Genomic DNA, 141,267 nt, shown 5'->3' with positions numbered 1-141,267 from the left:
AAGTAGAAAGTGGAAGGCATCTGACGTCTTCATGTGTGTACACCTGTGTGTGTGTGCACCTGTGTGTGTGTGTGTGTGAGCACATGTGTCCTTGCCCAGGCTGCCCTCCTTGCCCACCATCTTTTTCTAATCTGCAGCTCCCCATGAGCAATTTGATGCTACTAGCATTTGGAAAACTTTAGTTATAAGGTTAAGGGCCTGCATAGCAGCTATTATTCTTTTAGCCCTGGAGCTGGGAGGGGCAGTGGGTGACGGAGTGTGACCCAGAGAGGGTCACACGCAGAGACTGTGTCTCCAGCTCCCAGTCTCAGAAGTTCCTCATGGCCCCGGGGAGCAGGAGGAGGAAGAGAAGAAGCAGTGTCACCTCCATCCCCCCTGGGAAGATCGTGTTCTCGTCCTTGTCCAGTATCGTGAAGGTTTGTGAAGAACAGGAAGCTAGACGGTTGAATTTTAAAATTATCGGGTTGCTTTTGCCAGAAGATGTTGAGTGGTGGGTTCAGACTCTGGTAGGTATTCCTGGGCCCTGCCCCTCCATACTTCTGGTAAGAGCTGAGGAGGAGCCTGGTGTGGCTGGTGAGTCCTGACCCAGGCCATTAGCCAGGACCACTTGGTCTGATGACCTCCTGGGAGACGAAGATACTTCAGATCCCGATATGATCTTGGGGTGGGGGCAGTGCTGGACAGCTCCCAGCAGAGATGGTGGCTGTCTAAGTTTTTATTCAGAGTTCGTGGGCATCAGTTTTGAAAGCTGTTCTGTAAGTCCACTTGTGTTATGGGAGAAAATCCCTAAATAGTATTGAGAGCTGGAGACCAAAGAAAAATGCATCCTAGCTAAGCTTTTACAGGATGCTGTAATGAGGCCTGGTTTAATACCAATAGGAGACTAATGAGCTTATCTAAAAATACATGTCCTGAGTGTCGTTTTACAGACCTAGACCTCAATGATGAAACTCAGGGCTGAAGAAATGAACCTGGTATAGCAATAACCTGCTGTTTCCTCCAGTCTTTGGTGAAGTGACTTCTGGGGACAGATGCTAATTCAGTTGTCACAGCCTTTTCTTTTGCCTGCCCTCATAAAGAAACAACTTCACATTTGAGATTAAGAGGGTAGTAAATGTAGCCTGAACCACTTAGGTTTAAATAGAAAAGAACTCCATGGTAGTGTGCTTATTTTTGCAACAAGTTTTTTATGTTTCAGAGTTAATTTTTTTCCTATGTGAAATGAAAATGGAGAACTCTAGATGGTATTAAAAAGCAGAAAGTTATAGCTTAATTAAAATTATTGCCCTAGCACTGGCCAGTTTGCTCAGTGGTAGAGTGTCAGCCTTGTGTGTGGAAGTCTAAGGTTCAATTTCTGGTTAGGGCACACAGGAGAAGCAACCAGCAACCATCTTCTCCCCCCCTTCCCCTCCTGCACCAGTGGCTCTAATGGTTCCAGCAAAGTTGCCCCCGGCACTGAGGATGGCTCCATGGCCTTGCTTCAGGTGCTAAAATAGCTTGGTTGCTAAGCAATGGATCTGTGGCCCATCTGGGCAGAGTATCGCCTGGTAGGGGCTTACTGGGTGGATCCTAGTAGGAGCACCAGGTGGGTCCATGCAGGAGTCTGTCTCTGCCTCCCTGCCTCTCACTTAAAAGTGTTGCCCTGAAATATCTTGCTTTAAAAGAGGTATTATACAAACACCTGGCATGAAATTGAAAAGATAAAGGGGATAGCTTTTCCCCTCATGTCATCTACTTTTTTTAAGCTGTGTGCTTTTGGTGTATAAAAAATGATCTTCAGAGCTAGTTGTGAAACAATTAGGAAATTCTCCTGTGGTATTGTTGCAACAGCCTAATTTGCAGAATAACTTTTAGATGACGTTTTCTTCACATAATCACGTTTTCAAAGAGCTCTTCTTTCTTTGTAGTTAATAAGTTATATTCTTTTTCCTTTTTTTAGTGATAGAGAGGGATAGACATTGACAGACAGGCAGGAAGGGAGAGAGATGAGAAGCATCAACTCACTGCTGCGGCACTTTAGGTGTTCATTGATTGCTTTCTCATACGTGCCTGGACCGGGGAGCGCTAGCTGAGCCAGTAACCCTTTGTTTAAGCCAGCAACCTTTGGGCTAACGCCATAGACCGTGGGGTCATGTCTATGATCCCATGCTCAAGCCAGCAACTTCAGGGTTTCTAACCTGGGTCCTGAGCATCCCAGGCCTATGCTCTGTCGACTGCGTCACCACCTCATCAAGCTATATTATTTTTCAGTGTAGAACAATTAGAAGATTCTCATTTGTATTGATACCTGGCTTCTCTTGCCTGTCGTTTCATACTACTTTAGGAGGGACTGGATTTGTAGGGAGGCGCAAGCAAGGATGGGTCAGTGATGGCACAGGGCCTGTACGTATCCCAACCCTGTGGGTCCTTGCTGAGGACATGAGACCTCTGGGATGTATGTCATCTGGGGTGTGGGGTGTTGGCATTGGCTGAACTAGAGGTGGGACTCACCCCCAGGCACCTTCTACCTCAGATGATTATCATTAGAACATCAGCCATAAAGAGTATGGATGCTCTGTCTATGTGGCATCAGGCCTGGAAAGGGTTTGGTCGTCAGCAAATATTTCCTGATTGACTGTGATTCCTGCAGAGCTGACTACATAAGAACTTGCATTTGGAGGCCCACTGTGACTTCTGAGTTGTTGCACAGTTCACGAGTGCTATTCAGATCTACTGCAGATGATTTGGAGACTCCAGAATGAAGAGTTGTGTTTACCTCTTCCTGTTAGAGTCTGTTGTTTGAACTTAGGACCCTGTTTGTCAAAATCTGGTCTTTACATGATCCAGTTTCATCGAAACCACTTTGATGGCATGAGACCACTATGTATCCTCAGGTTCTAAAATGCAGCACCTCCCTTTTTTATTTTTATTTCTTGTATGTTTTCTAAGTGAGAAGCGGGGAGGCAGACAGACTCCCGCATGTGCCCGACCACGATCCACCTGCCATGCCCACCCAGGGGATGATGCTCTGCTCATCTGGGCAGCTGCTCCGTTGCGACCAGAGCCATTCTAGCGCCTGAGGCGGAGGCCACGGAGCCGTCCTCAGCGCCTGGACCAACTGCTCCAATGGAGCCTTGGCTCTGGGAGAGGAAGAGAGAGACAGAGAGAAAGGAGAGGGGGAGGGGTGGAGAAGCAGATGGGAACTCCTCCCGTGTGCCCTGACTGGGAATTCAACCTGGGTTTCCACACACTAGGCCAATACTCTACCACTGAGCCAACCGGCCAGGGCCTAAAATGCAGCACTCCTTAACACACATGCTTGAACTGTACACCCTGGTGTCCCCTTACATGACATCACATCACCCTGGGCCTAAGAAAAGGAGACAGAGTGAACATCTCTGCTAGGCAATAACCAAGAATGCAATTATGCCTGTAAGTCAGAAAAATCAGATAGTTTCCAGAGCCCAGCGTTTCCACAGCCCCCAGCTCAGCTCTGCCCTGTGCCTCCCCTGCCCAGGTAACAGGTAACAGGGGTGCTGGGCTTCTTCCCGGTTTCATTCTGCGGAGGAATTTGTCATTCTCAGGCTGTTCTGTGTGACTACAGTCTATCCTCAACATCAACTGGGAGTTTTGTCTTGAATGAATGACAGTCCTATTAACACCAACAAGCATTTCTGACATAATCAATTGTCCATTTAGTAGTATTTCCACAAGTAAAAAGTTTGAAGTACTGAAAAAAATCAAGTACTATTACTTCTGTTTTTTAAAATTAATGTTAATTGTATAAAACTTAGAGAGTTCCAGGAAAAAAAAATATATATATATATCGTCAGCCAATGTAAGAGATGAATTGTTGGGGCTTTGTAGTATATTCCCATAATATACTATTGGATATTTATTTAGTCATATATAATAAAGGCATGTTTTACAAAGATGTAAATGTACTGTACGTTCCATTTTTAATCTGGTTTTTAATGTATTAGTATTTCTCCAAGTCAGTCATTTTTTTTAAACCATATTATTAGCAGCTGTATGTTTATTTGACACATTAGGAAATTGTAGTCAGTTATTGAAAAAGTGAGCTAATATGGGAAATGATAAGAACGATGCATATCTTAACACATCATTTTGAATTCAAACAAATAAATTTCACTCCCCATTCCTTTGGATATAGAGTGAAAGCCCTTTTTAGGTGAATGGGTCCGCTGATTTGAGTCTCTTGCCTAACCCGTAACCATAATACCATTTTGACTTCTGTGAAATGGCTGGAGAACATAAAAGACATGTAAAGACACTGATGCCATCTTTTCCAGCTTTTAATTAAAATATAACCGGCATAAATGGGTTTTTAGAGATGAACACAGCTGAGTGATGCTGCTGAACTTTTTGGAGCATAGATGTGCAGGTTATCTGAGAGAGTCCTGAAAGCTATATAAACATCTTATAAGAGAATGAATATCAATTAGTTTGACAAACCCCTGTTGCATGCTGGATGTTCCTTAAATCCCCAGAGCCCAGCGTTGGGGATGCCAGTAGTATCCAGTTAAATCTCAAATTTGCCAAATCCACGATGATATTTGAGAATAAATTCTTGGAAGTGTAATTCTGCATGGATGCATGTGGCCGTGCTGGGTAGGCATGAGTGTGCCTGGATGTATGTGGGCATGAGAGGATGTGCCACACAGCACGCACACACATTATATCTCTCAGAGGTTATCAGGTCACTTTCCAAAATGATTGTACCAGTTTTTACTTCCATCAGATTGTAGATGAGAGCCCATTTTAACGTTCCACTTTCAACATTCAATAACGATAATTAAAAAACCCACCAAACTTGCTCCATTTGATAGATGAAATTTTAAATGGCATTTTGTGCTAGTTTGTACTTTCTGATTTAGAAGTTGAATATTTTCCTTTTAAAACATTGTTTTACTGGGAATGGGTGAACATATCCTGTGCTCATTTTTTTTTTTTAATTTATTTATTGATTTTAGAGGAAGTAGGGTGGGGGGAGAGACAGAGAGACATGAGACGGAAACAGATCTGTTTTTTTTTGTTTTGTTTTTTTACAGAGACAGAGAGAGTCAGAGAGAGGGATAGATAGGGACAGATAGACAGGAACAGAGAGAGATGAGAAGCATCAATTATCAGTTTTTTGTTGCAACACCTTAGTTGTTCATTGATTGCTTTCTCATATGTGCCTTGACCGTGGGCCTTTAGCAGACCGAGTAACCCCTTGCTCAAGCCAGCGACCTTGGGTCCACGCTGGTGAGCTTTGCTCAAACCAGATGAACCCGCGCTCAAACTGGTGACCTCGGGGTCTTGAACCTGGGTCCTTCCACATCCCAGTCCGACGCTCTATCCACTGCGCCACCTCCTGGTCAGGCTCTTTTTTTTTTTTCCAGCTGTTTATTTCATGTTGATTGGCACCCAGTCTTATAAATTAAGGATATTAAACATTTGTTCATCATTTCACAGTGAAGTGTTAACATTAGTTTGCTTTTGTCCTACAGTAAGAGTTGTAAATATAAAATCACTTCAATATAAACCTATGGAGAATACACCTTGGATTTTTTAAAAAAATTTTTAAAAGATTTTATTTATTCATTATTAGAGAGGGGAGAGAAAGAGAGAAGGGGGAGGAGCAAGAAGCATCAACTCCCATATGTGCCTTGACCAGACAAGCCCAGGGTTTTGAACCGGCAACCTCAGCGTTTCCAGATTGACGCTTTATCCACTGCGCCACCACAGTTCTACACCTTGGATTTTAACATTAAATACGGATAGTATTTTGGTAGTTTAAATGTTTTTCCTTTACTTGAGTGATTAATATATGTTCGTTCGTCTCTAGTGTGACTATCTTTGAGGCCCAAGTTCACATGAGTAGTCTAGTCTGTATTCTTGTAGCTTCTTGGACAAATGATGACAGCATAGCATAAGTATAGCCCATCAGATCTTTATTAGCTGTTGTATAATATCTTACTTCCTTTGTTTAAACAGGTAAGGTTGTAATTTTTTTTTTTATTTATTCATTTTAGAGAGGAGAGAGAGAGGGAGAGAGAGACAGAGGAGAGAGAGATAAGGGGGGAGGAGCTGGAAGCATCAACTCCCATATGTGCCTTGACCAGGCAAGCCCAGGGTTTCGAACAGGTGACCTTAGCATTTCCAGGTCGACGCTTTATCCACTGCGCCACCACAGGTCAGGCTTACTTCCTTTGTTTAAAAATATTAATGACAGACTACCTAGGATGGGTCTTATTTTTCTGTTTTATTTGCTTTTCAGAAAAATCAGGGTTTGAGTGAGACTATCTTGTGCCACCTATATTGATAGAACCTAAGTTCTATTTTGCAGGGAAGAGGGATGAAGAGGGAGATATTTATGGAAGAGTTCAACTTCTGTCTTTGTCTTGTGGCTGAGTTTGGGGATCAGTTATAAAGCCACTCTTTTCTTTGGTCTGGTGTACTTTTAGATGAATTCAGATAAAGAAGTTATTTATTCTTGGAGGTTACTATAACTTTAGCACTTCTTTTGAAAATCTGTCTTTTTAAAAAAAAATTTAGATACCTTGTTTAAAATGATATGCAGCAAAAAAGAGAAATGTTTGCCTTAATATTATCCAAATAAGTAGCCTATGAGTTAAGATGGCTATGAAATATCTGGTTATGTCATCCTCTTTTATGATGCCTTGATGTGCCCTTCCTCCAACATACACACACGCGCGCGCGTGCGCGCGCACGTGGGAGCTCACAGCTTGGGTAGGAGGGAAGTTACAAAATTAATGTCATGGGGTTTTGTAACTCTGGAGAGCTTTGACATCCTATCTGTAGACTTAGGTGTTGCAGACCACTTCTAGGCCGGATGTGGAGACTACCAGAGGTGCCTTCTTCCCATGGATATAACCCCTTCTTAACAACTGTGTTGTGGCTCCTGTGGAAGCTGCACGACCAAATATTACTTTGGGGATGGAAAGGATAAGGAGTCAGTGTGGGGGAGGGTTTCTTATGACTGGAGGCCCCGACCTGCCATGCAATGATGGTGGCTCTGTCAGCCCCACCTCATAGGCCTTTGTTGGTATGAGGTACGGACAGTGTGTGGACCATCGTCCTAGAAATCCTGCCTAATCTGTACTTTTTTTTTTTTTTTTTTTTTTTTTTTTTTTTTTACAGAGAGAGGGACAGACAGAAACGGAGAGAGATGAGAAGTATCAATCATTAGTTTTTTGTTGCGACCTTAGTTGTTCATTGATTGCTTTCTCATATGTGCCTTGACCGGGGGGGGGGGGCTACAGCAGACAGAGTAACCCCTTAGTCGAGCCAGCAACCTTCGGTCCAAGCTGGTGAGCTTTACTCAAACCAGATGAGCCCACGCTCAAGCTGGTGACCTCGGGGTCTTGAACCTGGGTTTTCTGCATCCCAGTCCAATGCTCTATCCACTGCGCCATTGCCTGGTCAGGCCTAATCTGTACTTTTGAGCATTCCTTCCCCTTCTTGTCACAGCTATTCATCCCCTGCCATCTGCTCACCTAGACCCCATGCAGCCATCAGACCCGGGGCCCACCAGGCTTGGGAAGCCTTCCCTGAGGGTTGTCATGGAGCACTGATCCTTGTTTAAGCTCCTGGCCTGAGGTGATTTGGTCTTTGTTAAAAAGAAAGTTGAGCCTGACCTGTGGTGGCGCAGTGGATCAAGCATTGACCTGGAATGCTGAGGGCGCTGATTTGAAACCCTGGGCTTGCCTGGTCATGGCACATATGGGAGTTGATGCTTCCTGCCCCTCCTTCTTCTCTCTCTTTCTCTCCCTCTCTCCTCTCTAAAATAAATGAAGTCTTTAAAAGAATTAAAAAAAAAAAAGTTGGGTACTTTGTGAAAAGGGATAAAAAGTACTCTGCAATAACTTTTCTAGTAGAGAAGTTGGATTAGTGAACTGTTTTATTTTTTTTAATTAGCTAGTAAAATAAATATACTAGATGAGCAGAAAATGTTTCCCGTGCTGGTTGTGTTGCTGTCTGAGTGGGGTGAGCCCAAATGCATGCAAAGCCATAGGACCATGCGTGCTCTGGAAACGATTTCTACCTCAGGACACGGGCAGTGACTCCGAGTGGACCGACGCTGCCTCGTTCTGAGTCCTGGCCCTGCCGCTTCCTGGCAGTGTGACCTCAGGCAGAATCTTCTCCAGGGCTTGGCGACTCATCTATAAAGTGAGGTAACAAGCTTACTTTTCTCTCAGGGAAGCAAAGATTAAAGGACCAAACGCATCACATGCTTGGCTTCATCCTGGCTACTCTTGGATGGTTTCTAAAGAAGTTTGGGGTTCATCATAGGCCTGGGCCTCTGAAGCATGTTTCTTGGCCATGAATATTTAATCAAATCAGAGCTCTGGGGGTAGACCCTACTTCTAGTGTGACAGGAGATCAGCTCCTTGTTAGGGCCTGAACTGGGGAGGGAAGTAGGCAGGCTGCCAGAGATGAGGTGTGGGGGGCTCACAGGACACAAAGGGGACACTGCTTCACCACTGGGTACTATGGCCTGTTTGGTCCTGCTCTTGCCTCTTAGTCTTTCTCTGGCCCATCCACCTGCAGCTTGCCTTGGCTAGATTCATAGAAATGCCACGCCTTACGGGCAGCAGGGACTCGCCCTGGGGCGGGGCCTGCTGGAATGGGTTGGGTGGACAGCGCCTCTGACACTGGGGCTTCCTTCCCCTCCAGGGGCTGTGGATAGGGCACAGCCGGTAGGAAGGCAGACATGGAACAGTTAGGCAGCATGGGCCCTGTTAGAAGGGCTCGGTGCAGCCATCTTACTGGTTCGGCCTTTGCCATAAAGAATAAGAAAGAGTGTTCCATTGGGGAGCGACGTCCTGATCATCAGATCCTAGCCTGCTGTTGCGTGTCCCTGTCAGGCCCTGGTGCACAGTCTTTCTGCTGGGCCGCAGGTGAGAGAGCGCAGTCCGTGCTGTACAGAGCTGACGCAGTGCAGATCTGCCACACAGACGCCGGAAAGCGGGGCATAAGCAGATAGTTAAAAATGGTTTGGAACCCTGTTACGTTTTCTTCCAGGCAGTTTTGCATTTGTGCCTGTTCTAGAATAAATTTAATATTTTTCTGGCAGAAAAGTGAGAGTTACGATGATGACTGAAGGACACATGATGGATCAGAAGAGCAGATGCAGAGGCTCCGCCTGCTTCTTTCTAGGAAGGATTGTAACTGGGGAGTGAGGGACACCGAGTCCAGGAGACACGCGGAGCCGCCCGTTTCCGCGGGAGCGGGAGGCAGCTCCCACACTGCCTTTTGGAGCGGGGTGGAGGATGGTGGTTGAAATGATTCAGCATCCGACCGACCTTCAGGTCCAGCTTGGTGGGCAGGAGTTGGGTGGAAATGCTCATTTATACTTCATTCTGAAGAGGTGGGATGGCGGAGGCGGGAGGCCAGAGGAGGCGCTCCTGCAGAGGAACTGAAGAATCTTAGCATTCCAGAGCCGGAAGAGTCTGGAGAGTTCCAAATCCAACTATAAAAACCTAGAGTTAACCTCGGCTGTCCATCTGAGCCCCAGCTTTGCTGATGGAGAACAGTAGCCCCTGGAGCTTGTGTGTTCATTGCTGATGTCATGGCCCCTTGGCAGAGAACTCAGGGTCTCAGTGGAATTTCAGACATCCCGGCAGTCTCACCCCCCCCCTTTCCTGGCACCAAAACCCCCCCTACCACAGGCCCTCCACCCCCAGTCTGTCACACCTGTTCTCTTCCTTTCCTTTGAATGCTGAAATGTGTAAACTTAACCCCTTCCTCTCCCTTCCTTTACTGGTGGACTTGAGATTTTCTCCTGAGGACATGGGTTTCTTGTGGGGGAAGGATTGGCATTTGCCTGGTTATTTCTTCATGCTATTGCTTTTCTCCCCAGCTGAGTCAGTCCTGCCTGTGCCTCAGGGCCAGCTCTCTGTGACCTTCCGTTTTTCTGTCAGCTCTCTGTGTGTGGGCCTCTGGCCCATTGGCTCTTACCACTCTCTAGGTTTCTTTTCCATAGATGCCCTGGGGGATCCTGACCTCGGACTGATGGCTGTCAGCCTCCACCCCCATCTCTCCCTCAGCATCCTTAGATCTTGTCCTGGCAACTCCGCATCCTTTGTTAGAAAATGACAATAGTCTTCTGCTTTATTTAGTTATAGAAATACTCCTTACTTAATGTTGTTGATAGGTTCTGCAACTTTAAGTGAAACTGATGTATAAACCAATTTTACTGTCGGCCAGTCTATATACAGAACAGTTAAGTCCCTACAGCGGCCTCTCACCAATGTTATAACAAAACAACATTGAATGAAATGTCATTATTTGAGGACCTGTTATTTAGAGTTTATTTACAAATTAAAAATCAGAAAACCGTAGTCCAGGCTGACTTACATTTTGGTGATTATTTTGAGGGCTAACTCCCTAAATGTGTGTATTTAAATGTGCACATGTATTATACAGTTTTACATAAGTGAACTCACACACTTTGTCCCCTGCTATTTTATTCCACAGGTTGTCCCGGACTTTTTCATGTTGGTAAATATAAACATAGATAATAATAAATAAAAACTTGTGGAATGTTTCAAACTTACACAGGAGTAGAGAGAATGTGATGGTAACCACCTGCTTCCTGTCACCACCTCAGTTCCCAGCCATCTTATTCATTCATTCTTTTATTATTTTTTTATTATTATTTTACAGGGACAGAGAGTCAGAGAGAGGGATAGATAGGGACAGACAGACAGGAACGAAGGGAGATGAGAAGCATCAATCATCAGTTTTTCATTGCGACATGTTAGTTCATTGATTGCCCTCTCATATGTGCCTTGACTGACCACGGGCCTTCAGCAGACCGAGTAACCCCTTGCTCGAGCGAGTAACCTTGGGTCCAAGCTGGTGAGCTTTTTGCTCAAGCCAGATGAGCCTGCGCTCAAACCGGTGACCTCGGGGCCTCGAACCTGGGTCTTCCGCATCCCAGTGCGACACTCTATCCACTGCGCCACACCTCGTCAGGCCATTCTTCTCCCTTGGGTGATTAGAAGCCGATTACAAACATGAGGTCATTTCATTAAATATTCTAGTACAGCGGTTCTCAACCTGTAGGTCGCCATCGGAAAATACATAATGCATATCAGGTATTTACATTCTGAATCATAACTGTAGCAAAATTACAGTTATGAAGTAGCCACCAAAATTATTTTTTGGTTTGGGGTCACCGCAACATGAGGAACTGTATTGCGGGGTCACGGCATTAGAAAGGTTGAGAACCGCTGTTCCAATATGTGTCTCTCAATGATGAGAACTCTTTACACATACCCAAAACAGCAACCAGTAATTCATTAGTATTGCCAGATACCTAGTGTTTGAATTTCCCCATTTGTCTCAAAATTTGTAAACTTTGTATCAATATCTATCATGGTATTTTGTTCAGAGGTGCCCTCTTTGATCCTGCGGATGGGCATTTAGTTGCTTCCAGTACATGCCTTTACGGTGAGCAGAACTGGTAGAAATAGGCTTGTGGGGTTGGCGCTTGTGACGATGTCTTCCGGGTGGTGGTGCTGGCTCAGAGACGTCGACTGTTCGGTCCCCTGTGCTGGTATAGGAGTACTCTGATCTTGTAAATAAAGTATAGATGTAAATAAAGATACTTGTTTTCATTTGTTTTGTATTGTTTTTGGCAGGAGCGTTGAGCTGAAGCTCCTATTGGCCATTGCCAGAAACAGCATTTTTAGCTTTATTTTTTTCCATTTTATTCTTTCATCCACTTGGAATCTGAAAACATTTTTAAAAATTGATTTTTTTGTTCCACTTGTTTATGCATTTGTTGGTTGATTCTTGTATGCCTTGACTGGGATTGAACCTGCAAGCTTGGTGTATTGGGACGATGCTCTAACCATCTGAGCTACCTGGCCAAGGACAGAATCTATTTTTTTAAGTGATGAACCTTAGCTCTTAACTCAGATCTTTTTTTGCGTTGTGCTCTCTGTATGGCAAAGAGAAAATCGCAGTAGGTGGCTGATGCAGGCAACAGGCTGCACACAAACAGAGTTTGGGAGAGAGAGCTGGGTGGTCTCCAGCACCTTTGTCCCTCTCCTCTGTCGGTTCTGTAACAGTTGCCCAACATGTAGCAACCTGGAACTACAACATTGTTACCCCACAGTTGCTGGGGTCGGGAGTCTGGCTGCAGCTGTGCTGGTCTGCCTGCTCAACACCCACAGGGGCTGGAGCCTGAGGGTCCTGGGAGGAGGGGCTGTGTCTCAGCTCGCTTCCCTGGTTGTTGGTAGGGTTTGGTCCATGGAAGGTTGTTGACTGGAGGTTGCCCTCTGTTCCTGGGCACGTGGGCCTTTTCACCGGGTAGTTCACATCAGAGAGAGAGACACGGGGATGGAAAGAGACAGAATGATAGGGAGATAGAAGTCTCAGTCTCTTGAGACCTAACCTGGCCTTTGCAGATTCAGTCTCCAGATGGCCCTGACACCAAAAGTGCTGACTGTGAGGCCCTTCAAGGGGCCAGCCTCTCCTCCCGGCTGCTGGGCCCTCTCAGTCTGGGCTGTGGGGTCCTTGCTGCCGTGGCTTTCTTTCCATGCAAACGTCATGCTCTTACAGGCCCTAGTTCTTACAGTCTAGTGGAAAGAGAGGCAATAGGAAATGAACGAGTAACCTGGATAGTAAATTAGAAAATGCGCAGAGAGGACTAGAGTCGGGAGGCAGCGGGAAGCACGCGCTGTACCTGGAGGAGGGCAGTGAGAACTGGGGCGCCGAGCGGACATTTGGTTCTGATTTATGTGTAACCCTGCTGGTCTCTCACCAGCAGCTGACCTCTCCCCTTCTCCCTGGGACCCGTCCCATGTAAATAACCAGCTCAGACCACCTTCCTTCACCTCTCTGAGCTGTGCCCTGCTGTCCAGTACTGAGGCTTCATCTTTTTGGCTGCCTTCTAAAAGGGCGTGGTGGGCAGGCAGCCTTGGTCTTTGAGTCTCTGTCTTGCTGCAGATTTTGCACCTTTTCCTGTGGTGCAGAGAGGCAGTCCTGATCAAGTGGTTTTTTTTTTGTTTGTTTGTTTTGTTTTTTGTGACAGAGACAGAGAGAGGGATAGATAGGGACAGGAAGGGAGAGGGATGAGAAGCATCAGTTCTTCGTTGTGGCACCTTAGTTGTTCATTGATTGCTCTCTCACATGTGCTTTGATGGAGGGGGGGCTCCAGCAGAGCGAGTGACCCCTTGCTCGAGCCAGCGACGTTGTGCTCAAGTTGGTGAGCCTTGCTCAAACCAGATGAGCCTGCTCTTGAGCCAGTGACCTCGGGGTTCAAACCTGGGTCCTCCACATCCCAATCCAACACTATCCACTGTGCCACCGCCTGGTCAGGCAATCAAGTGTGTTTTAAAAAGAAGAAGGGCCTGACCAGGCGGTGATGCAGTGGATAGAGCGTTGGACTGGGATGCGTAGGACCCAGGTTTGAGACCCAGCTTGAGCACGGGCTCATCTGGCTTGAGCAAAAAACAAAAAACTCACCAGCTTGGACCCAAGGTCGCTGGCTCGAGCAAGGGGTTACTTGGTCTGCTGAAGGCCCATGGTCAAGGCACATAGGAGAAAGCAATCAATGAACAACTAAGGTGCCACAATGAAAAACTGATGATTGATGCTTCTCATCTCTCTCTGTTCTCGTCTGTCTGTCCCTATCTATCCCTCTCTCTGACTCTCTCTGTCCCTGTAAAAAAAAAAAAAAAAAAAAAAAGAGGAAGGACGAGGTGGGAAGAAGGAGACCAATGAGGTGATTCATAATGTGGGGGAGAATCAGTGGAGGCCTGGCTAGGGACTGTTGTGGATTACAATGGGTTGCATTTCTAAAGCCTGGAACGTGGTAAACACTAGTAAGGTTTGTTCTAAAGTAAGAAAATAATTGTACTCTTTTTTTTTTTTTTTTAGTTTTCATCTTTAATTTTTTTAATTTTTATTTATTTATTTTTTACAGAGACTGAGAGTGAGTCAGAGAGAGGGATAGACAGGGACCGGGAGACAGGAACGGAGAGAGATGAGAAGCATAAATCATTAGTTTTTCATTGCGTGTTGCAACACCTTAGTTGTTCATTGATTGCTTTCTCATATGTGTCTTGACTGCAGACCTTCAGCAGACCGAGTAACCCCTTGCTGGAGCCAGCGACCTTGGGTTTAAGCTGGTGGGCTTTTGCTCAAACCAGATGAGCCTGCGCTCAAGCTGGTGACCTCGGGGTCTTGAACCTGGGTCCTCTGCATCTCAGTCCGACGCTGTATCCACTGCACCACCGCCTGGTTAGGCATAGTTTTCATCTTTAATTGGTTCAACTTTTCTAGCAGCATTATGAGTTTTGGGAACATGATTTACTGTTATTGCTACTATCAACAGGATAGTTTTAGCTAACACAAGAATAATCAACTTATTTTCATTAAATACGAGCATAAAAGGCTGAACATAGTTTTTCTAAGAAAAATTAAGGTTAGATAGGGGCAAATGAGTGCCTTAGCTATTAGTTTATATGTAAGTATATTTAGCAGTTTGATGTTTCCTTACATGAAGCTGAGCTTGCATCTTAAGTATAAAGATTTTATAGGAAAATAAGTCTAGTACAGTACACTTATCTTAAAATTAATTGCAATTTCAGTAATGCCTTTTAAAGAATAAAAAATAGCCTGTGTTTTGATGGTTGCTGTCAAATACCTGCAAGATGATAGCCTCTGGGCTACGAGATGTAAGGAAGAAAACAAGTGGTTAACCGAAATAGTTTTTTTAGCTTGATGTTTGTGGTTGTGTGATTGAAATTTTGTACTAACCATAAACCTGTCAGAGTGACTTCATGTTGGAAAATCCCAAGGAGAGCTACAGTGGGATTCATTTTAGTACATTCTCAATGCTGATAATTGTGTTCCTGATGGTGTGGTGTGTTACACGGCCGTGGACTTTCCTACTCTCTGAAGAACTAGTGGAGATGAGACAGGTCAGGGACCTCATTCACTACCCAGACTCTTAATGCCTGGAGTCCTCAGATTCTGAGAGGAGAAGCCCAGCAGGGCAGAGTGCAGTCCAGGCGTGCTGGCTCCGTACCAAGGAGAGTGGTGACTCAGAGCTGAGGTGGCTTGGCCGCTGGATACGGGCCACAGGTGGAGGTATCTTGGTTTGCACCCCTCATAAACCTTGTTTACTCCAGCCCTATCATTGTGGACAGATATGTGAAGGAGTCACCACTCTGCAGCTGGCCTGGGACCTTCCTGCCTTGAGCACTGGCAGTTCAGCGCCACGGAGCTCTCAGAACTTTCTTAGTCCTGGCGGTCACCCTCGGGTGGACGTGTGAAAGGTCTGCAGGTCATGCGGTAATTCTTGTAGAAGCTGTGAGGAGCTGGGGCTGGTGCTTCTGTCCCTGGCCTGCAGGTAGTGGTGATGGAGGCTGGCACTTCAATCACACCCAGGGGGACAGCCAGCGAGAGGGTGTCCTGGGAATGAAACAGAGCAGATGTGGAGAGGAGGCAGTCCTCTCTACCGGCGACAGGCCAGGTGTCAGGGCTTAGTGATTGTCTTATGGTGGGCCACACAGTAATCGAATCAATAGCAAGGTTTGTTTTTTTTCAAGAAGGATGACAGTAATTTCTTATTATACCTAGTTGATTCTTGCCACACTTCACCATTGTCAACCAGCGAGGCCTTGATTAGATTTTTCAGTTGTCCTTTGGGGCTTATGCTCCATGAAGGTGGCTGTGTTTTAGAGAAGCACCACTATGAGAAAGGAGGCTGAAGCCGTGGTTCTGGGTGACGACGCTGATGACCTTTCCATGAACATCTGAATTAGTTTGTGTGGGTTTGAGCCTGACCAGTTTTTCTACTGAATTCCACTCTGTAATGTGTGGTTCTTGTGTAGTGTTCTTAAAGGGATGAGGCAGGGCTTTGCCTAGTGATGCTAGTACCACCAAGTCCCCCCTGCACCAGCCACTGTTCACGAGGGGAGCAGTCCCACGGGGTGCCATGCACTTTTGGGTGGGGTGGAGGCAAAAATGTCTGAGGGTCCTGTCTGCTCCCACACGTCGCCCGGAGCAGGCGGAGTGTGTGTCTGGTCTGGGGTGGTCTTCAAGCCCATAAATGATTTCTGTCACCTTCACAGAGAGCAGAATTAAAAGGAATGTATTGGTTGCTGGGTTGGGGCTGGGGGGAAGCTTGGAGTCAGGTTTTATTTGGGAAAAATCTGTTGTGCTGTATCTCTGGGCATTTAAGAGCACTGTGAACCAGTACTGGAACTAAACCAGTACCGGTTTAGATTAGTTGTATGTGGAAGCTAGTTGACCTGTCCTGCTCTGGTATTTTTCTCTATAAGATCTTTTAACTGCTCAGATATTGAAAAACAATTGTGCTTTGCTATAGCACCCTGCCGCCTGGCTGACCAGATGCCCTTTGTAGTTCATATATTCCCAAGGTTCTCCTTCCAGAAAGGACTTGCAAAATGTTATCACGATCAGGGAACCTAGATAAATTATTTTGGTCATGACCATTTGTCTTTGACAGTTTGCAGTCAGTTGTATTACATCAGGAAATTTGAACCAAAGCTGCATGCAGCTGTCAAGGTTTGCTTCAAAACTACCTTCGGTGACTACCTGGTCGATGAAGAGAAGCCGTCTTATTTTGGGGCTCTGACCAGCCCGGAGGTCCTTGCTCTGTTCTCAGGCCGAGTCGCTGGTTTGCTTTCAGGATAGCCAATGAATTTTTACTTCCACTGCAGTGCCGCTTCTGCCAGCCTTGGACATTACCCTTTAAAACACATGTGCCAGTTTAATAAATAAAAACAGTATTTCATTATCATCTCAAGGGCTAAGCTTTTTTTTTTTTTTTTTTTTTTTTTTTAAGGGCTAAGCTTTAAAAAAATATATTTTTAAAGATTTTATTTATTAACTTTACAGAGAGAGGAGGTTGGGGGGGGGAGAGAGTAGATACTTCACTTTAGCTGTTCATTGGTTGCTCGTCATGACCGAGCAAGCTCATGGTTTCAAACTGGCAATCTGAATGTTCCAGGTCGGCGCTCAATCCACTGCGCCACCACAGGCCAGGCTCAAGGGCCAGGTTTAAAGGCTAAAATCTTCAAAGGATCTTTTTTATGCTGACCAAATCAATAACTGCCTGGCTGAGGCAGCCCCATGTGGCTCACTGCACCGAGGACCCGGGTGTTTTCCTCCGTGGCTTTCTGTAGTTTGCATATCCGTGACCGGGTTGTCTTTTTCATGTGTTATTTTACACCACCCTCTGACAAGGATGGTGTGTGAACAGCTGACTTTGTCACTCTGCTAGCTATTGTATTTATTATGACTGTTGTTTTCTGCAGGCCGGTCTAATAGAAGCCAACGGGGAACTAAAGGTCTTCATAGACCAGAACCTTAGTCCTGGAAAAGGTAAGGGTGCCGACTTTGGGGATGCGAGATTGTTGATAAATGTGTTAAGTTTGGTATTCGTGAATTTCTCCAGTATGAACGCCCTGTGTTAACTCTGGAAGCCCCACGTGAAGAGCTCTCCTGCCTGGGAGTCCCCCGGTGGGTGAGGGAGGCGCGGAATTCAGGACTCAGTCAGTCATACACTCCATCCGCACGTACTGTATCAGTGGCTGAGTTAATCCACGCTCTGTGCAATAATTTAGGAAATGTAGGAAAGTGTGAAGAAGAAAACACAGGTCGCTTGTATTCCACCCACCTCCTGGCGGGGGCTGAGGGCCGTGGGTGTGCTTCCCAGGTGCTTGCTGGGTGGCCAACGACACGGGAGCAGAAGGAAACAAACTCCAGTCTAAAGGCTCATGGTGCAGCGCACACCTCAGTGTGTGAGCAAGAGTCTCCACGCCAGCAGGCCGTGTGTGTATTTTTGGTAGTTCTTTGGGTCTCAGCATTTCTCTGCATCCCTGGAATTCAGGGAGGATCAGTTAGAGCCACTTCTTCCTGGGGTTCCCACAGTTTGCAGTTTCCCACCTAAGAGTGACATGTGGTGAACACCCAAGAGCGTGCATTTGAGCATGCTGGCTACCTCCTTAGGTCAAGTCGTAGATGTGGAATTACTGGATCAAAAAGATACGCACCTTTAAAGCATTGACGTGGGATGCTTGGCTGATTGTAAAGCTGCGTTGGTGTGGAGCTTTGATATCAAGTTTGAGCAAGCCCATTTCAGTGCAGCTTGTTGTAATGTTGCTGAGAGAAAAGGTGACGGAGAGCCTGGTTTGTCTTAAGGAGACATTGCTTGCAGGGACAGATGAAGTCCCATGTGCGTGGTTCCAGCTGTCGTATCTACTTTATCTGTGTCAGCCAGGCTGGGTGCCAAGAGGCCTTGTGCAATGTTAGGGCTTAGGTTCTGTTTAAGGTTTACTTAGTTCTGGTTTTTCTCATAATTGTCCTATGTAAGATTAGCTTTTTACTCCAACAGTGAGGCCCTAATAAGTGATCTCTTAATGCCGACTGTAACTCAGGGGCTCTCACTTGGCATTCCTGCTGTGTTCCATCCCCTTCACATCTGTGCGTCCATGACTGGTAAGTGCTGGGTAGGAACCCAGCCATCCTTGCTCCTTCCCCGCGAAGCCAGGTTCCCATGTGGCTGAGCAAGTCTGGCATGTCGCGGGCTGGTGGGCTCACACCCCTTCCCTCTGTTGGACTGGAACTGACCTTCAGGTGCTCATGGAGGCTCCCCTGGCTTTGCAGAGCCTCATGCACATGGCCACGTGCTGGCTGCCTGTGCCCTGGGCCTTCATCCTGTCCAGGGCTCAGCTGAGCTCTCCCTAAGGTGTCCAACTTTTTTACAATGAAAAAGGAGGACAAAAATAAACTGAAGAAAATAATATCATAAATAAAAGAAACATTTTATTCATTGCAACAATAATAAACTACTATAATATGGTAAATGCATAATAAAAACATTTATAATATTTTATATTGTAATTATGCTTACATACCTACTAATTTTTAATAATAATTGTAAGAAAAAAGTACTCATTTAGATACAAATATGTCAAATCACACGCAGTGGATCGACACTGCATCGATTGAATGCGGACATTTACGGATTAGTCTTCCAATATCGAAAAGGAAGACATGTAGGAGGGCACTTTCCAAGGGAGGACGGAACTTACAGAAGACGGCCTGTCCTCCCTAAAGGAGGACGACGGGTCACCTTATCTCTCCCTGCTCTTGCTGCAGGCCTCAGGCCCCTGCCAGCTCTTCTGGTTTCTCTGGTCCTGGACTGTCATGGTGCGGCTCCTTATCTTCAAATGCCCTTTCCCCCTGCCCACGGAGGGAGAGCCCCCTGGGGATTCAGTGCTCACACGCTTTCTTATCTGCGTAGGTTGCGGATGCCAGTATTTGGCATTCACAGATTGTTTGCATGAAAATTCAGTGTAAGCAAGCCATGGCATTTTCTATTAACGTGACGAAGCAGAAATAATAATGAAAAAAATCCCACAAACGTTGAATTTGGAAATGATGGAAGTCTTTCATTCTGGTGTTGATTTTTGAATTTCTCTCCAAGTAAACTTACTTATGACCACACATTGCCTGTCTCCTTTTCCTTCCTATTGAGTTTAATTGTGAGCCAAGGAATGGAATTGGGAGAATTGGGAAATAATAGTTCCTTGACTCTACTAAAATATTTTGGTGTGAGCTCTCGGCATCGCTGAGAATACTTTGTGTCCCTCCGGGCAGGACCTGGCTTCCCTGCAGCCCCCTCGTCTCACCCGCATGTCCCTCAGCTCATTGTCTCAGCCTTGCTCATCCCAGTTGCCTTTGCCGGGCTGCTCCCGAAAGCCTTGACATCGGGAGCCCCGGGCCGCGCACCCAGACCTCGCTCGTCCTCCCCTCCTGACCGGGCTAGTTTTGGCTGCCCTGTGGATGGTGGACTCCAGAGCCGCCCCTCTGTGGCTCTGCGGGCTTCTCCCTCTGTGTCAGCCGTTCTGCTGGGCCCGGTGAGGCCTCCTAGGCGTTCTGGGCTCCTTTCCTGCTCCCGAGGCCCCGTCCCTTCTGCCTCACAGCTGTGTTTTAGGTGTGAGAAGGCACGTGGCGACATCTCCATGACCCGACTCCCGCTCTCCCTCTGCCCACATGCTTCACCTGCTTTTTCCAGAGAGTTAGTTTCACACGTGGAGCCATTTGTCAGTTCACGCTGTTCTGGCTGGTGGGGACCTGGACGTGGAGAGAGCAGGACCGGGCCTTTGCCAACTGCCCCTAAGAAAGTGCCCATAGTGACCACTGAATCAAATGACATTCCGGCCCTGGTAGGTTGGCTCAGTGGTAGAGCGTCGGCCTGCGTGCAGGAGTCCCGGGTTCAATTCCCTGTGCCCTGACCGGCAGGTTTGCTGCAGCAGCTCCCTTTTGCTTCTGGTTCAGGAGGGTTCTTTTTGTTTTGTTTTGTTTTTTGTTCAGGAGTTTTAAGGATAGTTTTAAGCATTGTTGTACTAACTTGAGGTTTTACTTTGGGTTATTTGTTAGTATTTCATTAGCTTGAGGAGCCCCATGAGCAACACACGGGAATGTCATTTTATTTTATTTATTTATTTATTTGTATTTTTCTGAAGTTGGAAACGGGGAGGCAGTCAGACAGACTCCCGCATGCGCCCGACCGGGATCCACCCGGCATGCCCACCAGGGGGCGATGCTCTGCCCATCTTGGGGCGTCGCTCTGTTGCATCCAGAGCCATTCTAGCGCCTGAGGCAGAGGCCATGGAGCCATCCTCAGCGCCCGGGCCAACTTTGCTCCAATGGAGCCTTGCTGCGGGAGGGGAAGAGAGAGACAAAGAGGAAGGAGAGGGGGAGGGGTGGAGAAGCAGATGGGCGCTTCTCCTGTGTGCCCTGGCCAGGAATTGAACCCGGGACTCCTGCACGCCAGGCCGACGCTCTACCACTGAGCCAACCTGCCAGGGCCGGAATGTCATTTGATTCAGTGGTCGCTATGGGCACTTTCTTAGGGGCAGTTGGCAAAGGCCCAGATGCTCCCACGCCGCTCATCTGGGAGCCCAGGGCAGTGGTCCACAGCATGTGCTGGTGAGTTGGTCTTTCTGGAGTGACTGTGAAGGAGCAGGAGCTGGTTCTCACTGTGGAGGGTCAGGCAGTAAGGATGGGCTGGCCCCGAGGAGGAAACTGTGGCCCAGGCCAGGATAGAGGCTGGGGCGTCCAAGGGCAGGCACTGGCCTCGCTGTCTGCCTTGCATTCCATCCCTGTGGGGCTAGTTCACCATGCCCTCAGGCCCACCTGCTGGGAATTCAGGAGCAGGCCAGCGCCCCGAGTGTTGCCACTTCCTGGGCACCTTGCTGCCCTGGGCTGAGAACCCATGACATCCCGAGATGAGGCCAGAGCCAGCATCCAGTTCCCTCCCCGTCTGCTCCTGCTGGAGTTCTGATGTAGACTCACCTCTGTGCACCTGTGTCCTGCTGCACCCTGCTGTGGGCCCCGCCCCTCTCTCCCCACTGGGGTTCTTGTCCTGGCTCTGCTTCCGGTCTCTGCTCCCTGCACCACCCTGCTCCTGGCTACCTATATCGCTCTTTTTTTTGGTCTGCTGTGTCTCCGGACCCCTGTGTCAGCCAGAGTTCTCCAGAAAGCAGAGCTGGTGGGAAGCATGCCATGTGTATGAAAGAGGTTTGTTTCAAGAGGACACCTGTGTGATGTGGGGCTGGCAGGTCTGAGATTTGCTGGGCAGGCGGCAGGCTAGAAACAGGCAGGAGCTGCAGTCATGAGGCAGAATTCCTTCCAGGGGAAAACTCAGGTTTTGCTGTCCAGCCTTCAGCTGGTTAGATGGTTTGTCTGGGTGTTTTCCTTTCCTGTAAGTCTGTGATTGTCAGTGTTCCCCATATCCACAAAGAGCTTCCAGAGGAGCCCCGCGGATGGTGTTCGATCGGATAACTGGGGCATAGTAAATGCCGTGGCAATCTAACAGATAAGTTGACCATCACATTCTTTGAGACTCAAAAAGCTCTATTTCCTCAGAAAAAATGCGCTGAGCTCACAGCCTTTGTATCCACAGGCCCTGAAGGCAAGAACCCTGATGCAGAGATTTGGACAGTAAATCCTGTGTGCAGTTTTAGTTGTGACAGTCTCCTGGATTGCTTGTGATTGTTTGCTCATGGCTGTAACACTGTTGGAGATTTTGCACACACGTTTGTTTCCGAACTTTGGGCAAATGCTGAGGAGTGGAAACTAGTCACGTGTCGAATGCGAATGGCTGTACCATTTTGCATCCAGTCCTTCCACAGCCGTACTGACGTTCGGTGTTGTCGGTGATCTCGACTTCGCGTGTCCTGATCAGTCTCTCCTCTTACTCCCTTCCTTCCTGTGGCCTCCCACTGCTGGAATGAGTCTGTCGAGGGTGCTGTGCCTGTCACTGAAGGCCCTGCCCCAGCCTGCACCTCAGCTGTCTGAGCTCCTTGCCTGGCCGGTCTTCTCACCTTTGTTTCTCAGGGTTTTTCCTTGGGTCTTTTTTCCAGCCAAGTGGCAGTGGGGCTCAGACGGCCTTCCCCCACCACCCAGGTGCCCGCACACCCTTCCTGACGGCCTGCTCCCTGCCCATCCCCTGCACAGACCTGACCTTGGATCATAGCTCAACTGTGCCCTTTTTTCTGTCCTCTCTCTATGAATCCGTCTGCACTTCATCATGCTTCCTGCCTTTTCAAATTGAAAGGTTTTTATTATACAAATAATACATGCTCACTGATAAAAACACCATCTCTACCTGAGAGTACACTTTAAAAATGTTTTTTAAATTATTTTTCCCCTTCTTTTCCAAGTGAGAGGAGGGGAGATAGAAAGACAGATTCCCGCATGCGCCCCAACCAGGGTCCACCTGGCAGCCACCTTCTGGAGCTGATGCTCTGCCCATCTGGAGCCATGCTTGCAACTGAGCTATTTTCAGCACCTGAGGCGGAGACTCCATGGAACCATCCTCAGTGCCTGGGGCTGATGCACTCAAATCAATTGAGCCATGGGTATGGGAGGAGAAGAGAGAGAGAGCAGGGGAGAGAGAAGGGTGGAGAAGCAGATGATTGCTTCTCCTGTGTGCCCTGACTGGGAATCAAACCCAGGACTTCCACACTCCAGGCCGATGCTCCACCACTGAGCCAACTGGCCAGGGCCAAGGGTACACTTTTCTACCCCCGTGTCCATGCATGTAATGCTTTGAGACGTGGTAATCTTCTCTGTGCTATTGTGTAACTTCAGTTTTTTGTAGCTGGGACATTCTTGTCAGTTTCTAATGCCATCTTTTGTAACCTGGCACCTTTTTGATAGGGAGCTGTAATACCTGTTGATTAACTACTGACATAAACCTGTCTTTTTCCTGAAGAGCTCTAAGGCTCCTGGCGGCAGGGCCTGTCTCCACATGCTCTGGCTTTACCCGGAAATATTGCTTCCTGCATTGTCTTCTCTCACTGGTGAGAGGGCATTCTCCTGTGATGCGTGTCATTTTCCCTCTGTTTTAATATTGTCTTTCAGCTTTACAGGTCTGAGATGGGAAAATGAAAATTTAGTGGTGATGTGTGGCTGAAAGCTGTTACTTTGTAATTTTTGAGATGTAACCGTACCCTCCCAAATGCACACACACAGCGGATGAGTCCAAACTGCGCCCGCACACACGGTGGGTAAATTAGACTGGCCTTTCCACAGTGGTGAGGAGGGGAGCCCAGTTGCAGGAGGAAGTGGTGGAATGTCAGTTCGTCCCCTCAGACGGCTGCCCTCCTGGGGAACGTGGTGCAGAGGCATCAGCTTGTTCTCTCTTCTTTTCCTCTGTTTTAACCCAAAGGACATTTAAAGCATGGTAGTGACACAGAAACCTTGCTTTTGGGCATGAGGTGATGACTGTTGTTCAGTTAAACGCTGAGCAAAGAGCAGAGGGGCTGCTGCACAGCCAAGTGGTGTGGAAGTCACCTGGGATGCAGGTTCTGGGCTGAGCCAGCTGATACGGCCGTAGGGCAGCCCTCGGACCGTGGCACAGCCCAGCTGGGACCCACGCAGGAGCTCCCCGCAGAGCCAGTTTCTGCCCAGTGTACGTGGCTGGCTGATGAGCAGCCTGTCTGCAGGCCGGGTGTGGCTGCGGTGGTGGCCCAGGAAGGAAGTGCCTGGGTGCTTGTGAGCTGAGGAGAAAGCTGTCTGGCTACTCCAGTGCCCACTGACGCCCCTTGTGGGCAGCATCTGGGTAGCACCTGCCCTCATTTGTGCCAGCTTGTGAAGGTGCAGCAGTCCAGGTGGCCATGTTCTAGGGACCCTTTTGGCAATATCAATAAACAAAATATTTGTAGTATAGTGGACAAAACAGTAACTCTTAAAACATTGTTAGGTTTTGAAAACTTTAAAATGTTTGGTTAAAATTATTTTCAAGGAAACACTAAACTTTATGCTTTTATAATTTTTTTTTAAATGAGAGGAGGAGAGATAGAGAGACAGACTCCTGCATGCGCCCCAACCAGGATCCACCTGGCAGCCCTCATCTGGGGCCAATGCTCGAATCATACAAGCCGCTGGCTACAAGACGGGGAGAGGGAGGGAAAGCGAGGGAGGTGGTTGCTTCTCATGCGTGCCCTGACTAGAGACTGAACCCACGATGTCCCCATGCCGGGCTGATGCTCTATCCACAGAGCCAACCAGCCAGGGCCATATGCTTTCATAATTTAAGCTATTTTAATAGAATATGATTATTAATTATGGAAATATGCTTACATAACTTTAGAATTCTTTTCCTTTTACTGGTTATAGCAGTTCAGACTACGTATATTTTTAACTCATTTTCTTGCCAAGAAAGGAATTCTCCATTTCATAACTTTATATTTGAAAATATTTTGTTATAGAGTTCTTTTAAAAAAAAAAAGGCTGTATCATTTTACAGTTGAAACAATATTATTTCTAGTGAGTAGATTCCCAGGCTGTGTTATAATTTAACCCATCTTGTAACTGAAATGTTAGTTTCCCCCCTTCCAATAAACAGATTGTGGATGTCAATCTATCAGAAAAATGTGTTAAACATTTTAATTTTTATGGCTAGATGAAATAAAAAATGAAATACCATTTCATTCTTGAGATTGACAAAAAGTAGCAACTTTTACTTTGTCAGCAGTTGCCAAAAATCTGGGAGAGGAACCGTGGCTGCTGGGGTGTGTGTGTGGGTGTGATTGCAAGGACGTATTTGGGGCGCGTGTTTGGGTGTATGCATGTATGCGTGTGTGTGTGCATGCAGAACAGCCACGTGGAGGTCCTGTGATGATCTTGTAACACAGAAAGAAGGTCATCTGGAACCTAGGTTCTCTTTGGTGCATCTGCATGAGAGAAAACACCTGGGAGAAACTCATGCTCAGCGCTGGGAGGCTTCCAACGTAACTGCAGCATTCTGGGAGTGACACACTGAAAGCATTTTCGTATAACATCGATGTATTAATACCGTAATGGAATAGCATTGCAGCACTGAGGAAATCACGTAGATCTCTCTGTGGATAAGTCTCAAAAACAGTGTAAACAAGGTTGCAGAATTCATTCAATATATATCATTTTTAAAATGTTAAAAGTCCACACAGATAATACATTCTTGTATTCCTGCATGGAAAGTATGAAAGATGAAGTGAATGCATCCATCCAGCAGTGATATTTGCAGGCAGGGCCTATTCGGGGAGCAGGTGGGACTGGTCTGGGGCTGTAAGGTTAACTCTACTGCTCAAGTGTCTTTAGAAAATATAATAAAATGATAATACAGTGTGTCCGTAAAGTCATGGTGCACTTTTGACCGGTCACAGGAAAGCAACAAAAGATGATAGAAATGTGAAATCTGCACCAAATAAAAGGAAAACTCTCCCAGTTTCATACCTGTTCAGTGCAGTTCGATGTGGGCTCACGCACAGATTTTTTAGGGCTCCTTAGGTAGCTATCCCGTATAGCCTCTACAGACTCATCACTGACTGATGGCCTACCAGAACGGGGTTTCTCCACCAAACTGCCGCTTTCCTTCAACTGCTTATCCCCCCAGTAATGTTATTCCTATGTGGTGGCACTTTGTTATAAACGCACCGATATTCATGTTGCACTTTGGTCATGGATTTGAATTTAGCGAGCCACAGAACACACTGAACTTTCCTCTGTACCGTCCACATCTCAACTGGCATGGCCGTGGGCTGCTCCGCTGTATACACGGTGTTACGTCATCATCTGCGCATGCGCACATGCTGCCATGTTATCCTACAGAAACTGGGAGGGTTTTCCTTTTATTTGGTGTGCAGACTTCACATTTCTATCATCTTTTGTTGCTTTTCTGTGACCGGTCAAAAGTGCACCATGACTTTACGGAACGCTGTAGTTCGTTCTAGGCACACTGGAGTAAAACTGTGCAAAAATGAGTCTTTAATATTTGAAGAGTTTCTCACTCATTAAAAACACAAGGAAGAAACCCTGGTGGGAACGACAGATAGAAGACAGGGGTCCTGGCCCCAATCTACTTCTGCCTCCAAGCTCGGCCATTGCCCTGAAACCCCCAGAGTGTCCTCATTTCCCAGCTGGGGCAGAAAGTGGGAGTCCAAGATTGGGGCTCTGAGCATGTTATTTTATAGAAAGAAAGACAAAGCTGTGTTTCTGGGGTAGTTTGTGTTATCTTGTGTGGTGGGCAGGTGTTGTGGCTCGACCTGCAGGTCTAGCCATAGAAGATGACCTCCTGGTCGTATCCGTTGATGTGTTGACTTCTAAAAATGTGATGTACAAAATAAGCTTTAGTATATGATGTCATAAGAACTGCCTGAACTGCTGATGTTGACAGTGACTCTGTAGGCTTCTGAGCTTGAAGATCTGTTTCTTTCTTCAAATTCATTGAAAATTAGATAATCATTTGTAAATTAAAATAACCAGCATAACCTTTTTAAATGAATTAATTTAGTATTCCTGAAAACTTATTAATTACATTCTACATGTAAATCTGAAAAGGAATATATTAATGCATATTTTTTTATGTTTATTTTATTGATTTTAGAGAGGAAGGGTGGGAGAGAGACAGGTACATCACTCTGTTCCTGTGTGTGCCTTAACCAGGGATCAACCAGTAACCTCTGCTTTTCTGGACAGTGCTCTAACCAACCAAGCTGTCTGGTCAGGGCTGTATTATGTGTATTTTATTTTATTTATTTATTTAATTTTTTGTATTTTTCTGAAGCTGGAAACGGGGAGAGACAGTCAGACTCCCGCATGCGCCCGACCGGGATCCACCCGGCACGCCCACCAGGGGGCGATGCTCTGCCCCTCTGGGGCGTTGCTCTGCCGCTACCAGAGCCACTCTAGCGCCTGGGGCAGAGGCCAAGGAGCCATCCCCAGTGCCCGGGCCATCTTTGCTCCAATGGAGCCTCACTGCGGGAGGGGAAGAGAGAGACAGAGAGGAAGGAGGGGGTGGGGGTGGAGAGGCAGATGGGCGCCTCTCCTGTGTGCCCTGGCCGGGAATCGAACCCAGGACTTCTGCACGCCAGGCTGACGCTCTACCACTGAGCCAACCGGCCAGGGCTTTATGTGTATTTTAAATATCTGTAAAACTTTATTTTTGTCTTTTGAAATATCTTTAACATCTCTAGAACAATTCTCAAAATATCATACTTGCTTTAGGATAGACAGGGTAGGGCAAAAGTAGGTTTATAGTTTTTGTTTTTTTTAATATTAATATTTTTTTATTAAATTTAATGCAGTGACATTGATAAATCAGGGTACATATGTTGAGAGAAAATATCTCTAGATTTATTTGACATTTGATTGTGCTGTATACCCCTCCCGCAAAGTTAAATTGTCTTCTGTCACCTTCTGTCTGGTTTTCTTTGTGCCCCTCCCCTCCCCTAACCCCTCTCTCCTTCTTCACCCCCTCCGCCCTCCCCCAACCCCCCCACCCCTGTTGCCATCACATTCTTGTTCATGTCTCTGAGTCTCATTTTTATGTCCCTTCTATGTATGGATTCATCTCAGTTTTTTTTCTGATTTACTTATTTCACTCTGTATAATGTTATCAAGGTCCATCCATGCTATTGTAAATGATCCGATGTCATCATTTCTTATGGCTGAGTAGTATTCCATAGTATATATGTACCAAAGTTTTTTAATCCACTCGTCCTCTGACGGACACTTGGGCTGTTTCCAGATCTTCGCTATTGTGAACAATGCTGCCACAAACATGCGGGTGCATTTCTCCTTTTCGAGCCGTTCTATGGTGACCTTGGGGTATATTCCTAAAAGTGGGATAGCTGGGTCAAAAGGCGGTTCGATTTTCAGTTTTTTGAGGAATCTCCATACTGTTTTCCACAGTGGCTGCACCAGTCTGCATTCCCACCAGCAGTGCAGGAGGGTCCCCTTTTCTCCACATCCTCGCCAGCACTTATTCTGTGTTGTTTTGTTGATAAGCGCCATTCTGACTGGTGTAAGGTGATATCTCATTGTGGTTTTAATTTGCATTTCTCTAATGATTAGTGATGTTGAGCATTTTTTCATATGCCTATTGGCCATCTGTATGTCCTCTTTGGAGAAGTGTCTATTCATCTCTTTTGCCCATTTTTGGATTGGGTTGTTTGTCTTCCTGGTGTTGAGTTTTACAAGTTCTTTATAAATTTTGGTTATTAACCCCTTATCAGACGTATTGTCAAATATGTTCTCCCATTGTGTAGTTTGTCTTTTTATTCTGTTCTTGTTGTCTTTAGCTGTGCAAAAGCTTTTTAGTTTGATATAGTCCCATTTGTTTATCCTGTCTTTTATTTCACTTCCCTGTGGAGATAAATCAGCAAATATATTGCTCCGAGAGATGTCGGAGAGCTTACTGCCTATGTTTTCTTCTAAGATGCTTATGGTTTCACGGCCTACATTCAAGTCTTTTATCCATTTTGAGTTTATTTTTGTGAGTGGTGTAAGCTGGTGATCTAGTTTCATTTTTTTGCAGGTAGCTGTCCAATTTTCCCAACACCATTTGTTAAAGAGGCTGTCTTTACTCCATTGTATTTCCTTACCTCCTTTGTCAAATATCAGTTGTCCATAGAACTGTGGGTTTATTTCTGGGTTCTCTGTTCTATTCCATTGATCTATATGCCTGTTCTTATGCCAGTACCAGGCTGTTTTGAGTACAATGGCCTTGTAGTATAACTTGATATCAGGAAGTGTGATACCTCCCACTTTATTCTTCTTTTTTAAGATTGCTGAGGCTATTCGTGTCCTTTTTTGGTTCCATATAAATTCTTGGAATATGTGTTCTATATCTTTGAAGTATGTCATTGGTGTTTTAATCGGTATTGCATTGAATTTATAAATTGCTTTGGGTAATATAGACATTTTAATGATGTTTATTCTTCCTAACCATGAGCACGGTATATGCTTCCACTCGTTAGTATCTTCCTTGATTTCTTTTATCAATGTTTTGTAATTTTCCGAGTACAAGTCTTTAGTCTCCTTGGTTAAGTTTACTCCTAGGTACTTTATTTTTTTGGTTGTAATTGTGAAGGGGATTGTTTCCTTAATTTCTCTTTCTGACTGTTCATTGTTGGTGTATAAAAATGCTTCTGATTTCTGAGTATTGATTTTATATCCTGCCACTTTGCTGAATTTATTTATCAGGTCCAGTAGTTTTTTGACTGAGACTTTAGGGTTTTCTATATACAATATCATATCATCTGCAAATAATGATAGTTTTACTTCTTCTTTTCCAACTTGAATGCCTTTTATTTCTTCTTCTTGTCTGATTGCTGTGGCTAGGACTTCCAGGACTATGTTAAATAAGAGTGGTGAAAGGGGGCACCCCTGCCTTGTTCCTGATCTTAAGGGGATAGCTTTTAATTTTTGCCCATTGAGTATGATGTTGGCTGTGGGTTTCTCATAGATGGCTTTTATCATGTTGAGGTATGTTCCCTGTATTCCCACTTTGCTGAGAGTTTTGATCATGAATGGGTGCTGGATTTTATCAAATGCTTTTTCTGCATCTATTGAAATTATCATATGGTTTTTCTCCTTCTTTTTGTTTATGTGATGAATCACATTGATTGATTTACGAATATTGTACCAGCCTTGCCTCCCCAGAATAAATCCCACTTGATCATGGTGTATGATTTTTTCCATATATTGTTGGATCCGGTTTGCTAATATTTTGTTGAGGATTTTAGCATCTATATTCATCAGAGATATTGGCCTATAATTTTCTTTCTTTGTGTGGTCTTTGCCTGGTTTTGGAATCAGAATTATGCTCGCCTCATAAAAGGAGTTTGGAAGTCTTCCTTCCTCTTGAATTTTTTGAAATAGTTTGAGAAGGATAGGAGTTAGATCTTCTTTGAATATTTGGTAGAATTCCGTTGTGAAGCCATCGGGCCCCGGACTTTTCTTTGTTGGGAGTTTTTTGATAACTGTTTCGATCTCCTTTGGTGTAATTGGTCTGTTTAAGTTTTCTGATTCTTCCAGATTGATTTTTGGAAGATTGTACGTTTCAAGGAATTTGTCCATTTCATCTAGGTTGTCTAGTTTTTTGGCATACAGTTCTTCATAGTATTTTCTTACAATATTTTGTATTTCTGTTGTGTCAGTTGTTATTTCTCCTCTCTCATTTCTAATTTTATTTATTTGAGCCCTCTCTCTCTTTTTCTTGGTGAGTCTACTTAAAGGTGCATCAATCTAGGTTTATAGTTTTTTATGTGGAAAATAATACAATAATTGGTAAGTAATAATACAAGAATAAACTGTGTTTTGTGTATTCACAACTGTAAGCCTACTTTTGCCCCGTGCTGGAGATCTCTTATTTTTAAAAGAAAATAAAAAACTCAAAGCAGATAAACTTCTTTACAGAAAATTATTTAAATATCTGTTGCTGTTGATTAAATATTCATATTGAACCACTTGAATTGAAGGATGAATAGCTGTCTTGGTCAGTTTAGGTTATTAAAGAGAACTTAACTGTGTTCATATGTAGCAGCAAAATTCATTGGTTATTGAATTTTGAAGGAGTCTGTTCTTTAAAATGCACGGACTGGAAAGGGTTATAAAGTGGAACTTGAGACCAGGCTGAATTGAAGGTGATGCCGTAGTGGTGGTTTGGAGGTCATCGTGACGCTGAACCTGGTGGAAATGAAGGAAAATGGCATCCCCGTGTTAGCCCTGTTTGCGGCCTGGCCAGGGACCAGTTCCAAGCCCGCAGAGGACAGGAACCCTGGCTTCCGGCTCTCCATCGCCAGTCTGCTTTAGCGAAACCAGGAGGGTGTAGTGGCGTGACCAGAACAGGGGTTGCTCCTTTCCTCATGTGGGAAGGGCCTGGATGGAAATCAGCGTAGTTCTCACTTGGGTATTCTCTAATTGTCATAGAATGATAGCCTTTTAAGAGTTATTATTACCTCTAGAACCTAGAGTCCCACCAGAACATTATGTAGATGGGCAGACAGGGGTTTGGGGCAGGTTGGTGATAACACCGGGGGGCTCCTGAACCCCCAACCCCAGAGTGGGGCTGATTGTACGGGAGAACACGCAGTTGTGTCCACGCAGCCCCCTTAAATCGAGAATGAAGCTTAGTCAAGGTGTGTATTATTGACCCATAGATCTAAAACGGTCAAGTGAGGCAAGTGAGACTTTCTGATTAGAAGCATCATTGTCCTGAAACTCACTCTCGGCCTTAATTCAGCAAAGAACTAACCTCGTTTCCTTGCATTGCAGGTGTTGTGTCCTTAGTAGCCGTTCACCCCTCCACAATAAACACACTTGGGAAGCAGCTCTTGCCAAAAACGTTTGGACAGTCCAATGTCAACATTGCACAGCAAGTGGTAAGGGGCCCTGGGCAGGGCGGGCTGACGGCTTCGGGAAAGCGACCCTTAGTTCCAGCTCGGAGTTTGGGGGGTGAGGTCTGCTTTCGCAGTCTCCTGTTGAATGCTCCCAGGGCTGGCCGGTCGCCGTCCTCAGAGGCTTCAGGAGTGTTGTGGTTGAAGTGCAGGTGGTCTCCCACCGCGTCTGTGCTCTGCTGCGGGCTGGACCTCCCCCTCTGTGCGGGTGGATGGCGGGGCTCAGCCCAGGCCGAGCGCTTCCCCTGTCGCTGTGGGTTCCCTGCCAGTCCCGAGTCTGGCTGACGGGTTTCCCAGGTGTGACATGAAGAGCTCAGGCAGAGTGGCCTGGAGTCGTGTGGGGCTGGCTGTATCCCGGCTTTGGCACTACTTAGGGTGGACGTTACCTGCTGGGGAAGGGAGGGTGGTGTCCGTGCACCGGTCCTGTGGGGCTAGGGCTCCGCAGGCTGTCAGGGTCCTCTGACAAGTGTGTCCTTGCCCGTGCCAGAACTACAGGAGGGGCCCGAGGAAGGCCTGTGCTCCTGGGACTGAGTGGTGCCCACCAGTGGGGTCTAGCAGACCTCTTCCTGTCGTGACCCTGGTTAGGCGGACGTCATTCCTACTCCTGGGCCATGCGCCCCCATGAGAAGAGAAGGGCATTACCACCTCCCTAAACTTGTTCACATCTCAGGCCCTGTTTCCAGGTGACCACCTTTGGCAGGTATATAATTGCTTCTTGTCACTTAGCCTCTCTCAGTTAAATGTGGTCATGTTTGCTTAGCAGAATAGCTGTGATCTTTTTCAAAGAAATAGTATGTAGATCACATTTGGGGCATTGTAGTTTTTTAATAATTTTTTTTTGACATAAGCTAAATATCACTTTTATATCATAATTTATAATTCATATTATAGGTACTGTGTATTACAGCGAAATTTAGCTTGGGAATGCCTCATTAATTATAGGAACAGTTTGATTTTTATTTCAACTGTAAATATTTGGGAAAAAATTATGGGGAGATTTTCTCTCAGTGCATATTAAACTTTGTCAGTCTGGGAGTTAAATCACTGATTTGAATCCAGCCGTTTTGGGTGGAGCTAGTAATGGTAATTCATCCTTTGCAAAATCCCAGTACTAGAAATGAAAGCTTATACATTGCAAATGTCTCTTAAAATTTTATATACCAAAGGATTAAGAATAAGAGGGCTAGCTGATTTCTGACATGAGAGGTGAGGCTTCATCTTCAGGGGAGTGATAATGTAACCCGGGGCTTGTTAAGTCTTCCCACTTCATCTAATCTGCGCCGGGCATTGGGCTCCCAGCCCAGACAGAGCTGTTCCCCACAGGGCAAAGTTCTCAGGTAAAATAGTGAAAGCAAGAAAGCAGAGAGAGAAAGCCCACAGGCGTTGGTGGCCTGCACCCCTCCCGGAGGGCATGGGTGATGGCCAGCGGGCACAAGAAGCCCTCCTTGCTGACCTGTCCTGTCATCTAGGCAGGCTGTTCTCCCAGTGAGCAGTTATTGAGACCTTGCTGCGTGCCTGGTGCTCCGGCTTCCTGTTCACATTGCAGAACAGTTGAGCTAAGGAAGGGGCGCAGCTTTGGGAGAGGATGATAGAGAGGGCATTTGTCTCAGGGCCCAGGTCAGCCCAGTGGGGCACTGATCCTGAAGTTAGGTAGCCCTGTTCCGAGTGGAGCTGCAGCATGTGAGGTTGGCAGGGCAAGCGCCCTGCATGACGGGTCTCTGTGTTTCCTGCACTGTGGACCACGAACCTTAGCAGGTGTGCATTCTCCGCTGTGACCCAGCGCCCGTAAATGGTAAATGCATGCACTTGTGTGACAGAAACGACAGTTTAACAAGGCATCCGTCCTCTGGGAGATTTGTTCTCTTTTCTCTCCTGTTTCATTTTTCCAGAAAATTCTGTTTTGATTTCAAGGCTTTTGAATGAGGGTGATCTACAGTTTGAAAAACACTGTAATGAAACTCTTATCATTGGAAATATGAATTAAAAGAATGTAATTCAGTTTAGCTATTTTTCTTTTCGTGGTTAGTGGATCATTAACATTGACGGGTGACCTGGGCTTAGGGATAATTTACAAAGTGCCGGGTCAGCTGTCCCAGGGCCACGGCAGATAGCACACTTATCCTGCTAAGAAGGGGACTAGAGGGAGCCTGCTTAAAATAGCCAGGTGGTAGCTAAGGCCACAGTCTGCCCTCTGCCCTCGGGTGAAGCTGCCCTAGTGTTCAGGTGCCTGATGTTAGCATGTTCAACGACATTAGGTCACTGAGGTACTTGACTGTGTAGTAACTGAGAAATAATGTTTCTGAATAATTTCCTGGGTCTTTCTATCAGTTTAGATAGAGTCACACAACAATATCTTTGAAAATTTGAAATTTTGTTTTACTTTTTACCGAGCTGTACTCTACTTTCAGCATTATATTAGCTTCAGGTGCACAATGTAATAATTCAATATTCCTATTATACACTGCATAATGATTACCACAAGTCTAGTTAAAATCCATCACCATACATAGTTACAGAATTTTTATTCTTGTGGTGAGAACTTTTAACATCTACTCTTAGCAACTTTTAAATATGCAATACAGCATTACTAACTATGGTTAGTGTACATTACATCCCAGGACTTATTTTATAACGGGAAGTTTGTATCTTGTAATCCCCTTCGCCTGTTTTGCCCACCTCCTACCTCTGAGCTTGTGTGTTTTATTGACTTTCGGATTCCATATATAAGTGAGATCATACAGTATTTGCCAGCAAAGTTGGAATTTTTCTTGGCTGTACAAGGCAATGTCTGTGTGTCCCCCCATGTTAATATTTGAATATGAATTGATGGGACCAAAGTTCTAAGTGCTTGTTGTCAAAAGGCAAAGCAGGGTGTCCCTTCCTGTGGTGAGGAGATGGGTCCCGGGGGCTCAGACAGCCAGCAAGGGCCAGGTCGGCCCCGCCCCTCCAAGAACTATGCTTGTCCGGGCTGTACTGTGAGGGCGGGGCCTCTTGCCCTTGTTTCCAGTGATAATTGCTTCCCTTCCCCACCCTGTGCTGTTTGGGGCTCCCGGGGGCCTGCACAAAACCACCATCGGGATGGGATTCTCATGCTGACAAGCTGATGGGGGCACCAGAGTCTCGCCTTGTGTTCCTTTTGTTCTGAAAGCCATTTTCTGTTTGTCTTTTGGCCTCATTTTAGCACCACTGAAGGATAGATTTTTATCCTTATCCAAATTGTTAAAAGGGAAGTAAAAGGGTGAGAGTTACGTGCTAAGTTCCCCCACAGAATTCTGTGATCTGGGGCACAGGATGTATATACCCCACTGCATTGAGGCTGATGTGCCCCGGACGTGCGCGCTGTTCTGTCGGGCTTGTTTGCGCTGTCTGACGTTTCCTGCTGCTTCTGTGTAACTGGAGAAGATGCCTGAGGTTGATGGAGGGAAGTAAAGACCCATTCAGAATAGGTGTGGTCATATATCTTCCATAGTTTGAGAGGTCAGCTGCTGGGTTACTCACATGGTCATCGTTCTTTCTGATATTTGTGGTTAATACAATTCAACGGTGGCTGTAGATAACGAGAAATGATAAAATGGCAAGGTCATATGCGGGAGATTTCTGATTGTGTTCTGAATTGTCTTTTTTGACTGTAGGTAATTGGTACGCCTCAGAGACCGGCAGCGCCAAACACTATCGTGGTAGGAAGCCCACACACCCCTAACACTCACTTTGTCTCACAGAACCAGCCTTCAGACCCCTCACCTTGGTCTGCCGGGTGAGCACATTGCCTAGAATTGTAACCCCCTAGCTCTCTGTGGCCACAGGGGCTGATTGTTACAATAGAGGATTGAAAATGTCCAATGCGTGGCCCAAAGAGATGTGTAGTCAAGGCATGCTTTTCCTCGTAAAGGAGGTCAGGCTGTGGGAGAGCTGCTCCCCCCCCTGTAGTTCTGGAGTGATGGCTACACTGTAATGGGCAGGAGAACTGCCCCCCTGTACTTTTGGGGTGATGGTTATACTGTAAAGGGTGGGAGAACTGCCCCCTCTATAGATTTGGGGTGATGGTTATACTGTAAAGGGCAGGAGAACTGCCCCCCATAGTTTTGGGGTGATGGTTATACTGTAAAGGGTGGGAGAACTGTCCCCTCTGTAGTTTTGGGGTGATAGTTATACTGTAAAGGGCAGGAGAACTGCCCCCCGTAGTTTTGGGGTGATGGTTATACTGTAAAGGGTGGGAGAGCTGCTCCCCTGTAGTTTTGGGGTGATGGTTATACTGTAAAGGGTGGGAGAGCTGCTCCCCTGTAGTTTTGGGGTGATGGTTATACTGTAAAGGGCGGGAGAGCTGCCTCCTGTAGTTGGGATGATGCTCTGCTCCACTGTAAGGTGTGGTCAGCTCTCGGCGGAAGAAGAGGAGTGGTAGTTTTGACACTTTCCGTTGTCTGCACCGGAAAGGAGCTGTCAGGGGCAGTGTGTAAAGTGACAGCTCTCACAGCAGCTTCACCTGCTGCAGCTCACTGTAACTTGGCCCTGGCATGGTGGTGCTCCCGCTGGACGGCCCCACCGCACTGCCACTTGGATTCTTTCTTCCAGTAAAGCAAATCGATTTGAAATGATTTTACTCGAAGGTCAGTTGTGCGACTTTCTTTAAACACTGACAAAAACAAAACTGTTAGAATCGTGTCCATATTGGTTTTCAAGGAAAAATCATCAGTCCCCCAAATTTATCCAGTTAGAAACTCAGAGCGACCCTTCCCCTGACTTGGTGACTTAAAGAGTTCAGACGTTTGGGTTCACTCCTGATCTGAAGCACACTCTGGGCTTAAGCATTTGGCGCCTGCTGCTACATGGCCGTCAAGGTCTCAGCATCACCTTGTCTGTTAACCTGCTCAGATTTGCCCTGAAAATTCCTAAATGTGTAGTAAAACTTTCATAATCTCTGATGTTGGTCGGCATCTTTTTAAGAAGCAGTGTTTATTGTATTGCTACCCATCAGATATACACTGGGTCTTGTCCTTTTGAGTGTCTGCCCCATTTTTCCTGAGAGTTGAAGATACAGATGTGAGGTCTGGCCTTTAAAGAAGGAAAGGAAACACGGGACACCATGGACGGTGCTGAGAGTCCCCTCTGGAGACAGAGCCGGATCCCCCGGCGGCCCGTCTGCATGAGCTGCGGCCCGGCGGGATCGGGGCCCTTGGGCAGTTGGTTAGCCCTTCTAGGTAAACGTTAGTCTTCTGTGAAGGCTGGCTCTAAGCATGCTAAGGGCGTTACTCCTCCTTTGTATTTTTGAAGGAAACGCAACAGGAAAGGAGAGAAGAACGGTAAGGGCCTGAGACACTTCTCCATGAAGGTCTGTGAGAAGGTGCAGAGGAAGGGAACCACGTCCTATAACGAAGTGGCCGACGAGCTGGTCGCAGAGTTCAGCGCCGCCGATAATCACATCTTACCAAACGAGTCCGTAAGTGTTCGCAGCGCAGGCACGGAGAGGCTCAGAGTGGCAGAACGCCCCAGCACTGCGCCGCCCACTCTGTTTTTATTTGAAACAACCTCAGACATACAGAGAGGTTTTCGGAATGGTACAAAGAAAGGTTTCCTGACCCATTTGCTGGCGTGATGCCCCATCATCCCCAAATGTTTTTGTACGTGGGCTCTGGCCCTGGCTCTGCCTGTTGGGCGACCTCCCCTACAGGAATGTCCATTGGCCTGGCCCGGCCCGGCCTGCGTCATTGGCTCCAGCCACTTCAGAGGGGGCATGTTAGGAGCGATGCCAGGCGCGGCTGCAGTGGGTTTACACCACGCGAGGCCAGTCGATGGTGCGCTTCTCGGAGTTCAGGGCCTAACGTTTAACGTTGGTCTGTGAGTTGTCCTGGGTTGTTTGGAAAACTCCCACTTCATCTTCCTCAGGCTTATGACCAGAAGAACATAAGACGGCGAGTCTATGATGCCTTAAATGTGCTGATGGCCATGAACATCATCTCCAAGGAGAAGAAGGAAATCAAGTGGATTGGTCTGCCTACCAACTCAGCTCAGGAATGTCAGAATCTAGAGGTACACCGATGATCTTGTACAGTCTGTGTGTCCATGTAGATGCGCCCCAGAGCAGGCGTTTGTGTTTGCAGCCTTGGTGCCTGCTGAGGGTCTGTGCTGTCTGGGCCTGGTCTGGACCAGCTGGATGGACCTGACCCTGGATTCCAGAGTTTTTTCCTCACCTGACATTGGTGGCCTGTTCAGTGTGTGCGGGCTCTGCAGACCCTCACTGGGGTGGGCAGGCGGCCCAGTCGAGGGCAGTGAGTGAACTCTGGTGTAGGTCAATTCTGAATCCAGGCTTGTGGGATTTTAAAAGTATAGCCATTTGTAGAAAATGAGGGAAGATGGGAGAAGAACATGTGAATGTGGGATTGAAGGAAAACTTGCCTGTGTCTTGTTGCGCGTGTCATGTTCCAGATTGGTCTGTTTTCCCACCGTTAGGGTCAGGACAACCTACTTAGGTGACATTGTGTTGATATGGGATTTAAACTTTGCTATATTAAACAAATCGTGATGACTTGTATTGGTGGCTTATTTTTGAAGGTAGAGAGACAAAGAAGACTTGAAAGAATAAAACAGAAACAGTCTCAGCTTCAAGAACTTATTCTACAGGTAATGAAATCCTTATCTTTGGAGGCAAGGTAATTTTAATGTTTGTTTTCTTTCTTTTTTTTTTTTTTTTAAGTGAGAGGAGGAGAGATAGGTAGACTCCCACATGTGCCCCAACAGGGATCCACCTGGCAACCCCTGTCTAGGGCCAATGCTGAGCTCTTTTTAGTGCCTGAGGCTAATGCTCAGACTGACAAAGCTATCCTTAGTGCCTGGGGCGGATGCTTGAACCAGTCAAGCCACTAGCTGCAGGAGGGGAAGAAGGAGAGAAAGAGGAAGTGGGGGAGAGAAGCAGATGGTCACTTCTTTTGTGTGCCCTGACCAGGTTTCGAACTTGGGACGTCTGTACGTGGGCCGGTGCTCTATCTACTGAGCCGAACGGCCAGGACCTAATATTTTCTACTAATTAAGTTTTTTTCTCACCAGCAGTATCTTGCAGTTTATTCTATTCCTATGTGGTAAATAAAATCTCTACTTTGAGATTTTGAATGTGAATTTTGTAAATATTCACCAGGCTCTTCTTGTGCATATGTCAGTGACATGCATTCTCAAGGATAGAGGCCTTGTGGCCAGAGAGATATGTAAGTGCATGCTGTGAGTGCTGTATGTGAGCCTGTGAGAGCACATGTGTGAGCATGCATGTGTGAGTGGGACTAAGGCCAGAGAGATATGTAAGTGCATGCTGTGAGTGCTGTATGTGAGCCTGTGAGAGCACGTGTGAGCATGCATGTGTGAGTGGGACTAAGGCCAGAGAGATATGTAAGTGCATGCTGTGAGTGCTATATGTGAGCCTGTGAGAGCACGTGTGTGAGCATGCATGTGTGAGCGTGACAATGGGAGCGTGTGTGTCACTTGTCACAAAGTGTCTAAATGGCAGGAAGGATGGCTCCAGGGAGCATGTAAAAACTTTGTGGGCTGTGTATGAGGTGAGTTCTGAGTACCAGACCACAGACTGGGGATGTGAGATACAGAGTGAGCCTGAGACGGGTCTTGTTAGTTACTAGTCAGAGGTCAACACATGTGGTCAGAGGTCAGCACACCTGGTCAGAGAACTTGCATCAGTGCCCCCTTTCTGTCGTCTCTCAGATACACGTGGTGAATGAAAATGTGTCAGTGCACGCATTTCCTGGCCTGTCAGACACACGCGGTCACTGCGCTGTGTTGCCATCCCCTGGCCTGCAGAGGTCTCCCTGACCATCAGCCTCGCTCCTTAGGGTCCTGGGGATGCGTATTCTGGGTCAGAAGCAAATACTCAAACACGTGTGTAAGGATCTTGGTGGAGAGGGAGTGGCTGGTCCCTGGACTGAGGCAGCCTAGTGCTGGGGGTGCCGCCTGGGTCGTGGGCGCCAGCTGCCAGCAGAAGTGGTGGTTGGTCAGTAAAAGGAAGGATGGCTTGGCAGCAGTTATTTGTTGAGATGTTTATAGACCCCAAGAGTAGCAAGGCCATGGCCCTGTGGTCAGGTTGGAGGCCTTTGGGGAGCTCTGGGAACGTGTGTCCAAATACCAGAGGGCTGGGGATGTTAGAAGCAGTGGCAGCAAGTGAGGCCCTTGGGAGGAAGTGTTGAGTGGGGCGGTCTGAGAACAGGCCTAGTTGCTAAGGTTGGGAGATCTCAGAACAGTGGAAAAGGCCAGGAGGGGTCACTGTGGGGCCTGGGGCATCTGCCTCAGCGTCCAGCGGGGCCCGGGCACCACCGCAAAGGGAGTTTGTCTCACCCAGACCAGACATGCTCAGCACAGGGGTGCCTAACCCTAGCCTCAGTTACTCTGGTGCCTTTAGAAGAAGTGCCTAGGATCCTGTCCCTGAGAGACCAGCTGGGGGGTGCTTTAGCAGGGGGAGAAGTGGTCACAGAGCTGCGGGGGGCGGTGGAGGCCTGGGAAATGGAAGAGCAAGTAAATGGTCACAGCTCTTGCTGGGAGGGAAGGTTGTCCAGGCCGTGGCCCCTCCTGACTCCCAAGTTCTGCTCAGTTGCCCCAAGCATGAACTGTTCTCTTTTTCTGTATCCATAGCACTTTGTAGCTACTTTAAAAAAAACAAACAAACAAAAACCCAAATCGCTGCCTCTTTCCCAGTAAGCCTCGAGCCCCTGGGTCCCAGCGCGGGCAGCTAGGCAGAGGTTGGCTGGGGAGGGAGGGCATCTTCCTGGCTTTCCATTAACAGCAAGAACATTATCTTGAAGGTAAACATCATTCGGGGCCTGAGGCCCTGGCTTTGGGCGTTAGGCCTAAGGACCCAGGTCCGCAGAGGAGACTCCCTTTGCCAGCAGGCCCATCGAGCCTTTCTGCTTTCCCGGGAAGCTACAGGTCCACACTGACCGTCTGCCTTCTAAGGCCGTGACACATGGATGGGACAGGCGTGGGCACTCGTGGCCCTCTCCCCAGAGAGGGACAGGAGGACTGTAACCTCCAGAGCCGATGTGTTTCCCTCCATCCTTCTCTGCGAGGGTGTTTCTGGCTCAATGGTGTGAGTGCCAGTGTCTCTGCAGTCTCCATTCTCGGGGGATGTGGTTTTTCAGGATGCGTTTTCCTTGCTGGGTGGCTCACTGGGGCCTTCAGCCCACAGCTGTTTTCTCTGATCTCCAGAGGGGGCCCAGACCCTCTTGCTGTCTTGTGGGCTTCGGGGAGGGTGGTAAGGGTGCTTGGGGAGAAGGAGTTAGGTTTGATGGCAACCGGTGTGAGTGCTGTGTTGATGGCTCATCTTTTTTAGCAAATTGCCTTCAAGAATCTGGTGCAGAGAAACCGCCAGGCAGAGCAGCAGGCCAGCCGGCCACCCCCGCCCAACTCTGTCATCCACCTGCCTTTCATCATCGTGAACACCAGCAAGAAGACTGTCATTGACTGCAGCATTTCTAATGACAAGTAGGTAGTAGGTTGTCCATTGGCCCCATGCTCTTAGCTGTGAGTCTCAAGTCAGAAGTGAAGAAGGCCATAGTCAGTGGTGTTCATAGCTGGTTAATTTATTTATATAAGTACCTGTAATTATTATTATTATTATTTATTTATTTATTTTTGTATTTTTCTGAAGTTGGAAACAGGGAGGCAGTTAGACTCCCGCATGCGCCCGACCGGGATCCACCCGGCATGCCCACCAGGGGGCGATGCTCTGCCCACCAGGGGGCGATGCTCTGCCCATCTGGGGCGTTGCTCTGTTCTGACCAGAGCCATTCTAGCGCCTGAGGCAGAAGCCCCAGAGCTATCCTCAGCGCCCGGGCCAACTTTGCTCCAATGGAGCCTTGGCTACGGGAGAGGAAGAGAGAGACAGAGAGGAAGGGGTGGAGAAGTAGATGGGCGCTTCTCCTGTGTGCCCTGACCGGGAATCGAACCCGGGACTCCTGCACACCAGGCTGACGCTCTACCACTGAGCCAACCGGCCAGGGCAGTACCTGTAATTATTAAACATAGTCTTTGGCATAATTCATTTAGAAATTTGCTGCTTCTTTTCCTGATAATGCACCTTTCTTTTAAAAGGCAAATAACCCACACCTGTTAGGACTGTTACTAAGACAGCTGTTCAAGTGTAGCACAACCGGTGGATAGAGCTCACCGTTGGTGCTGTGGGGCAGGCGGCCCGAGCCGTGGGCAGGACAGCCTGCCTGCCGGGGATGTGCCCGCAGAGCCTCGATGGTGACGAGTGGTGCTGCCCGAGTCTCTCGGGTCATTGTTTATGAGATGATGAATTTTATAAAAACACCGGATGAAAGGGCATCTGAGGAAGGTTCTGGGCCCCTGAACCGCATGTGCCATCTCCGCCCTGAAGACAGCACTTTCCTAATGGGGGCTTTCTCCTCCAGATTCGAGTATCTGTTCAATTTCGACAACACTTTTGAAATCCACGATGACATAGAAGTGCTGAAGCGCATGGGAATGGCCTACGGGCTGGAGTCCGGCAGCTGCTCCGCCGAGGACCTGAAGGTGGCGAGAAGTCTGGTGCCGAAAGCACTGGAACCCTATGTGACAGGTCAGTGGGCTCCCGGGACCGCGGCGGCCGAGCGGCTAGAGTGAGGACGGTTCCCCAGACCCCCGGGTGTCCGGACCGCCCCTGCCGAGGTTGGCTCAGGGGTACAGTCCCGTGAACGGGGACAGGTGGGCTGTGGGAGGGCCTTGGGGACTGCGGGTCTGGGCGTGGTCAGCGGGATGGCCGTCCGGCTGGGCCCTTGCCTGCTGGGACACGTGGTCAGTGGAGTTCCTAAGTGGAGTTTTGTGAGTTTGCCCATGGAGCTTACGTGATAAAGGTGTTAAGTCATGATGTCACCTTCTAGGCAGGGCCCCAAAAAGGAAGACACTGAAATTCTTTGAGGAGTCTAATAGGCGTGGATGTTTCTCCTTAGGTAGTTGATTGGTCACTGTAGCCAAGTGACCAAGAATATTGATGTTCTGTGCCAGTTACGGATGGCCAGAGCGTGGGAGCGTTTGCTTGGTGAGCTTTTCACCTCAGGTCCTCTGGCTTTTGTGTTGGTGACTCCCCTGCTGAGAAAGGTCCTGGCCTCAGATGGAAAGGGACTTTGTGGGTAGGAAAGCTGCCCCGGCTGCCCCCACTCTGGTGTGGATTTGTTCCCCAGAAGCCATCGCATTGGAGTGGGCTCGGGGCTGCTGAGCTGTCCAGAACCCGCGGGCCTCTGCCCTCAACCGTCCAGTGAAACCGGCTCCTTCCTGCCTTCGAGCCGCCTGCCAGTCAGCCCAGCGGGCGTGTCATTGAAGTCTTCGGCCTGTTTAACTCTTCTTGGTGCCGATGGCCATCCCCAGGACGGGAGCAGAGATCGGACTTGCCACCCTCTCTCAGTTTTTGCTTTCTGCTTTTCCATGACATTAAGTTTCAGTGGCACAGCTTTGTTGTCCTTGGTGACGACGCATACATGAGGGACGCTGTGCCTTCTTACAGAGGACGGGCCCAGTGCCCGCACGCTGGGTGAGCCGGGCTGCTCTCTGGCGGGTGACCCGGCGCAGAAAACGCGGGGCAGGTTTGAGGTGTCCAGGCCTCGGCCACCTTGTTTCAGCATGAGTGTCTCGGTTTCTTGTGGCCTCTGCTTCGTGACGTTTGCTTCACTTTCTTTCTCTTTTCAGAAATGGCTCAGGGATCACTCGGCAGTGTATTCGTCACGTCATCGGTTTCGACCTCTAACGGCACAAGGTTTTCTGCCAGGTGACTGCAGTTCTGGGCTGGGATGGGTGGGCAGGGGGGCTGCCTCATCACCTGGCAACAGAACCCCCCTCCCACCTCAGCTTTCCTTTAAACAACCTCAGGTCCTCGGCTGATCAGAATTGTACGCACTGCGGACAGGGGGACCCACCCCTGGGCGCGGTTTTAGCGCCCCCTGCCAGCCCAAGCACACTTGACACGCCCATGGCTTGTCCCTGGCAAGGAAGGAAGCTTATTACTGGCTTCTTCACCCTAAAAATTGAAAGTAATACATGGTTTTTATGTTTTAGAAAGTCACACACAGTGAAATGGGGCAGAAACCACCCGAACCCCAATGCTGGGAGGCTAGGTGATAGATTAGTTCTCAATCATTTTTTCCTGTTTCTTTTAACATGCTTGAGGTCACAATGTACATATAATTTTGTTCCGTGGTTTTTTCACTTTACTTTTTATTGGGTGTATTTATTCTGTTACTTTTTATTGTGTGTATTTATTCTGTTATTGAAGCTTTATTTTTAAATTAATGTGTATTTAATCTCTGACTAGCAATCCACAGAAAAGAACTATCTCATCCCTAAGTATTTCTTTTAATGTTTTAAAGATAAATAGAAGATAATTTCAGCATTAGGTATTGACAAACAATGGTTTTATTAACTTTTATATTGTACTGTATTAATATTTTGTGCATATTAACTTTATATTAATTTTAAGTATTAAAAAGTGTTTAATTTCTAAAAATATATGAGAGATTAGCAGCCTGGAGGTCCAACAAAATGGGGTTGATGTAAAGAGTCGCAGTATGCACCCACCTCCAGTGCAGAGCTCTGTGGCCATCGAACGGGGCGCTTTGGGTTTCTGAGTGGCTCGCGTGAGTCACGCGTGGGCAGTGAGGGTGCGAGCCCCAGGCCAGCAGCCTAGCCTACTCGGGTGAGATGGGGCTGGCGACGGATTAGTCACTGATCTGCCGCAGGGCTTTGTGAGGTGGCGAAGTCCTTGGTAGGTGACTGGCACGTGGTCAGTTTTTGACAGAGGTCAGCTCAGTTTTTAACTCGAAGCCTCTTGCTCTGCTCTGTGTGTATGTAGGGGTCAGTCTGAAAATGCTGAACATTGGTTATTCCTAGAGGTGGCATTTGGGTATTTTCTAATCTTTCGTCTTGATGAAATTTTACTGTATTGGTGACGTTTTCAGAGACTCGTGTCAATTTTTATAGAGGGAAGCAGAAAACCATTACCCTTTCAGAGGAGAAGCCAAAGTTAATGGTGGCATGATACATTAGTTAATGAAGGCCCGATAATTGACGGAATGGCCCTCCCTTGTTGAACACGTAGGTGGTTCCCAGTTACAAGAAAAGCTGCCAAGAGCAGCTTTAAGGCTAAATTTTCACCCTTTATGACTTGTTTTGCTAGGGTGATTTTCCAGATGTAATATTTAATAGTTTTTACTGTACAGTGTTAATGTATACCAGTAAAAGGTATTAAAATCTATGCACATGGTTTTATGTTCATAAAAATATTTCTTAATGTTGCAATATATTGCAGTTCTGGCCTGGGGTAGGTTTCCGTGCTGCTGCACAGGCTTTAGGACTCCTGATCCATATCTTTTTATTTATTTATTTATTCCATTTTAGAGAAGAGAGAGAGAGAGAGAGAGAGAGAGAGAGAGAGAGAGAAGGGGGAGGAGCAGAAAGCATCAACTCCCATATGTGCCTTGACCAGGCAAGCCCAGGGTTTTGAACCGGTGACCTCAGTGTTCCAGGTCAACGCTTTATCCACTGCGCCACCACAGGTCAGGCCTGATCCATATCGCTGAAGTAAAGCAACACTTGTTACTTTTTGTGCCCCCTAACTCCCTCTTTTTCACGTGTTCAATGACCATATTTCCAATGCAGTTGTGACACTTTCACATCCTGTTATCTTTAAGTGGGTTTACTGGGTGAAACGCCTCCTGGCGGGGACTCCAAGCCTCTGTGTAGTCACAGGAGGATGGACCTCTTGGAGTCTAGAATCTGGATGCTTTTAATTTTAAGTTCCAAGTTGGTATCCTTTTAATACTTGCTGTTTCTTAGAATACCTTTTCTTGATGCTCAACTCAAATGCTAAGGAATTGGAATTTCTTTTGACCATAGCCTGAGCAAGTTATAATTCATAGTGGAAATGGTCATTTGTTTCTCCTCCATGTGGCCGGCGGGGGCCATCACCTGTTGGTGTGCTGGGATGATAATTAGCCCTTCATATCTGATTCACTTTGTACTAGGATGCTGGGTGGTAGCTGAGCCTAGGGGTCTTTCACCAGGACCCCAGCTCTTAAAATCTCTCACCATTTTAGGCCACGGTCTTGCCTATCACGCTATTGACATATATTGGGCTAGACAAGTCTTTGTTGTTTTGTTTTGTTTTTCAGAGACAGAGAGAGAGTCAGAGAGAGGGATAGACAGGGATAGACAGACAGAACGGAGAGATGAGAAGCATCAATCATTAGTTTTTTGTTGTGCGTTGCAACACCTTAGCTGTTCATTGATTGCTCTCTCATATGTGCCTTGACTGCGGGCCTTCAGCAGACCAAGTAACCCCTTGCTCGAGCCAGCAACCTTGGGTCCAAGCTGGTGAGCTTTGCTCAAACCAGATGAGCCCGCGCTCAAGCTGGCGACCTCAGGATCTCGAACCTGGGTCCTCCACATCCCAGTCGGACGCCCTATTCACTGAGCCACCACCTGGTCAGGCCAGACAAGTCTTTGTTGTAGGTGCTGCCCTACGCCTTGTGGGCTGTTTGGATAATACTTTCAGCCTCAGATGCCAGTGCCCAACCCCTCAGTTGTGAGAACCAAAGATTTTCACGTGTTCCTGGTGAACTCCCAGGAGCATAATGCAGACGCCCACCCAGGGACCGTGGGCTGTGCAGTCCAGCAGTTTCCCCTACCCCTTTGGACCCTAGGTCCCTGCCCAGGGCCAGCCCTACTAACTTTCAGCAAATGACATTTCACAAAACTGTACAAGCTGTGGGTCCTTGAAGTCTTCTTGGAAGTAGAGGTTGTAGAGAGAGCGTGTGAGTGGGGCTCACCTGTCACAGCTCAGCTTCCTGGGCTCTTTCCAGGGACCTAGGGACATGATTTACACAAGTATGCACACATGCACAGACACATGCACATGCCATCACACAGGTACACACACAATACACAATAACACGCACAAAATGTGAACACCCGTACACATATGTGCACGCACACAGAACTCCCTGGGCACCCTCTCACACACTGTTGTCCAGGGAGCCTTGCTTTGGAGGGTCCCATGTCATCCTTGGAGCCCCTTTTTCCTAATTGTTTTTCCGCCTCCTTCCTGGAGATTAAAGAGTTCATAAGTAAAAGGAGTAGAAAACAGGACCTAATGGTTTTTCGGTTGGTGCCCTTTGGGACTTTGTCTCTGATGTAATAAATGGGGGGAGACGAACTATCACGGCCTTGCCGATATCCCCCTCGCTTCACTGGTTATGGTCACGAGGACGAAGCTGGAAGAGGGTATGAAAAGGGTGAAATTAACAACACTGTTGGGATTCTGTATTGTAGATGTGTGACCCTTTGTTTTTGTTTTTATAATTTAAACACCCAAACCTCCCTGGAGCCCTGGCCTGTCTCTGGTGTGGGCCGCAGACAGGCGTCGCTGACTCCCTTGTGTCACCTCCTGTCCTTGCAGTGACTTGACCAACGGTGCGGACGGGATGCTGGCCACGAGCTCCAGTGGGTCCCAGTACAGCGGGTCCAGGGTGGAGACTCCGGTGTCCTACGTCGGGGAGGACGAGGACGAGGACGAGGAGTACAATGAAAACGACGAGGAAGACTGATGCCTGCCCTCTCAGGTCACGTTCAGCTTCAGGAATACACGTGTAGGGAAGACAGACATTTCTTAATGTGGGCTTTTCTGTTTCTTTTTGGCCTCCTCCCAAGAAGATATTGGTAAGCTATTGAATTTGATGTGCACCTCGGATAAGCAAGCAAGGGCTGTTTTCTGCAGGGTCTTTTAGGACGGGCTGCGGTGTGTGTGTTGGTTCCAGCGTGCTGATGCAGGGCTTTTATTTACCTTTCTAGGATTTTTTGTTTCCATTTTCTATTTTTTTTCAAGTTCAGAATTCCTTTTGGCCCTTTACCAATTCTTGCTGAGTTTGCTGAAGAAGTTGTACTCCTTCTGCATCATCGGAAACATCGACGTCCTGTCAAGGCCACTCCGAATGCCACGTATTTGCAGCATGTTGTGGGTGGCGCCACCTGCTGGCGGAGCGTGAGGCTTCAGGACAGGTTCCAATTTGTTCAATTCTGTGGCGTCCATAGAACCAAGCCAATGGCAAAGTTCTGCTTTTCAACATAAAGCCCCATAAATCTTAGGATGACTTTATTGTCCCTTAAGTTATATTGATTGTTTGAATCCATTAAGTCTCTACTTTTTTTTTTTTTTTTTTGGTCTATGTTGCAGCAAACATATTGCAAAGTTCTTTTTTTGTGTGTTTGTTATTGTTTTTGTTTGGTAAGTGTACTGCCATGCTGGTGCAGCTATGAAAACTGTCTGGAAAGCTTGGAATGGTTTATTGCTTATGGTAAAATTTGCCTGATTTCTTACAGGCAGCATTTGGAAACTTTTTATTATATAGTTGTTTACATACTTATAAGTCTATCATTTAAAGACATGTACTGAAACAAATGTTGTATTTGTTTCGTAAGCATCTTCCTGTAATCTATTATATAAAGTTGAAATTAAATATAGAGAATGTTTTAACAGTTTTTTAACTCAAAATTTGTCAATCATTTTTAATAGTTCTTTTTTTATAAAAAGATAAAGGAATTTCAGGACAGGCAGTAGCTTCTTTTAAAATTTATTCACAAAGAACCATTAACTGCACAGTTGCTGTTAGCTGCCTGTTCTAAAACAATAGTCTTTTTATTGAAACACAAATAAACTTTTCTGTAATATTTTATGGAATATAAAGAGACTTTAATTGTTTGACTTGTTTAACTTGGCACTGTTAGTTTTTATTAATAAAACGCGCATGGGCATTTTAAACAAGCTCTGTGTTTCTGTAATTCAGAATTGCTGTCTGGAAGTTATTTTACCCTGTTAGTCTCGCTTTCCGCTGGAGTGGTGGGCTGGACCCCACCAGGGGCCCCTCAGCTGCCCTGCGGCTTCCTGAGGGCAGTAGGGGCCAGAGAAGGATGTCAGAGTGGACACCGACCAAAGCGATACCTTCTCTCCTGTGGCCGGTGGGGTGAGAGAATTTCTTTCTTTCTTTTTTTTTTTTAAGTGAGAGGAGGAGGGTAGATAGTGCGACAGACTTCAGCATGTGCCCCAACCAGGATCTCCCTGGCAACCCCTGGGTAGAGCTGGCGCTTGCATCAGTTGAGCTATCTGCAGCGCCTGAGGCCGATGCTCAGATCAACCTGCTATCCTTAGTGTCTGGGGGACAGTGCTCGAATTAATTGAGCCACTGGCTGCAGGAGGGGAAGAGTGAGAGAAAGGGGAGAGGAAAGGGGAGAGAAACAGGTGGTTGCTTCTCTTATGTGCTCTGACTGGGAATCAAACCGTACACCGGGCTGATGCCCTATCCACTGAGCCAACCTCCAGGGTCGAGAATTTGTTTCTTGCCTTTCTCCTGAGTCCTCAAAAGTCGAAACAGATTTTATGGGTTTGACTTTCAGCAAAAGAAGATCATAAGGTAAGAAAGGACATCTGACCTCCAATGTAATCATGACATACCTGACCTCTGACATACAGCATGAGGTGACTCAAAGTTTTTACTGTTAGTATCAGCAGTGAGGAACACTTGCTAGTATCCTGTGTAGTAGATGCTCGACAAATAGGTGATTCAGTTGGCCTCCCGGAATACTTCAGGGTTTTGACTCTCCTCAAACCCTGTTTAATCCTGGGTCTCGGGCTGGCTGACGTTCCCGCCCAGTGGCTGTGCGGAGCTCTCCGTGTCGCTCTGCTGGCAGCAGCACTGGGCGGAAAGCAGGGGACACTTGCTGAGAGCAGGTGTGTTCACCCAGAACATTCTCACTTCAGTTGTTTAAAAAGGCCTAGAGTTGCAGACTTCACGAGAGTTTCTGGAGGTTGGGGGAGGGGCTTGCGCTTGGTGAAAGGAAGAGGAACTGCCGTTTGCAGTTACCTGTAGTTTGTAGATTCTGTCACCTTGTGACACCTGTGTATCTTACCTACATACGTCCTGGCACCGTGCTTGTTCTCAGGTGACAACCCCTCCTTGACATTGTTTTATAATGTCTCTGACTTGCGATGGAAGCTTTAAAAAGATTTTTAATTTTAGTTTTTAAATTTTTTTAAATTTATTCATTTTTATTTTTATTTTTTTATTTTTTGTATTTTTCCGAAGCTGGAAACAGGGAGAGACAGACAGACTCCCGCATGCGCCCGACCGGGATCCACCCGGCACGCCCACCAGGGGGCAACACTCTGCCCACCAGGGGGCGATACTCTGCCCCTCCGGGGCATCGCTCTGTCGCGACCAGAGCCACTCTAGCACCTGGGGCAGAGGCCAAGGAGCCATCCCCAGCGCCTGGGCCATCTTTGCTCCAATGGAGCCTTGGCTGCGGGAGGGGAAGAGAGAGACAGAGAGGAAGGAGAGGGGGAGGGGTGGAGAAGCAAATGGGCACTTCTCCTGTGTGCCCTGGCCGGGAATCAAACCCGGGACCTCTGCACGCCAGGCTGACACTCTACCACTGAGCCAACCGGCCAGGGCTATTTATTCATTTTTAGAGAGGAGACAGAGAGGGAGAGAGAGGAGAGAGAGACAGAGAGAGAGAAGGGGGGAGGAGCTAGAAGCATCAACTCCCATATGTGCCTTGACCAGGCAAGCCCAGGGTTTTGAACCGGCGACCTCAGCATTTCCAGGTCGACGCTTTATCCACTGCGCCACCATAGGTCAGGCTAAAAAGATTTTTAAAGAAGAATTGTTTGATTCCCTCCCCCCACCTTTATCAGGAAAGACGTGACTGTTACAGGTAGTGTAAGAGTGACTTTAATACGTTTATTTTGACAATTTAGGAATTGCATTCTTTAAAGCAAGCTTTCAGAATGTACATTATCATAAGTCATATTTCATATCAGTGCATTAATAGCCTATATATTAACACAGGTAATAGTTCGTTGATGTGTAGAAAAAATAAGTTATAGTAAGAAAAGTGATGTCCGTCTAGAAAGAGATTCATCGTTTTAGGGTGTTGTAGTTGGATAGCTTCTGCTTTAGGGTTACCATGGTAACGCAATATTTTTTATCATAGAGCTACAACTTCTATCGAAAAAAATATTAGAGACTGAATAAGAAATAGTTGACTCTAACACTAAGTGCCGGACACACAGGTGCCCGTCTGGAGGTCCACGCCGGCCTCCTGGTGGCGGTTTGGAGTATTTGAGAGCTGTCCTGGTGCAGAGCCGGCGGGCAGCTTTCGGAGCGTGGAGGTCTGCCAGTTACTGTGCAGGTGAGGGCCGGCCGCCTTGGTCCTTTACTTCTGAATTTTAAGTTTGAATTCCACTTTCCCCTCAAAGGGGTCATGGGGGTTGTCAAAGGTCACATGCTCTGCTAGGATCTTGCACACAATGACAACCTCTGTGTTGCTGGGGACGTTGAGAAGCTTCGCGGCCACTAAAGGGTTGCTGTAGTAGGGCTGAGAGGGAAGTGCGGAAAGGGGAGGTGGGTCAGAAATCTCAGGCCGGGCGTCAGGACGGAGCTGGGGCCAGAGGTGGTTCTTCCACGCTCTCTGGAAGACCTGCAGTGATCGGTCCCACAGCTCACACCGGCACTGCTGCGTGCCCCGGAATCCACTGGGGGAAATGTCTACCCACTTAGAAACGAGACTTGGTCTGGAGGGGACAGACAGTACCAGTGACAAATTCAACTTCAAATTATATTTGATGAAAAATAAAAATGAAACAGGAGAAAGCAAGAGATTTAGAGGAAATGCTTTAAAATGGGTACTTGTCTACAAGGATTTGGGAGGCTGTCAAAAACTAAAACAATTAGATTTACTATTTATATTTTATGTGAGAACAATGTTTTCAGGAAGTTTAAAGAATGTGGGTTTGAGAAACAGCCAGAGCATTAAATGGTCAGGATGGGCTAAGTACTGCCTTGTTCTGTTTTATAAATAAAATATTTATGGCTTTCCTTTTGCTAATCATTGCTAAATTTGAGATGATTCGGTAGCTGTTGTCGGGAAAAGTGAAACACCTACCTGCGCTTTCTTCCCATAGTAAGGGAAATAGTGTAGGCTGAAGGTGCCGTTGGGTGGGTAGTACTCCACCTGCAGGGGCTCGATGTCCTTGCGCTGGCCCTGGGGGAGGAGAGGCCACCGCTCAGTAAGGCAGGATCTGGTGTGTGAGCGCCTGGGTATGTGTGTCTGTGGATCTCTGAGTGCCTGTCTCTGTGTGCATGCATGTGCCACACGTGCAGCTCTGTTCGTGCATGTCTTCCTGCGTCTGTGCGTGTGTACGGGCACGTATGTGTACATGTCTGTGCATGTGTATCTACAGGTCTCTGTGTGTGTGTGTGACGTGCATGCTGTGTGTGCATGTGTGTACTATGTAGGTGAACACATAAACACTTTATTGTGTAATTAGCATAAACTAGATTTAACCTGTATAATCAGTCCTGAGATCCCATTAGGGGTGTAATTGGTTAGTTGCAAAACCCCTGGTGACTTCCCAAACTTGTATTTTTACCATTTTAAGTCCTTGTGGGATAATAAAGGTGAATAGAGCCAAGAATGCTTGTTTATCTGTGCACGGGAATAAAAGCCAGTAAGGCTGGAAGGGCTGGTTTGTGAAAACTGGCTCAACATTTGGGATCAGGATGTGCTCTCAGGGTCAGCGGATTGCCAAATGGATAGCTTTAGCTTCTCAGGGAACAGATGAAGGCTGCTTTGGAGTCTGTCAACGTCACAGGTCACCCGACACAGGTGTGGTTAAAATAACTAAAAAAGGAAAAGCAAAACAAGTCCCCCCGCCACCACTGAGAGATGACAGGCTTTGAGCGGTGTCGTCTCTCTGCAGAATACTCAGGTGGGGTGCCCAGTGCTGACAGCAGAGAGCCGTAGGTTAAACAGAGTGGTAGAAACAAGCTCTGGAAAAAGTAAAGATAGATTTAGTTTTTTTCGTGTTGTTCTTAATGAATTTTGAGAAAAACTGGAATGAATTAATGCCAACTCTTGACTAGCCATATATGTACGCTATTAAGCAACTGTAGCTGTTGGTAATCTGGCACGTTTTTGTAAATAATCAGACATAAAGGACAAAACAGAAGTGCCTTGGTTTCTCCAGGTTGCCACCAAACGCTTTGAAGTGTGTTCATAATTTACTGTTCCAGATGCTTTTTAAAGTAAAACAGTAACAAGGTTTTTTCTTAACGAGGTTTTATCCCTGTAATAAAACTATTTTAAGTGATGGTTCATGCAAATCGTGTATCTGGCTTTTTAGGTGGACAATTGAGCCGTCCTCAGGGAAAGGCAGTGAAGCCGTTCCCGCAGGTTCTCCGGCAGTAACAAGAATGCCTGGGACGGTGGGTCACACTCACCAGGAAGGCGCAGTCCACCCTGGGGGCCGTTTTGTTGCTGGGGAGAAACCTGACGATCTGGAAAGGAAAGGTGTCCGTGTGGTCTCGTGCTCGGCTGTGTGCGCGTGCGCGCGCGGAGGGACCTGCCGGAGCTGGTTTCCGGTGGGGCGCTGAGAAGGGTCTGGGGGGCGAGGGTGGTTCCTGTTCTAATAACCCCCAGCAGACATTACCAACTCCTTCTTCGCAGCCAGAAGCCCTGCCCTAGGGCTGAGGTCTTGGCCGTAGGCAGGTGCCGGCCTGGACAGGAGGGTGGGGCCGCCACTTCTGGGTCCTCCGCACAGCACTGACTCAGGGCCCAGTGCCGCCTCCTGTGCCCAGCTCTGCACGCACTCAGCCACCTGTCCTGCCAGCGTGGGCCCAGCACCGCCTCCTGACGTCCTGGCCCTTGTGTGTGCTTCCGTGTGCCAGGGCCCGGTATAGCACTGCCTTCCCCCCACACCTGCCCCGGTGTGCGCAGCCCTCCTGCGCTGCGTGAGTGTGAGCTCCCATCACACCTGCCGGGCAGCTCTGACGAGACCTGGCTGGGACCTGGGGTGTGTGCACAGACAAGCGGGCGCTTCCTCCTTCCTCTAGGCCTTGTAGGAAGGAAAACGAGTAGTGCCCACACAGATGCTCCAAGCCCCTGGAATCCCCTGCTGGCCAGCATGGAGCTGTGCCCCCTCACTCCCTTACCCAGCCAGATCCCACACTTCCTCAGGTCTCCTGCACACATCTTGGTCTGCAGACTGTGCCCGCCTGCGGTTTGCTTGCTGTGGCTCCGTGCTCATGGTCTGCTACCCTGAGCCCCTGGCCCTGGGCCCCTCAGTGAGTCCCTGGCCCAGATTGAAAACCTCTGCTCTGCACGGTTCCCGTGCCTGTATACAGCCCAGCATCTTTCTAAGTATTGTGCACAGGTGGCTGCCCCAGCCACTCTGAACAGCCTGTGCTTTGCTGCTCAGAGTCCAGAAGGCGCTGTGTCCGAACGGGCATTTTCATGTGTATTTGAGAGAAGTCATCAGCTAATGAGCCAACGCAACGGGAGTGCATTGAAGGAAGGCGCAGACAGGGAAGGGCTGACTGCCCCTTCTGGAACCCTGGACCGCCCTGACCTTCCACTCCACAGTCGCCTCTAAGGGAGCCTCATACTGGATCTCTGACCTCCAACCCTTTTATACTCACCCTGTTCATTTTAATAATAAAACACGGCTTTCCTTCCTCAAAGCCAAAGTTGGGGTCCGCCAGGCCCGAGCAGTTCTGCAGCATGTCCGCTGTGAACTTGCAGGAGAACTTGGTGTGGTTCGGGGCGCTGAAGGTCTCCTGGGTGAAGACCTTCTCGGAGGTGCAGTTGATGCTGTTCTCCTGGGCCGCGGGAGAGTAGCCTGTGGCACAGACACACCTGTGGGCCCCTTCCTTCAGCTGCAGCCGCCCAGGGTGGTAGAGGGCGGCAAAGCCCACACCCCCTCAGAGAAGTTTTCTTAGAAAAGGAAAAATAAAGGCTGGTGAAGCATTTTAAACCTAACCTGCCAAGAAGTCGTGGAGGGTGTGCACCAGGTCTGTCCAGGTCCTGTTATCAGAAACATTGTAGGAAATGTCCAGGTCTTTGTCCACATAGACATCGGGCCTCAAGGTCACCCCTGGAAAGAGAGCATGACACTTAATTAGCTTTCCCAAATGTTTATCACATTCTTGCTGTCTGCTATGGAGTTGGCGAGTTGCATGCAGAGCTGTCCAGGCTAGTGGAAGCCGAGTGTGGGATGCCGCAGGGCCAGCTGGGCCTAGGTCTTCAAGGGCCACCAGACGCGAGGGTGCAGCCAAGTGTCCTCTGTGCCAGCAGCTCAGTGAGGACCCTGCCGTCCAGCCTGCAGGTGGGACCAAGGCCTGTCTGTGCACAGGGTGCAGCGCTCAGCGGAAGGCCAGGCGGGCTCTTCTGCACACGAGGCTGACCCAGTGCCATCCGGGCAGCTGCACTTCTGGGTGACAACCCGTTCAGGGTCAACTGTGTGTCTAAGTGAAGTTGTATTTGAATGCATTTGAAAAGTCTTCACTGGTGCTGGTTAAATACAAATGCACTCTAACAACATATTTATTGTAAAAAGGAAGAGAGGGAGAAGGAAAGAGAAAAAACGAAAGAAAGAAAAAAAAGGAAAGAAAGAAAAGAGAAAGAAAGAAAGAAGAAAGAGAAGGGAGGGAGGGAGGGAGGGAGGGAGGGAGGGAGGAAGGAAGGAAGGAAGGAAGGAAGGAAGGAAGGAAGGAAGGAAGGAAGGAAGGAAAAGGAAAGGAGAAAGGGTGGAGGGAGGGAGCGAGGGAAGGAAACGTGTACAAGTGCAGGAGGCTGAGGTGACAGCCCTCAGTTTTCCTGGTCTCAAGTCTAGTGCGTCCTTAGGAACATTTCTCATTCCTGAGAGTTCAAAGACAGCAATGTGTGCATATCATGTGCTCCTTCACATAAATGGCCGCACATTCTCCCCATTCCGCTCTCCTCTCTTCATCTTCGGACAGCAGCTGTAATCTTTCCCTGGCCTTTTGTATCAATTCACCTTTTTCTTCCCATGAATAGGACATTGTGTTTTGTTGTGAATATTTTAATGACTTTTTTAGTCAGTTCCCTGATGGAAGCAGGTGACTTTTTAAATAAGGAAGCTCAAGTTTTTGTTGTTTTATGGATGTTGTAAAGTAACATCTGTACACAGTTTAAAATAAACAACTTCAGAAGGGTCTAAAGCAGGGGTCTCAAACTCAACTTAGCATGTGGGCCGCAGAGCAAGATCACAGCTGTTCGGCGGGCCACACTAGGTCTACAAAAGGCAACTGTTACGCAACACTTTTCTCACTGCAGTTGAAAACAAAAAAAAAATCAGTACAACAAGCACAATCGTACATGCAGTTTACTCAGTGTCACAAAACGACCAGAAACTGTAGTTGGCATCACAACTGCTGTTAACTAAGCTAATATCTAGCTAGGATGCTAGAGAAATGAAAAATACAAGTAGGCCCCTAGGCTTACTTAATTTTATCCAAAATATTTTGAACTTCGTGGATTAGTCTGCGGGCCGCACAAAATTGTTCGGCGGGCCGCATGTGGCCCGCGGGCCATGAGCTTGAGACCCCTGGTCTAAAGGAAAAAAAAGAAAAAAGCTGTCCCTTCCCGCCTCTCAACTGTTCACTCTGAGAGTGTTCTCAGGCTGTCACCTAACTTGCTCATCAGCGCCAGAGGGCAGCGGTTCCCTGGTCCACTGCCTCCTCCCTGTGGCCAAAGGACCACACCTCGCCCTGCCTTCCATCCTCAGGGTTTTGGGCAAATTATATTATGGTTACGTTCTCGAGTTTGTAATAGATTACATTCTGTTCTGAGATTGTAATGAAATCCTCCATGTTTAATTCGTTGGTTGAGTCTAAGAAGTGACACCCAATAAAGCCCTTTGGTGGAATTATTAGTGGACGGATTCACCGGGGATCCCAGCAGACAGGCTGAGCCTGCTGAGCTCGCCCGCTGGGGGATGCCCAAGGCAGCTTCTCCTAAATGCTTCTGAGTGTTCTTTTCCTTTGTGCCGCTGTGGGGTGTTTCTGGGTCATCGTCTTAGAAAGTATTAAGGATGCATGAGTGATAAATATTCTTAGTAATTGTGTGCCAGAAAAAGACTTTTCTTCCTTCATTTCTTTCTTCCTTTCTCCTCCCTCCCTTCCTCCTTTATTTATTTATTTTTTTTGTGTGTGATCACCTTTGGTTAATGGGCTGGGTGTGGGAGTCTTGGTTCAGATCACCTTTGCCAGGACTGTGGAGGTGACGCCTCACTGTCTCAGGCCCTGGAGTCTTGTCAAGAATGACTCACTTGGTGCGGACTCAGGAGAGGAGAGCGGAGGCTCAGCCCAGCGCCCGAGCCGCCTCCACACAGCAGGGCAGCAGACTAACTGCACGTGGAGAAAAGCTTCATTCTGGATTGGATTTGCTATTATGGAAGTAACACCTCAGTACTGACAGACGTTAAGAGGAAAGCAAAAGCTCTTTCCCTGCCCTGAACCCTTTATTCCCTATCTCGCTAAGAACAGTTTTTTATATGTTCTCCCAGAAATGTCTGCATGCATATATACACATACAAAACAAGTGATATTAAGACTCAATCACAAAAACCTCTGTTATAGTAATTACAACTAGAGCCAAAGTCGACTACACTTTATAATCTGAGGTTATCTTCCTCATCAAAGGGGCCACGGGGCCGTCCCCATCCGGGTGCACCCCTCAAAGCCTTGCGGCCACTGGTGGGAGTACGAGGGAGGCCCCGCTAAGCCTGCTGGGTTCCCCCGGGGCCTTTATTAGAGGGGGGTTATGCCCTGACTGAGCAGCTCTGGGATTGAGTATCACCCCGGCCCGCGTGGGATCCTGATGTCCAGGCTCAAGGGTCTCCCCTGTTACCTGGTGACTTTAGCTGGTCTTGATAGTCAGGCGTGTATGGGTCGAGGGTGCACATCAGTGAATAGATGCACAGGGCAAAGAGTCCGGTCATCACCACGTAGAAGGCCACGTAGTAGAGGCTGATCCACACTGCGGGGAGAGGCGGGTCAGACACAGCCAGCAGACGTCATCGTGGTGGGACACACAACAGAAGACCCACCATTTCAACCATCTTAAAGTGAATGTAAAGCTCAGGGGTGTTTAGTACCTTCACACACACATTGTGTAGTCATCATCACCTGTATCTAGTTCCAGAACATTCTCATCACTCCAAAGAAACCCCATACCCACTTACTGAAAAGTCTTTTTTTTAACATTTTTTACATTTAAGGAACATAGCTATAAACTGCTATTCTCAACTCAAAGCCTAACTTTGGGGGCCAATCCTCAGATGTTCCCGTGTTGCAGGTACCTTGTGCCAGGGGGCATTAGAGCTGATATGGGCCTTTGGGGGTCACCTGGTGATGGAAGTGAGGCCTGGCCGGGAGCCTGGGCAGGGCCTGGGCGCTGGGAGCCTGGCCCGCCCAGCCCCAAGCTGCTGGCGGGGGGTCCTCTGCCTCCCTTCTCAGAGCTGCCCCTTCTTTCCCTTTCTCGCGGGGCACATACCCCACCGGGCAAGGGTGCGGCCCAACAGCTGCCCCGTGTCCGGGTTCCAGCAGTAGTGCTGGAACTCCTCCATCCGCTGGCTGCACGACTTTTTCTCCTGCAGCGCTGCCATCGTCCCTGCTTCCGAGGTCCCCCTCCTGCAACACGGCAGCTGCCCAGCCCTGACTGAGAGGAGAGAGCCCTGCTCCGGGTCTTATAGTCTCCTTCAGGGGTCAGAGGCACCGGCGAGCGGCTGCCACAGAAAGCACCGCAGCTGTTATCAGACCTCGGCTCTCCAAACACCGTGGCGGCGGCTCCATGCGCTCGACTCGCAGACTCTCCTGCGATCAGGTGCCCTCCACCCTCTCCCCTGGCGAGTCAGGGCCGGGTGTTTCCCAGCCCCTCCGTCTGGGATGCCCTTGGCCTGTGACTTTGCCCTGATAACGACTAAGGGGAAATTCTTTCTTGCACCAACAGCCACTTGTTCAGCTCTGCGCCATTCTCTCTCTCCTCCCAGAGGAGAGATGGAGGTCAGCATGAGCACAGGCCTGGCCCCGGACGTGCACCTGCGCTCATATGCATCCTGGTCCGAGATGATGGGGCGCGGCTGACTGATGTCATGATGCTGCTCTACGTGTGTCTCCAGACACTGTCATTCCTAGTGTTTGTCACTCACTGGGAAGCATACATGTGACATTGTGAAAACAGCCAGAGTGTGAAAGGAGCTAAGAGTTCTGGTCCAGAGGAGAGGGTTCCCAGGTCCCTTCACCTCCCGTTGCGCCTGATGCTCATTCAGCGATGAGGATGACGTCCCCTGAGATCTGTGAGATCTGTTGTTGGGGGGACTGGGACTCTTTGGGCCTGTTTTTTTTTTTTTTTGTATATATGGGGGAATTTACAGCTATACAGTCTAGGGCAGGGGTCTCAAACTCACAGCCCGCTGAACAATTTTGTGCGGCCCGCAGACTAATCCACGAAGTTCAAAATATTTTGGATAAAATTAAGTAAGCCTAGGGGCCTACTTGTATTTTTCATTTCTCTAGCATCCTAGCTAGATATTAGCTTAGTTAACAGCAGTTGTGATGCCAACTACAGTTTCTGGTCGTTTTGTGACACTGAGTAAACTGCATGTACGATTGCGCTTGTTGTACTGATTTTTTTTTTGTTTTCAACTGCAGCGAGAAAAGTGTTGCGTAACAGTTGCCTTTTGTAGACCTAGTGCGGCCCGCCGAACAGCTGTGATCTTGCTCTGCGGCCCACATGCTGAGTTGAGTTTGAGACCCCTGGTCTAGAGGTATTTTCAAAATTGAATGCATACTACCACCTGGGCATCTAGTTGAAATGCAGACTCTGACCCAGTGGGGACCCAGTGGGCCTGCGAGAATGGACCCATTCCTGATGAGCCGTGCTTGTGGCGGTAGGCCCACAGCAATGTTCAGATGGGGACACTTGGCCTGGTGGCACATTGGAGTTACCTGGAGCACCTGACAACTCCTGACACTTGTCTCACCCCTGAGTTTCTGAGTGAGCCAAGCAGCCAGGTGACTTGAGCTTCTAGAGAGCTACAAGCCCTCCAGATTAATCCTGATGTGTGACCACACCACTGGCTCAGAGACCTAGTGGTTAGAGACATAGCTTGGTCCATGGTCTCAGTTCACTGGGGCATCATCTCTGCAGTGAGGTTGAAAGGGCAATGCCAGGCAAATATAATGTGCCACAGAGGCCTCTCTACCAATATTTCTGTCAAAATCCAATTAAACTAATGGGTATTGTACACAACAATCCAGAATTTCACTTATTGTCACATCTCGATTTTCCCTCTAAAGGATCCATGTAGCCAAATTTGAAGATTTCTTTTAGAAGAAGAATAATGAAAACCCATTAACCATTATTCTGCCTATTTTATTTAGTATGATTTTGAGTTTATGGGCAGAATAAGCACCCTAAAATTCAGAAGGAATTACATTATTTTAGCTAGGACTCCTAGTTTTTATTATTTATTATTTTTATTTTTATTTTTTTGTGGCAGAGAGAGTCAGAGAGAGGGACAGATAGAGACAGACAGACAGGAAGGGAGAAAGATGAGAGAAACATTAATTCTTCGTTGCAGTTCCTTAGTTGTTCATTGATTGATTTCTCATATGTGCCCTGACCGGAGGGCTACAGCAGACTGAGTGACCCCTTGCTCGAGCCAGCGACTCTAGGCTCAAGCTGGTGAGCCTCACTCAAGCTGGTGACCCCGGGGTCTCAAACCTGGGTCCTCCGCATAGTAGTCCGATGCTCTATCCACTGCGCCACCGCCTGGTCAGACTAGGACTCCTAGTTGATTTTTCTTAAAATGAGAAAGAGAAACAGAGAGAGTGAGGGAGAGAGAGCGAGCAAGAAGCATTGAATGCATTCATTATTTTTTTAAAATTTTTTATTTATTCATTTTAGAGAGGGAGAGACAGAGAGAGATACAGGGGGGAGGAGCAGGAAGCATCAACTCCCATATATGCCTTGACCAGGCAAGCCCAGGGTTTCGAACCGGTGACCTCAGCATTTCCAGATGAATGCATTCATTATGCATTCATTGGCTGACGCTGTGCCCTGACCAGAGATCAAACCCACAACCTTAGCATATGAGGACAATGGTCTAATCAACTGAGCTACCTGACCAGGGTCCAAGACTCCCAGTTTTTTAATGGACCAATCCTATGTATTTTCCTTAATACTGTTCCCATTCACAACTTTGAAACTTTGCAGCAGTAGAAACACGGAATGTGGTGTTAAGTGGCAGCCTAATTGTCGACACCTGTAGGTCAGGACCTCTGACTACCGGGGCCTTAAGATAAGTGTAGCAACTGTGTGCACAGAATAAATGCCGCCCTTGTCTGGGAAGTATAGAGAGGCTCTTGAAATGAGCAAAATATGCACTCTTTCTTGGGAGTCTTAGAATTAAATTTTCTCCACTTCATCTCTGAATTCCCAAAAGCATGAAAGCATGAGCTGACCTGCACATGCATTATCAAAATGACCTTGACTACATATGTGCCTGTAGGGAGGAGAGACGGAGAGAGGGACACTGGTGGAGGACGGCTTCCCCGTGGCATGCTCTGAAAATGTCGGACAGATGCCCCCTAACGAGTAGACTTTAAAGTGGGGAGCGCACGCACTCCCAGGTTCCCAGGGGGAAGCCTAGACTTCCACCCCACCTGAAAGTAATGAGGTGAAGCCCAACTCCCTTCCACTGCTGGAGTGGAGTCGAAAACAACCAGATAAAACTGAAGGGTTAAATAATAGGAAAAGCTTACATTTAATTGATAATTGCTCATCATACCAAGAACCAGGAAGATTTAAAAATGACTTAAACAGAATCAATAAAAACCAACCTCAAGTTGACAGAAATGTTGGAATTACCTGACAGATTTTATTTTTATTTTTTATTTTATTTTTTTAAATTTATTTTAGAGAGGAGAGGGAGAGACAGAGGAGAGACAGAAGGTGGGGGGGAGGAGCTGGAAGCATCAACTCCCATATGTGCCTTGACCAGGCAAGCCCAGGGTTTCGAACCGGCGACCTCAGCATTTCCAGGTCGACGCTTTATCCACTGCGCCACCACAGGTCAGGTTACCTGACAGATTTTAAAGCAGCCATGATACAACTGCTTCGGTGAGCAATTTGAACATGCTTGAAACAAATGAAGAAATAGAAAGCCTCAACAAAGAAATAGAAAGTTTAAGGAAAGAAATAGAAGATACAAAGAGGAACCAAATGGAAATTTTAGATTAAAAAAATATACAACCACTCAAATAAAAAGCTCAAAAAATGGGTTCAACAACAGAAAGAAGAGGGCAGAGGACAGAACCACTGACATGGAAGAAAAAACAATAGAAATGCCCTGACCTGAACAACAGAGAGAAAGCAAACTTGGAAAACAGAGCCTCAGGGATCCAGGACTGTAATAAAAACCTACCGTCTGTGCTGTCAGAGTCTTGGAAGTAGAGAAGGAAGAGGGCGAGGCTGAAATCTACTCAAAGAAATAATGACTGAAAACTTCCCAAATTTGGCAAAAGACATAAACTTACAGATTCAAACCGCTGAGTGAACCCCAAACGGGGTAATCATGCCCCTCAAAGCCACACCAAGGTGCGTCATAATTAAATCTCTCAAAATTAAAGACACACACACAATCCAGAAAGTAGTCAGAGAAAAACTATTTGAATGACAGTTGACTTCTCATCAGAAACCAGAGGCCACAGGGAGTCATACAATATTTTTTAAATGCTGCAAGAAAAGTACTGTCAACTTAGAATCCAAAATCTAGCAAAAATATCCTTTAGGAATGAAGGGGGAATCAAGACATTCTCAAATAAAGGAAGAAAATGTATTTTTTTTTTATCAGCAGACTTATCCTAAAAAGCTGGGTAAATGGAGCTCTCGAAACAGAAAGACAATGTTAAAAGAAGGAATATTGGCCTGTGACTTTGCTTTATACAGCAAAAACCCTACCAAAAAAAGTAGCTCAGTTGGTTAGAGTGTTGTCCCAATACGCCAAGGTTGTGGTTTTGATTCTTGGTCAGGGAACATACAAGAATCATAATTTATGCAATGAATGCATAAATAAGTGAAACAACAAATTGATGTTTCTCTCTCTCCCTTCCTCTCTTTCTCTAAAAGTCAATCAATAAAAATTACATTAAAAGAAGGAATATTGGAGTGCTAGGAAGGAAGAAATAACATAAGTAATGTAAGTAAATAGGCTAACTAGGTGGTGGTACACCTGAGGCTCTGAGGACCCAGGTTTGAAACCTCACAGTTGCTGGCTTGAGCATGGAATCATAGACACGACCCCATGACTACTGGCTTGAGCCCAAAGTCACTGACTTAAACCCAAGGTCATTGGATTGAACAAGAGGTCACTGGCTTGGCTAGAGCACCCCAGTCAAGGCTTACATGAGAAACAAATCAATAAACAACTGAAGTGCCTGCAACTAGTGTTGATGTTTCTCACCTCTCTCTCATCCCTAAAAGAAGAAGAAGGAGAAGAAGAAGGAGAAGGAGAAGGAGAAGAAGAAGAAGAAATACTATGGTCTTTCCTTTTCTTCTTGAGTTTTCCCAACCATAGAACACTACTTAGCAATACAACTATTGGTATACACAGCAACCTGGGTGAATCTCCAGAGAATTATTCTGAGTGTAAAGAGCCAATCTCCAAAGGTTATGCACTATATGACTCTGTTTATAGAAATTCTTGAAATGACAGACTTATAAAAATGGAGAACAGTTTAGTGGTTGCCAGGGGTCCAGGAGGGTATGGAAGTGGGAAGGAGGTGGGTGTGTCTATAAATGGGCAACCGGAGGGGGTCCTTGTGGTGCTGGAATATTCTGTGTGTTAACTGTCTCAGGGTCAGCATCCTGGCCGTGATTTTGTGCTTTAGTTTGGGAAGACGTTGTTATTAGGAGAAACTGAGTGAAGCATACATTAGATCCTCTGGATCATTTCTTATGAATCTACAATTATTTTTAAATAAAATGCTTAATTTAAATAAGGAGAAAACCACAAGAGTTTGGGAAACACTGCATACTTTACTCCTCTTAGAGAGTCAAGTTCACTATAAAATCTCTGAATAAGTCCCGTGATAGAAAACATAGTTTACTTTGTTTAACCAAATGCTTCTCCTTCCCCAGACTGCTGTTCGGCACGAACCTGATGGGAATTGTCTTCCTCAGAGCTGGCTTCTCTCACTGAGTCCCGATGGGTGGTGTGAACCCCAGCGGGAGCTTGTGAGAGAGCTGCCCCCAGCCACTGAAGCAGAATCTTTATTTCGGCAAGATATCCAGGCGATTTGCCTGCCTGGTGCCATGGGGAAGCACTGACCCAGGACACACTACGGGAAATGCTACCAGGGGTCCCACATTCTATAACACACCACGGATACCACTGTTCCATTTGAATCCTGATCGGGTAGTCAGGACAAGGTTTAACCCTTCGAGTCGTACAAATGTTCATGTATGTCCCCGTACCTCCTGACCATCCAGATAACAAAAATTTTTATTTTAAAAGCATGTAAGGCAACATTAAGAAAAGGCAAATGTATGTTCTGCTTGTTTTTATAAGTTGGTTATCAAACAAACATGATTTTAAGTTCGTAAAACTGTAACTGGAACTAATTCCATTTTTTGAAAAAAAAAAAAAAACAACTCACTCCCAGGGGTCAGCAAGCATGAAATAAACTCACTGCTCAAGGGGTTAAGCGATGGGCCTAAGGTTACCTGCTAATAAGTGGCCGGACTGGGCCCACCGACCCACTCGGCTGGAGGCAGGGGCCACAGCCGCACGGCCCGCAGGTGCTCATTTCCACGTCCCCAGTTGCTGCACAGGACCCGCCTGTCCTGCACTCACTGGCGGAATCTCACTGCCCTCCGAGACGTTCTTCTCCCACACAGAACAGATGGGTGGGTGGGAGGACCCCGGCCTCTCTGGCTCGGGCGTTGTGTGTTTCCGAAACCCTCATTTCCTCCCCTCTTTATACTATAACCAGCCTCCTACTCACTTCCTCGGCATTCTTTCCCCAACATTTGCTGAGCGCCCTCCGGGTACTAGAATAGACAGACAAGGCTGTAACCTCAGGAGGCTGACATTTCTATTGATGCTAGCACCCCGAGGTGTACCCCAGATGTGTCTCAGACGAGTCCCAGTGTGTCCTAGGCATCCCTCAGAGGTGTTCCAGTTGCTCTAGGTGTGCCCCAGGAGTGCCCCAGGTGTGCCCCCTGCCTCTTCGTTCTCTTACTCACTCCCGCCTCTCTCTGTGCGGGGCCTCAGCCCTGGTGTACCAGAGGGATCTTCTGCTTCCCTGTCCTCATCTCACCCCAATGCTTCTCTTGCCATTCTGGCTTGGTGGGCAAACCCCAGGTGCAGGGAAGGAACTGATGCGGAGCTGACCTCTCAGCAAGTGCCGGGGTTACTTTAGGTCCTCAGGGCCAGCCAGCAGCATGACATGGGAACACAGCTGTCGCCCGTGTCATATCAGGACAGACGTCAGTCCTCACACACTGATTGGGTGCTTGGGGCCAGTGGTCTCCCTGGCGGACACTCCAGGAAGCTGCTGACAGCGGTTTCTCTCTCTCTCTCTCTCTCTCTCATTCCTATTACAGCAGGTTTTCTTCAAGATAAAATATGATAAAACTAAAATATGCCGGGGAAAGAAACCAGGCATCCTTATAAGTTAACATTTCTCCTGGAGCCCTCATCTACCTCCCTTCAGTGGCCTCGTGTCCCCTCAAGAAGACCAACGGGCGGTCTGCCTGGCTGCCTAGAGCAGAGGACTGGACGCTGAGTCCTGGGGCTTCAGTGAGGTGCGCCCGGGGGTCCTAAGCGTGTGAAGACAGAGCCGTGTCAGAGGAAGGAGCCCCACAGGCAGCCGTCTAATCCTTCTGGGAGCGGCTTAGGGGATTGTCTTTTTCTGGCACCTGCTGGCCGCCCCGCCCAGAGTGCGTCCTCCATAACCCTGGGCCGGGATTTAGCCTGAGCTGTGTCAGCTGGGCTTCCCTGGGGGCTCCTGGTGTGGCCCCTAGTCATCCTCGTACTGGCCGGGACGCCTACTGTCCCTCGAGCCAGGGACAGGCACAGGCCAAGGGCAGTGGGTCAGGTCCTCTCTGGACATTGGCATCGAGGGCCGACTCATGGCCCCCAGATAGCCTGAGCGGTGGGACGCGGGCGCCGGGATGGATTTCGGCTCCCTGGAGACGGTGGTGGCCAACTCTGCCTTCATTGCCGCCAGAGGCAGCTTCGATGGGAGCAGTGGACCGTCCTCCCGGGACAAGAAGTACCGGTCCAAGCTCAAGCTGCCCCCGCTCTCCAAGTGCGAGGCCCTCCGGGACAGCCTGGACCTGGAGTTCCAGAGCGTGTGCTCGGAGCAGCCCATTGGCAAGCAGCTTTTCCAGCAGTTCCTGAAGGCCGACGAGAGACACGTGCCGGCCCTGGAGCTCTGGAAGGACATCGAGGATTACGACACGGCCGACGATGACCTGAGGCCGCAGAAGGCCCGGGCCATCCTGGCTGAGTACCTGGACCCTCAGGCCAAGCTCTTCTGTAGCTTCCTGGACGAAGGGACAGTGGGGAAGTTCCGGGAGGGGCCCGTGGTGATCGGGGACGGGCTCTTCCAGCCCCTCCTACAGGCCACCCTGGACCACCTGGGCCAGGCCCCGTTCCAGGAGTACCTGGGCAGCCTGCACTTCCTGCGGTTCTTGCAGTGGAAGTGGCTGGAGGCCCAGCCCACCGGCGAGGACTGGTTCCTGGACTTCAGGGTGCTGGGGAAAGGGGGCTTTGGCGAGGTGTCGGCCTGCCAGATGAAGGCAACCGGCAAGATGTACGCGTGTAAGAAGCTGAACAAGAAGAGGCTGAAGAAGAGGAAGGGGTACCAGGTGGGCAGCACAGCTGTGTGCAGTGGAGGGCAGCTCTTAGATCGGGCAGGTGGACGGGTGGGTCAGCAGGCTAGGAGGGTGCTCTGTCCAGCTTCACACGGTGCCCTCGCTGGCTGGCTCCCCTTACCATGTGGACGTCGAGCTCCTTTCATTGTGCAGCCTCCAGCTGGATTCTAGTCCATCCGAGTCCCCTTGACCTGAGTCAGGCCTGTGTCAGCACAGCAGCGGGTCTGGCCGGAGCAGAGTGGCCAAAGGAAGCAGCGTGTGGCCGCTCGGTCCTCCGGCCTGTGGCGCAGTTTGCCCAGCTGCTCTTAACTATCAGCCTCCTGCTCTGACACAAACGGGGTTTGCTCATGCCCCTCCTCAGAAAGCAGCCGTTGCATTTGTTGGTGTGGAAGATGCTTCACGTTCTGCGTCATCCTTGGTTCTCACAAACACCCCCAAACACGGTAGCAGGGTTGGGGGAGGCTATTGGGGGAGTGTTCTCCGATTCTGTACTCTGATTATCTGGGGCTTTCCCAGGCCCTGGCTTCTGCTGTGACGGAGAACACACAGGGAATATCTAGGCAGGGCCGCTGCTGCTCTTTTATGTGAGGCTGAGCCTGTCCGTGATGCTGGGTGCAGACTGTTCCCCAAGAGCTACTGTTCTCCAGAGACAGGGGTGAACGGGAGCACAGGCAGGTGGCTCTGAGGGGTCTGCTCTCTTTAACTGGAATCAGACCCCATTTAGGCAGGATCAACGAAAGCTGCTTAGTGTCTTAGGAACTCATCTCTCAGCCACACATGATGACTGCACGGTCCTTCGGCCCTGGGCCGCTGCACGGCGCCGCTGTGCACAAACGCAGCTCTTCGGGGTAAGCTGCGGCCAGCACAGAGGACCTCCTGGGGCTCCTGGCTGGTGCTCTCCCTGGGGGACTCTGAGGGGGGGTAGCAGCTATCCCTTCCTCTTGGCTATTTGCCCATAACTTTAATCCAGCAAATAGAGTTCTCCAGTCTCCTCTCCTGAGTTCACGACTGTCCTTGAACTGAATACAAAGTAAAACCAACCCCAACTCTTCTCATGCAGTGTGGATAGAAAGGGGCCACTCTCAACATCAAGAATTTCTCCTCCAGAAAGAGATTCTACTCTCCTTACCCAAACACAACTTCGAAAACATGTTAAATGGATATTATGAGGTTTTAAAATAAAGAGAAAATGAACAAGATGTGGGGTGGTTTGGGACCTCAGCTGTCCGCTGTCCAGAGGCTCAGCCAGGAGGAACGGGGCTGAGATTTTGGCAGGATGATTGGTTAGACGCAAGGATGGATGGGAAGGAAAGTCAGCATTGAACAGGTAGTCAGGGGCCGTGCTGGGATTTTAGAGACTGGTTGGTTTGAGTCCCGCTTGCTGGAGGCTGCAGGAATCCTGATGTCCTCCATGCCTGTGATTTTCAACTGCCGGTCTGCGGACTGGTCCACCAGAGATTTCGTGTTGGTTCAAGAAAGTGTTAACCACCCTGTTGTATGAAGAGTATAGACCCAATGATCTTAGCCAAATTCGCTTATGCTCAGAGTGATTTCTGCCTTAGCGATCCCTGAAATAATTCTCCTATTTTCACCGGTCCCCAAGTATAAAAAGGTTGTAAACCACTGATCAGTGCATGACTAATTTGCATGTCTGATTTTAAGTTGTTCGCAATTACTTTGTGCAAACCGCTTTTAAAATGTAGTTGCAGCTCTGTTTCTGTGTTAGTAGAATGTGTTCTGGTTTGCAAAACTTGGTGTTTTATGGCAATGCCACTTCCCCGCCTAAACCTGGGTACTTTTTTGACATCTTGCCTTTTAGGGAGCAATAGTAGAGAAGAAGATTCTAGCGAAAGTACACAGCAGGTTTATAGTCTCTCTGGCCTATGCGTTTGAAACCAAAACTGACCTCTGTCTGGTGATGACCATCATGAATGGAGGCGACTTAAGGTAAATGGGTTCCTCTCTTCCATGCGGGAGTGGGACTGGGAGGCTCAGTGGCTCAGCTTAGGGAGGGGACCTCTGGGGCCCAGCGGGCCTGCTTCCTATATGCAGAGAACATGGTGACATTTGAGGAAAATCCACATCAAAATCCATTCCTTTCTGTCTTCTGGTTGCTGATATTCAAAACGATGTGTCCTCAGTCTCGTGAAATGCAGGAATCCCATGGGGGTGGGGTGGGGACTATGGCTCTTTAGACGACGGGTCTGTGTGCACTGGGCAAAGTTAGTGGGGTGAGCAGCATGTGGAGCTGTGGGTTGAGTGTTAGTTGGATAGATAAATAATAAAGGGGTAGGTGGTGGGACCTCATGGGAGTTAAGGGCCTTGTATTAAAAGACGAAGACCAATTTCATCAATGATCCACTCTTGGGGATGATGGCAAGGATAAAAATTTAACACAGACAACTTTGGGAACCATGACTTTGGCTGCCACCTGGCAGAGAGAAGTGAGGTGGCAGCAATGTACAGTGCCTGGATTTACCAGGGATCTGAGGGGAAATCAGGTCACTGGCTGTCACAGAGGAAAGACCCACTCGCTAACTGGGCAGTCTGGCTGCTCTCGCTTCAGTGTGCTGATCCATGAAGTGGGCGTGAGGAATAAGACCGTGTTCAGAGGTTGTTGGGAGTAGGTTTATACAGTTAACACACTTAGAAGAGTGTCACAGTTACTTACACAAACGTAGGAGTGGGGCGTTGGGGTTGCTATTATTTGCATCCTCCCATCCACATAGTTTCATCTCCACTGAACTCCACCAGGTAAGGTTTTTTGGCCCCATTTTCCCAATGAGGATTCTCAGGGCTTGACTGAGTAGCAGAGGAGCAGAAGGGTCTAGGATGTGCAAATAGCATAACTTAGAGTAGAAATGATCATGAGACTATACTGCAGTGATTTTCAACCTTTTTCATCTCATGGCTAAACTAATTACTAAAATTCTGCAGCACACCAAAAAACTTTATTATATTTTTTTGCCGACCTGACCCCCTCAACCTAAAAAATAAGTATAATTTTGATTCATTCACACCATTGGCTATTGTCATTTTCTTATTTGATAATCTAAGGAAAAAGAGGTCAGTATTTCTAACTAAATAGTCAAGTATTGCATGTCTTACAATTTTTTGTGGCACACTGGTTGAAAATCGCTGCTCTAGTGCATTATACTGTATTATAGCACACTCTGCCATTCTGTGCTACACCACACTCTACCACACAGCACCGTACTTACTATTCTATATTGTACTATACGATACCGCATTACACCATTCCATACTGTACCACATGGTACTATATTACACTATACTGTGCTGCATCATATTACACTATACTATACTAAGCTGCATTATACGGTATTATCCTATACTATAACTATACCATATTACACTACTTTATACTAATACTATAATACTACACTACAATACACTATAGTATATTACACTATCTTATACTTTACATTATATTATGTACTATATTAAACTATACTACACTGCAGTACACTATATTGTACTATACTGAGATATTAAACTACACTATGTTACACTGCACTATACTAGACCACACCATACTATACTATACTATACTAGACCACACTATACTATACTATACTATACTATACTATACTATACTATACTATACTATACTATAAATGTAATATAAAAGCTGTTTATACTATTATGCCAGCTATCTTGTGCTCTGGCTGATTGGAGAGTTTTTTATTGGCATTTTATTATTTTGGTCTACTTCTACTCTCCCCGGTTACTATCCAGTTAAGTACTTTATTTCCTTTTATTAGCTATGTCTTGTCCCTGTGTAAATTGTGATAGTGGAAAACATGAGAAAGAACACTTACGGGCAGGGGAGGCTGGGGGAGGCCCCGCTGCAGGCCCACCTCGGAGTCCGCGTGCGTGGGCGGGTGCACTCACCGACGCGCCGACGTGACTGTAGTAACCAGTAACATTGGGGGTAACTCAGGCTGCTCACGCAGACTTTCTCTGCCTCCCTCTGCCCGCACGTGTTTGGGCGGCAATGGTGGAATGGCTCAGGGCCTCTGCAGGCCAGGGCTGGGGAGGCAGGAGAGAGGACTGCCCTTTGCTACCCCGTTTGTCCCCGTAACCCTTGTGCTGAAGGGTCTTGAAGGTGCTGGTACCAGCTGCGGGGGGTCTTGACATTGCCGCAGGCTCTGACCAAACACGGAGGCCTCCAGGTGGGCAGACACTTTGCTGACATGGCACGGGGATTCTGAGGCCCTCCCTGTTTTCCTGAGAGTTTACTTCCACCCAAACCGTGGTTACACGCTGGCAGTTGTGCCAGAGAAGCACAGGCCTCCGCACAGTCTGCCCCCAGGTACCACATCTACAATGTGGATGAGGAGAACCCTGGCTTCCAGGAGCCGCGAGCCGTCTTCTACACGGCCCAGATCATCAGCGGCCTGGAGCACCTGCACCAGCGGGGCATCGTCTACCGCGACCTCAAGCCCGAGAACGTGCTCCTGGACGACGAAGGTGAGGCGGCGTCCTCTCGCCTGGGCTCTCCTCCCGGCCTCCCCTGGCCTGGCTGGACTTTGTGGCCCCGTGGGTCACCTGGAGGGGGGTGGGCTGGTTTTGACAAACGCTTGTCACAGCTTTAAGTGGCAACAAGACACTTCAGTTTATTGTTTCTTGCGTCATTTTGCAACAGAATGATATTATCTCCAAATAGAGATTTTGGATGGACTTTGATGAAATTTGGAGCATCATGAGGCACTAGAGTTACAGGAAGTTAATGTCTCTAGCTTCGGAAACTATTGGTAAACGGTTAATATTTTATGGCCAAATTCTCACTCTCACTCTTTTCTTCTATGTAAAGTCAAATTGAGATTCTTGCCAGAAAATAAACAGAGTTTTCAGCTTCCTTTATATCCTTTTACATTTCCCTCCCCTTCGGTCACCAACTGACACAAATGTTGGGCATTCTTTTTTTATTTAAATTAATTTTAATGCAGTGACATTGATAAATCGGGGTACATATGTTCAGAGAAAACATCTCCAGATTATTTTGACATTTGATTATGTTGCATAATGTTGGGCATTCTTTTTTTTTTTTTTTTCCATTTTCCTGAAGCTGGAAACAGGGAGAGACAGTCAGACAGACTCCCGCATGCGCCCGACCGGGATCCACCCGGCACGCCCACCAGGGGCCACGCTCTGCCCACCAGGGGGCGATGCTCTGCCCATCCTGGGCGTCGCCATATTGCGACCAGAGCCACTCTAGCGCCTGAGGCAGAGGCCACAGAGCCATCCCCAGCGCCCGGGCCATCTTTGCTCCAATGGAGCCTTGGCTGCGGGAGGGGAAGAGAGAGACAGAGAGGAAAGCGCGGCGGAGGGGTGGAGAAGCAAATGGGCGCTTCTCCTGTGTGCCCTGGCCAGGAATCGAACCCGGGTCCTCCGCACGCTAGGCCGACGCTCTACCGCTGAGCCAACCGGCCAGGGCCATGTTGGGCATTCTTAAAGGCCATTGCTGCAGTCTCTCTGCAGCAATGCTTGGAGAAGAGAAAGCAGAGGAGGAACCGGATCTTAGTAGATAGATGATGCTCCGAATTCAGGTTGCAGGCACTGATGGGACCCCTCAGTCCCTGTGTTGTCTGGCTGGGGCGCAGAGGCACCTGGATGCTGAGGCCTCCCCCCTCACCCGAGTGTGCCTACGAGTATGTAAATGCACATGTGTGTGTGCACGTGTGAACAAGTGTGCTTGTAGGTGCATGCACACATGCATGAATATTTGTGTGCACAGGTTCGTGTGCATTTGTGGGTACACGCAGAGGCTGGCTCGTGGCTCCCGTGGGCTCCAGAAACACCAGGCACCTTTGTTCTGTGGAGCTGCATATGACCTCAGCCCGTGTTTGCTTTTCAGGCAATATCCGGATTTCTGACCTTGGGCTGGCCGTGGAGCTGAAGGAAGGGCAGACCAAGACCAAGGGCTACGCAGGGACCCCAGGTGAGGGCCTGAGGGCAAGGGTGGGAGCGTGGTGAGGCCCTGGGGCCCTGGGAGTCTCTGTAACCCGGGGTGGGTGGCACAGTGAGTGCTGGGGCTCATAGGGAAACAGCTCCCTCATTCCTCAGACCAAAGAGCGAAACCAGAAAAACTGGCCTCTGCTGCAGGTCCGCCCCTGCCGGGCTCCTCCCCACCTGAAAAATCACTGTTAGTGTTAACATGCTGTTGCGAAAAGTTCTGGATTTCTTGCTTTGTGTCACAGAATCCTCCCAATCCTTGTGCTTTGGGCTTTTCGGGGGTTTGCACCTGTCACTACAGTGTCTGTTCTCATATGTGGCTCTATTTAGGAAAAAGTCTGTCCAATCTTGAATTTTCTGGATCCTCAGCCAAAATCTAAGATGTTCCACTCCTGGTATGAGCGTGTGAGTGGAAACATCACTCACCTATTTCAGGGTGTTTCAGATCATTAGGAGAAAGCCCCGGAAAACTCCAAAATGTAGGATTTGAAGTAGTTTGACCTCAGAGATATAGCCTGACCTTGTCTGTGCCGAGTGTGAGGGCTCTGGTAGCCACCAGGGGGCCCCGTAGGCTTTGCTGTGGCCACCGAGCCACAGCCTTGAACAGAGGGAAGAAACTTTCCAGGTGGGCGGTTCCCTAGACTAGAACAGACAGGCGTGGCTCTGAGCATCTGGGCTCAGGTGCAGGGTATGACCCTCCAAGAGCTGCAGCAGATGCTGAAGTTACGGTAACTTAGCTAGGCATCCAGCAAAGACACAGGTGCTGCCCTATGGATCCTTCTTCTTCAGCCCCTCTGCGCCGTACCGGCTCTAGGCTCAACCTAGAGCCAGAGCCTCTGAGTCTGCACTTGACTATAAACAGGGGACTAGCCTTGGCGAGCGCTGTGCCAGCCCGGTGGGGTGCACAGAGGAGATATAAGGTATGATCTCTGTCCACAGTGAGTTTCCAGCCAGGAGGAGGAGATGAATCAATGTATGGAAGAATTAGTAACTAGACTGAGGTAGTCTTTGCTGATTCATTCATTCACTCATTCATTCATTCACTTATTTACACAACAAATATTTGTTGGCTCTTGCTTTGCCCGAAGTGCCACGTAAGACCCTAAGGATATAAAAAGATGCATCATTTGAGACTGAGCTGGGTGAAACAGACTAGAAGGTACCGCTGAGTTATTTTTCACGGGAGATGATGGTGTCTCTGTGATCTGATTTGCCCGTCTCTTGGGCTCCACTTTATTCTAGAAGTAGTGGTCTGCTGAACATACCTTTTCCATGAGTCTGAACATTCTGGACAATAATGTAATTTTCCTAAAAAGCAGAACTTACAAAGGTGTATTTGGGGCCAGGAGGTTTTTTGAATTTGATCCCTGTAACCTCTTTGGGGAAAAATGATTCTCCAGTCACATCAGCTTGGCCGGTGTTGCTGCGCACATCACCCTCTTGGAAATTCACCACAAGCACAAGTATATTGAAGGACCAGGAAGAATCAGAAATAAATGCACACAATTAGCTTTGCTTACTTTGGAATATCTAAAGTCATCCACCCACAGAAGCCCGTGCCCCTTATAACACCTGCCTCTTGTCCCAGTAGTGACCTCAGAAACTGGCCTGTTTACCCTTCCCACATGCTGGTCTGACTTCTACACAGGAGGTAGTTAGGGAGTTAGAGGGCCAAATCTTGCTGACCTTCAACACTGGAGCTCAGCACATGGCCCTAGTACCCCAAATATGGCATAGATTGGACATGGAAACAGAAGAGATAATGTGGGGCAACTGACCTGCTTCTGGAAGTTGGACTCAACCAGACACAGATGTCTGACAAGTTCTTTCTTGCTTTGCTGAACATGGCATTTTCTATGTGAGAAAGAGGCATAAAGCACATGATGAGGAACATATAATTAGACAGCCCAGTCCTTAGGCACATGGACCCAACATAGGGCTGCACAGTTGGACTCCAGGCTCTAGCACCATCCATCTCTGTGACCTTGGAGAAGTTGCTTACACTTCCTTACCTCTAAAAGGGTCGTAATTACCCCACCCAGGTAATATTGGAAGTGAGAAAACAATGGAAAAATGTCCTAAAAATAGGAGAGAAAATGATTTCTTACCTAGAAGTTTATACCAAACCAAACGGTCAGTTAAGTATTAAGGCACAATAAAGGCAGTTTCAGATACAAAAGTTTTTAAAAACATAATAGAATTTTACAACTATATAAAAAGAGTTATTGTTGCCTGAGAAACAGTATTTACTGTGTATACTGTTGACTGACAAAATTTCCTGTCATTTAGCACACTAATTAATTGATGAAATAAATTACCTCAAAAGAGATATTAAAGGATTTCTAAAAAAAACCACAAAAACGCGAGAGAGACAGAGGGTCAAAGACACACACTCACCCCTTCTGTGGCTTGAAGTACAGTATCACGGCCCTATCTGCAGGCAATTTTCAATAATTGCCAAGTACAATTTAGTGATAAGAAAAGACCTTCAGTGATGAAAATGTACTTGTGAGTGCCACTGAAATACTGCTTTTGCTTAACTATTCATAAGAAATTACTTAACCTTCTGCTATTTCAATACATTTAATGCTAATTTAGAAAGATAAGCTGTTCCTGCCAATATAATGGCACAATATCTTTGAAATTAAGGAGAAAAACTAACAAAAAAACCCCAGTGCTGATGACAAATAGACAGCAAATTCACATCTTCATTCTTTGTAAAGACTAAAACCAATTCTCAGGACCATGAAGAGCTAGAAATGCACCTGTTTTCAGAAGACTTGTTTGTAGACTATGCAGCTACTTTGTTGTCTTCCCTGTATTCAAAATCTGCAAGCTCCCTGCCCCCATGGCCTCCTCTGAATCCATCACAAAATCCTCAAAGGTGGTGAAGGTACCTCCTCTGCTGCCACCATGCCATCGGTCACCATGGAAACCAATAACTCCTCTGCCTCTGTGTCCTAGTTTGGACGAAGTTGGATTCCAAATGTTCCTGCATTTGCTCTTCCTTCTTTGGCCCAGGTTGATCTCCACTCTCTATTATCAGCATAAGAAATACTATCAAGGAAGGAGTTAGTTTTGTCATAATAGCAACTAAGTCCAAGTGGACCTTCATCTGCATTTCCTTCACTGTTTCCAACTCCTGAGTCTCCTTCATCTTCACCATCTATAGATTTCTCACGTTTATCTTTTTCTTTTTTTCTTTTTTTCTTTTTTTTGTATTTTTCTGAAGTTGGAAACGGGGAGGCAGTCAGACAGACTCCCGCATGTGCCTGACCGGGATCCACTTGGCATGCCCACCAGGGGGCGATGCTCTGCCCATCTGGGGTGTTGCTCTGTTGCAACCAGAGCCATTCTAGCACCTGAGGCAGAGGCCACAGAGCCATCCCCAGCGCCCGGGCCATCTTTGCTCCAGTGGAGCCTTGGCTGCGGGAGGGGAAGAGAGAGACAGAGAGGAAGGAGAGGGGAAGGGGTGGAGAAGCAGATGGGTGCTTCTCCTGTGTACCCTGGCCGGGAATCAAACCTGGGACTCCTGCACGCCAGGCCGACGCTCTACCACTGAGCAAACCGGCCGGGGCACGTTTATCTTTTTCATTCGTTTAATATGAAACTTCCTCAGTTTCCTCTTTGTGAAATTGTACATTTGCTCTTTCAAAGTCAAAGTCCTTCTCAAACGTCATAGGACCATCTTGTCTAATACCAATCTTCCCCGGTCACCTTGGTGACCCCCACGCCCTCTCCTTAGAGCTGAAGGAGTGCCTGGAGCGACTTGTCTCTTGCTATCATTTCTGAGTCACTCATTTTTTGGTCCCGAAATGTTGTGTCATTTAGCTCGCCTGTGCGCTTGATTTGCTGTTGCTTTCTGGCCGGTAGATCATAAAGCCCTGGTTGATACAGGGCTCCTTCTCCCAACAGGTACCTGAGCAGGTACACGGGCCAAGGCAGGCTGTACTGCTTGCTCCATGGTAGGGGTTTTTCTCAAAGGCTCTAACTGAGGACTTGAAGACCTTGAGACAACTCTGGTTTTACAGATCTGGTATCCCGTGTAAAGGCAGAATCAACTGTACTACTTTGGGAGAGGGTACTACTATTTGATGTTTCTGTTCCAAAGGATGCCAAGGAGCTTCCAGCAACACAACACCACCAGATTGCTGCTGCACTTGTGAAGTTGGTCTGAACTGACTGTACCTTGACATCCTGCCAAAAGGTCCCTAGGAATCCAGTGACTGGAATGAATTAGTAGATTAACCTAGTGAAGGCTGAACGAAAGCTGGGTCCTGAGGCAATGAACATGGTGTTTATGGCAGCTCACAGACAGTGAGATCTTTAATATCATTTCTCCGGAACATAATGTATTCAGAGACTTCATCTCCAGATGGTATTGGAAAATCTGTTGGTCTGTCTTCTGTGCCAAAGGACCAAACTTTGGCGAGAGCTATAGTGGAGTTCTCGGTGTCAGTGGTGTAGAGGATGCTCTTGGAACAAACCTTCGCCTCAGAGATAAGGACGATCTTGCTGCGGATGTAAGAGGTGCCTCCACTCATGGCACCGCCACTGTGGCCACTTCGGGCTGCTATCAGAGAGGCAGGTCCCAGGCTGCGGTCACCGCTCTGCATGCCCACTCATTCCGTCGGCGCCTATAGCGCCTGCCTCAGGCCCAACATGGTGGTGGCACCTGCCCCCCTACTCTCCCTCAACCTACTGCCTTTCAGCCTCAGTGCGGTGGCCCTCAAGGAGCTACTTGACCAAAATGAGGGAGCCGACCAAAAAGTGGAGCTTCTTGGAAGGAGGACACAGAGAGAGACCAACGGTTTCAGGATGGCAGGGGGAATTCTAGGCTGCTGGTTGCACGCCAAACTCCATGTTAGAGCAGGTTAGATGGTTCCAGAAGACTTTCTGATAAGGATGAAATTGACAAAATACTTACTATATCAGCACATGATAGGTATTAGAGCATTGTCAGAGAATTTAAGGTCAAATTGATAATAAGAACACAGAGAACAAAGCAAATGAAACGAAAGACCAGGTGCTCTGTTTTTAATCATGTCAGGAAGGAACTATAACTGGGGCTTAGTTTTTGATTCGTGGGGAGGAGTGTGAGCTGAGTGCAGACAAGCCAGGTGATGTATCCGGAGAGGGAGGAGGAAGAAGAGTGTGCAGGGCAGTGGAAAGAAGAGGAACAGACCCTCAACTTCCAGAACGCGGATTCAACTGGGAAGTGCAAAACGAGCAATATGAGCATGTTATTTAAAGGTATGGATATTACTTCCAAAATGATCAGCTCGAAGAATCCTGAGATTGGCATGAGGTGAAGGAGGAGGGATCAGGAAGGGTTAGGACACTATTATTTTTAGGAACAGGTTCTGTAGAACTAGCTAATTCTTTATGTACCTTGAATAATTTTGATACAAATGAAAACCAAGTTATAGGAAGCCCATTAGATGGAGTAATAGTGGGTTTTATTATCATACCAAAGGATAATACAGTGTTTCAAAGCTCTGATGCCTGGGTTTGAATCTTTCTCTGTTACGTACTATCTATGTTATCTTGACCAAATTAGCTCCCTAAGACTAGGGAGAAGTAATGGCACTTCTGGGTGTCAGGAGGATTAATGAGATTACTTTGTACTTTCACCTGCTGCACAGTAAGCATGGCATGGGAGTCAGCTGGAATAAGTGCTACTGAAGGCTGCTGATATACGGACTCATCAGCGGAGAACAAGGCCTCCTTGAGTGCTGAGAGCCCGGCCTTGGTGACACCTGTGAGCAGCAGCCTCAAGTGTGATTCTTAGGACAGTACCCTCTCCTACTCCCTCTTTGGAATGTCTTGGCTTAAATCTGTCCTTTTGTTCCCTTTCAGGAAGTATTTTGTAGTGCCTGTCTCTGCAACCCTTACAACCACACACGCTCATGGCCCTACAGGTCACACTGGTGCCTGAGAGGCAAGCAAGAACCAGCGCTCTGTCTGTCACGGTGCGCCTACGGGGAGATGAGGCTTCACACCACGTGTACAGAGAAGTGGTTCTCAACCAGGGGCAATTTGCTCCTAGGAGACACTCAGCAATGTCTGGAGACATTCTGGTCTTCACAGCTGGGGTGGGTGGAGGATAGGGATGCTACTCAACACCCTGCAGTGTGCAGGACAGACCCTCCCCCCCCCAGGATTTTCTGTCCCAAGTGTCATAGTGACAGAACCCTGCACAATGTGCACACGGGAGCAACGGTTCTGTGCTCAGCACCTCGCGGCTGCGCCTGAGTCCACACTGCGCTCTTGCCCGGCAGGTTTCATGGCTCCAGAGCTCCTGCGGGGCGAGGAGTATGACTTTTCCGTGGATTACTTTGCCCTGGGAGTCACGCTGTATGAGATGATTGTGGCCAGAGGACCCTTCCGAGCTCGAGGAGAGAAGGTAGGAGGTGGCCTAGCCAGTGTCCCTGCAACTGTACTGGGGTTGACTCTCCTTATAGGTTGGGGTGTCATAGGAGCAGGTGTTGCTGCCGCTGACCTGGTGATCACCCTTCCTTGGGGGGAAGCTGCTTAAATCTTGAGCACTGGGCTTCTCGTGGTAAGTCTTTCAGGGGCAGAAGAGGGGGGGACACAGTGACTCTATCTCATGCGCTCCCGACACCGAGGAGCAGTTCAGCCTCCCAAACCCACCCCCACGAGCAGCACTCAGCCCCCTCCCTTGCCCCCCTGCGCTGCCCGGTCCCTTGGACGGCCTTCGCGCTCTTCACTGCAGACGAATACTAAAACCCCCTCCCAGGACGCTACGAGCCCACAGGCCCCGCTTCAGGCACCACACAGAGCCTTTTTTACTGTCCTGGAGGAAAGTGGGCATGCCACGTGTGCCCTGACCCCTGGCCTCCCACGCCCCTTGTCCCTTTCCTGAGCGGTCTGCCCCAGGTGACTCCGTAACCAGGAATGAGGAGGTCGGGTGAGAAAGGTGGCATCTCCAGGGACCTGGTGTGAACAGCAGTCTTTAGACACGGCACCTCACCCACCCACTTCAGTCTTTAGGGGGTCACGCCTATCTCTTCCTTCTGCCTGGACTTCTTAGTGCAGGGGTCCCCAAACTACGGCCCGCGGGCCACATGCGGCCCCCTGAGGCTATTTATCTGGCCCCCGCTGCACTTCCGGAAGGGGCACCTCTTTCATTGGTGGTCAGTGAGAGGAACATAGTTCCCATTGAAATACTGGTCAGTTTGTTCATTTAAATTGACTTGTTCTTTATTTTAAATATTGTATTTGTTCCCGTTTTGTTTTTTTACTTTAAAATAAGATATGTGCAGTGTGCATAGGGATTTGTTCATAGTTTTTTTTATAGTTCAGCCCGGCCCTCCAAGTCTGAGGGACAGTGAACTGGCCCACTGTGAAAAAAGTTTGGGAACCCCTGTCCTAGTGGGTCTCTCCCGGGCCTCAGTCCTGTTCCCTTATGACAGTTGTGGGAACAAACTAAGTTTCCAACCTTCTTCTTCTTTTTTTTTTTTTTTTCATGAGAGATACAGAGAGAGGGACAGATAGGGACAGACAGGCAGGAAGGGAGAGAGATGAGAAACATCAACTCGTAGTTGCGGCACCTTAGTTGTTCATCGATTGTTTTCCTATATGTGCCTTGACTGGGGGACTCCAGACAAGCCAGTGACCCCTTGCTTAAGCCAGTGACCTTGGGCTTCAAGCCAGCGACCTTTGGGCTCAAGCCAGCGACCATGGGGCCAAGTCTATGATCCTATGCTCAAGCCAGCGACCCTCCACTTAAGCTGGTGAGTCCATGATCAAATCTGATGAGCCTGCGCTAAAGCCAGTCACCTCGGGGTTTCGAACCTGGATCCTCTGCATCCCAGCCTGATACTCTATTTACTGCATCGCTACCTGGTCAGGCTAAGTCCCCAGTCTTCTAAGAGAAAAGACTTCTCACCTGACCTAACATACTGAGTCACTCTATGTCTCTGCAACTCCATCTTGTTTGTTTGTTTGTTTATTTTACAGAGACAGAGAGAGAGTCAGAGAGAGGGATAGATAGGGACAGACAGACAGGAACGGAGAGATGAGAAGCATCAATTATTAGTTTTTTTGTTGCGACACCTTAGTTGTTCATTGACTGCTTTCTCATATGTACCTTGACCGTGGGCCTTCAGCAGACCGAGCAACCCATTGCTTGAGCCAGCAACCTTGGGTCCAAGCTGGTGAGCTTTGCTCAAACCAGATGAGCCTGCGCTCAAGCTGGAGACCTCGGGGTCTCGAACCTGGGTCCTTCCACATCCCAGTCCGACGCTCTACCCGCTGCGCCACCGCCTGGTCAGGCTGCAACTCCACCTTGAACTCTAATAATCAATTCTTTCTCCTGACATTCAACAGCTCAGAAGAGCAAAGCAAGACAAAATGGTGAGGGCTGTGATAGAAGCTCCCAACTCCCATCTCAGTGGTCTCGCTGACCCCACACCCCAAACAGAATCCCTATTTACCACGTGTGAACAGGCATGATGAGCTTTTATGAGATATCCAAAGTGAACCAACCATGGTCCATCATTACCATAGAACTTAACTCCATAGCGACAGGAAGGGAGGAACCAAAATATAGCTTTAACACAAATGGTCCTCAGACTTGTTACATTAAATGAAAGAAGCCAGACACAGAAGGGTAACTGTGGATGATTTTGTTTCTAGGAAATATCAGGAAAGGCATAGCTAACCTATTGTGAGAGGAAACGGGTCAGTGTTTGCCTGAGAGGGAGGTGGGCTGCAGAGGGCACAGGGGACTTTTGGGTTGACAGTGGGGTGTCTCTGGAAATAGATTAAAGCCCTTCACTCAGGTCACAGAAGATGCAGCTTTGTGTTGTGTAAATTATACTCCATAAAGCTGATTCAAAACAAGATGAAATAGAGGCACCCCCAGGTTTCTATCCAGTTAGGAGAGTGGTCCCCAATCCCTGGGCCGCGGACCGGTATCGGTCCATAGGCCATTTGGAACCGGTCCGCAGAGAAAGAATAAATAACTTACATTATTTCCATTTTATTTATATATATTTAAGTCTGAACAATGTTTTATTTTTAAAAAATGACCAGATTCCCTCTGTTACATCCATCTAAGACTCACTCTTGCCGCTTGTCTCGGTCATGTGATACATTTATCCATCCCACCCTAAAGGCTGGTCCGCAAAAATATTTTCTGACATTAAACTGGTCTATGGCCCAAAAAAGGTTGGAGACCACTGAGTTAGAAGACCTCTGTACCAGCTCAGTTGGTTATAAAGTTGACTGTCTGTTTCTTGTTACTTTTCTATTCTCCAGTAGCTAAGGACTGGTTGTATATAATGAGCCATGGTGTCAACCCGAGTTTCCTAAGCTATGCTGCACCCCAACTTTGACCGGTACATTTCGGGTTTCACTTGAGATATTGGGCAGAAGGGGCGCATCTCTGCCCCAGTGTGAATGAGGAGAGGGCTTCTTTCTGAGAGGGGCACTAGCCCAGCCTACGCACCAGCTAGGGCTGCCCAACCTCCTGCAGCCCGATGTGCCAGCTCCGGCGATGCTGCTGGTCTCAGCAGGGGTTTAACGTGGTGTGCGGCCCCCTGTGCAGGTGGAGAACAAGGAGCTCAAGCAGAGGATCCTTTCGGAGGCGGTCAAGTACTCGGACAAGTTCAGCCAGGCCAGCAAGGACTTCTGCGAGGCACTGCTGGAGAAGGACCCGGAGAAGCGCCTGGGTTTTAGAGACGGGACTTGTGATGGCCTCCGCGTCAGTTCCCTCTTTAAAGACATTAATTGGAGGCAGCTCGAGGCTGGTACTGTCGGCATGCCTTTGGATATGGGCGGCTGTGGAGGGTGGGTCTGTTAGGTGACTCTTGCTTGCCCAGCCCAACCTGTTGGCATTGTCTAGGGCTAACTCCATGTCAGCAGAGCAGGAATGCCTGGTTGATGCTCCTTTGATAGCTACCCTCCTTCCCCCCCACTAAAGCCACCACCTTCTAGGACTCCGTTCATCACCCCACATACTCTTGAACTGGGTGTCAATGGATTAGGCCTTTTGAGAAGCCTGCCAGAGTCTGAAAAAGGTTGGGTATAACATTCAGGGAATATGCTGATCTAAATCTGCTGTTTGGCATTTTCACACCCTGTTCTTTCATTGAGTCCATGATCAGGATTGCTCAAACTGTCTGCTTGGGAGAAATTTATTCATTCAACCAGTATTTTTTTTATCAAGTGTCATGTTCAAGATCCTGTGTGCGTGTGCGTGTGCATGTGTGTGCGTGCTTCTGTGCATTTGTCTGCAAGCGAGAAGTCTAGGACACAGCCACACACCCAGAACTTACAGCCAGAATATGGAAACATGTGACTAGATGCAGGAGCTCAAGGGTGACAGAGCAGTGAGTCGTACATGCCCCAGTGAGAGAAGTTACTTTTGCAAGGAAGGGTCAGAGCAGAGGTGGCTCCTGGCTGATCTGGAGGTGGACTTCATCAGGAGAGCTGTGGAGACCAGCCCAGGATGGGGGGAGGTCACACAGCTCTGAGAGATCAGAACCAGGGGCAGCCGGAGGGAGGAAGTTAGTCCTGAAGTCCCTGCAATGGTCTGGCAGCCCAGGGCCCATGAGCTGAGATGAGGGAGGGGGTGAGAGGTGGAGGGAGGCAGGCTCAGTCTAGGACTGGGCTTGGGGGACTGAGGTTCTGTATCTGGCGACTGAAGAATCACGGCTCCTGAGCAGACTAGAGAGAAAAGTCGGCTTTGGAGAGAAGAAGAGGAGTCAGCTCTGGGCATGCTGGGTTCCAGGTGTCCAACCTGCAGACAGCGATGCCTGGGGAGGCTGGCAGGGAGGCGTGTGTGTGGGGTCTGCAGTGACGGTGGATGTGGCAGCACGAGGGGAGGCGATGATGAGGGGCACAAATATACTGTCCTTCCCCTCGGGCTCTGCGAGGGATGCCCAGGCCCTCTCTGGTGTGCTGATTTCCTTGTGAGCGACCCTGACACCCCTCCACGAAGGCAGCAGCAATATCACAGCCCTCTCACCGAAGCGGAGGGTTCCTTGGCACATGGCTGTTTCCTTCCGCTGTGTGTTTCATGTCTGTGTTCTCTGTCTCTCGACAGGGATGCTGATACCCCCCTTCATCCCAGACTCCAGAACTGTCTACGCAAAGAACATCCAGGATGTGGGGGCCTTCTCTACCGTCAAAGGTGTGGTCTTTGATAAAGCGGATATGGATTTCTTCCAGGAGTTTTCCACCGGCAATTGCTCCATCCCCTGGCAGGAGGAGATGATCGAGACTGGAGTCTTCGGGGAGCTGAACGTGTGGCGTGCTGATGGGCAGATGCCCGATGACATGAAGGGCATCGCCAAGGAGGAGGCCGCTCCCTCCTCCAAGTCAGGAATGTGTCTGGTTTCCTAGGTGGGAGGAAAAGAGACCTCCCTCCGCAGCTGGCAGGGAAGAATAGGCCTTTGTGCGTCCGTGGAGCTCACCGGTGGTGACAGGCGGCCGCCGGGGCCAGGCCACTGGGGTGGCCGAGCTGCTCACAGCATGTCAGGAGGAAGGGGGCACAGAGCCACTAGACTTCCCAGCATGGGAGTCAGGAGCTCCAGCTTGTAAATAGTCCACTTCTTTAGCCCCGTTTCACTCAAAAGACACAACAATGGTTCCTGAACAGAGCGCCCCAACAATGCATCGCTGTCCGGGCTCTTGGGTAGACATGCATGTTGGCGGCAGCGTTGGGCAGCGGGGCACATGATTGCTCAGATGAGGTTTAGGTTTACAACTTTCAAAAGCCCGGTCCTCGGCAGAGGCCTTTTCTCAGTTGGTCCAGACATTGGCAAACCATGGGCCTTGGGCTTCTGAACGCAATGAGAGTGTCTTGGACTGTGGGCCTTGGCCTGATCCTCCTTCACACCCAGCTCCCATTCCTCCTGCCACTTGGTCACTGCCAGGACTCTGAGGATATGCCATCAGCTCCCCCTGTACCCTCAGGAGAAGAGTGGATCTTGACAATCAATGGCACTGGAGGGTTGCTGGCCAAAACTAGGACCCAACTACCTCCTGTTTGCTCTAGAGCCTACGTAGGAACGATGATCTGTCCCCTAAGCAGTTGTGTATGGTACAGATGATTGTTAGGTGTAGACTCTAGGATTTTAGAGACATTTCAAGTGCGTTCTTTTAGTTACCTTATGCACATGAAGACTAGCTTGAAAGCACTCTTGGACAGGTGAAATAAACCCTACCAGAATGATCCTTCTCTCCTGACTGTGTGTGGTATTGTAGAGTCAGAGCATTCCTGGAAGCACCTTGGAGAAGGCTTTATGGTCTGTGATCTAAAACATCTGGTGCTTTTTGGTCTGCGATACAAAATTATCACCTGGTACATCTCCCTGGGCAGGCCCAAGATGAGGGATTTGGGGTTGAGGAATGATACTGAGCTGTTAACAGGCAGGACAAATTGCCTGGTTTTGTTTTCTAGAATAGTACATGCGAATTAGGTAATGGCCATCAATTTCACTTCATTATATTCTGGTGTAAGAAAGACTCATTTCTGATTTTCCTAAAGCCATTTATTCTGCACTAGGTCTCCATGGCCCTGAGGGGTGATTTAAGCAACCTGAGCTGTGTGGGTGGAGACCTGGCCCGCACCCCTTCTGGCCACCATCACCATGTGCCTGTTAATGGCTCACAGTGCCTGATGGCCGAGGCCCTTGTTTTTGTTGCATCAGCTTCACCAGTGAGGGCATGTCTGCCCTATCGTATGGTTAGATGGCCAGATATAACACAGGATAGCCCATTACATTTGAACTTCAGAAAAACAACAAATAATTTTTTAGTGTATATCTCAAATATTGCATAGGACATACACTACAACATTATTCATTGTTACTTGGCTAAATCTGGCATGCCTGTCACTTAACCTATAAACAAGTCGTTAGTCCTTTGAACTCGCAAGTCTCTTAGGATATAATTACAAAAGCAACTAATCTGTGACTCCAGCTGTCTGTTGGAGTCTGTTCAGGCCTGGATTTTTCCTATTTCTCATCCCCAACTCAAGTTGGCTCCACATAGTCACACATAGACAATTGAAACTCCTGTGGTCACTTTATTTTTAAAAAGCTTCTAACACGTAAAATTTCATGTAGAGAAAATAAGTCATGGATGCTCAGTGAACAACCACACTCGTTCACCCTGGAATACCCTGTTGGAGCAAGAAGCAGGACATTCCTGGCACTCCACCAGCCCTGTGCCCCAACTCTGCATCCCAGAGGTGACCATGCATCTTCCTGCAGCCACTGATTTCAGTAACAATGGTCTCAAGGCATTCACTTAAATGCCGTGTCCATCCATGTGATCATTGGGACTCTAGTCACTTCAAACTTCTTTCCCAGCTGAGATGGAGGGACGTTGCCCACCCTCCCCACTGAGCTCTTGTGCCCTCCCAGTCAGCCTCAGTTTCTGGGTGCTGGGGGGGGGAGGTGAGGATGGGGGCAGGAAGGTGAACAAGGCAGTTCTGAGCTGCCAGGCAGTGCTTATGGCCACTCTTCACGATAGTGCTTCTTCACGGGTCTTTGGGGACCTCCTCTGTGGGCGTCTCTCAGGTGCAGTCCCCCTGAGCGGACACTCCGAAGGGTCTTGCTGTCCAGCAGTGTATGACGGTCCTCACTCCAGCTGTTTCCCCCACTCACTTGGGTCCAGGGGGACTTGCTGCCTTGCTTGGGCAATGGGCTGCCCACTGCCCCCAACAGAGCAGTAACTCTCCTTTTTCTGCTCTGGTACTGCTGGCCTGTCTGGGCTTTGTGTCCACCCGCAGGCATATCTCGGGGCCCCTGGAGGCCTGAGCTGGGGTGCTTTGCAGGGAAGCCTTCATCTCTGATCCCTTTTATGCTCCATGTTGTGGGCCAGCCAAGGATCCTCAGAAACCAGGTTCAAAACCCCTACAGGGTGGCTGGTCTTAAGCACCTGGGCATCTTATCTAAGCTGTCTGCATGCCCTGGCTGAAAGCCTGACAAGAAACATCCACTTTTACCATCCTGTGTGTGCTGGCCACGGGGGTAGTTAGACATACAATTGTGGTAAGAGCGTCACCACGGTATTTCCTTAGCAACTTAATCCCTGGGAGGGTGGTCAGGGCAGTGAGAGGCCCTGGAGAGGCTTTGATCAAAATGACTTCTGGTAGATTTTTTGTTTGTAAAAACAAAAAGAGCAATTCCTATTCAAGTGAAAAAGGGTAACAATAAAAGTTTAAAAAGAGGGACAAACTCTCTAGATTGTGATAGGAATACTAGCAGCATTTGTTCCTCTGAAATCACATGTGGACACATATACACACATAGGTACACACACATAACACATGCACACACACATGCATATATATACACACTCACACACTCACACACACACATGCACATAAACATACACATGCAGACACATTCACACACATACACATACATGCATATACAGAAACACATACACTTTACTTTCATCCTCATCTCTCTACGGAAGCCAGATTTTTAAAATTGCTTTCAAGTCCCCTGCTCATCAAACTTTAAATTCCAGTGCATCTGAATTTGCATACTTCTCATTTGTTCCTTGTCATGGCAAGTCTTATGTGGCTTTATTCTGCTATTCACAGTAGCTAGTCAGTCCCTACTGTTTATGCATATAAATCCTCTTTTTCCAAACCTGACTCATGCACTTGTTTCAGATTTTGTGTATTTGGGTGGAATCATGGCCTGTGAGAGACAGAGCCATTTTAGGAAGAGGCCATCCCCATCCACGGGGCACATCCAGGGGGGTTATTGGGGACAAATCTAGTGTGATACAGAGTGATATCTGATCAACACAATAGCTAACAAAAAATAAGAGAGGCTGGAGTTAATGTGCGAAAACTGAAGTCTTTGGTTGCCAAGCATCCTGTGAGATGCTCTGGAGAAACGCAGATGTGCTAGGTCTCACTGTTTCCTGTTTATCCTCTGGTCTCCTCAGCTGAACTGGTAAGCTCCTCCAGGTGAGAGACTTGTCCTTGGCTCCCATCACATCTTGCTGCGCGCACATTTGTGCCAGGTGCTCAGTAACCACCTGCCCAACTGAGAGAGCAGGGACTTCCTCTAAAGCCTTGAATGACCTGGCATTTGCTATAAATTAGATTAAATCTCTTTTCTGTTCTTTTCCACCACCTGTTTATCCACGTGGCACTGTGCCCGAGGAGGGCTGCTAACAGAGACAGCTCCAACGAGAATATGAGTCTATAACATAATACCCCAAATGTCCAGGTTAGGATGGACAGTTGCTCCCGATACCCAGAGCCAGGGAAACCTCAACGAGAGTGAGAAAACACGATCTACAGTGCCAACACCGAGTGACGCAGATGTTAGGACTCTTCGACAAGGGTTTTAAAGTGGCCATTGTAAAAATGCTTCACTGAGAGATCACAAAAAACTTGAAGCAAAAAAAAAAAAATGAAAAATCTCAGGAGAGACAGGACAATGTGAGTGTGGGCACAGTTTGAGTGGGAGGAGCTACCCACAGCTGACTGAGGAGCATGAACAAGACACCTAGGAGACACGTTCAGCTGTCCCTCAAAGTCTGCACTGTCCTCTTCTTCGTTGGCCGTCAGGGAGGCCACCGGAAACCCCACATGAGGGCCAGCTTTGTGCTCCCTAGGACTTGACCAGGGTGACCAGAGAGACTGCTCACTGGTCATTGGGAGTCCCATCTGATCCCCTGAACGTGGGTTACATGCCTCGAACTCCTAATTTACTCCTTTATTAGGTTACTTAATTTATTCTCATAACCGGTCATTTTTTTCTTGTCTACAGTCTTTGCAGATTTTCTAACTATATAATTTTCTAACAAGAGCTTTGTTAGAATGAGCCTTAGAAAGGCTGAGTGCACCTCCTTTTATTTCATAACAGGGTCCATCCCTTCCAGCGAGAATTCAGACACACAAGTGGGGCTCAACTGAAAACAAAAGACAGATTACAGGCATCATGCCCGCTGGTAGAACAGTTTGGAAAGAAAAGCCTCAATGTGAAAACATTAAATTAAAAAATGAATAAGGTAGACACTCAGGTAATAGCCAGACAATTTAAAATTAAGATAAGAAGGCTTGATTTGATTTTCTAAAAATCAAAGCTCCATTCCTTAGCTACAGTAGAAAAATGTTCTTTCAAATTCAACCTTCCTACTTGTAAGATAAATGGTCTGAGGGATAAAGGTTATTAAGGGCTAATGCATTATGTGAGGTTCAATGGAAATACATGTGGAACATTGCAAGCCTGGCTTCTGACTGGCCCGGCTCTGGGTGAGTGCTCATGGTCCCGGGTCCTGGTTCCTTGTCTTGTCCCTGTGGTTCTGGGGAAGCTTAGGGGAGGCTGCCTTTTTCTGGCATGTCAATATTTAATATGTGCCACAGGCAAGGGGGATGGGTCTACAAAGGGCATGGTTCGTGCCTTTCAACCAGGCTGCTCAGACGTGCATTTTGCAGGTTGTTTGGCTAAAACAGGAGATGTTGGACAAGCCGGTGGTTACAAATTCAAGGCTAGAAGGCATTCTTGCTCCAAGGAATCATGGGAGGTATGGGAGCAAAAGCACCTTGAAATGTGAGACGTCTGGGACAGTTGAACCTTCCTGCGTGGGCTCATTAGAGCGATCTGGATCTGGGAGATCATGGTTACAAGGCCTTCTAGCAAAGCCCTGAGAGTGTTTTTAATTTAAAAAATTCATGTCTCTGAGAACACCTCCTGTCTCATCTCTGCTGCCTCACCCACCTCATCTGTGTGGACAGACAGGCAGGGGCCACCTGTCGTCCCCTTGGCTGCTCATCTACATTATTCATTCTCGGAGCGTCATCGCAGGGTTATCTGGTTACAGGAAGGCGTCGTGTTTTGCCCGCCTGCACTCCACTAACCCTTGAGAGCTGAGAGCCAGACTGCGGACACACATGTTCCTCTGATGATTCGCACCTGCACGGGGACCGAGTGGCCCATGACTCTGGAACAAACCGGAGGAACCAAACTATGCCTATGGCTGACACAGGTGGCTTTGTGGCTCTTTTAAATCATCTCTTTTTAGAGTTGGTAGATCCCATGTCCTTGTTGTGAGAGTCTGTTGGCCCCGATCTGCTCAAATAAACTGTTTTTTATCAGTCAGACTGAAATGATGGGTCTTCCAATAAGTTCACTGAGAAGGTACGGTTGCAGGTAGGAGAGAGACAATGTGCCACATGTGCCCTGACCTGGCAGGGAGCAGGTGCTGAATGGTGTCTGGGACTCAGCTTATTCAGTCTTTCTTCAATGTCTTTGTATCGAGTGCCTGCCATGAGCTAGACACAGTTTAAGCAGGGGACAAAAGGGCATCCTTAGTGCATTTATTTTTAAAATATAACTGAATAAGTGCTGTGGCCGTCCCTGCCCACCACTGCCTCACACCTGCATCTATTCAAAAGAGGTAAAGCTTGATTCTTACAGTGCCTGGGAAGGCCTTTACCTGGCCAGTTTCTGCCTCTGCAACAGCTGGGGGCAACCAGAGAGGGCCTGCGTGCATCCCTTTCTCTGGCGGCCTGATCTTGTATTTGTAAATCAACTTGATTATAATTTAAGATACTAAATTCTCTTCTGCTTCCTCTCCCTGCTTCAAGCTAGAGCCTGTGGCATTCATGGCTTCAGAGAGGGAGGCTGGTGGCAGCAGGATGGACAGGCAAAAATCCCTGCAAGCCCTTTTATGTTTGGCTTCCCCAAAGCATAAACCGAGATGACTGAGGGGCAGCGACAGAAGGAAGAGGGGGGAGGCCGGCCAGCGCCCAGTGTGGTGAACCTGCGCCCTACTGCCTTTCTGCAGTGGGACTGGGTGCCAGGCCCACAGTCATCCAGACCATACTCTCTCACATGGCAGGGAGGACGCAGAGGCATGCTGGCCACAGCCACCTGGGCTCAGTGGCAGATGGAGGGCAATTGGTGAGGACTAATGGCCAGATGTACCTCCTTCCCCACCCCATCTCCCATCTGCCACTATGACATAACACTGTCTAGATTGAAGCTTGGGGTCATCCTGCTGTGTATGAACAGGTGTGTGTGTGTGTGTGTGTGTGTGTGTGTGTGTGTACTGATGTGATTATTCGGGGCCCCCAAAGACAGTGGGCTGGCCCAGGATCAGGGAAGATTGGGGATGGAGCCAGCCTCTGCTGTCAGCTCTTCCATGCTGGATGGGTTCCAGAGACAGCAGCGGTTCACGCTGGCCCTCATACTACCAGGCACAAGCAGGGAGACTGATGGTAGGTGCCACCATGGCCCAGAATCATGAGACTTAATGGTGATTTCCCACCTTTCTGCCTTCACTTGGCTCCCGAGCCTGAACTGCTCCACCCAGCTCCATCCTTCAGGCCTGACACAAACACAACCTGTTCCTGGAACCACTTACCCTCCACTCCTCTCCCTTAAGATCCTATTTGTCCTGAAAACAGTAGTTCCCGGTCCTGGCTGCTCACGAACCCACTTGGGAATCTCGAATGTTCTCCCACTTGCAGAGGCTGTTATTGAAGTGTCTTGAGCGCCACAATTTTGAACAGTTTCCAGGGGGTTCCAGTAAAAGGCAAGGTTGGGAATCACTGTGCTGGTCATCAGAGAAGCCTTGACCTCTGCCTGTGCAGGGCCGTGCTCATGGCGATCCTGGCAGTTCTTTCATAAAGTAATGGCACTTACAAATACTATTATCACTGTCTGCTTTATAGTACATTATACTTCCCCCTATTTCTCACTTTTAACTATTGAATATAAGGCTCTTAAAGGGCATGTCTGTATGATTCATCTTTGTAGCTCTTTTTGTATCTTGCACATAGCAGAGATGCAGTAAATACTTATAGATTGCATAAATAAATAAAGGATTAAATTAAATGTCTAATTAAATGAAATGCCAGGTAAATACAGCCTTTTTCATTTGGGAGATGTAATTAATTATACTTTGAAATTATACTGACTGGTTTTAGATCTTGTTTCTGCCATCAACCAGCTGCTTAATTTTGGAAAACTTACTTAAATTGTCAGTGTCTCAGTTTCTTCATCTGTGAAAAGGGTATAATATTGTATGGATTAAATAAGGCAGCATGTGAACAGTGACGACCACAGTGTGGGGCATATAATAGATGCTCAAGGGTAGGCATAGGGTATCCCCACCCTCATTCCATGAATCCTTGTTGACTAGCATCTCTGGGTGATAGCCTCTGAGGAGATTTGGTTGTTTCTGGGGCTTGTTGAGACCTGTGTTTATATAAGGGAAGTCAACGTGAGAGACCCTAGGATATTTTAAACATTTGCTCTAAGCAGAAGGAATTTGGTATTAGGGAGGACAGCATGCATTTATCATAACTGTTTTTAATCAATTATCTTTGTAATGTCAATAATAATATGTTCAGTCCCTCTGATTACCCTCAGACTGCTGTAAGACAGATTTCCTTATCTTCTCATAATTGCCTTTGTAAGAGCTAAATTAAATTACATTTTAAAAATAACCTGATCCCAGACTATTGCTCTCGGCAGAGTTCAGTTTGCCGCAGGCCTCCTGTGTCAGCCTCGGGTCATATGGTATATCAGTTGTCAATTGGCATAATTGGCATCAATGCACCTCACACACTTGATGGTTGCATTGCTTAGGCTCCTGGGCCAGGGAGGGGTTCTAAGGAATAAATTCTAACCGATGTTCTCCCTACGATTAAACGCTCAAGCTTTGCAAGAATTCTGGATCTGCTCTTGGTCATACCAATTAACCTTCTGGACCCTCAGTTTCCTCCTCTGTGAAAGGGGAAGGGGTACGGAGGACGTTGGAGACTGACGTGATGTCGGCAAGGTGAGGCCACTTGATCCTGGGGCATACTTACAGCTGCCATGACTCTTTAGAACTGAGTTTTTTTTTACATTCTTTGCTTCTGTAGCCCAGAAAACATTTTCACAATCTTGCTCATTTCAAATTAGTATCTAAAATTTTCTGTGACAAATTAGTTGGAAAAAGATATCATTTCTGGTAACACGCACACACATTTAAAAATGTATTTATTTCCAGCAGTTTGGAACCATAGCTCAAGCCCATCCAGCGTCTGGAACAGGCCGTGGCACAGGATGGTGGGCATGTGCTCAGCCAGCCGTCTGGGTCCGCTCCCTGGCTCTGCTACTTTATGTATTGATACTAGCTGTGTGGCCTTGGCCTCTTCGCCTTACCTCCGTGAGCCTCAGTTTCTTCGTCTGAAAATGTTATGAATTATTTTTCAGTTCAGACAAGTGGGTATCTCCATGACAACCACTCACTTCTGAATTTACTTCTACACTGGCCCGCTCCACCCTGGGTCAGCTTACCGCTCCAGGTGTCGCAGCTGGACATTCCAATTTCCTGCCAAAACTAGAAAACAAGAAGCGTCTGGAGGGTTGGGGAGGGGGGAGGAGATGGGAGAAGCGGGTGGGAGGAGACCCGAGGCAGAAGCGAGAAGAATGGGGGCAGGTGGGAGGGGAAAGAGGAGGGGACCAGGAGAAGACGGGGGACTGAGGAGGGGGCGGAGGGAGGGAAGGGGGAGCAGGTGGGAAGGAAGCAGACAGACGCGGAGAGAAGGGGCGGAGGTGAAGGAGAGAAGGGGCGGCGCTCAGGGGCGGCAGATCCCTCGGCCACCGCGCACCTCGACTGTCGCTGTCGCTGTCGCACCGGGAGAGCTGACCCCGCGCGCGGTCTCCGAGGAGCAGCCCCGGGATGCAGCCGCCGGCGCTGCCGGTGCCCGGGCCCCTGGCCCTGCTGGACACGAGAGGTGAGCGCGGCCGGAGCCTCCTCGCAGGCTCCCCGCCGCCTCCGAGTCCCATCTGTGCGACCCTTGCCCTGGCGCAGGCCCCTCTTCATTCGTATTCTCTCTCCCCCTTTCTTCCCTCCGCCTTTCTTCTGTGTGTCTCTGACTTTGTCTCTCCCTGTCTCTCTCCCGCTATCTTTCATTACCAACAAGAGACGATATGTATGGATGCGACCATTCTAACGGTCCTCCTTTCCGTCCCTCCCCCATTCAGTCTCTAAAAATTTCTAGAAGTTCCTTTCAACGAGCCAGGTAGCTTCTTCTTGCTCAAGCGTGACAGGCGCTTACAGCTGCGTTCGGTGCTGCCCCATTTCAGCGCGCGCCCCCACCGACGTCTCCCCTACAAAGTCCCGGAATCTCGAATCCTCTGATTTCCAGAATCAAGACCCGATGCAGCCTCGAGGCCAGGCACGGGCCCGGGAGACAGGAAACCTGTTGCATGCTCACAAGTTGGGGAGCTGGCCCAGGTTCTCTACTGGGAAGTGGCCAAGATGGGAATAATGCTGGGTGTGTTTTCCTGAAGGGGAGAGGGCAGCGAAGAGTTTGAAAAGAAAGGGGGAAAAAAAAAAAAGTTCCACAGTAAGGGATGCTCTGACAGACGGGATCTCCGGGGACTCTGCCGCTTGCTTCAGAAGTGATCCAATAGAAAACTCTAAGTTTTTAACCTCATAACCCTGTTTGGAGTATCTTTGGATACCCTTTTTTAAAAAAAAATCCAGATTAGTAATGTTGTTTGATTTTAGAATAATAATCAAGGACTCTGGCTTCTCCCTCAAAGAAGCTTCTATATCCCCCACTCTCTAAAGCAAAATACTCTATGGCAAAATTATTTATATGTGTTTTCATACTTCAGGAAATGAATTACTTATTAATGTTTAATAGTCATAACTTTGTTATTGACTAGTTATTACCATATTATTATGCTAGAATGATTTGAAGGTTTTAAAATAGCAATTGACTTTGTTTTTTCTTCTGAGTAAGAATTATAAATTTTTAAAGAACACTAGCAGTCAGTCTTTTGGGTAAAAACACTAAACATTAATGTTGCTGGGTGGGATTATGGGATTGTTTATACCTGCTTTTTTATCTTGTAGAGGTTTCAGAAGAGAAGTCAGACTTGGGAAAAAGTGGTGAAATGGAAAGTTATATAGAAAATTATAAAGTTATATTGAAATGGTGAAATTATATTGAAGATTTTTATGAGCACAAAGATGTGTTTAACTTTTTACTCTGTGATTAGCATGTCAAAATGTCACTAATCAATTTGACCAGGGCTGACCAAATGCTCCCAGCCTAGTGGATCTGATCAGATCCTTGTTCATCACTCCAGTGTCCCTGAGGGGATGAGTCAAGGCAGAGACACAAGCTTAAAGAACCAGGATACAGTCCCAGGGGGTTTGCAGACATCCCAAAAGGAGCTAGGAGACGAGGCCCATAGAAGGTTCCTACTGTGGTTTGAAGCAGATGCTGAGCCATCCAGTTAATTATTCGGGGCATACTAGATGTAGATTACACTTAATCAAGAAAAAATAGCAAAACAAAATTCTTGAAGGAGGAGGGCATTTGTCTGATAAATTTCTCAAATCTCAGTCCCATAAAATTTAGTTTAGGAGTCCTATTGCTCCTAAATCACATTTTAACAATCAAAACATTGGAATGGAAACTAAGGGATAAAACAGTCAAGAAAGAATAGCTGAAGAGGAAATTGCACTAATTAAAGGCAATTTGCATTTGGCTCTGTTCATGGATATTTGGAAGCTGGGAAAGGAAATATGGAAAATAGGAGAGATTAATCCTCTGATCCTGACTGAATGAGACAAAGAGAGTTAGACTGCTTGGAGAAAAGCTAAAGTTGCTACCCAGAAACTAGATAGTATGTTATCATTAATATGATTATTTATGAATTTCCGCAGGAACAATTGCATTAACTTCCAAAATATAGAAGATATATTTTAACTTTCGTGTCCTTTTTATATATTTTTTCAATTTACTTACCTTTCTAAAATTAATTAACTAGAGTAGAATTTTGCCCACGGGGAGGTTTTCTCTCTCTCACTCACTTGCTCTCAGAGTGGCTATGCCATTTCAGTCCTCTGTTTCCCACAGACATCCCACATCTGCTGCCATCTTTCCCAGAACTGCTGGTCTCTCTGAGCCTCAGGCAAACTACCTTGTACATATGTCTTTGGTTTCAGGCTTCAAATAAATGCAAGAGAATAAAAGTCATTGCTGTCTGCATGCACACTTCTTTGTAAATAAGATGCTGTAAATATTAAACAAGGGAAATGTCCACTATAGGGAACTCCCAGAACGTGTGCAAATGCAGTGTCCCAACAAGCGTGAAGTGTCTGCTTGCGTTTGGGGCTGTTTTCCTGTAAAACACTCCTACAAGTGTTTCACCCTCAACAATTCTTTTATATTCGTAATCAAAATTGCTAGAAAACAACAATGAAAAGAACAACTGAGCAACAATCAGATAAAGCTATATTTACTTCTCTTGCTCGTAGATGAAGAATTCTGTGGTGCTTCAGAGAACTCTTTCCAGAGTTGCACAAGAACTGTAGGTTTATATTCTGTTTTGTAAGGTTAAATTGTACTTTTAAACTTACTTTCTCCTTAAAAATATTTTGCTTTTCAGTCCCAAAATTCCCCTTGTAGAAGTTAATCCTAAAAATGTGATGAGAAGTGACAGATTTATATATAAACATGTTTTTTATATTGTGGGTTTTTTTTTTGGTATTTTTCTGAAGCTGGAAACGGGGAGAGACAGTCAGACAGACTCCCGCATGCGCCCCACCAGGATCCACCAGGCATGCCCACCAGGGGCTACGCTCTGCCCACCAGGGGGCGATGCTCTGCCCCTCCGGGGCGTCGCTCTGCCGTGACCAGAGCCACTCTAGAGCCTGGGGCAGAGGCCAAGGAGCCATCCCCAGCACCTGGGCCATCTTTGCTCCAATGGAGCCTTGGCTGCGGGAGGGGAAGAGAGAGACAGAGAGGAAGGGGGGGGGGTGGAGAAGCAAATGGGCGCTTCTCCTATGTGCCCTGGCTGGGAATCGAACCCGGGTCCCCCGCATGCCAGGCCGACGCTCTACCGCTGAGCCAACCGGCCAGGGCCTATATTGTGGGTTTTTTAAAATAGACTTCATTTTGTTGGAGAAGTTTTAGGTTTACAGTTAAAATTGAGGGGAAGATACAGAGAATTTCTATACACCCTCACATCCCCCACATGCACAGCCTTCCCTATGATCAACATTCCCAGGAGAGAGGGACATCAGTTACAATCAGTGAACCAACATTAACACATCATTATCACCCAGGTTCCATAATGTACACTAGGGTCCATTCTTGGTGTTGCACATTCTACAGGTTTGGATAAACCTTATAATGACATAAATCTACCATTACAGTATTATACAGAGTAGTTTCACTACTCTTATAAAAATCTCAAATACCCTCTGCTCTGTCTGTCTCTCTGCATTTTTAAAAAATAGTTGAAAGTTAAAAACAATGAAAGGTACAACAGTAGGGATAGGTGAACTGACATGTCTATTTAATGGAATACACAATTATAAATAAGAATTATGTTTAGAAAATTATTTCAAAAATCGAACAAATTCTTACAGTTTATTAGGTGAAGAAAAAAACCCCAGATTTTAAAAGCATTTTGGTTCTAATTTAAGAAAGACCATAAGGATGTATATACTTGCCAATTTTGGGTAATGAGGTTACTCTGAATTTTATTTTTTCTTTTGTGTTTTACTGTACTTTAGAACTGTTCTATAATAAACAACTATTGCTTTATGAACCGACTAAAAGCCATATGTTTTTAATATAAAACTTACAGTCTTTCTTTTCCTTATAAAAATGTCATTATCACCTTGGTTGTATTTTCCAGCCCCAATTAGGGTTAGTTTCTAGTTCACAAATATGAGATTTGTGAGAAAGAGAAATTCCTGAGGTCATTGAAAAGTTTAGATGCTAGAAGGGAAAAAAAGGAAGTGTGAAACTGAAAAAAGACAGGTGGGGAGAAAGACCCAAGGGTGCTGGAGCTGGAGTTAGGATTGCCTGTTCAGGGCTGGCAAATGCGCCTCAGCTCTTTCTTCCCATGCTCAGGGCAGACATAATTAATCAATCAAGGCACCTCTCAGATTCCCCAGCATACCTGGACTTGAGTTAGAACTTCTTCACCATATACAAAACAGCAGCAGGTACAGGAAGTGACTTACTTCTGCTCATACAGCTGGCAGGGCATGTCCTCTTGATAAGAGAGCAACAGTGGCCTGGGCATCAGGCCACATGAATTAGCATTCGACCAGTGCCCTTAGGACAGAGCACCTTGGGAAAGATGATGGGCCTTGGGATGGCTAGTTTGACTGGATATAAGGTAGGAAATGTCACTCTAGAATATGTGCTGAGTTTAAAAACATTGGGAGATGTTGCAGAACCTGTGCTGAGTGATGTGGCTGGTGGCATCGTCACGGGCAGTCAGCATCATCTCCATGCTCCTGTGCTGTCTGCTCATGCATCCACTCATGGGTCCACGCAGACATCCACTTACAAGTTCACTGTGTGTCAGTTCATTAGTCACCCCTCACTGCTCAGTCAGCAAAAACTCTGCAAAAGCTACTGTGGTGGGCCTGAAATCCCACTGCCAGGGCATGTCCGAGGGGCTTAAGTGGGAGATGTGGCAAGTGGCTGCCCCCTAGGGGCTACAATCACAAGTTTGTTGTTGAAATGCGGTAACCTTTTGAAGTGCGGGCTTTAACAGGGCCTAGAAGACTTGCTTTACCCCATGCTCTCGATGAGGGGTGCACTGCGCCATTGCCGGTGGCCAGCCCTTTCCCGTGTAGCTGGGCTGCCTGGCTGGTCCATCCTCAGAGGATGAGAAGGTTTTATACAGTGCATCCTTGTTTCTCTGTAGTTTATTCTCAACACAGCAACCACAGTACTGTGGGAATCAGAAAAAAGGAAACCAGAGTACTGTACTCCCTTCTTCCTCTGCTCAAAACTCTGCAACAGCCCAGCTCCCTCATGGTACAGTAAGGGCGGGTGTGTGCCTCTGTCCCTGTGGAAGCAGGAGATAAGCCCGCAGCTTTAGGGAGCCAGAGAGAGGAGCGCAGAGCAGAAGGAACTCGGGAGCCTGATGACTGGGATTGGAATCCCAAACATCCACGTCTGAGTCTGTAGAGGCTGGGCCAGGGCTTGCAGAGCAAAGCCTTGTGGGTAGCATTGGAGACAGGGCCACCTGTGCAGAGGGGAGCCCCCTCCTGACTCCACCCTGCCATGCTGAGGTCCTGGGAGCTGCAGGCAGCACTTGGGCCCAGACCTTTAGGGGGTGGGGAGCTGGTGGTTTATTATCTCAGTGAATGAATTGATCTTGTCCCCTCCAGGGTGAAGGTAATAGGTGGTTTAGGACGAGGTTCTTGAGAGAAGCACCTTCCCCAGGGTCTGGAGGGAGTAGGCATGCCGTGGGCTCTGTAGAGTCTGAGAAGGGTGCTAGCGAAAGGAGAGTGGGGGGGTCTCACGTGGAATTCCCTTCATCCCCAGGAATGAAGTGTCTTTCCTGAGACATATGCCCTTACTAGGTCAGCATGCTTAGTCAAAGCAAGTTTTTCTGAGTTTGCACATTGATTTATGGTTTTGTGCAATTTCTTTCTTAGTGTGTAAGAATCCTGTTCTTGGGTATTGCAACCTTAACTTGACATTAAGCTTTGCTGATAGGACTGCAGAAGTGCAAATCTTTGGAGGCACACCTTCTAGAGTGTGAAAAAAGTCTAAACGCCAGCGATTGAAGTGGTCATCTGAGCTAGTGGTTGCAATCAGATATGAAGCTGTGTTCTGCATCAAGTGCATGTACACACACACACACACACACACACACATACACACACTTGATTAGGACACCATGCTTTTCTTTCATCCTCTATTTTGTTCTAGAGTCAGAGGGTTCAAAATGGTTAAGCTTCAGTATACCTGATGTAGGCACTGGTGGAGGAGAGAGTAGTGGGCACGCATCCCAGGCTCTGGGACGGAGAGGACTTCCAGAGCCTGCCCTGCTCAGAGAGAAGAGCCATGTGGACACCAAACGCACGCCTGTTTGCCGAAGCCTCCTCTCTGAGCCCCGCCCCTTACTAACGGCTTCCTCGTTTATTCTCCTTCCAGAAGGGTTTATGAGAAGAAAGAAGACTTCCCTTTGGTTTGTGGGGTCTCTGCTGGTGTTGTCTGTCCTCATCCTGACCATCGGTCTCGCTGCCACCACCAGGACGGAGAATGTGACCGTGGGGGGCTACTACCCAGGGATCATTGTGAGTGACGGGGTCCTGAGGTCTGAGGGAGGGGCATGACAGATTTCTGTGTGGTGGTGACACACTTCGCTCCAGCTCCACAGAGTTGGAGGTTTAGGGCATGGGAAGTTGTGTTGGTGGCTGTGGTTGGCAGAATAATGGCCCCCCAAACATGTGTCCTGTTCCCTGGGATCTGTGAATGTGGTGGGCTACACAGCAATGGCGGGTCGTGGTCCTGCGTCATGCAGGTGGCCCAGTGTTAGAGCAGGGTCCCTAGAAGTAGAGGAGGGCACAGGAGAGGCATCACAGCCATGTGATAGGAGGTGCTGATGATGGGGGAAGGGACATGAGACAAGGAGTGCGATGGCTCTGGACACGAGGGAGGTCGGGCCCAGATTCTCCCCGGCACCTCCGAAGGGGCCAGCCCTGCGGTACCGGGGTTTTAGTCCAGTGAAACCAAGCTGACCAAACCAGTCTTCGGAAAATAGACATGTAGCTTTAGAAGACACCTGCCAAGAAACCTTGATTGATGATCACATTAATAAGGTATTCATGTGGGAACAACAAGAAAATGACAGCGAATCAGATCTGGGAAGAAGCGATCACCTAAATTTAGAATTATCAGGAAGAATTTTTGAACGATAAATTCACATCTATTGTCATTGGCAATAAAATTTGCTCCAAGTGTCCGAATTGTGCACAAAAAGTGTTTGTGAAATTCGCCTTTTATCAGCTATAATGCCCTTAAAATGCACCAAAACCTTGAGGTGCTGTGTCATGAAATGCTAAACCAGGATATTAAAAAAAATTAAGCTCATTAAATACAGTACTCTCATTAAAAGTATTATTAAGGTTAGTAATAATATTGATAACATTTTTAGTAAAGATGAAAAAAGGTTTTGGCACTCTTAGTATTTAAAAATATTTTACAAAAATAATTTATTTCATCTTTATATTCTTTATTTTGACTTTTTGTATATGCTTTATAAATCAACATAATTTATATTATTGAATATAAATTCTGAATGCAAACTAACGGAGACGACAGATGAACTTCAATTAAAGAAAATGTGAATAAAAGTCCCTTCCTCGGAGATCCTCTGTCCGACTCAGAGACTTATAGCAAAGAGCGGATCTCAGGAAGAAACGGGCTGTATAGTAAAAATACCTCCACATTTTAGAGAGAGGATTTTTTTTAATCCAAAGAAATGGAATTTAGTGAAACTTAATAATTAATACATTTATGCCAGAGTGGAATTTTGATATTTTGAACTGCGGCATTAGAGTGTGATGTGTGAAGAAAACATTCATCTCCCCTTACTGCTTGAGAATTCTTAAATTATTGGTAAAAACATCATCTGTGCATGCAAATCCATCTCCTAGATACAATTATAGGTAAAAGATATCTGTAGACATAAATTTTTAGTCCAATTTTTAGTGCATTAAATTTGATAATGTGTTCTTAAAGGACCAGCTGTGCTGCCGGTCAGCTGATTAGCTGTCTCCTGACCGGCCCCAAAGGGCCCTCAGAAGTCAGGTGTGCAGATCACACCTGCTGCGTGAGGGTGGCTCTAGAGAAAGGCCCCAGTGCCGCAGCCCCATGTTGCTTGTGAAAGGCTTGTCACCAGCTGCTCTGAACAGTGTCGTCCATGGGCATTGCTGAAACTCCAAGTTCTTTAAGCTAAGGGGAAACTAAGAAATTCTTCTCCTGGGTAGGCCTGGAAGATGAGGCACACCTGTCTCCTGGACACACTCAGGTAAAGGGACCCCGGTGCGCAGCCCTCGGATTCTTCATTTTGAGATGAGCGTAGCCACGTCTGTGTTTCTCCAACATGCCGACATCAATTCCTCCGGGGGGGTCCGAGAGTCTAGGCTCTCCTGAGGAAGAAGAGGACGGATTCTCAAGATCCCCTAGCACTGGTGGTGGGATTCAAATAATTCAACAACCGGTTCCCTGACCTAATGACCATTTTAAGTATTAAAAAAAAAAGATATACTGATAGATAGTTTATTACTTCATGCATTTAATACTTAAATAAGAACAATAAAAGGTATACAAAACTAGATTATATTATAAGGAAAAGTTTGAAAATATTAATGAAAAGGTATTAATACCTGACAAAAAACAATGAAACTGTTATTTAAGATATTTCCATATTGCTTCTTGATTGGCGTCCTCACTTGCAATTGTTTTCACCTATGGATGGAATGAGCATTGCTACGGGCACTTAGAATACGCTATTGCGCAGATGAACATTAAAAAGGAGTAAGAAATGTAAATTTGTGATTTCCACATTGGGCGGCTGCCCAGGCGCCCACCTTAGAGAGAACCCTGATTACAAGTGCCATTTTAACAACTGTTTCACTGAATTCAACAAAAAATTAGGCATCGGTTCTGCTGAACCGGTGCGAACTGGCTGAATCCCAGGGCTGCCTAGCACCCTCCCACCTCCTCCTCTTCTTCCCCAAGGTTCTGTGTCTGCATACTCACTTGAGTCAAAAACCCATCTCTGCGTGGTGTCAGCCGTGTCATGGGTGACTGGTAACTCTTCTGAAACACCTATGGTTGTGGTTTCCTAATATCTTACCCGGGGAGTTCTTCTCTGACTATGGGACTTGAGACAGGTCCAGGAGAAACATCAGGTGGGCCACTCACCTGACCACCAGGTGCAGAAGATGAGCTGTGAATGGTCTGGGCCACCATGGGGAGGTGTCCTCTGTAACAGGCAACGGGGACAATCAGTGCTCTCTTTCCTTGTAATCACAAGTGAAACTGACCTAAGAGTTAAAATGTTTAAACATAGAAGATGAGATGGATCATGTCTTAGTAGTTTCTATTCCAATCACCAGCTTCCATCAAGCCTGAGAAGCCCACCCAAACATGCATGGACCCATCTGCCATTTAGTGGTCAAAACTCTGAGAGGTGGGAGTGGCCAGCCTTGGCCCTTTGATAAAATGTTTTTTGGTTTTTTTTTTCAGAGACAGAGAGAGAGTCAGAGAGAGGGATAGACAGGGACAGACAGACAGGAACGGAAAGATAAGAAGCATCAATCATTAGTTTTTTGTTGCGACACCTTAGTTGTTCATTGATTGCTTTCTCATATGTGCCTTGACCGCGGGCCTTCAGCAGACCGAGTAACCCCTTGCTCCAGCCAGAGACCTTGGGTCCAAGCTGGTGAGCCTCACTCAAACCAGATGAGCCCGTGCTCAAGCTGGCAACCTCGAGGTCTTGAACCTGGGTCCTCCTCATCCCAGTCTGATGCTCTAATCCAGGCGTCCCCAAACTACGGCCCGCGGGCCACATGCGGCTCCCTGAGGCCATTTATCCGGCCCCCGCCGCACTTCCGGAAGGGGCACCTCTTTCATTGGTGGTCAGTGAGAGAAGCCTAGTTCCCATGGAAATACTGGTCAGTTTGTTTATTTAAATTTACTTGTTCTTTATTTTAAATATTGTATTTGTTCCCGTTTTGTTTTTTTACTTTAAAATAAGATATGTGCAGTGTGCATAGGGATTTGTCCATAGTTTTTTTTATAGTCCGGCCCTCCAACGGTCTGAGGGACAGTGAACTGGCCCCCTGTGTAAAAAGTTTGGGGACCCCTGCTCTATCCACTGTGCCATCGCCTGGTCAGGCCTGATAAAATGTTTTAAGGGCGGCAGTCTCCTGTGCATTGTTTATTGTGAATCCATGTTAACACAAATTAAAATTAATAAAAATTAAAAAAAAAGTCAGCATCAAGCCACCAGGCATGCTAACTGGGTGCTTTCTCCTTGTTTTTCCTTTGCTCTCAGCTGGGCTTCGGATCTTTCTTAGGAATTATTGGCATCAACCTGGTGGAGAATCGAAGGCAAATGGTAAGGAAGTGCATCGCTACTTTCAAATGGCGATATTTCATCTTTTCTTTTTATGGCTGAGTAGTGTGGCATTGTTTTCTTAACTTCCTTTTTTGAGTTGCTTAGATTGTAAGTGTATGAAAATACAGTTGATTTTTCTATTTAGTCCTGTATCTTGCAGCCCTATTGAAATCATTTATTAGGTCTCAGGTTTTTTTTGTTTTTTTTTTAAGTGAATTCCTTAGGATTTTCCATCTATAAGATTAGGTCACCTGCAAATAGAGATAGTTTTGCTTTTATTTTTCCAATTTGAATACTGAAGTTCACATCTATGGCTTTAGTAAAAGAAATGTGGGTCTTGGAATGCAAGGGTGAAACTCCAGATTTGACAGCTATGTGGGGTCCAGCCCCCCAGTTATCTTGCCTGTACACTGGGCAAGTCAGGGCCACCCCAGTTCCTCCGAGCAGAGGCTCTGACTGGCGTTGTTTGTGATGTCTACACAAGACCATTTCTGCATTTTCAGAGAAAGCTTTCTTCCAAGGCTAACTTAGTATGATAAACATATATTTTACTATCATAATTTAATGTTTATGAAAGCGGAAACCTGTGTCCATCATTAGTAGTGTTGTGATTCTGGGAAACTCACTTGACAGATGTGCACCTCAGTTTCTTCCTTTTTAGGGGTGCTGGGAACACCTGAGTTGAAGCACGGGAGGATATCTAGCACACACTGGCCCGTAACAGCTGTCCAGAGGATAGTAGCCATTGTTGAATACTGTATTTAAGTACATAGGTTAGTCAGGACGTTCAAGTAGTTTCCAGTAGAGATAATAGCAAGCTGAAAAAATGTCAGCTGAAGGGAGACTGCTTGTATTTCAAATGCTTCTAAATACAAAGAATACTTTCTTTTTATTTTAATTTTTTACTACAGAAAAGTTTAAACATTTGCCAAAGTAGAAAGACTAGCATAATGAACCCCTCTGTACCCATCTCCCGACTTCAACTATTGACACAGGGCCAGTCTTGTCTCATCTCCCACCCGTTTCTTCCCTTCTCGTATTGTTTTGAAACTAATCCCAGACATGGTGTCATTTCGTCTATAATGATATCATTACATGGTATCATTTCACTCTGTTCAATTTAATCATTAGAAGTAGCTTCACCATTATCTCTGCTCTTTATTATGTTAGTCTCCAGTGATATCTAAAGAATGCACCCAACTGAGTCAGCTTTTGATGTTTTTCCACTGATGAATGAGTTATTTCTTTTTAGTCACCGACACAGACATACGAATCATTGATTTCACTAATAGTCCTACAGCCTAGAATGGTCCCACAGGCCAGAGAAGAAGTTAAAGGCCCTAAAACATTTGTTAGCTGTTGGTCTGCCCTATATCCATATGTGTGTGTACACACACACACGCACACACACGCACACGCACACACACACACAATCTTCCCGGAGTATTGTTTAAAAGACACTGAACTAGAAGAACCAACAAGAACTAATAAGTAACTTATAGATCAAAAACATTTCCTACAAAAGGTTAAGGTATCAGCCTTTGTCTGTCTGGTTGAGAGATACCTTTTTTTTTTTTTTTAATTCCTTTGAGTGTTGTGTCGAAGAGGGCTCCTGCCTGTCTTCCTCCCCACTCCTCTGAGGACTACTGTCCCCTGAAGATGCTGGCACCTATACCTTCCAGAAGTCTGGTTAACTTCAGGAGAAGGGTGGTGAGTTGGAGTGGGGGGTGAATGGAGAAGCCACTGGGGTTGCCCTCCTTTCTTGCCAACTGGTCGACTGGGGTGTGTGTGGCAGAAACCAGGTCTGTTTTCTTATAAGAAAACAGGTCAATTCCCAGTATGGAAGCACCTGAGTGTTTAGGCTTTTGAGAATGTGAGCCTGCCCCTGAGGAGGCTGGCTTAGGCTTTTGAGAATGTGAGCCTGCCCCTGAGGAGGCTGGCTTAGCGCTCTGATGACACAAGAACTATTTCTTTGGGTGGCACCTGCAAGGATTACCAGGAGAGATGCAGTTGGACCTCTGTCCTGCCACTTGCTGGTGTGTGAACTGAATAGACTCCTTGACCTTTGGCGACTGGTCTCCATTCTATCCACACGGCCTTGGCATCGGGACCCTGGTCCTTCTATTCCTTCTTATTTGAAGGATCCGGCCACAGGGGCTGTGGCCAGTCTTTCCAAGCATGCAAGGCTCCCTGTGCAGCTCAGAACATGTTCCACTGCACTAACCCCGACCTTCCCACACCATGGGTTGCGAGTATGTGTGGGGTGTGGCTCTCTGGCCCGCTGCTCATTGGCATCTTGTTCTTTCGTTGATCTCTTTGTGAGCGCCTCTGAAAAGATGTGTCCTGCAGTCCAGCTCAGAAGCGGCGTTGGTGGATGGGCAGATGTGAGAGAGCGCCTCTGTACTCCGCTGCTCCTGGGAGCAAACATCTCGTGATACAGTGACTTAGGTCTATCATGTCCTCATGGGGAGAATGTATGTAGGACCAGGTGCTCCGGGTCTCTAGTTTTGCAGCCATGTGCTCACAAAAGTGACCTGTCTGAACTTTTATTTTTCCTGCTATGTAAGCCATGTTCACATGAGGGCTGTTTGGAAAATCTGATCAATTTTCTGGATTGATCCAAATATCTGCCTGTTTAGAAAGGGCCCTGGAAATTTGCTGGTGGAAAGCTAAGCCAGGTCTGTTTTTGCTGCCGCTCCACAGAGAAGGACGTATAAGTAGAGTCTCCTGTCTGTTAGAAGGGGCAGGCGTGCGCATGGTCATCTCTTGAGAAAAAACGGAATGATTGATTCCACCTCAAAGCTATTTTAACCATCCCCTCCCAGCAATAACCATCAATTACTGTCAATAACCATCAATACTGTTTAAAGGGAAGCTATTACTTCTCAAGCATTTCCTGTGCGTGGATTGTTGTCATTTGCCTATTTCTTTCTTCAGTCAACACTTACCAAGCACACTCCATGTGCAAGCTGTCATGTTAGGTGCTAGGTGGGGAGGTTCTGACCTGACAGAGCTCAGACTGTGTACAGAGCCTCAGAGAGCACCATGCGAGGGGTGTAGGGGGGAGCACAGAAGAGTCAGTTGAGGCTGAGAAGGGCCCACAAGGGTCCATTCCAAGGCTGGGAGGAAAAGGTGGAGCTTCTGGTGGAGAAAAGCTGAACTGAGCACAGGAGAACCAATGGCAGCACGGGCCCATCAGAAGGTCAATGTGGAGTTAACCCTGTGTCTGAACTCATCTCTCAAGCCCGTTCGTAGGATGGGTGATGTGCCGTGGGTGTTCTCCAAATATGGTGGAGGGGCTCCCTGTCCAATCCCATGAGGGTGTCACTGGGTTTCCCATGACCCTGTTGTTCACTTTCCCTACACATCGTCTCCTCCTCTTTGACTTTGACCCTCATCATTACTTCAAATGTCAACTAAAGTCCTTTTTTGCTCTATTCCCTGTCTCTCTTCACCTGTTTATCTCTGTGATTATGGGTGAGGTCCTGCTGCAGGCAACTGATTATGGCAGAGATGTCATTTCTGTGTCCCATAAGAAGAATACTTAGTAGATTTTATAAGAACAAATTCTCATGACAAATTATCCTAAGGAACATTCAGAAATGTTTGGTTTTCTCTAGGGTAATGGAAGCTCTCCATCTTATTCTGTAAGACAGGTTCTATCTCTGACATGAGTGGCTTGTTCTGAAGATGGGCAGGGTCGGGGAGACACTTTTCCCCTTAAGTAGAGCAGAGCCTTTGCTTTGTTCCTGTCGGGACTTCCACCTGGAGGGTCAGGTCATCAATGCCACCTCCTGGATCGGCCTGGAGAAGTCACGGGGTCATTCCAGGCTTCCTTCTCTTCTCTGGGTGCTGAGGGGAGAACTAAACATGAATGAGGGCCATTCCTTACCAAGTCCCTCCGCCTACTCTCTTCCTCTTTTCCTCTCTCCCTCTGTCTCTGTTCCTCTCTCTGTCTTTCTCTACCTGTCTCTGTCTCTCTATCTGGAATGCTCTATCCCCTGCCCTCACCTTCTTCTGCTTAGTTCACTCCAGCTCCCCCCTAAGATCTCAGCAAAAATGTCAGGTCCTCAAGAAAGGTCCGCTAACCTCCTGGGTTCACACCTTTATAGCAGTTACCTATCTAGCCTTTACCTGTTTGTAATGAGATGCGACTCCAGTTTTCTCGCCACCACACAGGCACCTACACCCCTTTGTTCAATTGATGAATGAATCTTTGGAAGACATGAACTGTAGGTGGAAGTGGTTGCAGTGCTTTTGGCTGAAAATAACATAAATTCCAGCCTTAATGGGCAGAGACTGTGAGGATTTGTATTCCTTCAGGATGTCCAGAGTGGGTGGTTTTACGGTTGGCTGACTCAACGCTTCAGTGTGTCCTGAGGCCTCACTGCCTTCCCTCTTTCCACTCTGCCCTCCTTGAGGTTGTCGCCCTCCTGATAGAGCAGCATCCAGAGGGAGGAAGCAGACAGTGCTTTCCTCTGATTCTTTCTTGGAGACAACTTTCCCAGAGTCCATAACAGACTTTCCCTCTTATCTTATTGGCCGGGTCCACATTCATTTCTAAACCAGCCTCTGTCATTGGATTACCTCATGAATAATCCTCAGTTAGGAGCTGGGTGGGGACATCTCCCTAGAGGGATATGACTAATGTGCAAGTGAGGGACCTGGACAAAATCAACATTGGTTAGCAGGAGAGAAAAGAGGCGTGGATGCTGGGTGGGAAGCCAGCAGGATTCCCTACAGAGACCTTTGAATTGGAAAGTCCAGTTTCATACAATGGGCTTTATCACTCGTGTGTCTGAAAAGATGTATCTCATTTCAACAAAGAGTTATTGAGTGCTTACTATCTACCACAAGGGACACAGTCTCTGCCTTAAAATTTTAAATTTTGATGCTGTCCAATTTGTCTATTTAGCCTTTTATAGCTTATGCTTTTGTTGTGAAATCTAAGAATTTATCACCAAACTGAGGTCATGAAGATTTACTCTTATGTTTTCTTTGAATAGTTTTATAGTTTTAGCTCACTGATCAATTTTTAATTCATTGTTTTTTTGGTATATGGTGTAAGGTAAGGGTCCAGCTTTAGTCTTTTGCATGTGGGTATCCAGTTGTCTGGCACCACTTACTCAAGAGACTGTTCTTTCAGTCCATTCAATGGCCTTGGCACCCTTATTGAAAATCAATTGGAGATAGGTGTGTGGGTTTATATCTGGATTCTCAGTCTCAATGACGTTGGTCTATATGTCTACCCTTATGCCATCACTGTTTTGTTTTTTAGTGTGTGAAAGCATGGATAGATTTTATTTATTACCTTTTATCTACATTTTAATTTGAGATAAAATATAAGCAACACATAAAAATGCCTGTTTCTGCTACCATATAACATAATTCTCCACTATGAATATTGTGATAAAGCTAATGAACAGCGTGCTATCACATGGCTTTTCCTATAGCAGGTACTTTACAACTCTTGCTGTCCGTGAAATCTGAACACATGTAAGATTCTCCTGCAAATGGAGCTAAGTATCAGAGGGTACATAATTAGCTTATGACCCCTCACCACCACACTGTTTTGATTCTGTAGATTTCTAGTAATTTTTGTAATTAGAAAGCATGATTCCTCTCATGATGTTTTTCTTTTCAAGATTGTTTTGTCTAATTAGGGCCCCTTGCACTTCCACTTGGCTTTTCCATATCTGCAAAAAGGCCATTGATGTTTGGCTAGGGGTTGCATTGAATCTCTAGATAGCTTTGGGGAATATTTCCATCTTAACAATATTAAATTGTCCAATTCATGAACATAAAATTCCTTCCATTTAATTAGGTCTTTTAAAATTTCTCTCAGCAAGGTTTTGTAGTTTTCAGTATACAAGTCTTTCACCTCCTTAGTTAAATTTATTTTTAAATATTTAATTTTTTTTGGATGATATTATAAATGGAATTTTTTTCTTAATTTCCTTTTCAAGTTGTTCATTGATAGTGTATAGAGACACCACTCATTTTTGTGTATTGCTCTTGTACTTTGCAACTTTGCTGAATTCATTTATTATCTGCAGTAGTTTTTTGTGCATTATTTGGTATTTTTGGTATTTTCTATATATGGAATCAGGTAAATAGAGATAGTTTTACTTTTTTCCTTTCCAATGTGGGGCCTTCTTTATCTTTTTTCTGCCTACCTGCTCTGGCAAGGACTTCCAGGGCAATACTGAGTAGCAGTGGTGGAAGTGGGCATGCTTGTCATGTCCCTTTATCAGGGAGAAAGCTTCTTGTTTTTACTACTGAGTAGGGTGTTACCTGGAGGTTTTCGTGAATACCCATTATGTTAAGAAAATTCTCTTCTATTTTTAGTTTGCTGAGTGTTTATATCATGAAAGGATTTGGATTTTGTTAAATACTTTTCCTGCATTCATTCAGATGATAATTTAGATAGTTTCTTCTTTATTCTATTAATGTGGTATATTACACTGATTGATTTTCTTGTGTTGAAGAGCTCTTACACTCCTGTACATGTGGTATGATCCTTTTAATGTGCGGTTGGATTCAGTTTGCTAGTATTTTATTGAAGATTTTTACTTCTACATTCATAAGGGATGTGGTTTGGTGTTTATCCTTTCTTTTCATATCTTTGTCTGACTTAAGTATCAGCATAATTCTGCCCTCATTGAATGTCAGGAGATTTCACTCCTCTTCTAATTTTTGAAAGAGTTGAGTAAGAATGATGTAATTCTTCTTTAAATATTTGGTAGAATTTACCAGTGAAACCATCTGGTCTTAGCCCTTTCTTTGTTGATTCAATCTGTTTACTTCTTATAAGTTTATTGAGATTTTCTATTTTTTTTAATTTAATTTTGGTAATTTGTGTGCTTTTAGTAATTTGTCTCATTCAGTTCATCAAATTTGTTGGTGTATAATAATAGTTCATACTACTTTCTCTTTTTTTTAATATTTATTTTATTTTATTTTATTTTTTTGTATTTTTCTGAAGTTGGAAACGGGGAGGCAGTCAGACAGACTCCCGCATGCGCCCGACTGGGATCCACCTGGCATGCCCACTAGGGGGCAATGCTGTGTCCATCTGGGGCATTGCTCTGCTGCAACTAGAGCCATTCTAGCGCCTGAGGCAGAGGCCATGGAGCCATCCTCAGCGCCCAGGCCAACTTTGCTCCAATGGAGCCTTGGCTGCAGGAGGGGAAGAGAGAGACAGAGAGGAAAGAGAGGGGGAGGGGTGGAGAAGCAGATGGGCGCTACTCTTGTATGCCCTGGCCGGGAATCGAACCCAGGACTCCTGCACACCAGGCTACTGCTTTCTTATAATACTTTTAATTTCTATAAAATTGGTAGTAATGTTCCCACTTTTATTTCTGATTTAAGTGGTTTGTTTTTTTTCTCATTTTCTTAGTCTAGCTAAAGACTTGTCAATATCAATCTTTTCAAATAATCAATTTTCAGTTGCATGATTCTCTTTATTGTTTTTCCATTCTCTGTTTCTTTTATAACTGCTTTCACCTTTATTATTTCCTCTATTTTGTTAGCTTTGGGCTTAGGTTGCTGTTATTTTTCTAGTTCTTAAAGTGTTAGTTGTCAGTTTGAGATCTTTCCTCTTTTTTATTTTTTGATTTTTTAAAATTTTTTTTTGAGAGAGAGAAAGAGGGGAAGGGAGAGAGAAAGAGAGAGAGAGAGTGATTGGTTTGTTGTTCCACTTATTTATGCATTTGTAGGTTACTTCTTGTATGTGCCCTGACTGGGGATCCAACCTGCAAATTTGGCATGTTGGGACGATATTCCAACCAGCTGAGCTACTGGCCAGGGCTCTTTCTCCTTTTTTATTGATTGCTGTGTGTGCCATGTCCCATGAATTAGGCTGTTTTTGTTTATTCTCACTCATCTCAAAGTGTTTTTTATTTCCTTTGTATTTCTTTTTTTGACCCACTGGTTGTTTAAGAGCATGTGTTTAATTTACACATATTTGTAGATTTTCCACTTTTCTATCTGTTACTGACTTCTAGCTGTATCCACTGTGGTTGAGAGGAGGAAAGGCAGCAGAAAAATGAAGAAACGAAGAAGAGGGGTGTAGATGGAGGATACAAAGTTCAGGGGTGTAGATGGTGTGAGATGAGCATGAGACTCGCCTGCATTTCTTGGTTGGGGTAGCAGCACCTCAGGTGGAGGGGACAAGGAAGAAGAGGAAAGCAGGAGAGAGAAACGGTAATGAGCTAATGTGTGTAAAATTTTAGGACAGTAGCCCCATAACCATTTCTTAAATATGATTGTTATCCTGGAAGCAGTGAAGAAAGTGTTTTCATAGGAGAATGAACAGCTCTGTCAAATGCTGCTGATAGATCGGGTCAGGTGAGGTCTGAGGCTTGACCACATATTTACACTGTGCACGTGATTGCTTACCTTGACAAGGTAGGGACAGAAGGTGAGTGTGCAGACAGCTATATCGACAACCTTCTGAAGGAGTTTAAGGAAAGCAGGATGGTGGAGGAGGAGGAGCTACAGAGGAAGTGGACATCAAGGAAATGGTTTAAGAAAAGAGGAATTCTGGCATGTCTGTGCCAACAGGGAGGTCTAGTAAAGGGTGAAGATAGGAGGCTGTGAGAGAGAAGATTAGGGGGGTGGGGTTCAGGGAATATGAGAGGTGTGGAGCTGCTGGTCCAGGTAGGCGTGCAGCCTTTCGTTCGTGCTAATGGGGGACAGAGTGTGGGGGCCAGTGCAGGGCTGGCAGGTGCGGTCAGAATTTGTACAAGCTCTCTTTTGATGGCTTTTGCTTTCCCAGGAAACTGAGCACGTAGGGTCACCTGCTACTGGAAGGAGGGATGTGTGGGACTGGTGGGAAGAGCAGGGGTGGTTGAGTGTCGTCCTTAATTGAGTGAGCACAGGTCTTCACGTTCTCCTGTTCAGGTGTGAAGTTGGAGAGCTATATTTAACTTGGTTTGGGTTTTGGCAGGGGAATACAAGAATGCAAGGAAGGAGCAAGGGGTTGCAGGCATCCACAGGGATAATGGCTGACCGGGGTCTGTAAGCTGGGAAACGTGCCCACAGTGGAGAGATGGTGACCGGGAGGTGAGACCAGGATGAATGGCCGGGGTGGGAGGAGGGTCGGTGCCTGTGCGGCAGCGCTGAGTGGGCAGTAGGACGCCGCAGGGCGTGTGGTCATCTCTGAGAGGGGCCGCATGCTGCAGGTGCACATGCCCAGGGACTGAGAGCCAGGGCCATGGAAGGGTCACTCTGGACCTCACAGTCACCATGAATCATGGCTGCAGTCACGCTGGGGAGGGTGACCTGGAGCCAGGAAAGAGGGAGTGGCCTGGAGGTTAGTGAATGACAGCGCCCCCCGGAGGGCTGCGTCTGAGGCACGAACTTACCTTACTTACGTTTGGGGTTGTGGGAGGAGGAGAGAATGCTCTGACATGCACCGTGGCCCAGCCCGGTTGTCCCGAGTCCCAGGGACCAGGGGTAGGGCAGAAGCACCCCAATCAGAGCCAGAAGGGAGCTGTTACAAAGGGGCTGAGGTTTATTAGATTTTACCAGTGACAATACCAGAGGGCACAGCAGAAAGTTTTAAGAAGTTGGTTTAGAAAAGACGATGAAGGGAAACATGGGGACGAGGGACTCACAGAGTCCAGACTACCCCAGGTGACAACCTTCCCACCTTACCCGGTTTTCTTTCCGTCTTCTCTTATCACCACAATGTTATCTATTTGTACTTGCTTTTTAAATCTACTTTTCCCATTGAAATGCAAATCTGTGAGCCCAGCAGAGATCTGAAGGTGACCTTTTCCCTACTGAGTAATCTGATTGCCCACCCTAAACAGTGCAATAAAATATATTCACGACCTTCACTGAGAGCTCTTTAGAGTTGCTAGAGTAACAACAGATAGTATCTACGCATTTGCAAAATCCATGAGTTCTGTCAGTCCTCACACATTATGAAAAGTGATTTGGTTTGTATCGTTAGAGCCGATCAGGTTGCTGCTATGTGCATTGTCCTGGCTTTGCACTGTCCAGCTCACAGCTGGCTGGAGGGAGAGTTGGCCTTGCCTGGGAAGGAGAGGAGCAGCTGTGACACAGACCCACCTGGGTCTTTCCCAACAGGCAGCTCTCCTGTCACAAGCGTTCCCTTCCCAGCTGGAGGAGAGAATTCCCAGCATCTTTTCCAACACTATCTCCCGATCCCTGGGGTTTGCGCACCAAAGAAGTCCTCGGGCAATACCATGCGTGGGGTCAGCCCAGCACTGAGTTTACTGTGTATATGGTCTTGCTAGCACTGAGTTTTACTTTTGCAGGGGTAGAGGGAGGAAGGGCAACCAGGCAGAACCAGCAGAAAGCTGATGAGGACATTCACATGGTGGGGACAGTTGGTGCAAGACCAAATCAGAACACGCTTATAAATCTAAACAGTTGAGGGCAGTCCTGCAGTGTTAGAGGCTACTTTGGAAACTGTGTGCTTTCTGTGAAGCTCTGGATGAAATCAGATTGAGGTATAATGTGAGAGTCACTCAGCTTGTAAAGCCAGTATCCACGGCCACCATCACAGCCGCCTGGCCCATGAAGGTTCGCATTGGATTCGGACAGTCGGTAAAGAAACAATGGAGCCGAAAATTGGTGGGCCATCATCTTTAATCCTAGCTTGCACCCAGCGGGCAAGTAAAAACACACACACACTGGGCTCCAAAACCCACTCATTCAGTACTCACAAAGCTACTGACTTATCTGAGTTTCCTAGAATCAAAGGTTTCTAGCTCACCAGACTTATTCACCTCTGTTTCCCATCTTCTTCCTTCTCTCTGCACAAACTCTGCACAAACTGGCTTCTCACTCAGCATTCCACCATCTTGGCTGCTTCTCCTGGCCTCCTCCACGTGGCCTTTCTCTGCTCTCTTCTCTAATGCTAATCTCAGGAACCGAGAGAGCAAGCTCCCGGTCTGCCCCACTTTATAGTGCAGAAATCCAAACCTTTAATCCAATATACAAAATAGGGAAGTCTCTAATACAAAGTCACTTATCTGAGGCATGATGGGATTGCACCACCCCACATCAAAAAGGGTGGGAAAGGCTTAGTCCTAAAACCAAACCCCAGGCTACAAGGATCCTGCCTGCCCACAGCCCGCCCCCAACACACATTAATATCACCTGGGCGACGGGTTTCCATGTGGGCAGTGCCATCTTTAACAAAGTGAGCATAATCTATTTTATCTGCCCAACACAGCTGTCCCAGCTGTTACCCCTGTGTGGCCCCCTGGCTGGGTTGTAGAGAGTGGTATTCTCTGAGGAATCATTGAGTTGGTTCATCATAAACTCACCAGGCCACAGGCCCTGACTTTGGTCAAGGACATGGCTCTGGTTGCCCACTTGTGGTGTGAGAGAAACAACAGGACATCAGAGGGTCACGTGCAGGGTCACTTCTGGAGTTCCTCACATAATAACATTGCAGTTGTTAGAATTCGGTGGGACACCCTGTGCTAAAGGACTTTGGGGACTCCAAAGTGATTTTTTTCATCTTTGAGTCTCTCCCCATCCGCCCCCTTTGGCTGTGAATTCTACTCAGCGAGAACTGGGGTGGGGTGGGGGCTATGAAGCAGAGTGTGAGCCACGTCCTTCCTGCCCAGCTGCGCCGGGTTGACCGGCTTTAGAGTTAATCACACGGCACCCTTGGCAGGAGTAATGGGGACACACTGCCCTTCTCCCCCAGCTGATGCTACAATAAGCGGGTGTGGCCTTGGGATTCAAGGTCAGTATGAAAGAAAAGCGTGAACCATAGGGCTTAGTGCTTCATCTTTGAAGGGCATGAGCCCAGTGAGGACAAAGAAATCTGTCTGGGAGTGACAGGAAAGTCAAAGGAGGAGGCTGGGGGGACACGACAGCCAAAGTACGTGCAGGCTTTTATTCTTCCTTCAGAAAAGCAAAGGTGCATGGTTTCCCTACTGGGAAACCTGAAAATTGTCTTCTGAATCTTATGATTTTTACATAACTCCTTACATCATAATCATTTTACTTGTATGCAGTAATTTCATAGGGGAAGAAGCCATACAGATTTTCCTTTCCCCATTGTGGCAAAAGAAGCATTTTGCCTTTGGCTATATTTCCTTAGCATCGATGAACTTCAAATGTTTTGTGGTACGCAGTGCAGCTCCCGGCTGGCATGGCTTCTGGAGGAAATTCTGCCCATTCCTCCAGGGCTGGCTCAGGACCTTCCCTCATCCTCCAGGTGAGGCAGGTCTTCCCTTTTTGCGCACACCCAGAACTCTTGGTTTATACTTGTTACAGTGATTACCTCCCAGGGCATCGGTTCTTCATGTCAAGGACCCCACCCTACTCTGCTTCTCTCCAACACATGGGACAGCTACTGAATGATAACGGAGTCATTTGACCCAGAGCAGCTGCACAGAAGAGTTGGTGTTAAAACTGCCAGGGCACTGTGGAAAGTTCAACAAGAAATCCTTTTTTTGTTGCACACATCAACAGGCTGATACCAGCAGCTCTGATTTGTAATGCTGGATGTCAAAGGACTGTTTTCATTTGGAAGCAACACGTGGGACTGGAGTGGGGGAAGCTGGAGTAGGGGTGTGAGGGAAGGGGCTGCCTCCAGGACAAGTTCGGGGACCAGCTTGCTTCCTTTCTCCTTGACCAGCGGCGTGGACAGTGCCTGGCGCCTCAGCATCTGTCCCCTGGAGCACCCCAGCGAGTTTCACAGCAACACTGAACTCAGAGTTCTGCTGTGTCAAACCAGGCAACATTTCTTGCCAACTCTCTATACTTTGTTGAGCAAATAAATAATGCAAATTAACAAAGATGGAGAGGGAGAGGGCCATGGGGAATACAGTAACCAGGGAGCCTGACTGCATTATTAATGAGTCACTCAACCACCGGGAGAGAACCAACCTAAGTCACGTGGAAAAACAGATTTTGACCGTATTCTCTGAGGCTAAAGACGTAAAGAACTACATACAAATTTTGTCCTCGAGTTTGTAGCTTGCTTTTCACAAGGTTTGGGTTAGTAACTCTACAATTACTTTATGCATATTCTAGGGCGGAGGAAGTATGTGCCTCGTGGATCATGAGAGCGGGGTTTTCACTGCTGCTGGAGAGAGGAGTTATGATAAGGAAGGTCACTGACGTGGTTTTGAAAGTGTTGGAATTTGAGAGAAAGACCTACAGGAATTCTTTGTACTATTTTTATTTGATTTGGAAAACCTGAAATTATTTCACAAGAAAAAACATAAAGAAATGGCCAACGACTGTAAGAAAAGATCCTCAACCTCACTAATAATAGAGAAAATACAAATGGAAATAACAAGGAGACTTGTTTTACCCCATCAGATTGGTAACATTTTAAAGGTTAATAATACGAAGTGCTGTTTGGGATTTAAGGGGGTGAGTGTTAGACTGTGGGAAGGAGCGACTCAAACTGGGAAAGCCCCTTGATGGGACAGCCTCTTGATCGAGTTCTGAAGTGCAGAGATCTTAGACGTGTCCTATCTAAAAGTATAGGTTTTTGAATGTTCCAAGAATCTATTCTAGTCATATATAAACTCAGATTTTATATAGAGAACAAACTTTAGGGTCTTTGTAGAAGAGTGTGTAATACCAAGAAATTGTAAACATTGAAATACCCATTGTAAGCGCTGGTTAAAGTCCCTGATTATTCATGAGGATCGTGCAGAGGGGCGGGGGACTGAAAACTCTCCCACTCACAAAGCAGCTTATTTATTGTATAAAATAAAATCAACAAAACTGTGCCCTGTACCCGGGGAGGGGGGAGGGGGGAATCTGGTCCAGATCTGTTCTGGGCTTATAAGTTATTGAGGACAAAAGTTAGTGTGGTGAAGAAGTGAGAATTCTGTAAAAGGCATGGCTAATATCAGGGTGGGACTTTGAATTGGCTTGTATTTGAAAAAAGGTTTTTGCTAAACACTGGACACCCTCCCTTTGTCTTCTGCTTCCAGTTGGTGGCAGCCATCGTGTTTATCAGCTTCGGGGTGGTGGCCGCCTTCTGCTGTGCCATCGTGGACGGTGTGTTTGCCGCTCGGCACATCGTGAGTTCCATCTTTCTACTTTTGTTCTCCACTGCTTTCCTGGGTTTAGAGATTCTACATACCAAAATAATTTCCCAGAGCACAGAGAACTTCACTGTTCCTCTCTTTCTTTGTGTTTGTCAGTTGATGTCTTTCCTTCTCTCACTTTTCTTCATTTCCTGCAAAACACACACAAACACACACACACACACACACATGCACGCACGCACCTGCACCGTCACAACAGCTGGAATCAAATTCTTTAATTTCCCAAGTAACTTTACCCAGGTCTTGCTATAATTTAACAACATGAACTATACCATGAAATTCACTGACTCATGACTTCCCAGGTGTTCTAGTTCAGATTTGTTTCTATTAAAAGATATGACAGAATTTTCTAGCTTGACACCATAGCCTGTGAAATCCTTTTAGGTTTATCTAATGGTGTGGAAGCCTGAGATGGAAGATTCTATTAATAGTTACAGTTACGAACCACATAATGATGTTTCTGTCAGTGACCGATTGCGTGTGTGATGGTAGTCTCATAAGATTAGGGTGGGAGCTGAAAAATCCCCATCACCTGGTGATTTTGTAGCCTTCATAATGTCATAGTGTTACTCACATGGTTGTGGTGATGCTGATGTAAACAAGCTACTCCACTGCCAGCTGCATGAGTGAGACAGAGAAAAATGCAGCAGAACCTTCCAGGAGAGCCCTGATCCTGTGGAGTGGGCTGGGTTGCTGCAGGGCTCAGGGAGAGGCCCAGGGAGAGGCCTGGGCTCTGCGGGCTGGAGGGCCATCTGGAAGAGGTGGAGGCCTAACAGCTGGAGCCAAGGCCTGAACTTGCACCGCAATTGTCCTTTTAGGTTATTCATCGTTTGTTGAATAAATATTTACATTTTTAGAGCTCTCTAGGAAATTGTGTCTAATTTGTCCCAGACTTTTGTTTCTTGCTTTTATTTTTGGAAAGGTCATTGAACTGTGAGTCCCTGGTCAGTATTTGTTGTCATGGTTCTGGCACTCTGCTTGGTTAGAACAGAAAGCAATCCTTTGATCCGAAACGATTTCCTATCCAAGCCTGAGTTACTGTCAGCAGGTTGCTTGGTGTTGGACTGTCTTACGCATGCTCTCAAATGTCACTCAGTCAGCAAATATTGATGAAGGGCGTCACCTGAGCTGGGGGTACAAAGATGGATATGCCTTGTCCCTTTCCTTGAAGAGCAAGCATCTAGTGCTCGAATCATGCCAGGTGGGGGCTGACCATTCCCAGGTCTTCTAAGGAGAAGACCCCGTGTCTGCCCTCAGAGCCCTGTTGAGACAGCAGCACCCTGAGACGAACGTGTATTTGGGTGCCGCATCAGTGGATAGACCAGGAGCTCCACAGACAGGGGCGTACGGATGATGCCTGACCCTGAGTCAACTGGTTTCCCCGCTCCGGTGGCTCCTTCTTGTCACAGGGTCCCTGGGGTGCTGCACGAGGCAGCCCCTGGGAAGCCCCGGTGGGGCCACAGGGGACCAGTTAGTAACAACAGCACCAGTAACAGATCTGGCTGTGCGTCTACCACTCAAACCCGTCCCCCTCTCTCAGTGGAGATAGAGAACAACCGGTCAATACAATTTCTTATAAGAATTTGCAAAATGAGATTATTATTAATGTTTTTACTTTCCCTGCTGAATTGAAAGCTTGGGTCTGGCAGGTGGTTTTGGGAACCCTGGTTTTGAAGGAAAAACTGCCATGCCTTCCTGAGAGCGAAGCTTGCTCCTGACAGAGGGGCTCACAGCAGCTGGAGGTGGGGTCCCGATTCTGTGCTGCGGAGCCTCGGCTCTTCCCAGGCCTCGTCCCCCTCTCAGCTCACCTCTGAGAGAAACTTCCTTCAGAACCAATGGTTTCCCAGGCGGGAGGCTCTCCTCCCTCCAGCGCTGCGGGGGTGAGAACGGAGGCACGCTGCCCCCTCAGCCCTACCGTGTTTCATGGATGAATAGGATTTTTTGAAGCGATTCATCATTGCAGGCGAGCTATAAATACCACTAGATATAATTGCAGGCTCCCTTGTTCCAAACTGGCCAGACACCTCGTGAAGGGGAACGTGAGTCCTGGGACTCAGAAGGTCGTCGCTGGCGGGTGTTCTGTCAGAAACCAGCCCACCTGTCCATCTCTGTTCAGCAGGCGTTTGGTCAGATCTTCTGGACTGTGGACTCATGGGGGTCACAGTTCACTGCAGGAGAAATGGGAACTGATAGAGTTTGTGGTCACTTGGCTGGGTCTTCTCTTCCAGCTCAGGGTGGACTTGTCTTTAGCAGGGTAAGTTTATGGTCACTCCAGAGTGTTGTAGTGGCTACTTTGGGGCACCTTCAGTGACTGATGGCACAGTGCCAACTCTGGGGACAGAGTGTCCTCTTGCCTCCTGGTCAGTTCCTGGTTCCTTCATTCATTTCACCTCAACTTACTGAGGTCCTGCCTATGCGAGGTGTGCAGTGGGCCAGGGGCCGCTGGCTTCCCTGGAACGGGCCAGAGTCAACGCGTGACGATTGTGGCCATGTGGCCTGTTATGGCGAGTCAGCTTTACCGTCAAAGCACAAAAGCAGCCACAGGCAATATGTGGGCAAATGAGGGTGACTGTGTGCCAATAAAACTTTATTTACAAAACCAAGCAGTTGGCCAACCCCTGCAGGAAATACATGAAATTTCAACAGCTTTGACAACTTACAGTCTGATGATTAATGTTTATCTTAATATTAATTTATGTATAATAGTTAAGAAATTAAAGCTGTGTGAAATGGTCTTCCTGAAGTCCACTGTCCTTATCTGTTGCCAGTGTCACTGGTAGTTTCTTGTATTCTTTTCTTAGGTCAGAAGTAGGAATGCTTTGAGAAATAAGACTCAATACAGTAAGAAAACTTAATACAGTTGTTGGGCTCTGACTCACTTTATAACTTACAGGTTATACAGTTTCATGGCATTTTACAGCTTCTGTGTCAACCCATAGCTGTTCTCTACCATAGAGATTATAAGCATTTTGTAATTGTCATTTTTTTGGGTCTGTCTCCTTTACTAATTCCCTAAGGCAAAAACTACACCCTTATAATTTGGTCCTGTGTTTGCTCCATGAATGTTGGGGAGGTGCTCATGTATGAATAGATGCACATGCATAGGTTGTTGGTGGGGAGATAGATGCTTGGAGGGAGGGGTATGGATGGATGGGGATGACTGGATCAATTGATAAAAAAATGGATAGATGGAGAATGGATGGATGGATGGAGGGAAGGAAGGAGGGAAGGATAAAGGGGGAGAGATATATGAATAGATGGATGGATAGATGGATGGATGGAGGGATGAATGCATAGATAACTGAATGGTTAAATGATTAATTAGATAGATGATTGGGTGGGTGGATGGATGATTGGCTGGATGAGTGAATTAGTCTGAAATTCATCTTGCTCCCTTTCTTGCAGAAAATATTTTGCTTTCAGAGGAAGAGATAGGAGCCTAGGGGTGAGCTTGTTGAGAATTATAGTAGTGCACCTCAAAAAGTTATGCAGCCGACTCCCTTCAGCTGCCCTGTGTTGACCAATGCGAGAAGATGTGTCAGTCTGGCCTGCAGGGAGAGGGTGCCTGCTTCTCTGGGACACTCTATTCACCTGCCTCCTGAATGCAGGGGCCGGGCTGCTCCGGAATGAGCTGTGGCACTTCCTGCCTCTGTTCTCCATCCAGCAGGCTGTGGTTGGCTTTGGCGTCTCTCCTTTAGAGAGGTCTGGAATTGGCAGACAGGTCTACAGTTGCTTCTGGGCACTCCTAATTCAGAGATGAAACGGTAGTATTCTCTTTCCTTGTGCTTATCTCTAGGAACCAAGACCCCTCAGCACGGGAAGATGCCAGTTTTACTCCAGTGGGGTGGGATACTTACACGATGTCTACCAGACGGAGGTAAGCAAGAGCACTGGTTGATATATTTGGCTTCATTCTGCTCATCCATGTATCCCACACAGTTTCTGTGCCCCTAGTCAAAATCTGAATGTTTAGATTCTTACAGTTCTTCCCATCATGTCTTCCCTCTGTTCTGCGGGGAGGCACTTGCAGCTCGCACTTGGTTTGGAGCCAGTTCTGACATCTTAATGTGTCGTATTTGTTTTGGAGTCGCAGCTGCTGACTTGTCTTCTTTGACACACAACAGCCCAGACCTCACTGTCCAATCCATTGTGGCTTATCCGATGAGCATTTTTATTGGCTTAATCACTGCAATAAAAAGCTAGTATACTATGTTTGCATTGGCCAAGAAACTCACTGACTGTCCCCGGGCCAAGGACATCTGCAGGGTGATTTCATTTCTATTTCTAGCTGCATAAAATGCCAGAGATAACAAAGTGCACCGTGGCATGCCATCTTCTCTCAGACCGCCTCAGGTGGGCATGTAGCCTCCTTCGCCTGGCTGTTTCACTCCAGCTCCACAGAGATTTGCTGGTTTAACTAAACACGGCCTCTCAAACTGCATACAAATGTCAGAGAAGGGGGAGGACAGGAATAGCCAGGAGAACGTCGGAGAGCCAACGCCATGGTTAACATCCTGCATGGTCATAGGGGTGCTCCATGAACCATGGAGAAGAGAAGGGACATTCTGCATGTTGTGGCATGAGACACGCATGGCCTGTGGCCAGATCTAAGCTGGCCTGAGACTCCCTGCCACCCCTCTCCAAGGCAGGCAGCACATTTCTTCTCTAAAGGCTGATCTTGGAACTTGTGGCCTTTCTCATGGCCAGAGGGAGCACTAGGGACCTGTCCTGCTTGCAGGGTCATGGCCTCTTCAAGCCCTCCATGTATGCCACCGCCCCTCCAAAGGCCTCATGCTGCTCTTTTTTCCTTCTTATTCACCCTGGTGTGTTCAGTCCAGTTAAAGGTCAACTGTTTCTTGCCTGACCAGTGGTGCAGTAGATAAAGCATTGATCTGGGACACTGAGGTCCCAAGTTCTAAACCTTGAGGTCACCGGCTTGAGCATGGGCTCATCTGGTTTGAGTGTAGGCTCACCAACTTGAGCATGGGATCATTGACATGATCCTATGGTCGCTGGCTGAGCCCAAAGGTCACACTGGCTTGAAGCCCAAGGTTGCTGGCGTGAGCCCAAGGTTGCTGGCTTGAGCAAGGGGTCATTGACTCAGCTTGAGCCCACCAGTAAGGCACATACGAGAAGCAATCAATGAATAACTAAAGTGATTTAACTACAAGTTGATGCTTCTCATCTCTCTCCCTTCCTGTAAGTCTATCTCTCTGTTTCTTTCTTCCTCAAAAAATAAACAAACAGGCCCTGGCCGGTTGGCTCAGCAGTAGAGCGTCGGCCTGGCGTGCGGGGGACCCGGGTTCGATTCCCGGCCAGGGCACATAGGAGAAGCGCCCATTTGCTTCTTCACCCCCCACCACCCCCTCCTTCCTCTCTGTCTCTCTCTTCCCCTCCCGCAGCCAAGGCTCCATTGGAGCAAAGATGGCCCGGGCGCTGGGGATGGCTCCTTGGCCTCTGCCCCAGGCGCTAGAGTGGCTCTGGTCGCGGCAGAGTGACACCCCGGAGGGGCAGAGCATCACCCCCTGGTGGGCAGAGCATCGCCCCTGGTGGGCGTGCCGGGTGGATCCCGGTTGGGCGCATGCGGGAGTCTGTCTGACTGTCTCTCCCTGTTTCCAGCTTCAGAAAAAAGAAAAAACAAACAAACAAAACAAACAAACAAACAAACAAACAAAAACACGCGTTTTTCTCTTATTCTGGGATTATAGACAAGCAAGGCCTCTCCTGACCCAGAGGTTAGGCCTTCTGATGACAAGCTCACGTGTGGGGTTGCCCACCAGAGGTTCTCAAACCCACTGCCCATAGGAATCAGCGCAGGAGCTTAAGTAGATCTTGATGCTGGATTCCATCTCAGGGAGGAGGTTTAGTGGATCTGGGGATTTAAAAGCTCCCCAAAGATAATGGGGAAGAAGCTACCCATAGAATGCAAGCCAAAGGCCAGCACCTTTCTCCATAAAGGGTCAGTAATATCTTAGGATTTACAAGCTAGATGGTCTCTAGCCCTGCTACTGAACTCCGTGCCAGAGCAGCCACGGCTGATGCGTGCACGGAGGAGCGTGGCTAGGCGGAGCGGCCGCGGCTGACGGGTGCACGGAGGAGCGTGGCTAGGCAGAGCTTCACCTACAAGAGACAGTCAATGGATGAGGCCTGGCTCCAGGCTCCTAAGTGGCTGACCCTGCTCTAAGCCACTGTCTTCTGCTCTTGCTCTCCACACTTCCTAGGAGGGGGAGGGACACCTCCCAGCAGGGGGAACCTAGGGTTAAGGTCGGGCCTTTTGACCTCCAGCTCCTTATCCTGTGGCTCTGACCTTCCCATGCGCTGGTTGCTGGGCCCAGAGCCACGTCCTTGTTCCTTCCTCCCCCTGCCCTGTGCCTGCCCGGGATTGTCGTGCCAGCCCTTCAGTTTCACCTGTCACGACTCCCAGCCCCAGGCTCCTCTGGGTCTGAGTCAGACTGGAGCTACTCTCATGGCTCCCTGGACTGTCTCTGGTTTCCAACCCATCTAGACTGCCTCCCATACTATTTCCAGATTAATCTTCCTCAAGCACTCAGAGTGCCCCACTGCTGGTTAGGGTGATTTCCAGAAATTAACCACATAACTTTGAATAAAAGACCATGAGCCCAATGAGTTGCTTGAGCTTCTCGACCCCCTGCGTTCCCAGGGAGACTTTGGGACCTAGGGTATGGTATGCCCAGGTCTCTGCCTCTCAGAGCCACCCTCCGCCCCTGCAGAGAGAGCTCGGAGAGCTTGCCCAAACCCCTGCCCATCACTCAGTGTACGATCCTCCCCCAGAAGCTCCTCCCTCCAGGGGTCACTGTCCTCTTTCTGAAATCAGGGTGGTTTCTGCCCTGCTTATACTTTCTGAGTGTCGGTAACACAGCTCTTGCCCTCACATTGAATAATGCTACAGGAAGGAAGAAAGTTTGTGGGTTTTTTTGCCCTAATCTTGCTTTAAAAAAAAATCAAATGTCTTCCAAACATTTGTAGCTTGAAGGGAGGCCTCTGTGTGGGGTTAGGCAAGGGCTGGCTTGGTCAGATCAGGCTGTGTTGTCAGGAAGGTTCTATAGGAGGTTCACCCTGCCTGGAGGGGTCCCCATCTGCAGAAATCCCTGCCTGGAGGGGGTTCTTACTGGCAGGAATCTCGCTGGAAGCACGGGACCCAGAACCCTCTCCTCCTCTTTGTCTATCACTGTCCACCTGGGCACCCTAGAGTGACTGAGCCTGGATCTCTAACTCCTGCAGGGCAGCGTCCTGCCATGCCCCCAACCCTGCACCTGGAATAGGGGCGTGAGGGGGAGGTTAGGAAACTGGGCTCAGGAGGGAGAACTGCCTGACTGACGAGAGTGCGGCCCTGTCCCCTGTGGGTGAGATTGAGCAGGCACATGGGGTCAGGTCCATGTCCCCAGCCCTGCACCTGGAATAGGGGCGTGAGGGGAAGGTTAGGAAACTGGGCTCAGGAGGGAGAACTGCCTGACTGACCAGGGTGCGGCCCTGTCCCCTGTGGGTGAGATTGAGCAGGCACACGGGGTCAGGTCCATGTCCCCAGCCCTGCACCTGGAATAGGGGCGTGAGGGGAAGGTTAGGAAACTGGGCTCAGGAGGGAGAACTGCCTGACTGACCAGGGTGCGGCCCTGTCCCCTGTGGGTGAGATTGAGCAGGCACACGGGGTCAGGTCCGGGAGACCTGACAAGGTCTTTCTGCTCTCAGGTCACCTGTCACTCCCTGAACGGCAAGTGTCAGCTGAAGGTGAAGAGCAACACCTGCTATTGCTGTGACCTCTACAACTGCCACAGGTGAGTCTGATGGGGCGTGGGGTGGGGGACAGTGTCCATTACTGCTGGCAGCTCCTCCTCCTTCATCTGTGCTCTTCCCAATCCTTGGACGCTGCACCTACATCATCTCCTTTAGGCTTCAGACATTTATGTGAGAGAAGGTCGTTGGCCCCGTTTCACAGATGAGGAAAACGAGGCTCCGTGATGCGGTAAACTGTGGGGAAGGGAAGTGTTCTATAAACCCCATAATGATGTCCCTGCCAGTGAGCTGGTGCCGCTGGACTGTGAACTTCACCAGCATTTCTCATTTTTTTCTTCCCCTTCAGCTGGGACAGATAGCTTAACGGGGCTGGGATTGGGTATTTTCTTTGATAATAGCCCATCCGGTTAGGCTCTGGTTAGCCAGTTTCCCCCAGAGACAGGCCTCTGGTTATTTCAGAATTGTTCCTTTCCTCCCTCTGCTGGAAGCCCAAGGGCTTTTACTCTGACACTTAGTTTGGGAACCTGGTTGAGCTCCTGAAGGTAAATGACACAATATTGGGGGACCCCCATGACTGGGACCCCTGCAGGTTTTAGCGCTCAGACTTATTCCCAGCAGTTCATCTGCTACAGTTCCGTGTCCAGCCCAGCCCCTGGTCACACATCGTTTCCGCTCCCGAGTCTCTGCTCCGGGCAGCTGGGCTCCCTGCATCCGCCTGTCTGTCTCTCCAGGATGAGGATCAGCAGTTTGTCCTGCCTCCTCCCCTCTTATGACCCAATAAGAGTCGTTGATTTTTCAGTCTAGTCAGCCTTTTACTTATTATTAGGACTGAGTGTGAATTCCGAGCCTGAAACCCTCCCCACACTGTCTTCTCCATTTGTATTAATTGCTTGAACGCTTACATGAAAGCCAGTGAGAAGTTTAATGTTTGCCTCTGGGGGACCCCTCCCCTGAATTGCTGAAAATTCCAGAGGTTTAAGCTGAACCCTTAAGAAGAGGGTTCCGTCCTATTTCCAAGACAACGTGGAGAAACAGCACGTGTGTGGACCACGGTGGCTGCCCCAGTGGATTCTTGCGGCTAGGCTGCTGCCCCCCGGCCACCACGCGGTGGTCCAGGCCGCCCCCACGCAGGCCATCTCGGGTCCCTGCTGTGAGGGCTGAGCCCCTCTGCCCGTGAGGCTGGCAGCCTTTCTGCCCGCCTGTTGAAGGCTGGCACGTTTGGGGCTCCATTGCCCTGCGCGGGGCCTGTGTTCTAGGAGTGAGCGCAGTGATGGTGCCATCCTCTCGGCTCTGAACCCTGGGCCCCTTTGGCAGGTGGCTGCTCAGATTCCTTGGGGACATCTTTACTGCCTTGGTCTCAGAGGACAGCTGGGTTGATGCCTCTCCCTGTCATAACCAACAGGGCCCTCAAGGGCCTTTGAGAGAAAAGACCCAGGGCTTGTCTGGACTCAGTTTCCCTGATCCCAGGACTGTGTCCTCCCAGCCCTGCTCTGTCACATGCAGGGTCCTTTCCTCGCGGGCACAGTTAACACTGTCGTCTCCCCCCCCATGTGCAGCACTGACTACTCTCCCACCTACTACGAGTTCGTGGGCGTGAGCGGCTGTCAGGATGTGCTGCACCTCTACCGGCTGCTCTGGGCCTCGACTGTGCTGAACGTCCTGGGCCTGTTCCTCGGCATCGTCACAGCAGCTGTCCTGGGGGCCTTCAAGGACATGGTGAGTAGTGCCACCCCGGGCCTGGGTGGCAACAGCATTGGAATCCGACCAGGGCTCTGCAGCCCATGTTCTTGGAGAAGCCAAGGCAGGTCACATGATCTTCCTTCACAAATGGAGAAACTGAGGCTCACGGAAACACCCGCCATATGTTTAATGATGGCAAGCCTTCGCTGGTCGTTGCTGGAAGTGGAGTCTGTTCAAGCGCTCTCGTTCGCGCCCTGAGGCCTGTGCTCCCTCATCCCGTTTAGGAAATAGACTCTCAGCTGCCGAGAGTAAGACCCGGAACGTGGCGCCCCGATGAGTCAGTCCCTCCATCTCTCACCCTGACTGCACGTGGACTCGCTGGGGGCTCTGATTGGGGAGACGGGTGGAGAGGTGCTGGGTCTGCGTTCTCCCAAACTCACAGGTGATTCTGATGCCAAGAGCTCTGGAGAACAGGTGCGTTACAGTCTGGCCCGTGAGTGTCCGAGTGCCAGAGAGGCGGCGGCCGCAGGGGCCTCACTCTGTGGGCCACTCTCGCTGAGGACTGCCCCTCGGCACAGTGCTCTCAGCATGGCCCTCCTTTTGCAGGACAGTAGCTCCTGCTTGGGGCTGGGCCGGACAGAATCCCCCTCCTCCGTTCTCCCTGTGGAACCTCTTTGTTCCAAACTAGAGATTCTCATATGGTGCACAGTAGCCACGCCTGCAACAGCTCTCCCTTCATCCACGGAGCTGCCCAAGGGGAAGGCGTGCACAGAACAGCCGAGAGGTGAGAAGCCGCCCACTTGTCACTGGATGCTGACTCTAAGGTCAGCACGAACACACATGCAGACAAGTCCCACAGGCCAAGTCGAAACCTGCCTCCGCAGCTAAAAGTCTTCCTGGGTAATCCCTTGATACCCAGCTGTTCTGGAGACTTGGTTATTGACCATTTTTAGTAGCTTAGCGTGGAGCCCTCCTGAGATCTGTGATTTTCTTGACAGTTCTGTTTCACTAGACCTGAGCCAGCCTGGGAAAGCTTGGTGCCCCCTCGAGGCCTGGCCTCCCAGTGTCCCCTGTCTTCTGACTGCCACCCTGGAGGGTACAGACAGCTTCTCCAAGCTTTGACTTTGGTCCCAAGATATCTTTAAACTCATGAAAGACAAGCATCCCCCAAGGCTGAAAGCCATCGATCGCCATACCTTCAGCAAGGTCTCCAGTGGGTGTCCCAGCGCTCGCAGGGTGCCTGGGGTCAGTAGAGGCCCCCACAGGGCGCCCTCTGTGAAAACCCTCGGTAGAGGGGCTGCTCTACTGCAGCTAGTTCAAAGTTTTCTCTCGTGGCAGGTTTTCGAGAAGAACAAGGTTAGATTAGAAAGCTGATACCCAGGGTGTCTGGGTAGAGTCTGCCGTCCCTGTAAGCCCGGTGGGTTTTCCAGAAGGGGCTGGCTTGTTCACTAGTGATTATAATAGAATTGCTGGCAGGTTCCATCAAGAACATAGTGATGTCCCGGAAGGACCACTGGGTTCCATCAGACCAAAACGTTGCACCTAAACTCTGCTTGGGACAATTTTCTTTCTCTAACCAAAAGCCCTGGGGTGTTGTAAGAAGTAAAAAGGGTGATTCCTTCACATTTTCACCTGCTGAATTGATACTCTTATACGTTTAATGGACTTTATAATTTAAAATTATTTTAAGGCATGAAGGCCCTTCATCCAGCAGCCCAAAGCCGTGTATACACTCTCAGCATGGGAGCGCTTCACGTGCAGGTCCTCAAAGGCTTGTCCCACGCTGGAGGCCAGAGCCATTTCCTTTGCCCAGCAGGCGGGCATGAGGAGTCTCCCAGGGTCTGCAGAGGGTATCCTGGGGCTGGTGCCTTGGTAACGGGGCAACACTTACACGTACAGTTGCTTAAACCCAGTCTGGTGAGGAAGGGTCTGCACCGGGCCTCAGGTGCCCTGAGAAGCGCAGGTGGAGAGTCCCGTGGGCCCAGCGGGGGCTCCTGAGGCCACTCACACAGCAGGGCTCAGGGGTCAGAAAGGTGGACGAGGGGTCAGGCAAGACCAGGCAGATGCAGGGAGCCAGGGCTAACGTTGGGCCTGGCCTCCCAGTGTCCCCTGCAGACAGAGTGGCTGTCCCTTCTCCAGAGTGAAGGTCCCCCTGCCAAAATGCTTAGCTCCCTCATGGCATACCCCCCAGCCCTGCCCTGTCCTCCCTACACCCCAAATAGCACAAACGCTGAACAAGGCCAGGAGGGTTGCCCTTCAGCCCCTGAAGTCATTCGTTAACCTTGACCTTCAGCCTCCACCAGGCCTCCGCTGCAGCTGCTTCCTCTGGCCAGGTGCCCCCATACCCCTCTGTGGGGCCCGCTCCCGCTGCACCGGAACAGCCCTTAGGTCAGCCTGGTGCGCACAGTAGGTGCCCAGCGGTGTCGGTCATGAATGCGACATCAGGGTGGCCAGGCGTGTGGACTGTGCTCCACGGTTTTGTTCTTTCTCGCTCTGTTTTCAAGCTGCCCTGTCCACTTCTCAGAGCTGAACTGACTCTGGTTACCTCAGATAAATTCAGTGGTGTGCAGTAAGTCTGTGCTGAGCTCCTGGTGGAAGAGCTCACCGTGCAGGTGATATCATGGAATCCATGCTCCTTGTAGGGGTGCCTGCCTTCCTGGGGGCTGGTGGAGGGGATGTTTGCGCACAGGATGTGCAGGAGGCGGTCCTGAGTGGGGAAGGGCAGGAAGTGAGAGGTGCGTTAGCCAAGTGATTGCCCCCGCGCTGACCCCACAGTCCCCCCGCAGCCGCCAGTGGGGAGCTGGGAACAGGCAGCTCAGGGTGTGCCCTCGTCCCCCACTGCTGTCCCGTCTCGGCCCACCTCCTTCCTGTCTGCTTGGATCACCCTGAAGTTCCGGGGCCTGGTTCAGGCTCCAGCCTTCTGTCTCTCTTTACCTCCATTCCTCAGGACCTCACTGGGTGGTGACGAGTTTTCAGATAATCTACCTCTGCTGCCCCGGCCCCTCTTCCACATGGCAATGCCCGCCCCATGGGTATCAGATGGGATTCGGGTTCTGCCTTCTTAGGAGGGGACACATGTCTGGTCTGTGAACCCCCTGAGCATCATTCTGGGGTAGAGTCCGTCCAGTGGCTCATGTTCTCTGGGGGACAGGTGGGCAGGGAATGAGGGCCCTTGTCCTGTTCTCCTTCTGAGAAGTAGAGCCTCCAGGGTGCCAGCAAAGCCTGAGCTCTGAGGAATTTGGAATGCTTTCATAGCATTTGCGTTTCTCCAGAAACCCCTGGCCTTTGGTCCCCTGGGGTGGGAAGCAAGCCCCACATGACCATGTCCGAGAGTGTCTGCGAAGTCAGTCCACCCACTTGGGGCTGAAGCTGTGTTGAGAGGTACCTGTGACCCCTCCATGCACCTGGAAAGGAGGGACCAGTGATGTTCTTGACTTTTCCAAAAAAGCACCAAAGAAAGCTTGGGCCTACCCTGGAATCTTGGTGGGTACTTGGACACAGGGGAAAAAAAAAAAGCAAAATTAAGCCCTGCTTTTTAGGTGTTTAGTTCTGAACCAAAAGATAATGATCTTTGGATCATGGTACCTCCCCCTGGCAGATTTGATAGGACCTCACCTTCTTGGATGACGTGAAGACGGGGCTCCCTGGAGGGTCTGCTCGAAGCTGAGGGTGCCCAGGCTCTGGGATGGCAGACTGACGCGTCTCCACTCTCTGTGGCAGGTCCCTCTGTCCCAGCTGGCCTACAGACCGTCTGCTCCGCCGCAGGTCCTCTACAACCCCGCCCAGCAGATCCTGGCCTACACGGGCTTCTGCCCGGCTCCCGCCTCCCTCCCCACCTGCTCGTCCTACCCGCTGCCTCTCCAGGTAGGCTGAGCATCGCCTGTCTGAGGCCAGCGTGCTCATCTCATGGGCAGTGGTCATGCAGGGCAGTACTGGGCAGGCGTGACTTGGAGGGGGGCTTGGGATGAGGGAGGACCCGGGGCTTCCCCTCTCCTGATGGAGGCAGTATAGTGGGGAGGCCAGTGGGGACTGGGAAAGGGGTTGGGACGACCTGAGGGGTGACGTGGCGGGTAACTCCACTCACAGCCCCCCTCACACGATGTTCCACAGCCCTGTTGGTCATTTTGGACATCCTTTGCTCCACATGGCCCTGGTGACCCAGTCACTGGTGTCCTCTGGAACTCTAACCTTTTCTAACCCATGACCTGGCCCCACAAAAGTTCACTGTGATATCCTGGCCAGAGCGACTGGGTACATACCACCATGTGCCTGGGTTCTGTCAACACAGCTAAGTTATTTAGGTGAGTCATGTGAATTTGCCCCAACCACACTGTATCCACGAAAGGGGTAATTTCATAGGTTCAGCCTGAAATGACGCTGTTGGCTTTGGGGTTGTTGTGGGGAGAGGGGCATGTGGTGGGGGCGAAACCTTGTTGGTAGAGCGAGCGGCGTTTGCCTTGTCCTCCCACTTCTGTGCGTGGTTTGGCTTGTCTTCTTTTATACTCTAAGGAGCTTCTGGTTGAAGTAGACCCTGATAATCCGTCCCGTTATGGACTCCAGACCAGGGACCATCAACTGGCACTACTGACGTTGGGCCCAGAGAGCTCTGGGGGGTGGGGCCACCCTGCGTGCTATAGGATGTTGAGCAGCGTCCCCAGCCTCCAGCCACCAGCTGCCAGTACACCCCCTGTCGTGACAACCAAAAATATATCCAGATGTTGTCCAGGGGGCAAAAATGAGAACCGCAGCTCCACACAACTTATCGAGGCTTCCATTTGGGGGTGGGGCAACCAGATGGATTTAACACACACTCTTTTGCTTATATTAATAACAACACCAACCACCATCAAGTTTTAGGAAGTTTACAACATGAAAGTGCATGAGGAATTGTGTTTCCGTGCTTGGGTGGAAGGGGTGCTATGGATGAAGGGGGTGTGGTTGTGGGGCCCAGTCTGATTGTTATGAAGTCATACAACTTCACGTGCTGATTGAGGGGACCAGCACCGGATGAATGGTCCTTGCAGGCGGGCAGCAGCCGGGGCTCTCGGTAAGTCTGGAGCCTGACTTGGGGGCCCTGGGCGGGTGTCCTGCTCTTGCAGGTATGACGTGTTCCCTCAGCAGATGTGCTTGATGTCCTTGTAGGAGTGCGGGATGCGGGCGGATGGTCTTCTATCCCTAAAATACAGTGCCGGTGAATGGTCTGCTTTATACCAGTGTCATATTCTGTCCTTCAGGGGCCTCTGGCTCTTCACAAACAGCAGATGTCCCTCTTTACCCTCCCGGGGGAGGCCTGGGCTCTCCTCCTGGTGGCCTAATCAGCTATTATTGCCAGCACATGTAGGAGTATAATTACATACACATCAGTAATCAAATTTCGAGGAGAGGACAAATCAATGTGGTTCTTCTGTTTCCTTAGTGGAAAAACAACAGAATTAATGCTTCTGTTTCTACTGACCAACAGAGAGGGTAGGAGACTGCTTTAAACATCCTGTTGAAGATATTAGCAGCAAAGTACTGTACTCTCACACAGCGACAGCAGGGGGGGGGGCTGCTAGTTGACTGGTCAGGAAAAGCTGGGAAGGGGTTGGCGTTGGTGAGCTTTTGTGATAAGGACAGAGCAGAGATTTAATTTACACTCTATAATAAAGGGGTTCCTTGTGCACTACCCTGGTGGGGTGCCTGTGTGGGCAGAACCTGTCCCTGGTGCAGCCCTGTCTGTCGGGGCAGTTGACTCTGTCATTTCTGGTGGTTTACTCGGTGGTTCATGTTGGTTTACTCCATGGTGCGTGGTTTACTCTGTTGTTCATGGAGGTTTACTCCATGGTTCATGGTGGTTTACTCCTTGTTTTGTGGTGGTTTATTCCGTGGTTCATGGTTGTTTACTCCATGGTTCATAGTGGTTTACTCTGTGATTCATGGTGGTTTACTCTGCATTTTGTGGTGGTTTACTCCGTGTTTTGTGGTGATTTCTTCTGTGATTCATGGTGGTTTACTCTGTGGTTCGTGATGGTTTACTCTGTGGTTTGTGGTGGTTTAGTCTGTGGTTCGTGGTTACTTCGTGGTTCGTGGTGGTTTATTCTGTGGTTTGTGGTGGTTTATTCTGTGGTTCGTGGTTACTTCGTGGTTCGTGGTGGTTTATTCTGTGGTTTGTGGTGTTTTATCCTGTGGTTCGTGGTTACTTCGTGGTTCGTGGTGGTTTATTCTGTGGTTTGTGGTGGTTTATTCTGTGGTTCGTGGTTACTTCGTGGTTCGTGGTGGTTTATTCTGTGGTTTGTGGTGGTTTATTCTGTGGTTCGTGGTTACTTCGTGGTTCGTGGTGGTTTACTTCATGGTTTGCGGTGGCTTATTCTGTGGTTCCTGGCAGTTTACTCTGTGATTTGTGGCAGTGTAGGTCATGGTTCCTTCTGGTTTACTACCTGGTTCCCAGAAGTTTGCTCTGTGGCCTGGGATGGTTTAAGCTGTGGTTCTCGCAGGTGCTCATTTCCAGTGAAGAACTGAATGGACATGTGTGGTAGGGTCTGGGAGCTCCCAGAAGTCCTGAGAGAATGGTCTCTAGAGCTTTGTTTTTTCCCCATGGTCAGAGCGAGAGTTTGGGAGAAAGAAAGAAAGGTAGGCAGAGGCCCTGGGCTGTCAGATCCTGAAAGCCCAGGCTGTTGACCCTGAGCAAGGTGACATTCTTGGTTTTAGGTTACCACTTGTGAGGAAATTCTCTTCAGAATCCTGAGCTTCTGGGGCTCCTGGGCAGTCTCCAGGCAGAGGCGGGGCAGCCAGGCTGGACTCCCGGGGGCCCAGGGCACCTCGCGGGCAGAGAGTAGAGGAAGGACACAGCACTGCCAGCAGACCAGAGCCCTTAGACACTCACCCTGTGCTGTTTCAAAGAAGGGGTTGTTTGCTTTATTTATTTAAATATTGGTTTTAAGTAGGCGTTTTCAACTCTTAGAACTTAAAAAAAAAAAGAGAAAGAACTTAAGAGGTTTGTTGGCAGGTGAAGAAAAACTGGACATTTTTTTCTTATAACCACTTTTACTGGCGTCTATGTCAAGGTTCCCCAGAGAAACAGAACCAACAAGAGGGATGCACACATAGAGACGCAGATGTAGACAGAGATTAGACGTCCAGATAGAGAAGCAGAGGGCGCGATGGAGCGAAGGGCGGGACCTACAGGCAGGACGGCAGGCTGGAGACCCGGGGAAGAACGGGTCTCGCAGTTTCAAGCCCACGGTCAGTCTGCTAGAAGAATTTCCTTTTCCCCAGAAACCTCAGTCTTGTTCTCTTCAGACCTTTGACTGATTGGATGAGGCCCATGGACATCATGGACAGGGATCTGCTTTACTCAGAGCTCCCTGATTTCAGTGTTAGTCACATCTACACAGCAACATCCAGACCGGTGTTTGACCAAACATCCGGGCACCAAGGCCCGGCTAAGCTGACACATAAAATTGACCATCACACTAGCCGAAAAATGCTGGGTTCTTGGTTCTTTCCTTAAAGTGTGAAGTGTTGGGTGAACCCAGGGGTCCCCAAATAAGCCAGGCAGCCTTCTCCTTGGGCATATATGCGCTTCTGTGAGTCCTGGAGTCAGTCTGGTAAAAGGCCACCCCCTTGAAAGTCAAGACTCACGCACAGCAGGCACGAGGGCTGGGAAGTCTGAGGAATTCCACAGATGGGTGTTTCCACAGGCGGCCGCAGGAGCAGAATTTGTGCGAAGGAGGCCCAGCTGGGCAGGATCAGGCCTCCCTCCAGCCTCCCTGAGAACACACTCTGATTAGGGAGTGTTCCCACTGGAAGGGCCTTGGTTAGGCATGTGACCCTGGGTCCGCAGTGGGAGGGGAGGGGTCTGAGCCCCAGGTGGACTCTTTGAGGGGCGTTCCACATGGACGGCATGTGTGGCCCGCCCTCTCCACTGACTGAGGAAGCCTTTTCTGTTCCATTGCAGCCGTCCAGCAGCTTCCCAGCCTCGCCCTCCACTGACCTCTCTCTGTCCGAGGACACGCAGCCTCCATCCCAGTCCAGTTCCAGCTTCGGGCTCCCGCCCAATGCCCCGCCTCTCTATGCTCCCGCCCCTTTCCTCCCTGGGGAGAAACCTCCCCCCTATGCACCATGACACACAGGGGGTAGATTGAAAAATACTATATATTTTTTTGATTTGTTAAGAAAACAAAGCAGCTTCTGCAAAGCCTGCTGCTGTGGCCAACCTCTTAGAGACACATCAGGGGAACGTTTCTGAAGTCTGTGCCCTCTTGCCCGGGCACAGCCGAGGCAAGGAGAGGCCAGGACCGGTGGTGAGAACAGAGCCCCGGGTGACCCCAGCCCAGGCAGCACTGGTCGCCTCGCCCAGCATGTAAACCAGACACCAAAAGGAGCTGAAATGTCCACCTGGAGCCTCCTTGCCCTGGTGTTCTATCACCACGTACATGACACCGAGTTTCATTTCCCTACAGATTTTCATTTCCTCCTGATCAGTCATTATGTTCCAAAGCAAGTATGACCTGGGGTATCCCTGTGTGAGGATCATCTTTAAAGGCAACGTGTTGAGTATTTGTATGTTTATGTGGGTCCCCAGGAAGGGGCAGGGCCCCACCCCAGTGCTGTGCTCTGCAGGCACCCCTTTGCTCTGGCTCCAATACAGCACGCTGTGTCTAAGGCCCGCGTGTTGCTGTGGTCTCTGTGTTTGCTCTTTTACAAACCTGCCATCACACTTGCAGAGGGTTTTGCTGTGTGATGCTGCGTGTTTTCTATTTAAGGCTTCCAACCATCATCCTTCATGGAATGTTCTGGAGGCTGCCTGGCCTGCTCTATAGGGCACCCTGTATGGTTACCCCCCTAGGGTGGGCGGCTTCTGAGGCCCTTCAGCCAGAGCCTGGGGTGCGGCTCTGCCTATTACAGACCAACAGCTATTGACCGAGGGCCCAGTGTGGACCTACATGCCGCCAGGCACACTTTGAGCACAGACCTTAGACATGATCAGATCCTGGTTGAGTGACAGGCCAGAGTCCCTAAATGACGGTCCTGGATCATTGGGGGAAAGAGACAGGGAGGGAGAGATGGGAGAGGGTGAGAGACAGAGGGAAAGGAGTCTTTTAAGAAGACATGGTCTCCTCCTCCCCCCTGCTGGCTGGGAACGCAAGTCTCTCTAACTGACATAATATTCTCAGCCCCATATAGAAATATCTCATTTAATTTTCTGAGTATATAGAAAGCTTTCTCTAAAGGAGGTAAATGTACATGTTCAAATAAGGAGGCAACACAAATTAAATATAACAAACACAGGAGTCTGGCTAATTGATTTGGAAAGACTATTGATTACAGACCAGGAAGCGAAAGGCCTGGTCACCAGTCTGGTGAGCCAGCATCAGTTAGTATGGGTCCTATTTTGTTAAATTTAGATTAATGCGCCCTAGGGTTCTCTGCAAGAAGCTGACCTGACAGTGGCCCAGCATAGCCCTGGCCTCCTCAGGACGGGGATGGGGTCCCTCACTTCCTGTGTGCAGAGACAGGAGGTGCCCACCCTCTGGGTTTCCAGACAGGAAAGAAGGCACTTTGTCGTTAAGAGAAAAATTCCTTTTATTAGTTGAGACTGTGGAGAGGAGGAAATGCGGCCACGTGAAGACAGACTAACCCAGAGTCAGAGCTCGGAAGCAGGCCATCTGACCAGGGGTCTGGGGAGCGGAGAACTGCACAGAGGGCTGACCCTAGCCTCTGCCAGATGCACCTCACTGACTGTTAGTAGTGATAATTAAGCTGACAGTGCACCAGGCTGCACCTGTGGCTGATGCGTCTGGGGTCCCACGGCAAGAACATCAAAGAGCGAGACTCGACCCTGGCCGGTTGGCTCTGTGGTAGAGCGTTGGCCTGGCATGTGGATGTCCCAGGTTCGATTTCCAGTCAGGGCACACAGGAGAAGTGCCCATCTGCTTCTCCACCCCTCCCCCTCTCACTTCTCTCTTTCTCTCTCTCTCACTCTCTCCCTTCTCCTCCTCTCCTGCAGCCATGGCTCCATTAGAGCGAGCTGGCCCCGGTCACTGAGGATGGCTCCACGGCCTCTGCCTCAGGCACTAAAAAAATGGCTCTGGCCACAGTGAAGCAAGGGCCCCAGATGGTCTGAGCATCGCCCCCTAGTGGGCTTGCGGGTGGATCCTGGTCGGGGCGCATGCAGGAGTCTGTCTCTGCCTCCCCTCCTCTCACTAAAAAAATTAAAAAAAAAAAAGAGCAACACTCTTCTGCCTGGAGTTTAAGAACAAACTTGTCCAACTGAGTCAGAAGGTCTTTGCAAGCCAAAACACAGAAACTGTTCAGTGGGTTCCTTATTCCAGGAGTTGCTGGACAGGGGAGAAAGGTTGGCTGTGTGAATCCTGAGTGTGTACAGAGCACCTGCAGGGCCTGCGGGGGGGTGGGGGGTGGAGGGCCCCCCATAGCCTGGGCTTCAGCTTCCCCAGAGTCTATGCTGTCCCAGGTGCTAACAGCAGAAAAGCTGAGCGGCAGACCTGGCAGCAAGTCTGTGCCGACTAGACCTGGGCCACCAGCCCCAGAAGACAACTGGGTGCCGAAGAACACAGGGACAGGCTTCGTCCTCCCCACAGACCCAGGGTCAGAGACACGCAGCGGCGTCCCTGTTTCCCCAGACTGTTCACACCAGCGTCGCCCAAACCTCCCTCTGTCTGGGTCTTAATCTAGCCGAGGGCCAAGACTGATAAAAAGAAAATTAAACTCCAAGGCCAACAATTTAGCTCTTGTCCACAAAAATGTCTTTATTCTTTGCCCCAACCACAAAGAATGTGAACCATTCAACTTCCATTCTGGGGGTGGCTCCCACACCGCCCCTCCCCCGTCCCAGGGCACCTCTCACGCCCTCTGTACCCTGCACGTGCTCACACCCACTCCCCAGTCCTGCAGGGACAGCTTCTCCGCTCCTGGCACTCGGCACCTGGCCTCGCCTGACCTGCACTGTGCTCTGGGTGCCACTCCCTAGTGTGTGGGGAGGGGACCAGCCCTGCCAAAGCCTTTGCCTCACTGCAGTGGACCCTGACCGGGCTCTGGCTGAGTCTCGGCTCCCCAGGACCTGGGCCCGCAGCTCTGATGGACACCACTTACCCTGACCGGGCTCTGGCTGAGTCTGGGCTCCCCAGGACCTGGGCCCGCAGCTCTGATGGACACCACTTACCCTGACTGGGCTCTGGCTGAGTCTCGGCTCCCCAGGACCTGGGCCCGCAGCTCTGATGGACACCACTTACCCTGACCGGGCTCTGGCTGAGTCTGGGCTCCCCAGGACCTGGGCCCGCAGCTCTGATGGACACCACTTACCCTGACCGGGCTCTGGCTGAGTCTCGGCTCCCCAGGACCTGGGCCCGCAGCTCTGATGGACACCACTTACCCTGACCGGGCTCTGGCTGAGTCTGGGCTCCCCAGGACCTGGGCCCGCAGCTCTGATGGACACCACTTACCCTGACCGGGCTCTGGCTGAGTCTCGGCTCCCCAGGACCTGGGCCCGCAGCTCTGATGGACACCACTTACCCTGACCGGGCTCTGGCTGAGTCTCGGCTCCCCAGGACCTGGGCCCGCAGCTCTGATGGACACCACTTACCCTGACCGGGCTCTGGCTGAGTCTCGGCTCCCCAGGACCTGGGCCCGCAGCTCTGATGGACACCACTTACCCTGACCGGGCTCTGGCTGAGTCTCGGCTCCCCAGGACCTGGGCCCGCAGCTCTGATGGACACCACTTACCCTGACCGGGCTCTGGCTGAATCTCGGCTCCCCAGGACCTGGGCCCGCAGCTCTGATGGACACCACTTGGGGCTTGTCTTCTGCCGAGTTTACCTTGCCTCGTTTCTGATTGCAGGCAGCAGTAGGTGCTCAGGGGACCCAGGCTAGAAGCTTGGGAGTGGGGGATGTCAAGGAAGCAGGGTGCAGGGGTCCCTTGTGGTGTGACGGAAGGGTTCTGGAACTAGGTAGTGTGATGGCCGCACAACCTTTAGTGACCAAACTAAAACCCACCCAGCTGTGTGCTCTTAAGGGGTGACTATTGTGGTACATAAATTGTACCTCAGTGACAAAAGGGTGTGACAGGAATGTGTGGGAAGCATTTAGAGCAGTGCCAAGGTATATAGCACATGCTCAGGTGGCAAGCCAATTACCATTATTGTCCCCTTAAAGAACGACCTCTAGTTGGGGCTCAAGCAGCCTGTAGTCACCCAGCACTGCTCTGGCCTCCCTGCCGCCCTGTCCCAACTTCTGCAGCTGGATTCCATCGCCTCTGGGCACGAGGACGAAAACACAAAGGTGGCAGGAGCTGACATCCTCTCTGAATTTAAGGGAGATGCTTGGCCAAGCTGTTCTGACCCACAGAAGGAGAAAAAGTCCAGGGGCAGGGCCCTCACTTATGTACGTATGTACTTCCTTTCCCTATTTTCTAAAAAATTTAAATAGATGAACCAACTCTGAAATATATTATCACCCAAAGTCTACAGTTTTTATTAGGGTTCATTCTTGGTGTGTTACATTCTATGGGTGTGGACAAATGTATAACGGCACCATCCACCATTCAAGTATCATGCAGAATGTTTTCACTGCCCTAGAGATTCTTAGTGTTTTGTCTGTTCCTCCCTCTCCCTTAGCCCCTGGTCGTCACTGATCTTTCCACTGTCTCCATGGGTTTGCCTCTTCCAAAATGTCATATAGGTTGAATCATAGGGTATGTAGCCTTTTCACATTGGCTTCTTTCACTGAATAATATGCATTGAAGGTGCCTCTATGTCTTTTTCTATCTTGCTAGCTCATTTTGTTTTTTCAGTATTAATAATCCTTCATTTTCTGGATGTATCACCGTTTATTCACTCAGCCACTGAAGGGCATCTTGGTTGCTTCGAAGTTTGGGCAATTAAGAATAAAGCTGCTATAAACACCCAAGGGCAGATTTTTCTGTGGATATAATTTTTCAGCTCCTTTGGGTAAATATCAAGGAGCGCAATGGCTGGATCATATGGTGAGAGTATGGTTGACTTTGTAAGAAACACCAAATGACTTCCAGAGCGGCCGCGCTGTTCTGCATCCCACCAGCAGTGCACGAGGGCTCCTGTGGCCCCACAGCTCGGCCAGATTTTGACGTTGCCGGTGTTCTGGATTTTGGCTCTTCTGGTAGGCGCTTAGTGGTAGCTTGTTTTAATGTGCATTTCCCTGATGACATATGAGGTGGAGTGTCTTTTCATGTCCTTATCTGTCATCTGTATATTTTTCTTTGGTGAAGTGTCTGTTCAAGTCTTTGGCCCATTTTTAAACAGGGTTGTTTGTTTCCTAATTGTTGAGTTTTAAGAGTTCTTTGTATATTTTGGATAACAGTCTTCTATCATATTTGTCCTTTGCAAATATTTTCTGCCAGTCTGTGGCTTGTCCTTTCATTCTCTTGACAGTGCTTTTTGCAGAGCAGAGGTTTTAACTTTGATGAAGTCCATCCAGCACATCAGTTCTTTCTTTTATGGATCCTGCCTGTGATGTTGTATCTAAAAGTTATTGCCACATCCAAGGCCTTCCGGGTTTTCTTCTATGTTATCCTCTAAGAGGTTTTTTTGTGTCTTTGTTTTGTGTTTTACATTTAGGTCTGAGGTACATTTTGAGTTAATTTTTGTGAAGGATGGCAGGTTTGAGGTCTGTGTCTAGATTCATTTTTTGCATATGGATGGATGTCCAGTTGTTCCAGCACTATTTCTTGAAAAGACTCTCTTTGCTCCATTGTATTACCTTTGTGCCTTCCTCAAAGATCAGTTATGGCCCTGGCCAGTTGGCTCAGTGGTAGAGCATCGGCCCAGCATGTGGATGTACCAGGTTTGATTCCCAGTCAGGGTACACAGGGGAGGCGACCATCTGCTTCTCCACCCTTCCCCTTCTCTCTCCCTCTCTCTCTTCCCCTCCCATAGCCATGACTCGATTGGTTCAAGCAAGTTGGCCTCGGGAGCTGAGGGTGGCTCCATGGCCTCTACCTCAGGTGCTAAAAAAATGGCTCTATTGCTGAGCAATGAAAAATGGCCCCAGATCGGCAGAGCATCGCCCCCTAGTGGGCTTAATGGGGAGAATCCCCGTAAGGGCGCATGTGGGAGTCTGTCTCTCTACCTCCACTCCTAGCACAAAGCACAAGAAAACAAAACAAAAAAACCTCCGTTAAGTGGGTTTATTTCTGAACTTTCCATTCTGTTCCATTGAGCTGTTTGTCTATTCTTTGGCAATACCAGGCTGCATTGATTACTGTAGCTTTATAATTAGTCTTAAAGTCCGGTAACAGCAGTCCTCCAACTTAGTTCTTAAAGTTCTTGATTTTACCATGCCCCAATTTAAAAACTCTTTCCTTATCATTAGAGCATTTTGTTCTTTATTTAAGAGATATTT

The 141,267-nt window shown here is 48.1% G+C and overlaps 4 protein-coding genes and 1 pseudogene across 8 annotated transcripts in view; 3 read left to right on the top strand and 2 right to left on the bottom strand.

The window, feature by feature from the left end:
• Positions 1–48,321, top strand: part of TFDP1 (transcription factor Dp-1) — a 53,707-nt gene extending 5,386 nt beyond the window's left edge. For all 3 annotated transcript variants that reach the window (XM_066235740.1, XM_066235739.1, XM_066235741.1), the window contains exons 3-12: positions 17,310–17,376; positions 31,609–31,715; positions 35,363–35,484; positions 36,999–37,164; positions 37,611–37,754; positions 38,277–38,345; positions 41,047–41,198; positions 42,131–42,297; positions 43,401–43,479; positions 47,164–48,321. In XM_066235740.1, the coding sequence (XP_066091837.1) occupies positions 17,310–17,376; positions 31,609–31,715; positions 35,363–35,484; positions 36,999–37,164; positions 37,611–37,754; positions 38,277–38,345; positions 41,047–41,198; positions 42,131–42,297; positions 43,401–43,479; positions 47,164–47,311 (1,221 nt within the window). In that variant the 3' untranslated portion in view covers positions 47,312–48,321. The remainder of the gene's footprint in view (positions 1–17,309; positions 17,377–31,608; positions 31,716–35,362; positions 35,485–36,998; positions 37,165–37,610; positions 37,755–38,276; positions 38,346–41,046; positions 41,199–42,130; positions 42,298–43,400; positions 43,480–47,163) is intronic.
• Positions 48,322–50,482: 2,161 nt separating this feature from the next.
• On the bottom strand, positions 50,483–58,269 carry ATP4B (ATPase H+/K+ transporting subunit beta). 2 transcript variants are annotated; one of them, XM_066235642.1, is made up of 7 exons: positions 58,113–58,269; positions 57,468–57,596; positions 54,577–54,690; positions 54,236–54,435; positions 53,039–53,095; positions 51,702–51,800; positions 50,483–51,134 (listed from the first exon to the last, which is right to left on the bottom strand). In XM_066235642.1, the coding sequence occupies exons 1-7, from the start codon at positions 58,222–58,224 to the stop codon at positions 50,973–50,975; spliced, it is 873 nt and encodes a 290-aa protein (XP_066091739.1). In that variant the 5' UTR covers positions 58,225–58,269; the 3' UTR covers positions 50,483–50,972. The 2 variants fall into 2 exon arrangements, with proteins under 2 accessions (XP_066091739.1, XP_066091740.1); XM_066235643.1 differs by lacking the exon at positions 53,039–53,095.
• Positions 58,270–65,551: 7,282 nt separating this feature from the next.
• GRK1 (G protein-coupled receptor kinase 1) lies at positions 65,552–84,687 on the top strand. Its single transcript, XM_066235208.1, has 7 exons — positions 65,552–66,497; positions 68,323–68,450; positions 70,840–70,997; positions 72,385–72,468; positions 78,764–78,888; positions 82,057–82,258; positions 83,557–84,687. Exons 1-7 carry the CDS (start codon positions 65,799–65,801, stop codon positions 83,853–83,855), a joined length of 1,695 nt encoding a protein of 564 aa, XP_066091305.1. The 5' UTR covers positions 65,552–65,798; the 3' UTR covers positions 83,856–84,687.
• LOC136308065 (protein LSM14 homolog A pseudogene) lies at positions 76,045–78,752 on the bottom strand (annotated as a pseudogene).
• Positions 84,688–93,030: 8,343 nt separating the features above from the next.
• On the top strand, positions 93,031–135,600 carry TMEM255B (transmembrane protein 255B). Of its 2 annotated transcripts, XM_066237150.1 has the most exons (9): positions 93,031–93,222; positions 99,421–99,563; positions 103,334–103,396; positions 117,346–117,435; positions 121,259–121,339; positions 125,170–125,255; positions 126,771–126,930; positions 130,615–130,758; positions 134,831–135,600. In XM_066237150.1, the coding sequence occupies exons 1-9, from the start codon at positions 93,168–93,170 to the stop codon at positions 134,996–134,998; spliced, it is 990 nt and encodes a 329-aa protein (XP_066093247.1). In that variant the 5' UTR covers positions 93,031–93,167; the 3' UTR covers positions 134,999–135,600. The 2 variants fall into 2 exon arrangements, with proteins under 2 accessions (XP_066093247.1, XP_066093248.1); XM_066237151.1 differs by lacking the exon at positions 117,346–117,435.
• Positions 135,601–141,267: the final 5,667 nt, after the last annotated feature.

The sequence above is a fragment of the Saccopteryx bilineata genome, chromosome 6 (genome assembly GCF_036850765.1).
Source record: "Saccopteryx bilineata isolate mSacBil1 chromosome 6, mSacBil1_pri_phased_curated, whole genome shotgun sequence".
NCBI classification, from domain to species: domain Eukaryota; kingdom Metazoa; phylum Chordata; class Mammalia; order Chiroptera; family Emballonuridae; genus Saccopteryx; species Saccopteryx bilineata.
The sequence above is the reverse complement of the archived record's forward strand: the minus strand, read 5'-3'. Positions and strand labels throughout refer to the sequence as shown.

Bases quoted from the DNA above. Each gene is read 5' to 3' on its own strand.
- ATP4B (XM_066235642.1), bottom strand. From the start codon at position 58,224: ATGGCAGCGCTGCAGGAGAAAAAGTCGTGCAGCCAGCGGATGGAGGAG. The intron at 54,691-57,467 runs GTAACAGGGGAG...CTCTCTTTCCAG, and splicing joins AGACCAGCTAAAGTCACCAG to GGGTGACCTTGAGGCCCGAT. The intron at 51,135-51,701 runs GTAGGTGTTTCA...CTTCCCTCTCAG, and splicing joins ACTATGGGAAGAAAGCGCAG to CCCTACTACAGCAACCCTTT.
- GRK1 (XM_066235208.1), top strand. From the start codon at position 65,799: ATGGATTTCGGCTCCCTGGAGACGGTGGTGGCCAACTCTGCCTTCATT. The intron at 66,498-68,322 runs GTGGGCAGCACA...CTTGCCTTTTAG, and splicing joins AGAAGAGGAAGGGGTACCAG to GGAGCAATAGTAGAGAAGAA. The intron at 82,259-83,556 runs GTACTGTCGGCA...GTCTCTCGACAG, and splicing joins TTGGAGGCAGCTCGAGGCTG to GGATGCTGATACCCCCCTTC.
- TMEM255B (XM_066237150.1), top strand. From the start codon at position 93,168: ATGCAGCCGCCGGCGCTGCCGGTGCCCGGGCCCCTGGCCCTGCTGGAC. The intron at 99,564-103,333 runs GTGAGTGACGGG...CTTTGCTCTCAG, and splicing joins GCTACTACCCAGGGATCATT to CTGGGCTTCGGATCTTTCTT. The intron at 125,256-126,770 runs GTGAGTCTGATG...CCCCATGTGCAG, and splicing joins GACCTCTACAACTGCCACAG to CACTGACTACTCTCCCACCT.